At 34.0% G+C, this 134,217-nt stretch overlaps 22 protein-coding genes, 1 long non-coding RNA gene and 2 pseudogenes across 23 annotated transcripts; 13 read left to right on the top strand and 12 right to left on the bottom strand.

The window, feature by feature from the left end:
• Nucleotides 1-3,371: 3,371 nt before the first annotated feature.
• LOC106353688 (indole-3-acetic acid-amido synthetase GH3.2) lies at nt 3,372-5,700 on the top strand. The gene is made up of 3 exons (XM_013867511.3): nt 3,372-3,764; nt 3,981-4,082; nt 4,197-5,700. The coding sequence occupies exons 1-3, from the start codon at nt 3,454-3,456 to the stop codon at nt 5,545-5,547; spliced, it is 1,764 nt and encodes a 587-aa protein (XP_013722965.2). The 5' UTR covers nt 3,372-3,453; the 3' UTR covers nt 5,548-5,700.
• A 7,383-nt stretch (nt 5,701-13,083) lies between these two features.
• Nucleotides 13,084-15,557, top strand: LOC106426868 (cytochrome P450 81F3). Its single transcript, XM_013867598.3, has 2 exons — nt 13,084-14,091; nt 14,684-15,557. Exons 1-2 carry the CDS (start codon nt 13,216-13,218, stop codon nt 15,305-15,307), a joined length of 1,500 nt encoding a protein of 499 aa, XP_013723052.2. The 5' UTR covers nt 13,084-13,215; the 3' UTR covers nt 15,308-15,557.
• Nucleotides 15,558-27,312: 11,755 nt separating this feature from the next.
• LOC106356609 (cytochrome P450 81F4-like) lies at nt 27,313-29,256 on the top strand. The gene is made up of 2 exons (XM_013796342.3): nt 27,313-28,221; nt 28,431-29,256. Exons 1-2 carry the CDS (start codon nt 27,355-27,357, stop codon nt 29,064-29,066), a joined length of 1,503 nt encoding a protein of 500 aa, XP_013651796.2. The 5' UTR covers nt 27,313-27,354; the 3' UTR covers nt 29,067-29,256.
• A 2,448-nt stretch (nt 29,257-31,704) lies between these two features.
• Nucleotides 31,705-34,178, top strand: LOC106426847 (glycosyltransferase family 92 protein At1g27200-like). The gene has a single exon (XM_013867576.3). The coding sequence runs from the start codon at nt 32,021-32,023 to the stop codon at nt 33,746-33,748; it is 1,728 nt and encodes a 575-aa protein (XP_013723030.2). The 5' UTR covers nt 31,705-32,020; the 3' UTR covers nt 33,749-34,178.
• A 2,290-nt stretch (nt 34,179-36,468) lies between these two features.
• Nucleotides 36,469-38,447, top strand: LOC106440059 (cytochrome P450 81F1). Its single transcript, XM_013881681.3, has 2 exons — nt 36,469-37,415; nt 37,594-38,447. The coding sequence occupies exons 1-2, from the start codon at nt 36,534-36,536 to the stop codon at nt 38,206-38,208; spliced, it is 1,497 nt and encodes a 498-aa protein (XP_013737135.2). The 5' UTR covers nt 36,469-36,533; the 3' UTR covers nt 38,209-38,447.
• Nucleotides 38,448-40,269: 1,822 nt separating this feature from the next.
• LOC106403563 (cytochrome P450 81F1) lies at nt 40,270-42,432 on the top strand. Its single transcript, XM_048778004.1, has 2 exons — nt 40,270-41,219; nt 41,733-42,432. Exons 1-2 carry the CDS (start codon nt 40,338-40,340, stop codon nt 42,348-42,350), a joined length of 1,500 nt encoding a protein of 499 aa, XP_048633961.1. The 5' UTR covers nt 40,270-40,337; the 3' UTR covers nt 42,351-42,432.
• Nucleotides 42,433-42,529: 97 nt separating this feature from the next.
• Nucleotides 42,530-45,632, bottom strand: LOC106426843 (agamous-like MADS-box protein AGL66). The gene is made up of 8 exons (XM_013867572.3): nt 44,046-45,632; nt 43,839-43,886; nt 43,694-43,715; nt 43,523-43,584; nt 43,328-43,376; nt 43,141-43,202; nt 42,931-43,030; nt 42,530-42,783 (listed from the first exon to the last, which is right to left on the bottom strand). Exons 1-8 carry the CDS (start codon nt 44,228-44,230, stop codon nt 42,700-42,702), a joined length of 612 nt encoding a protein of 203 aa, XP_013723026.2. The 5' UTR covers nt 44,231-45,632; the 3' UTR covers nt 42,530-42,699.
• A 2,336-nt stretch (nt 45,633-47,968) lies between these two features.
• LOC106409330 lies at nt 47,969-49,880 on the top strand. Its single transcript, XM_013850250.3, has 5 exons — nt 47,969-48,088; nt 48,259-48,487; nt 48,578-48,885; nt 48,962-49,398; nt 49,480-49,880. The coding sequence occupies exons 2-5, from the start codon at nt 48,270-48,272 to the stop codon at nt 49,645-49,647; spliced, it is 1,131 nt and encodes a 376-aa protein (XP_013705704.2). The 5' UTR covers nt 47,969-48,088; nt 48,259-48,269; the 3' UTR covers nt 49,648-49,880.
• A 247-nt stretch (nt 49,881-50,127) lies between these two features.
• Nucleotides 50,128-51,183, bottom strand: LOC106420337 (annotated as a pseudogene).
• A 2,101-nt stretch (nt 51,184-53,284) lies between these two features.
• On the bottom strand, nt 53,285-54,743 carry LOC111199297. Its single transcript, XM_022689089.2, has 4 exons — nt 54,448-54,743; nt 54,141-54,377; nt 53,521-54,041; nt 53,285-53,434 (listed from the first exon to the last, which is right to left on the bottom strand). Exons 1-4 carry the CDS (start codon nt 54,671-54,673, stop codon nt 53,333-53,335), a joined length of 1,086 nt encoding a protein of 361 aa, XP_022544810.2. The 5' UTR covers nt 54,674-54,743; the 3' UTR covers nt 53,285-53,332.
• Nucleotides 54,744-56,175: 1,432 nt separating this feature from the next.
• On the bottom strand, nt 56,176-57,889 carry LOC106410334. Its single transcript, XM_013851181.2, has 5 exons — nt 57,562-57,889; nt 57,238-57,468; nt 56,728-57,131; nt 56,536-56,652; nt 56,176-56,449 (listed from the first exon to the last, which is right to left on the bottom strand). The coding sequence occupies exons 1-5, from the start codon at nt 57,782-57,784 to the stop codon at nt 56,348-56,350; spliced, it is 1,077 nt and encodes a 358-aa protein (XP_013706635.2). The 5' UTR covers nt 57,785-57,889; the 3' UTR covers nt 56,176-56,347.
• A 901-nt stretch (nt 57,890-58,790) lies between these two features.
• LOC106418514 lies at nt 58,791-59,884 on the bottom strand. Its single transcript, XM_048777990.1, has 4 exons — nt 59,725-59,884; nt 59,494-59,608; nt 59,341-59,401; nt 58,791-59,195 (listed from the first exon to the last, which is right to left on the bottom strand). Exons 1-4 carry the CDS (start codon nt 59,801-59,803, stop codon nt 58,917-58,919), a joined length of 534 nt encoding a protein of 177 aa, XP_048633947.1. The 5' UTR covers nt 59,804-59,884; the 3' UTR covers nt 58,791-58,916.
• A 2,016-nt stretch (nt 59,885-61,900) lies between these two features.
• On the bottom strand, nt 61,901-62,818 carry LOC106426821 (lysine-rich arabinogalactan protein 18-like). The gene is made up of 2 exons (XM_013867552.3): nt 62,252-62,818; nt 61,901-62,110 (listed from the first exon to the last, which is right to left on the bottom strand). Exons 1-2 carry the CDS (start codon nt 62,696-62,698, stop codon nt 62,021-62,023), a joined length of 537 nt encoding a protein of 178 aa, XP_013723006.2. The 5' UTR covers nt 62,699-62,818; the 3' UTR covers nt 61,901-62,020.
• A 1,338-nt stretch (nt 62,819-64,156) lies between these two features.
• On the bottom strand, nt 64,157-70,616 carry LOC106440740 (suppressor of RPS4-RLD 1-like). The gene is made up of 23 exons (XM_013882509.3): nt 70,367-70,616; nt 70,184-70,293; nt 69,483-70,114; nt 69,297-69,341; nt 69,039-69,140; nt 68,885-68,965; nt 68,565-68,631; nt 68,353-68,453; nt 68,151-68,258; nt 67,862-67,932; nt 67,717-67,773; nt 67,309-67,414; nt 67,144-67,224; nt 66,776-66,862; nt 66,470-66,676; nt 65,959-66,284; nt 65,736-65,822; nt 65,536-65,635; nt 65,357-65,448; nt 65,212-65,253; nt 65,034-65,124; nt 64,849-64,946; nt 64,157-64,774 (listed from the first exon to the last, which is right to left on the bottom strand). Exons 1-23 carry the CDS (start codon nt 70,489-70,491, stop codon nt 64,486-64,488), a joined length of 3,105 nt encoding a protein of 1,034 aa, XP_013737963.2. The 5' UTR covers nt 70,492-70,616; the 3' UTR covers nt 64,157-64,485.
• Nucleotides 70,617-73,958: 3,342 nt separating this feature from the next.
• On the bottom strand, nt 73,959-76,014 carry LOC106393240 (cyclin-B1-1). Its single transcript, XM_013834188.3, has 7 exons — nt 75,860-76,014; nt 75,575-75,744; nt 75,285-75,494; nt 75,085-75,204; nt 74,604-75,011; nt 74,343-74,524; nt 73,959-74,262 (listed from the first exon to the last, which is right to left on the bottom strand). Exons 1-7 carry the CDS (start codon nt 75,897-75,899, stop codon nt 74,091-74,093), a joined length of 1,302 nt encoding a protein of 433 aa, XP_013689642.2. The 5' UTR covers nt 75,900-76,014; the 3' UTR covers nt 73,959-74,090.
• Nucleotides 76,015-76,530: 516 nt separating this feature from the next.
• Nucleotides 76,531-79,256, bottom strand: LOC106392474 (ribonuclease III domain-containing protein RNC1, chloroplastic-like). Its single transcript, XM_013833517.3, has 4 exons — nt 78,366-79,256; nt 77,399-77,603; nt 77,118-77,318; nt 76,531-77,047 (listed from the first exon to the last, which is right to left on the bottom strand). Exons 1-4 carry the CDS (start codon nt 79,151-79,153, stop codon nt 76,643-76,645), a joined length of 1,599 nt encoding a protein of 532 aa, XP_013688971.2. The 5' UTR covers nt 79,154-79,256; the 3' UTR covers nt 76,531-76,642.
• A 4,711-nt stretch (nt 79,257-83,967) lies between these two features.
• Nucleotides 83,968-85,663, top strand: LOC106391590 (peroxidase 50). The gene is made up of 4 exons (XM_013832623.3): nt 83,968-84,347; nt 84,439-84,639; nt 84,726-84,891; nt 85,066-85,663. Exons 1-4 carry the CDS (start codon nt 84,141-84,143, stop codon nt 85,470-85,472), a joined length of 981 nt encoding a protein of 326 aa, XP_013688077.1. The 5' UTR covers nt 83,968-84,140; the 3' UTR covers nt 85,473-85,663.
• A 232-nt stretch (nt 85,664-85,895) lies between these two features.
• Nucleotides 85,896-89,054, top strand: LOC125608094 (annotated as a pseudogene).
• A 2,244-nt stretch (nt 89,055-91,298) lies between these two features.
• Nucleotides 91,299-92,661, bottom strand: LOC111214300 (LOB domain-containing protein 39-like). Its single transcript, XM_022716920.2, has 2 exons — nt 92,174-92,661; nt 91,299-92,013 (listed from the first exon to the last, which is right to left on the bottom strand). Exons 1-2 carry the CDS (start codon nt 92,355-92,357, stop codon nt 91,484-91,486), a joined length of 714 nt encoding a protein of 237 aa, XP_022572641.1. The 5' UTR covers nt 92,358-92,661; the 3' UTR covers nt 91,299-91,483.
• Nucleotides 92,662-97,562: 4,901 nt separating this feature from the next.
• On the top strand, nt 97,563-104,976 carry LOC106389037 (formamidase). The gene is made up of 7 exons (XM_013829551.3): nt 97,563-98,134; nt 98,208-98,445; nt 98,521-98,711; nt 103,876-104,111; nt 104,194-104,437; nt 104,518-104,625; nt 104,706-104,976. The coding sequence occupies exons 1-7, from the start codon at nt 97,916-97,918 to the stop codon at nt 104,826-104,828; spliced, it is 1,359 nt and encodes a 452-aa protein (XP_013685005.2). The 5' UTR covers nt 97,563-97,915; the 3' UTR covers nt 104,829-104,976.
• Nucleotides 98,471-103,928, bottom strand: LOC125608092. Its single transcript, XR_007339167.1, has 2 exons — nt 103,689-103,928; nt 98,471-98,830 (listed from the first exon to the last, which is right to left on the bottom strand). It is a non-coding gene; the product is annotated as an uncharacterized LOC125608092 (long non-coding RNA).
• Nucleotides 104,977-105,151: 175 nt separating the features above from the next.
• On the top strand, nt 105,152-107,690 carry LOC106389913 (formamidase). Its single transcript, XM_013830528.3, has 7 exons — nt 105,152-105,494; nt 105,571-105,808; nt 105,891-106,081; nt 106,239-106,474; nt 106,555-106,798; nt 106,876-106,983; nt 107,472-107,690. Exons 1-7 carry the CDS (start codon nt 105,276-105,278, stop codon nt 107,598-107,600), a joined length of 1,365 nt encoding a protein of 454 aa, XP_013685982.2. The 5' UTR covers nt 105,152-105,275; the 3' UTR covers nt 107,601-107,690.
• Nucleotides 107,691-119,115: 11,425 nt separating this feature from the next.
• On the top strand, nt 119,116-121,250 carry LOC106388147 (probable N-acetyltransferase HLS1). The gene is made up of 3 exons (XM_013828506.3): nt 119,116-119,582; nt 119,889-120,064; nt 120,155-121,250. The coding sequence occupies exons 1-3, from the start codon at nt 119,421-119,423 to the stop codon at nt 121,026-121,028; spliced, it is 1,212 nt and encodes a 403-aa protein (XP_013683960.2). The 5' UTR covers nt 119,116-119,420; the 3' UTR covers nt 121,029-121,250.
• Nucleotides 121,251-124,467: 3,217 nt separating this feature from the next.
• Nucleotides 124,468-126,474, bottom strand: LOC106387240 (BTB/POZ and TAZ domain-containing protein 5). The gene is made up of 5 exons (XM_013827415.3): nt 126,218-126,474; nt 125,821-126,087; nt 125,590-125,720; nt 125,182-125,488; nt 124,468-125,095 (listed from the first exon to the last, which is right to left on the bottom strand). The coding sequence occupies exons 2-5, from the start codon at nt 126,058-126,060 to the stop codon at nt 124,649-124,651; spliced, it is 1,125 nt and encodes a 374-aa protein (XP_013682869.2). The 5' UTR covers nt 126,061-126,087; nt 126,218-126,474; the 3' UTR covers nt 124,468-124,648.
• A 5,226-nt stretch (nt 126,475-131,700) lies between these two features.
• LOC106386234 (protein SHORT-ROOT) lies at nt 131,701-133,828 on the top strand. The gene has a single exon (XM_013826416.3). The coding sequence runs from the start codon at nt 131,889-131,891 to the stop codon at nt 133,488-133,490; it is 1,602 nt and encodes a 533-aa protein (XP_013681870.2). The 5' UTR covers nt 131,701-131,888; the 3' UTR covers nt 133,491-133,828.
• Nucleotides 133,829-134,217: the final 389 nt, after the last annotated feature.

The raw sequence follows: 134,217 nt of genomic DNA, 5'->3' as shown, positions 1-134,217 counted from the left end.
AAATTTGAATAACATATGTCATAATACTTAAGCTTAACATATCAATTGGCTTGATTTAAAATTTTGGATACGGAATCAATAATTATTTTAAGTATTTTTGGTGATTTGAGTATACTTTAACTATTTCAGATATTTACTTTTGACTATCTATATATATTTTCAAGTATTTAAACCAATTTAAAAGTATCATTTTGATGTTTTATATACGTTAAATCTTAAAATAATTAATATATATAAGTATATAAATCTATTTTTAGATAAATTCAGATACTCAAATACTTCGGTTCAGATCAGATTCGGTTCTCTAAATAGCAAAATTTTGAATAATTAGAATATTTAATCAATTTATGTTCGGGTTTGGTACTATATTTTTGGATCGGTATCGGTTATGTTTCTCGAATTCATTTTTCCAAATCCTAATAATTACATGAAAAACAAATATCAACATATTTTTCAAAATATACACCCGCGCGCCTGCGCGGGTCAAAATCTAGTTAAAACTTATATATTAAAAGCCTAGATATTTTAGAATAAAAAATTATTAGTATTTAATTTTATCGACTAGAATTCTTTTTTAAAGAACAATTATTACCCCAAAAACAATTATAATTGTTTCCTTAAATTTGTTTGGTTACAAAAAATGTCTCAACATTTTGTCCAATGATCCTGACATTGGCACTTTAATTAACTTCATTCAACTATGGCGTGCCGTCCAGTAGATGGATTAGCTCAAGTTGAATGTGCGAGCTAGTTTGACATCCAATTCAAGAATCTACATTTGCAGTTTAAAAAGGCATCGTGGAAAGCTATCAGTATTATTGTCTACCTTATTCAAGGATATATGTTAACCACAGTCAATATGGGTACTGTACAATGTTGACTTTAATTATGACTATTGACAACGAATTAACGTGTACGTATCTACTGAATACCGAACAAAGTATATTACTCTTACAGTATTACGCGCGTAAATATGATTTGTAGTTTATAAGTATGTATGTATCCGAATTCGACTGCTTACATAAATAATATATATACAGTTTCTTTTCTTTTTATTTACCTAAAATGTATTTGAAAAGTACTACATAAACCAACAATATAATTCTATATATAATTTATATTTTAAGTTTGATAAAATACTATTTTCCATACATACCATATATTAGTTTTTTTTGTCAATATATTAGTTTAATAATGTGAGAGTTAATTGAAGGTACAAATAAGTACATATTAAACAATCGGGTGGTAGCTTTAGGGGAGAAAACTATTAATTAGCGAGTAAATAAACCTTCGAATAGTCTAATATAATATAAATAGTATAGTAGTATTCATATAAATAAATCCTAATGAAACCTATTGATATTATATGGGCGAGATATTTGAAGTGACTATGCTAACGAGCAATTTGTTTTCCAAAAGAAAAAAAATGTTCCCGAAATGTCTAATCAAAGATAATGCATGATCCCGTGCGATTAGTCTCTTCCTAAAATAATGACTTATCTTCTTTTCATTTCGTTAGGTACTCACTCATAAGTTGTTTCATTGGCTTTCAAATTAGTCATAGTACTATTATCTCAAGGCCCACATGTCGAGTGACCCATCGCTATGACCGAATCTGTATTATATATATATATATATATATTTTTTTTTTTTTTTTGAATCTGTATTATATCATATATGCATTTTTAGGTTTGTTTCTGGCGTCAAACATAAATAAATATGTGTAGTTGATGCATTAAATTTTTAAAATTGTGTTCTATGGTGGTAAAGAAATAGACTATTAAAAAGAAAATAGTGTTGTATGTCTATATATTTCGGTATCAGTCTATTTTAGTTTTAACAACTCATAATCCAAGAAAACATGTTAAATTAATCATATCAACAACTTATTTACGTCAATCTGTAATGTGGCATACTATTTAAAGCCTGAATAATTAAACGTTGCTCCTTCGTATGTTCTTTTTAGTTCTTTATCAAAAAGAAGAGTATAGTGTGTTGATGAATGGCGAAAACAAAAGAGAGCTAACAACGTACAAAAGATAGTAATGATCAACTTGTTTAGAAGAACTTGGGCAGCTGGAAGTGGAAGATCAAGGTCTCGAAAAAAATGTACTATAACTTAATACCGTTGTTATCTAAAAAATAACAATAAGAATAGACAAGAAATAAACCCTAGGAATTAAATGGAGCCAGTTGGGGAGGGTACAGCTCGAGCGACGATCATGAACTCAAACGAAATGTCTATACAGACCATTCTTTGCTTTTACGGTGCTAATATATTGGTTTAAACTAAACTTACGTATATATATTACAATATGTTTGACTATTAACTGCGATGAACACTCCTTTGTTAAAATATTATAGTTTCTATAAAAGCTCATTCACACTATATATACAAATAGTTAATTAATCATAACATTACATAGTTGCCAGCTTCATGAAGAAACCTAGCTAGCAGACTAATGTGACTGTTAAATATATTTTTATCTCTCTTTTACTGACTATAAACCCTAGTTCATTATACTTTTGTTTAAATTTTTCTCTCAATGCATACACGTGAATTTGATACATCTTTTCATAGGATTGCAATTCCGGATTCTCATCCGTCCTAGGAGTTTGCTTATGCATTGATTAAAGATATACTAAACAAAGATATGATGAATGTGAATTCAAGGAATCTATGCATTATATTTGTACTATCAGTCAAACTCCAAATCCGATCTTAAACGCTAGCTAAACAGTAAACCAATGTTTTATATACACCACACCATTGACACCAATCATATATGATCATAATCACGCGTGAAATATATGTTTTAGACATTTTGAAATCTTTTATAAGTTTCTTCTTAATTTATAGAACAATGATATTGGTACTAATTAAATAACATACACAGATTAATACTTTACGTCATAGTGTATCAACTAACTGCCTCCAAAACAACACCGTGGTCCCCTAAGCTACATATTATTCTACTACTTAATCACGATTAATTTAGTAACTCCGTTATTAGCGTTATAAGCAAAGCGTATTAGTATTTGACCATCTTAATCGACGACCAACAAAAGAGTCACAAGAAAAACGAGCCACTTAAGTCCGTAATGACGCCTAACCACTAAAGACAAAACTCAAAACTTCGGTAAACGCTTACATGGCAGGGACATGTAGGTCCTCTATGTCTTCATAAACTGACATTAGATTACTTGTCTACTGTACCTTTTGTCCCCCGTCTCGGCTACAACCCTGTGACAAACAAAGATCAAGTCAAATAATCTAACCAAAGTACTCTCGGGCCCACACGTACTTCCACGTGGATAACACTTACGTGGCACTTCCCCTCCTATAAATACAACCCACTCTTCGCCGAGTTATCCTCATCAATCAAACGAGTAAAGCATTTGCTAATATTAAACACACGTTCCCTTTTCTTACAAGAAAACACTCGATCAATCATGGCTGTTGATTCACCTCTTCAATCTCGGACGACCTCTGAGAAAGACGTGAAGGCTCTCAGTTTCATTGAGGAGATGACACGGAACCCTGACTCGGTTCAGGAGAAGGTTCTTGGAGAAATACTCAGCCGTAACTCAGGTACCGAATATCTGAAACGTTTCGGTCTTAATGGCTCCACTGATCGAAAAACATTCAAGACCAAGGTTCCCGTGGTGACTTACGAGGATTTAAAGCCGGAGATTCAACGTATTTCCAACGGTGACCGTTCTCCGATCTTGTCTTCTCACCCCATCACCGAGTTTCTCACAAGGTCAGACAACTTTATCAATAGTTAATTTCATAACATAATTTTTTTATAAAATGATTATACTCACAAAGTAAGACAACTTTATCAATAGTTAATAACATATTTTTTATAAAATAATTATAGTCACAAAGTAAGACAACTTTATCAATAGTTAATATCATAGCACTTTTATAAAATCATTATAGTTGACCATAGCATAATTTTTGTACGTATATGCAGCTCTGGGACATCTGCTGGTGAAAGAAAATTAATGCCGACAATTGACGAAGACTTAGACCGGCGTCAGCTTTTGTACAGTCTTCTCATGCCCGTGATGAATCTGTTAGTACAAATACTCTTAAACATTTCCTTTAACTATTCATAGCAAAAAAAAAAAAATTTCTTTAATTATTCTTTGTTATAATAAATTAACCAAAAATGTTTGATTAATTACAGCTACGTGCCGGGATTAGACAAAGGCAAAGGCTTATACTTCCTGTTTGTGAAGTCGGAGTCCAAGACGCCGGGTGGGTTACCGGCTCGTCCGGTTCTCACCAGTTACTACAAAAGCGACCACTTCAAGAGACGCCCGTACGATCCCTACAACGTCTACACAAGCCCCAACGAAGCCATCCTCTGCTCCGACTCCTCCCAAAGCATGTACGCTCAAATGCTATGCGGCCTGCTCATGCGCCACGACGTCCTCCGTCTCGGAGCAGTCTTTGCCTCCGGTCTCCTCCGCGCCATAAGCTTCCTCCAGAACAACTGGAAGGAGCTGGCTCGTGACATCTCAACCGGAACACTAAGTTCAAGAATCTCCGACCATGCGATTAAAAACCGCATGTCGAAGATTTTGACCAAACCGGATCAGGAACTCGCTGAGTTCTTGGTAGAGGTTTGCTCGCAGGATAACTGGGAAGGGATCGTCACTAAGATATGGCCCAACACGAAGTACCTCGACGTGATCGTTACCGGAGCCATGGCTCAGTATATCCCAACCCTAGAGTACTATAGCGGCGGGTTACCTATGGCTTGCACGATGTACGCTTCCTCAGAAAGTTACTTCGGGATTAACCTAAAACCGATGTGTAAACCCTCGGAGGTTTCTTACACGATCATGCCCAACATGGCCTACTTCGAGTTTCTCCCCCATGACGGAGCAGCGGGAGATGAGACCGAGCTCGTGGAGCTGGCCGATGTTGAAGTAGGGAAAGAGTACGAGCTCGTGATCACGACCTACGCGGGGCTCTGCCGTTACAAAGTCGGCGACGTGCTCCGCGTCACGGGGTTCCACAACTCGGCTCCGCAGTTCAAGTTCATAAGGAGGAAGAACGTTTTGCTGAGCATCGAGTCCGATAAAACTGACGAGGCCGAGCTGCAGAAGGCCGTGGAGAATGCGTCTAAGTTGTTTGCGGCGCAAGGAACGCGTGTGATCGAGTACACTAGCTACGCGGACACGAAGACCATACCGGGCCACTACGTGATCTACTGGGAGCTAACCAACGCGGTTCCTGGCGATGACGTCATGGCTAAGTGCTGTTTGGAGATGGAGGAGTCTCTCAACTCGGTTTATAGGCAGAGCCGTGTCGCGGATAAGTCGATTGGTCCGTTGGAGATACGTGTGGTGCAGAGCGGTACGTTTGAGGAGCTCATGGACTATGCAATCTCGAGAGGGGCTTCGATTAATCAGTATAAAGTCCCGAGGTGCGTGAGCTTCACGCCGATCATGGAGCTGCTTGACTCTAGGGTTGTGTCTGCTCATTTCAGCCCTTCGTTGCCGCATTGGTCGCCAGAACGACGTCGTTAGATGAGGCTTACGAAACTCTTTGTGCACATTGCGGTGCGATCCTAGCAGAAAGATATGTTTGCGACTCTTAAGACTATTGTCCTAGTTTTCTTATTATGTTGTTAACTTTTGGGGTTTGTGAATCGAATCGTACAATAAAATTTGAATTACGTACTGTACTGATGCTGTTTTTTTTTTTCCTTTCACTTCTGTCGGAATCCAGCTAATAAATAGTTTACTTAAAATATCTCCAGTTTTCAGTATTTCAAAATAAGTACCTGAAAATATTTAATATTGTGGCTTTAATACAGTTATAGAATTTGTAAAACCAAACAGAAATAAACAACATTAAAATAATCAAACTGTAACAAAATTTTCACTCAAATTTTTGAAGTCATTAAAAAAGTAATATATGCACAAAATCATCTAGTTTAGTTTTCTTATGATTGTAGTGAGCGTATATGTAAATACTCCTAGTTTCAAACAATCGGCACTTCAGCAGACAAGCTCATCGATTTGACATGTTTCATCCAAAATCAAATCTTTGTGCTCTAATTATTTAGCACTTTATGTCACGCGAATTTGCTAAAACTCGACTAAACCCAAAAAATTATTATTGAACAACTTAAAGTCCAGTCCAGTCAATCAATCGGCCCATTCCAAAATGAAGCCTAATAGTATGTCAACAGCTTAATATATTAAAAACATAAATTAATATTGAATTAATATATAAACTTATATGGGGATAAAATTTTCTATTAGGCACAGTGAATAATACTATAATTTTTTAGCATTTATGATTTTCTTTGTATTTATGGATATATTTACGGATATTTAAGGATATCTTATCATTATATACAATACAAGTAAATGTACAAAATACTATACAAGTTTATTTTTCAAAAAATACTTTATAATATAAAATAAATTATTAGTGAAACTATATGTTGCGTAAATTTTGAAATTAAATATTTTTATAAATCAGAAAATTTAAGAAAAAAAATTGTTGTATTTATAAAGATTATATTCCTTTCTTAATTTTTTTTATAAATAATAAAGAAAACTATACAATACAAGTAAATATACAAAAAAATATACAAGTTTATTTTTCAAAAAGTAATTTATAATATAAAATAAATTATTAGTGAAACTATATGTTGCGTAATTTTGAAATTAACTATAAATCAGAAAATTTAAGAAAAAAAATTGTTGTATTTATAAAGATTATATTCCTTTCTTAATTTTTTTATAAATAATAAAGATATATGTTAAAATATTAGTTATATAAATTGTTTTTTTTGTCGACAACTTATATACTTTAAACTCTATATTTAATATAGACTAGATCTCGACCTGCGCAGCCGCGCGAGTTTTTGTTTTCATTTATTTTATATAAACATTTTGTTTTCAATTCTAAATTTGTATATATTATAATATATATGTGTCTATTAATTTTTTAAAACATAATAAGTATACAATATATTTTTTCATTGAATAGATTGTTTCAAACTTTCACACGTATTTGTATCTTCTTTTACATATATATATTTTAGGATTATTATTTCATTATTAAAATCGTAACTATATATACAAAGATTAGTAAAATATTGTTTTATTGTCACATTCAAAAATATTGCAACATTTCACAAATTTAGAAAGTTTTTAAAAAATTAAACTTTTCGCTTCATAGATTTATATTATCAAGTAAATAATTAAGCATTTAGTTTTTGTTTAATTTTTAAAATAAACTATATAGTTAATTTGTTTTCATTGGTTTAAGGTAATAAAGATTAATCATTGTTAGATAATATGATTTTTGTTATTTAAAAAAATCTTTATAATTTTAAAATTTACCATCGAAAAATATTTAAATAATTAACATATGGAGGTATAGTATTACAACATTAAATTATATCTTTTTAATTTATACTATCTATAAATCCAATGTATCATCTATTATTTTATTTTTTTGAGAAAATGTATCATCTATTGTTTAAATCCAATTACTGATAGCCCAATATAAATTTCTGGTAGGCCTAAAATTTAAATGATAAGATTAGACATTAAATATAATATGATTTTCTAGGAATATGTTCATTAGGTCCATTTTAAAAAAAAAATCACACATGAATCAAAGTTGTGACTTCTGTTTTAATATATAAGATTTACAACTATTTTTATAAAAGTCTGTGCGGATCTGAAATCCACCCTGAAAATTATAGTACTTGTGATGTACCTTTTTTTTAACGGATATTGATTTTATTATTAATTTGCTCAGAAAAATTACAAATATTTAAATTTTTAGATTAAATGAAATGAATAGCGAATCAAATTAAAATTTACAGATAAAATGTTCACCCAAGGATAAATCTACTATTACTTGGCAGTACACTAAGCGCATTTATCCAACCGTAACAATGTTTTTGTTTACACAAATATATCAAAGATCCAAATACAGTAGATATTCTATAGATTGCTACTCGAAAAATTAATAAACACAGTAAATTGAAAAAAATTCTGATCTTAAATTGATCTGGTTCAAAATATGACACAAATCGATTAAATAATAAAATAAGAATTTTAAGAAAAATTATATAAATTTATAATCCCATTATAATCATAAATTAATAATTTATATGGATATATAATTTAAACAAAGCATTGGATTATTTGTTTTAAATTTATAATAACATTACTTTTATATTATCTTAATATTTCAATATATTTTGATGATATTTACTAAAATTATATCTAAAACCAGATTTAAATTCTAGTCAACATATTTTATATACATCAAATCATATAATCAAGCCATATGAAAGTCACATTTGAAAATTTTAATTAATACATACGGTTAAATCAAATATTTTTATTATTTTAGAAAAATTATATTTTAAATAAAAAATCTAGAAATATTTTTTTTATAACTTAATAATTCTATAAATTAATAAAATATTATAGTTCCAACATTATTAATTTATAGAATTTTTATTGTATATGATGCAATCACAAAAAAAAATGTGAATTATGGATATCGATGAATGTGTGTTTCGGTAAACAAAAATTCCACAACCTTATCATTAGGCCATAACTAAAGTTTATATAGTCCGAAATTCCGAATAGATTCTTCTTACAGCTAAAGAAATTAACAATGGACAAATATGTCACATTTACGTATCTAAAACATATCTCAACTACAGACAATATCGAATATATCAATTTGATATTTGTATTTATAATTTTGGTGATGGAGATCAATATTATTTTATAACTACTATAGTCAACACTAATTTTATATTGTTATTAATGGATACAAATGTGATAACCCAAATCTTTTTCAAATCAAAATATCTTTCACCGGCGGGATAATGATAAGATCATGGGGATTTTCTGATTAATTCAATATTAAATTGTTTGGAGTTATGGGCACTTGTATAATAACATCATGGTCACTTGTATAATATCATCTCATTGAGTATATTCCAAACATCCTAATAACACGACCATGTTAATATTAATGAGTTAGTTTAGAAATCAGGAAAGAATAGAGAAGTAACTAGACAACCAGCAGATCTTAGTAATGATAGTGGAAACCAATAAAAAGGCCATCCGCAAGAAAAATGGGGGAATATGTAGCTTGTTAATTTTCAATATACAAAAAATAATCATTTGGTATTATACACGTCAAAACTGTATCTAAAAATTTTAATCTTCAAAGTTAACATATATGTATAGAGCCGTTAGACGTACACATTGTTTAAAATATTTGGTTTGTTTGATTTTACACAAACAAAACCCTTTTGTTATATACATAAACCAAACTACTATTGTCGGTTGTCAAATCGTCTATGTAATCTTCCTATATCATAATTGTAAGATCATAATAAATCAGTGTTAAAAAAAAACCAAACTACTATTTTCTGGACATGTACGTAGCTCTTGAAATATATATAAACAAGGTTAAAAGCCGTACTTTCGTGGAATGAACATTCAATATACAAATTTTTTTACTTACACTGTTATTTATTTTGCATTTTCACATATCATAAAATATATAAAATAATAAATATATATTAAATAATTGAGAGATAAGTAACTATTATATATAATTAAATAGGCACATACACATTAATCAAAATAAACCTTTTTTAATGATAAATAAACCAAAAAAAACATATTTACTTATTTTATATGCTATATAGTTAAATTTAAATGATATTAATATACATATATAGTATACTTTTAATATGGTTATATATTAAATAAGACTATGATTTTATGATCATTTGTATTTTTATAACAAAAAAGTGTATATTGCTGAAAACAAAATTTTAATGTGGACTTTTAAAATTTTATAATTGTATTTAAAAATTCAATGCAAATTGCAGAAGCAAAATATTAAGTTCCAATACTTGTTCAATGAAACTTTAAGAACTAAAATATTTATTTTTATATGGTATATAATTTAACTTAAACAATGTTAATATATATATATATACTTTTAATATGAATATTTATTAAATGGGAATTCTGTTCATATAGTTTTATTATCATTTGTATCTTGTTATAACAAAAATTTAAACTATTGATTACAAATTTTTAAATGTGAAATTTTTAACAATTTTAGTAATTTAAAGTCGCTTTTTAAATTCAAAATATAACATATTGAATAAAACTAATTTTTTTGATATGGTGAATATGGTTGTTTAATTTATTTTAATAATATAAAATTAATAAAAATGATGAAAGATATAAAAGTTGCTACCAAATTTTTATTACTCAAAACGATTAACTGCAATATATATTTTGATCATATTAGGTAATTTCGTAGCTTTTATTTAAGGAAAAAAATAAAAAAATATCATTTTATACATTAATAATTAAATTATGATTAGTATAATGAAAACTACAGTATATGTTTAGATATATCAATTTAATTTTCTAGTAATTCTAAGAATTATTCTTGTAATGACATGTGTTATAGGTAAAAAATGTTAATTTTTTTAATATATAAAATTGTAATTCCTTTTTTAATATATAAAATGGTAATTTTTTTTTTAATATATAAAATGGATAGACTATTCCCATATGAAACAATTCAGTGCACATTTTTTCTATGCGAATCAATGCATATGCTTGAAAGATTAATATTAAAATTATCTTTAACGAATTTGAATAAAATTAAACGAACACAAATGCTTCGTGGAGCATAAATGAATAATTAAGAACCCACAAAAAGAATCAATATTTTCTTTGATTATGACAAAGCAGCAAAACAACACTAACTGCATTATTTTTGTCTACAACTCCAACAAGGGAGGTGGGTTGGACCCTGTTCATAAAAGTGTTTTGGATATTTATTACAGTGTCACAAGTTAGTGTCACTGAATACGGACGAGTGACGACTGACGACTGACTAAATAGCTAAAGGTCCTGTTAAGGGCATGGCATGATTAACTTCGGTTTCTTAGCCGGAGTTCTTAATTCTTGATTTAACATTTTTTTGTTTTTTATTTTTTTACACTTTTCGGCTAAGAGACAGCTCTTATATATATTTTATTTAAAAGACGGTTTTTAGATTTTCTTAGTTAAAATATAAGAATAGTTAAGAACCGTCTCTTATCCGAAACTAAAAATTCTAATTAAAAGATTGAAGTTAATCATGGTCTAAAAGCATCATTATCTACCTTAAATATTATGCACATATTATATTACTATTATTAAGTAATTTAAATAAAGTTTAAACAAAAATGAACCATTGAAATGGTAACACATATGAAAAAGTTTCTCTAGCTACTGTTATAAGTTTTTTCTTGCCGGTACGTCTCTCCACTTTTTCTTGCTTCTCTCCTCGTTTTTTTATTTCTTTTTATTATTTTATAAGAATAGAGCTCCTATCATGAGATATCATAGTATTCACTCAACATTGCATTTCCAAAAATTGTGTTTATTTTTATTTTTATTTTTGAGAAAAAAATGTGTTTATTTATTGTACCCAACTTTTGGGGTTTCTTACCGAACCCAACGGTTTTCTTTTATTTTTCCTTGTTCTCACACATATACCTATCCTTCTTAGCTAACAATAAAGCAATACAAAAAAAAAGAGAAATCAGTAATTTTAACTTTTAGGTTTTATTTTTATGAGTCTTAGATATTTTATTCTATTTTTTAAAAGTATTCTTTAAGAGTATCCTCTTTCAATAAATAAAACAGCAAGTAAAGGAAAATTATATGAAGATTATGCTACTTATGTTATCATTAAGAACATTCACCAAGTTTTCATATACGTTATTATGTTGAAAATTTAGTCTGCTACGCGAATCAACTTTGAAGAAAACAAAAAAAAGATCAAAACGAATTGAGGCAAATACCTCTTTAAGATTTCTTATTATGTGAATTGAATAATCTTATAAACTCTTAGATCTGTATTTATAACAGCTTTAAAAACCCGATTTTCATTCTCTATAGGAATACATACTTATTTATAGAAAATAAATTTCGCTTTTACTTATACAATTTAAGACACATCCAGATGCAACAATATATTGTGCGCATGATAGAAATACGACTAAAAAAAATAAACTATCTATCTATTATTTTTTTTTGATGTTCGATTCTTTTCATTTTATATTTTTTTTTCATTATATACTGTTCAACTGACATAGACATACCAATCAAATATATCTAATGTACTTTATATTTCACAAAAAGTGATTTATGAACCTAAATATGTTTCAACTGAAGTGGTTTTTATATTTTTAGTGTAGGACTAAAATTCCTTATACCATTATAATTTTGAAGTGTTTTTGATTATTAGGTGAATTGTTTTAACTTATAAAATAAATAATATTTTGTGATTTAATCTGTATGCAGCTTTTTGACACATTATTTGCTGTGAAGTAGAAAGAGTATATAATTAGTTAATTCTTCTTCACCTCCAAATTCTCGTAGCTTACCAATTCTTCTTCGACTCCACGTGCACGTCTTTACTAGTGTTTTACTGATTAAAACTAAATAAATGGAATAAGAAGTATGGAATAAGAGAATGGAATGTAGTTAAAAAATGAAATAGATTCGTTCCATTTATTTCATATCAAAATTGTTTTGAAATATTTTGTTTTGTATTTTGTTTAGATTGTTTTTTGAATTAATTGAATGAACATTTCATGTTAACAATTCACGTTAACCGGTAAATTCTGTTATAGAATCAATAAAATTGATCATTCTAAATCATTCCCAAAAAATGAGTAATCCAGTTGCAACCTGAAATCTTTTTCAATATACATTTTTTTTTTGGACATACCAATTCAACTGTTTTTGTTCTTACATGCTACACCTGTACGTCCTTCTTAACTTACCAAAAGACAAAAAGAGAGCAGAAACAAAATGTTCACCTGACTACTAAACAATTGTCTATCTGTTCTAATACTTTACGCCTAGGACGTGTTTCGAGTAAAAAACAAACAAACAATCCTATGGGATATCCTCATTCCTCATCACAATAAATAAACACCGTAGAACATTAAAGAAAAAATACATGATCAAGTTCAAGATCCAGTCTGTCATAAATACTTTTCTATAGTTACAAAAGAAAAAAACTTTTCTATAAATACCATAACGTGGAAGTATCAATCTCATAATTTCCACGACGCAATCACTAACAATCTCCTTAGAGGAGAAAACAAGAAGATGATGTTTTACTATGTGATTGTTCTCCCGTTGGCTCTCTTTCTCTTAGCTTACAAATTCATATTCACCTCCAAAACGCAGCGTTTCAACCTCCCGCCTTCTCCGCCTTACTCTCTCCCCATCCTCGGCCACCACCACCTCCTCAAACCCCCGGTTCACCGCCTCTTCCAACGCCTCTCGAAAACCCACGGCCCAATATTCTCCCTGAGATTCGGCTCCCGCCGCACCGTCGTGATCTCCTCCTCCTCACTCGCAACAGAATGCTTCACGGGCCAAAACGACGTCCTTCTATCAAACCGCCCTTGTTTCCTAACTGCAAAGTACGTCGCATACAACTACACAACCGTCGGAACCTCTCCTTACGGCGACCACTGGCGCAACCTCCGCCGCATATGCTCCCTCGAAATCCTCTCCTCGAACCGTCTCACCAACTTCCTCCACATCCGTAAAGACGAGATCCGCCGCATGCTCACGCGCCTCTCACGTGAGGTGGCCAACAAAGAGATCGAGCTGGAGCCGCTCTTGTCCGACCTAACGTTCAACAACATCGTGAGGATGGTCACGGGGAAGAGATATTACGGAGACGAAGTGCATAACGAGGAAGAAGCGAATCTTTTCAAGAAACTCGTCGCCGACGTTAACGATTGTAGCGGTGCGAGGCATCCCGGAGATTACTTGCCTTTCCTCAAAATATTCGGAGGGAGCTTTGAGAAGAAAGTGAAAGCTGTTGGAGAAGCCATGGATGAGATCTTGCAGCGTTTGCTCGATGAGTGTAGAAGAGACAAAGACGGTAACACTATGGTCAACCATTTGCTCACGTTGCAACAACAAGAGCCAGAGTATTACACTGACGTCACTATCAAAGGCCTTATGCTGGTAAGTAGTAACAAATATTAATGCATCCACATCCCTAAGAAGTTTCTCAACTTGTGTATTTAAGCTAATAAATATTACTACTAGTATTTTAAAAATTCAAATATTTGAACTGATTTTAATGCTTTTAGAAAACCAAAACCACTTAAACACATAAAACAAAATTTTGTGGGGGTATCTAACAGTACTACAAATGATATTTTAACCCTCTTTCTTCTTTTTTTTCATATAATTTTAATGTTATGAATTCCGTTGGGAGATGCAATACACTCGGTACAAGAGCTAGAGTATTATTCTGTCTGGTTGTACTTGATTGTTTTAGTCGTTATGTCTCACATGTTCTTTCACGACCACTATCAAAGGCCTTAGCTAGAGTATTCTTCTTTGTCTCAATACATATGTGGCTGCATGCATGTTTAAGTCGATCGTTATGGCGCACGCGTTCTATCAAAAGACCCACAACCACATATATTAGATTTACATTTTCAAAACCTACTTTTTGATATAGTTTCAAATTTGATCTGGTTCTGGTTCAGTCTCCAGTTAACTCTATAAAATGAATATTTATGTAAAATTTCAATTATGTACGAAACAGGGCATGATGATCGCCGGAACAGATACCTCCGCTGTGACACTAGAGTGGGCGATGGCGTGTTTATTAAATCATCCAGAGTCAATGGGAAAAGCAAAACAGGAGATCGACGAGAAAATCGGACAAGACCGTTTGATCGACGAACCAGACCTAGCGAACTTGCCTTACCTTCAAAACATAGTGTCGGAAACATTTCGGCTATACCCTGCCGCGCCGCTCTTGGTGCCGAGATCACCGATGGAAGATATCAAAGTCGGAGGATACGACGTGCCACGTGGCACAATGGTAATGGTGAACGCATGGGCTATACACAGAGATCCAAGTCTCTGGAGCGAACCGGAGAAGTTTAAACCGGAAAGGTTTAACAGCGGAGGAGAAGACGTTCATAAGCTGATGCCGTTTGGTAATGGAAGGAGATCGTGTCCTGGAGCAGGACTAGGGCAAAGGATCGGGACGTTGGCGTTAGGATCGTTGATTCAGTGCTTTGACTGGGAAAAAGTCAACGGCGAAAAGATCGATATGACGGAGACTCCGGGGATGGCGATGCGTAAGAAAGAGCCTTTACGTGCCTTGTGTCGTTCTCGGCCCATTATGAATAAACTTCGGGTCCATTTAGAAGGTGCATGAAGGCTCGAACGAATGGAATAATCTACGTTTTGCCATGTTAGGTAGAATGCTCTCTTTAATGCATTGAAAATTTTGTTGGTTTAAGGTGCTGTGCACACAAATGCTTCTTTTATTATGAGTTTTGATACTAAAAACTCTTCTGCGTTCTCTTATATTTGTATTCTTATTCTGTTTTTTGTTCTTTGGTGTTGGGATGCTATGTTTCTGAGCTAGCTATTTATATATTTTAATAAAAAAACTTTTATGATGATACATTCAGAGTTGAGCCTTTCTTTTACATTTTTCCTTTAAAAAGAATCCAAAATATGAAAATAGTAAAGAAGTATGTACAAAAATCGTGGATCCCAGTGAAAATGCATTGTTGGTACCCCTCTCTGGCTCTCTATGCCAACTTGTTCATGCCATCTTTAGTTTAGGCAAAGTTAATCAAAATTCTACGCATGGCTGATGAGCCCATGCATGTAAAATGTTAGGATAATATATATTAAACATTTAACCTAATGTTGCTTGTGAACTTTTGTTTAGAATAATATTTTTTAAAAATCTTATGGAACGGAAGAAATATTTAAATTCTACGCAATGAATAATCTAGTGGGTATTTGGGAATGTTTTTAACGAAATGTAGAATGTTTACTTTAGTATCCAAGTTCGTTTGATCGTTTTCTCATTTATTCTCGAACATGTTCCCTTTCGGTGTCACATCTCATAATCAAAAAATAATTTTTAGGAGGCTTTAGTGTTAGTAACTCTAGCTTAAACCTAACAAACTGGTATCAAAAGAAGCAAGGGTCCATCAATTCACTCGTCACGCCTTCTTAAAGATTACAATGGAATTTTTTTTGACGGAAAAATTGATTTATTTCTAGAAAAAGAAAATGTTGGCACATTTCTGAAGTCTTGGGATTTGCGATGTGGTTTGAAAAAGAAGGATAATATGAAGTTGCAGAAACAACTACAAAGTTGGTGGGGAAACCATCTAGCAAACTCTTTTGGAACAAAGGAAAGGCTAGATCTACCATTATTTTTGACATCTGTTTTAAGATCCAGTTAGTAAAATAAGGGTGTTGGATTCTCTTCATGTCAAAGTCAGTCAAACTAGGATTCTCGGCATCAAATTCTCAACCAAGATTTGATTTCACCAAATCCAAGCCCTCTCTCTTCCGTTAAATATTGCGGTTTTCTGCTACATCCTCGAAGGTAGTAAACCGGTTCTTACGGTAAAAAGATTTCATCACTATTGATTAGCGTCGACTCCCGTATCTGGTCTCATTGGTACGGTTCCCCTTCATAGTCCATTCCCACAAATATCGAATGGAGTGTGATGTTTTGGGTTCTAGAGTTTGTTTTTTGGGCTGCTTGGGTTATAGGTTTGGTTTTGGGCTATTTGAAACGACTATTCTTTCTGATTTTCTCCTTTCAAATTTATTATGCTTTGTAGGCCCTTAATAGCCTGTGTTTAAAAAAAAAAGACCCTTAATAGTTCAATAGATATTGAAACTTTTCGACCAAATGTCGAATTTGATGATTCTTTTAATTATTTTCCTAACTGAGATGGTAAGCAATTCTACATTTGAGAAAATTTGTTTCCTAATTTGGATTTTCAGGATAATTTTTTGAAATGAAAATGAGTAAACACCCATTACTTAGGTTAGACTAGATACTTTTCAACTATTTTTATTACACTAATATACCTGTTGTATTATTATATCCTGAGATTAGAATTGCTAAAATAATTGATAAAAAAAAAATTGCTAAAATAAATGACGCAGTCTTGTTTGTCCAAAAAATATGAGGCTGTCTTTTGTTTTTTTTTTTACAACAATCAAAAACTAAACTATGATATATGCAATGACGCTGTCTTCTTTATCAGTTTAATAACTCCTTACCATCTGCTATAAAAAGGTAACAACAACACCTTACCATCTGCTATAAAAAAAGCACCTGTTACCAAAAAAAAAAGGTAACAACACCTCGACTGCAGCAAGTATCAGTATTCTATGTGTATTATCCGCACGTTTCCCATGCAAGATTCATATCTGTCAACTATCTCTGACCATACACAGTTACACAAAACAAAGACGATTTAAATTTTTACGTCGAACATGACTCCAAAGAAAATTGATCTACTATAGACAAAATCTCTCTATATTTGGAATGACTCTTAAATAATACTTCCTCCGTTTCGATTTAGTTATCATTTTAGGAAAAAAAATTCATTTCAAAGTAAATATCGTTTTAGAATTTTAATGCAAAATTTACTAATAAAATTCTTCATTTTATTTTCTATTGGTTGAAATATGGTTAGGTGTATTGGTAATTATATTTTTCTTTTGGAAATATACAAAATCATATGTTTTATTAATCTGTGTGCATGAACGTAAAACGACAATTAAAATGAAACGGAGGGAGTATACTCCTTTGTTCATAAAAGATCTATATTCTAAACAAAACATTTGTTTCAAAAAGATACATATTTTATATTTTCAATGTAATTTTTGTCAACTAATAAGAAATTGTGAAGTTTAAGAACATTATTGTATTTCTTAAAATCTTATTGGTTTAAAAATTTAAAAATATAAAATTATAAAAAACTATGCATTTATAGTTAAATTTTGATATGTTTTATTAAAAAATGTAAAAATTCTAAAACATTGATCTTTTAGGAACGGAGAAAATATAAAATAGATGGACTACCAATTGATTTTAGATTGAAAATATATCTATTTTAATTTATCTTAACATGATGAAAATTTCAATATTTACCAAGAACAAAAATGATTGATGTACTAGAAACAAATCTCTCACATGGGTAGTTAGAATGTATCTTTAATAATAGTATATGAGATAGATGTACCACTACACTTATCACCAACTTATTTTAGGTTAAAAATCAATATAGCTTAACATGATATACATTTTAATATAAACTACTAACTATGTCTATCTTTTCAAATTAATTTTTCAATTTATTTTAGACCTAAAAATCAGTCTCTAATAAGTAGTGCTAACTATAATTCATTTGCCATACATGCTTTGCCTTGGAAATATTATTGCATTCAGTAGTTAAGAAGATATAATATTATGAAAAATATATAATATTAATATATTATGAATATATCAAAAAATTTAGTGGGTCAGCTGACCATGCTACCTTCTGTGTGTGTCTGCGCCCCTGACTAAGCTTCGATATCGGGAACACGTGATTTACGTGTTGTGAGGTATGATAGCATAATCTAGTGTTACAAAAAAAAGAGGTATGATAGCATAATTTATAAATACCATTAAAATCTAGTCTACATCGCTAAATGCTTGGTTAGTTAGAGGAGAGTAATGGTCCTGTGAATATCAATAAACAAAAAATAAATGGTTCTGAGAGCACCATCAATGATGAAATCTAATCTATTAAAAGAGAAGTACCCATTGAGACTAATCCTTAAACTTGCACAATAGTTACAATTTAATGTCATTAAAATAATTAAATGAACCTACTTTTAAGTAATTTTTGTCTTTTCCAAAATTAATGAAGTAACAATTACTCCTAATTTTATGCTTTTCATGTCTTTTTAAAAATTAATAAACATTTTCTAAATTAAATTCACAATCAATTAAATATAAATCTTTTAACTTATCTATATCATATTAATATTATAAACATTCAGCAATATCAATAATATACACAATATATTTATGTAACAATATAAATTATATTTTTGTCTCATTTTCTCTCACAATTCACGTTACTCTTCTTCTTTTTGAACAAATTTTTCTTCTTACCAATATAAATATATTACATGCACCATTATAATTATTTACAAACTTACCATGTATATAAAATAATTTATTAGACATTCTCATAAAATTTTGATCCACAAAAAAACCAAAATAAAATATTTGAATAGATGCAAGGATCATATTCTAAAAATGGCGGTAATACAATTGACAGTTTACAAGATAAAATAAAATTTAAAAATATAAACTATAAAATTATTATGCTTATAAATTTTATTAAATAATTATTTAACACAGGTAAAATTTTAAAATACATATTATCACTTAGACAAAATAAATATTTATTTACAAAAATAAAAGCAAACATATGCAAGGTCGTGGTTTAAATGTACACAAATTTAAACTCATTTATAATTTCTTATCATTACATCAAATTTTTATTTTATTTTCAATCTTAATTTGTATATGTTCCAAATTTCATAGAAGTTTAACAATCATTTTATTTTCTTACAAATATTATAACTAATGTTTCATTTATAAATAGCATACTAATTCATAATTGTCTATTTTTATACTTTTTATTTAAAAAATTTGTTAGCTATATATCTTAGACATGGATATTATTATATAAATGTTAGATTTTTTATATAATACCTAATATTGGTGATACATTTTACGCTAAAATATAAAATTAAGTACAAATATAACATTTACATTTAAAAATGTGACTACATTAACAAATATATCATTAAATACAAACACAAATTAAATACTCGCGCGGTTGCGCGGATCAAGGTCTAGTACCCATTAAAATATCTCACAAGTATAATCTTAATAGTTTTAACTTCAAGAGCTAAATAATTAAATTTAAGATTGAAAAGAGGTAGACCATTTCAAAAGTGACAACTTTTGTTATAGTGTCGAAAAATAAGTAAGATTTCTGAAAGAAGAACCGATTTTAGTCTCTCTTCACTTTTACATCTAAATATATTATTGAAAACTTTTTGTCGCGGATGTTTTAAAGAATTACTAGAGCTTGATCCGCACATCCGTGTGGTTTTAGTTTTTACGTTTTATAAATTGTTTAGTGATATTCTTAAAACATATAGGTTATTTAGATATTTTTAGGTTCCTACAAATTTACCCGAATCCGGAAGAATCCAACTTGAACTTTGTTCGAAAATTTATAATACCCGAACATAGTTTAAATTTAAATCCAAAAACTTGATATCCATAAAAACTGATATGTATCTGAACGAATACATGAATGACCATGTCTGAATGATTTAGTAAACAAATAAAATTAATTTGGTTAACCGGTTTGACTTCTTGTGACTAATGGAGTAATTTCCTTTAGACACATGAAATTATTATGGTTAATACGTAAAATAAATGAAATCGAATTATAATGGTAAATAAAATTAATGAAGTAATTTGGAAAAGTAAAAACAAAATGTAAAAAACGTGATAAGATATTGTGCTTGTTCCGCAAGTGTATGTGTAAATGTTTATTTAAGATTTTATGCTTGTTCATTTATTATAAGAGTAAAATCAAAGATTTTGTGATTGTTTTAATATTATGGATTCTAAATTGATGTAGTTCCTTTATTATAGCCGTGAAAATCACATTTAGGAAAACAATGTAGTTCATTTGAGTTATTAATAGTTTGTTTCCTTTTTTTGTAGTTCTTTGGGTTATTAATAATCTGTTTTCTTCTTTGTAGTTCGTTTAATAATATGTGGAAAAGACAATTATTTTTAAACGAAATGAATTTAATTCTCAATAGCATTTGGCTGTAAATATTATGTAACTTTTAGGGTTATTTTATAAGTGTATTCATGTTTTAATAAAGTAGATGTGTGTGCTTGTATCAAATAAAACAAAGAAAAAATGGTCAAAAATAATTAAATAGTGGTAATTTAATTGTAAAAGATTTAGGATATAATATAAATCTTTTGAGTTTAATTTTTACTAGAAACAAAAAAGTTACTGTTTGATTAGTCTAAATTCTGGCTTCGCCTCATATACACTATAAACAATGTGGCTATCATTTAGCATAGTCAAAAAATATTTCAAACTTGGATTATACAATAATGCACTTGTTGATAAAAGAAAAGTACTTAGTTCAGTCTGTAATCGAACCCCATTAGACCAGCTAACAAAGCATATAAAAAAAGTTCCATGGTAAAAATACTTGCTTTAAATGGTTTTCTTTCGTCGGCTGATTACCACGTTTTCATATATTATTAAATATTGATTTCTTTACTAGTTTGTTACTTTGTTAAGTTTTGTGGAGGTTGAGACATATTTTCTCCCGTGAAAGGTTGAGACATCTTTGATTAATTTTGCTGGACTAGTTCCACAACGATTTTTTTTTGAATTTTTTGAAAAATCTACGCACTATTCATAGCTGACTCCTTCTGGCTTGTACGGTATATGAATTATTTTAGAATTCTCTATCCAATAATTCAGATAAACTCAGGCATACTCCATTGTCATCTGCTTATTCAGCCGCACCGAACTACTTTTTATAAAAAAACCATTACGATAGCTTGGGCCGAGGATTTCCGAGATCAAGCTTCGTTTGTCTAGTATTTACCACATTTTAGTCAGAACTTTTATCGTTCTTAATTCATACCAACGACGCATTAATATATTTTTCTTTATTATTTTAGTAAAAACGTGTACCATGCTTATTAATCGTGATATATTCAAATGATTTCAACAGTTATCATGTTGTTATGATGAATATAATATTTACGCCAGTGCGGATTTTACTGAAAGACAAAACAGAATATGAAAAGCAATTTCAAACGTAAAAAGGATAACAATGTTTAAAAACCAATTTACACCCAAAAAAATATTTAAAAAACAATACAACTTCAATCCAAAAAAAAAAAAAAACTTCAATCTAAAAAGGCATGGAAGTGGAAACATAGAAGTTCGCTTTCTATGATAGAAGAAACAATAAAATGTTGTTTTTGGTGCCGACCCGAGAAAAGCATTTTAATAAAACGGCAATTTAAGTAATGTAAAACTTAGATTGGTAATCAATTAAAAAAAAAATTGGTAAATCAATTTTAAAAATATTATAACTTAATAAAAATGAATGTAAAAGAATCGAATCATGAAAGTTATATAAAAAAAATCGATTGTCATTCCATTTTATTTCATCTCATTCATAAGCATTTTTAATCTTAAAAACTGTAACTATATAAATGGTATTTTGTGGAACGACATAATTTGATAGGCACTATTCCATATAATACCATAAAATATTTACTAATTTGAAGAAAAAATCATTCAAAAACTCCACGTATTCCATTATGGAATGAAACAAAAATTGAATTCTTTGTAAAAATTATTAGAAATACCACAAGTTAAGTACCATTTTTCAAAAATATCACCAATCAAAAAATATATTAACATTTAGGTTTAGTCTTTATTGATTATTGTTTATGCCTTTATGGTTTAATATTAAGGGTTTGGGGTTGGATTTATAAATATTCTATTAATATTAAAAAATTAACTTAGTGTTATTTTATCACAAATTTAGGATATTTATGAAAAATAGTTACTTATTAATGATAAATTTGAAAAACGGTATCAAACATGTGTTAGAATTGAATTTTTTTCTAGAACTATACTCCATCCATTTCTTAATATATGATGCTTTAGGTTAGTGCACAAAGATTAAGAAATTTATTTTAATTAAAAAAATGTTTCCAAAGATATAATTTTAAAATCATTCAATCAATTATAAAAAAAACTATAAAATTTAATTGGTTGAACAGTTTTCAATTAAGTTAAAGTTAACCTTTAAACTTGAAAACATCTTATATTTTGAAGTAACATAAACCTTCTAAAACATCATATAATTTGAAACTGAAGAAGTATTTTTCTTAAAAGTCTTATAACTTCCTAAATAAGTGAAATGTATAGAATTTACTATTTTATTAATTAATAAGTTCAGTTTTTATTCTATTTCATCCATCATTAAATTTTTATATTCCACAAATAATCATTTCTACTATTGACTATATTCTTTATAGGAAAAGGACAAACCAGTTACATGCAATGTTTTTTACTAGAATTATTGGAATGCGACTTGTTTTATCCTATTAAATATTATTTTTTGAAATTTATAGAAATAAGTTATTTCATACATTTTTGTTTAACAGTTGGTAATCTATTTGCGCCCTTATGTGTGCCTCGTCATCTTTTTTTCTTTCATAAAACCAGATAAAAGTTCTATTTACTGCACCTACAAGGTTTAAAACTTTAAATATATGATCAATCTTTATAAGTTCTGAAGAAGTGAAAATCGTTATGAATTAGAATTAATATTGACTGTAAAGTTGTAGACACCTGTAAAGTGAATAGCCACTAAACATATAGCGAAATTGGAGAGCCTCCAGAACCGTGTTTTAAACTGTATAAATGTGAAGAGCCAAGCCACTTCAACGATATAAAGATCTTTACATCTTTGCCGACAAAAGAAAGAAGATCGTACATCTTTTGAGGAGCTAATTTGCCATCGGATATCCCTTTCTTATTATTTGAGAAACGATTTTAATAACTAACCTTTACTTCATGTGTTATTAACAGAAATACCATTACTGATGTGGCAACTTCATAGCCCTTCTCAACCCTTTTATTAAAATAGTCATAGTTTACTAGAGTATTTACAATAGAATGCCATTGGACATATTTGTTACAAGACTTCCCTTATAATATATTACAAGACTTGTGGGATGATTATTAAACGAATAAATGTATTAACTTTAGTTAACCAAATTAATTTTATACATAAACAGACTGTAATGTCATTTGTTTGGCTGTATAACCTTTCGTTCAGAACTATTGGCACTATAATCTGACGTTGAAGTAGTTTTTGATATATATGTCAGATTGAAAGTTTTTCATATTTACTTCTTTTGATTTATATTCAATTTCATGTTCTTTCGTAAGACTCGATAAATGACATTTGTTTTTGTTCAGGACAATAGTATATGTAGTGTAGTGACATTATATATTTTATATATCTACGTGTTATACATATATCATTTAGTATACATATATATACACATTATATATATATTTTTCATGTTTTTCTCTTAGAGCATAATAAATATACTAATTGATATACTATTATTATTGGTCATGAATAAATATATTTTTAGAGATGGTCGCATCAGTTATATTTTTTTTTGTTAAACATATAGAAAATATTTACTATACTTGGTTAAACCTGTGAATTATGTTTGGGTAAAACATGTTTATTTTCATTTGAATTATATTATTTATTTGGTATAACATGTTTATTTTCATTTTGATTAAACTTAAATATTTTCGTGGCTTCAAATTTAGAATATTCAGAATTAAAAGTAATTGATTTTCTTTCCATCAATTATTTTGCGGCATCAACGGTTGGTTGGTAATTTAAGTTTATGATGAAATTTTGAATTATACAGCTAATGTCTTATAACAAGTAAAGGTTGGTTACTCATACACTTAAGGGAAGTGCATTGATTTTCCAACACAATGATATACTTTGCTTACAAATTTCGTTATCTAATCAAAATCAACAATTAATTTTGATTAATTATTTTATGTATTTTATGGATATGTGACATTTATGTTATGCCTCGACAATATAAACTCAATTATATTGTAAAATCAAAATGTTATATATAAAAAAAGTAAGTAAATAATCGTGAATTTTATTATTATTACTAATTGTGTCATATAAAGGAAGTTTGATTTAACTATTTACAAAATTAAGGTAAGTTGCGATTGCGATTGGAGCGCAAGTTACGTGAAATCAAATATGTAATATTTTCTTTAATTACGGTGATTATTTTATGTTTCATTAACCACATGGACAATGATTTCTTAATATAAATATACGCCTTCTACAATTCATTGACTCACTATACCCATTTTTATTTGTTTCCTTAAAATTTGTTTCTTTCGTATTTTATTTTTCTATTATATATGTTTCTTTGAATATTATATCATAATTTTTTATTAAGAAATCATTAATTCTATTTCCTATGTTTTGTTTTATCTTAAATTCATAATAAATTAATAAAAGTTATTGCATACTATTAAACCTATTTTTTAAATAACATCAATCTAATTTACACATAACCAATTACACAAAAAAAAACATTTAAGCTTACATTATATATACATTCACACTTTTTTCCAATACATAAAATTCCTAATATATATATAAATTAAAAAAAAATTCTTTTTGATTAATTATTTTATGTATTTTATGGATATGTGACATTTATGTTATGCATGGACAATATAAACTCAATTATGTTGTAAAATCAAAACGTTGTATATAAAAAAAGTTAAACTTAATCTTGAGTGATTGAAAAATAAAATAAAAAAGGAATGACATAATAAATTTATTTCAATCCCTTAACTTTTGCAACAAATTTTTTTATTACGAAATTAACATAAATGGTAATAAACTTTAAATTTGGAAATTTATTGAATTATTTCCGGTTAAGTTTGTAGTCAAATATCATTTAATATGGACTTCTTTTAAATATGGAGATTTGTTGATAGGGCCTTTGTCAATTTACAATCCATCGGTTTGAATTTCCCGAGACTTGAGTCACTCGATTCAGCTTCCAATCTTCTTTGGTATTGTGATTGAGTTTAGTTCACAAAAAATGGATATCTCAAGTGACGAAGAGTTAACCCAAACCATGTATTTTGATTCATAATAGATATTAAGGTTTAATAATTGGTTTCTTTTATAATTTCGAGTCCTAATCAGTCCACTAAATTAGAAAATTCATATTATTTAATTTTTTTAACCTCATATTATTTACTTCAATTTTTTTTTATTCTTCTACAATTTTTATGTACTTCAGAACCAATATAATTTTAATAAAATATAACAATATTTTTTTATGGACAACTAAAATATAACAATATAACTTCGATATTTTAGTCTATTCACCCGCGCAAGGCGCGGATCATCACCTAGTTCATTTTGTATTTTTGAAAAAGTTTCATTCAGTAAACAGAATATTCAGTGTCGGGATTGTTGATTAAGATGAGCAACTTTGATATATTGCAGTTATTGCAATAGTTTCTCTTTGCCAAAACTCCTCATATCGACTATAAAGATTCAAGAAGAAGAAAAAAAAAAAGATTCAAGAAGAAGAAAAAAATTGCTCAAGTACAGTTACTGTTGAAAAATCTATTGTATCTGAGACGGGTTGTCTTAGCATTACAGAACTATTGCAATAAACCAACCATAGAATCTCCTTGTTGGTACATGCATTCCCTCCTTTTCATAAATAATATTTTTAAATAATTGTTTCAGAAAATATTACTTTTCTATATTCAATACATTTATTCAACTAATAATGATTAATTGTAAATTAGAAAATAGTTACAGCAGTTAAATTTTTACTAGTTTAAAATTATAAAAATAGATAATCACAAAAATTTATGCATTTATAACTAATATTTAACATATTTTATTATTACGTGTGAAAATATTAAAATATGTATGATTTTGCAACTAAGAAAGTATTACTTTATGGTATAAAACCGAGTAAATACTATTAAACACATTTTAAACTGCTTTGCCTAAGAAGGATGAATATTTAATGATGTATATTGCAAAGATATACTAATCCGATATCCGAAAATTGAGATATATATAATCCTATCCAATAAATGATCAACATGATATGAAATTGATAATATATGAATATATCCACAGTGAATCAAAACCAAACCCACTGTACTAATAGTCAACAAAAATCACAAAATAAGAAACAGTACCTTACAATTTTTCAAATTGATTTTTAGTAATTTTGAAAAATTTATTACAACAGACAAACAAAACTTTAATGGTAATACAAAGTAATGTAAGGACTTCAGACAAAGTCATCATAACATTAAAAAAATTCTTAACATTTTCTAGAGAAGATTTTTCTTAACTTTTAGAACGAAATAGCTATATCAAAAATCAGATCTCAAATCCCAAATACGTTTGCGTTCTAAGACATTTACAATAAGTAATTGTAATTAAAATCATATTGTGAAAACTTGTACACTGTCTTTTAATCTCACTATGAATTCTTCAACCACTAAGCCATTTTGAATTAGTTGAATACTATTTTACACGTTAAAATAACACATGATCGCATTTCTTTGCTAAAAAAACATGACGCTATTATTTAATAAAAAAATGTTGCGACCCTAAAGCTCATTTTTTCCTATAAATAGGTTACTAAATCATTTGATCAGAGACATCCCGAAAAAGAAAGTGACAAAGATGTTTTACTATGTGATACTCCCTCTGGCTCTCCTTCTCATTGCTTACAAATTCACCTCCAAGACGAAGCGTCTCAACCTCCCTCCCTCTCCGCCTCACTCTCTCCCCATTATTGGCCACCATCGCCTCATCAAACCGCCTGTCCACCGTCTCTTCCACAGACTCGCCAAAGCACACGGCCCAATATTCTACCTCCGACTCGGTACCCGCCGTGCCGTCGTCATCTCTTCCTCCGCACTCGCAAAAGAATGCTTCACGGGTCACAACGACGTCGTAGTATCAAACCGCCCTCGTTTCCTAACCTCCAAATACATCGCTTACAACTACACCACCATAGCAACCACACCTTACGGTGACCACTGGCGCAACCTCCGCAAGATCTGCTCCCTCGAAATCGTCTCCTCGAAACGTCTCGCCAACTTTCTCCACATCCGCAAAGAGGAAATCCACCGCATGCTCACGAGACTCTCACGTGACGCGCTCATCAACAACGAGGTCGAGCTAGAGTCACTTTTTTACGATCTAACGTTCAACAACATAGTGAGGATGGTTACAGGGAAGATCTACTACGGAGAAGATGCTAGTGACAAAGCAGAAGCAGATACGTTCAAGAAACTAATTGCTTATATTACTAGTACTAGTGGCGCGAGGCACCCTGGAGAATACTTACCATTCCTGAAAATATTTGGAAGGAGTTTTGAAAAGAAAGTGAAAGCTGTTGGAGAAGCCATGGATGCAATCTTGCAGCGTCTGCTTGATGAGTGTAGGGGAAATAAAGATGGTAACACAATGGTTAATCACTTGCTCTCTTTGCAACAACAAGATCCAGAGTATTACAGTGAGGTCATCATCAAAGGCCTAATGCTGGTACGTGACAATCAAACACAGTCATATTAGTTCTTATTATTATTATCACAATTATTATTACTATTTCTAGGTATTTTACCCATTCGTGACCTCATTCTGTAGAAATAACAAATATATACCACATATTATTATAACTTATATTTTAATATAAAGTGTTTATTTTAATATATTGCATACAACTATATTATTAATAATTATGTGCGAAACAGGGCATCATGTTTGCGGCATCAGAGACATCAGCTGTGACAATAGAGTGGGCGATGGCGAGTTTGTTGAATCATCCAGAGTTGTTAGAAAAATTAAAATTAGAAATTGATGAGAAAATCGGACAAGGCCGTTTGATTGAGGAAACAGACATACCAAACCTACCTTACCTTCAAAACGTAGTGTCCGAAACGTTCCGGCTATACCCAGCTGCGCCGCTTCTTGTGCCAAGATTAACGGTAGAGGACATCAAAGTCGGAGGATACGACGTGCCACGTGAAACGATGGTGATGGTGAACGCATGGACTATCCACAGGGATCCAGAACTTTGGACCGAACCAGAGAGGTTTAACCCAGATAGGTTTAATGGTGAAAGAGGGGAAGGAGACAAAGACGATGTCCGTACGCTGATAACGTTTGGAAGTGGACGAAGAATGTGTCCCGGTGCAGGGTTAGCGAATAAGATTGTGACCTTGGCGTTAGGTTCATTGATTCAGTGCTTTGATTGGGGAAGAGTCAATGGCGAAGAGATTGATATGACTGAAGGTCCAGAGATGGCAATGCGTAAGGTGGTGCCGTTACGAGCCATGTGTCACCTTCGACCCGTTATGAATAAGCTTGTTACGGACTCAAAGGTTTAATTATGCTTTCGTGTTTTCTACTGAAAAAAACTGTTACACTTTGGTGTGTTTCTGTACCAAGATTCTCTTTGTAATGCTGAATAAATATGTTTTTTCCTCCTACTGTTTTATTTCGCATATATATGTTTCCATGTATTTTGATGGGTTTTATGAGCTTAATCATGAATAAGTTACAAGTGATCTACAAGTATGAGTTATCTTCCTCTAAATCTGTAAAACGAAAACTTCGCTCTCAGAAACATGAAAAAATCATTCTAAGAACAAAATTAAGTTGGTATTTTTATTTTCACGTTTAAGAACAATATTCGGGTTAAATGTTTGTCTTCTTTTGAATAGCAGAAGCAGAATTATTGTTCTTGGCTTAATTTTATTTGATAATATTCTTTAATAAGTTAGCTACTATCTAGATCTTTTTTCGTCTATATGTATTTGGTATACGCAGAGTGTTTGATATGCCTTTGCTTGTCTTTTTATTAAGCTAACATGAAATATTTTCTTTATTTCAAATGTATTTATGACTCCTGTGTCAGCATATATACACAGTTGTTGTTAATATATATATATATACAAGTGACATATAATCTAATAATGTATTCAAATTAAAAATAACTAAATATTGATTAGTTGATGAATATTTAATTTGATGATTACTCCTGGCGATTTTTGTTTTTAGTTAGCTTGCAATATCTTGTCATATAAAAATCATATAATGTATTCGAAATCTATAGGTTATATTTTAATCTAAATAGTGGTGTACAAATGTTTTGATTAGGTGCAGATACGGATTGAGTTAGGTTGAGATCTGTCGGACACGAAATATATGAATTCGTCAAAAGTATAAAATATAAAATATGTAGATATTCGTATATAGATCCATAAAATAGCTAAAAATAATTAAAAAGATAATATAATTTGAAGTATAAAATTGAATTAATTTAGAGTAAATTCAAAATAAAAAAGATTGTTTTTAAAAGTGATATAATTAAACGTTTTCAAAGAATTTACATTAACACATCTTAAATATCACACTTTTTCCCAAAAAATGTTATTTTTAAGTAGTCTTCCGGTTTCTTTTTGTGACTTCTCAGATGAATTGTAATAAAACTAATTTAATATTTATAAAATCTTCCTAAGAAAGCAAGTTCAGAATCTAAAGTTTATGAAATCTTCCGATAGTCGTGTGGCCAGTGGCCTAGTTGAACATGAAATCCCGTATTATTTCTGCTTTTGGGCACGTAAAACCTCTGCCAACATCTAATTTTAAATAGTTTTTTCGTCAAACATCTACTTGGTCGCTTTTTACCCATTTGTCTTCAAAGGTTTATAGTGTTCTTATTTCTTGAATATAGATTTGATTACGCAAATTTCTGAATGTGCATGTGAGTGCGATTGGTTCCGTGTATTATTTTGTTTGGTCCTGGCTGTAGATTTGATAAAATAAGATCGCAGCAAGCATGTGAAATGGTACGTTTCCCATAATTTTATAAAACAAAAATATTCTGAATGTCCATCGACCATATATCTTTCTCTTCTCTATACCACCCCTACCCCCTCACAAAATCCAGAAATCATATATAAAGTTTCAAATAATCGTTCCGCTTGATAAGGTACTAAAAAGTAAAAACCATTAACTTGAAATTTGCATTTTGATGCTAGCCCGTTATGATTTTTTTACTCGAAAAAAAATAACTACACTCGATTGAGTTTCTCGAAACTCCATCGAGCTTTGGGTCTCGGAACACATGATTTACGTGTGATAATGTGGGTAGGTTAGGTGATACTCAAAAAGTATAAATTAAAGATTTCCCTAAAATATTTTAATAGCAGAGGCTGGACAAGGCATGTGCATTTTATTCATATCCAAAGATTCGAACCGGAACCGATCCGAAATACTGGTTCGGATCCGGATCCGGATCCATGCTAAAGTACCTATTAGATCCTTTTTTTTGGTCCTACTCGAGCGGATACCCGAATATTATATATTAGGTATATTTGAGTGATTGGATATATTTTTGGTATTTCAGATATTTTTTTAAGTTTCAAGTTCGGGTTTTCGGATATAATTTCAAGTTTTGGGTAAAAATTTAGATTTTCAGAAAATACATTCGAGTCTGATTTTGGGTAAATTATTAGGTATTTTTGCGGTTTTTGGGTATTTTTAGAGTTTTTGGGTATTTTTCGAGTTTTTGGATCCAGTTCGGTATTTTGGGTCCTTTTCTGGTTTTAAATATCCGAACCAATCCAAATCTAGAATATATCCTATAATTATGGCTACGGGTACTTGAATTATAGACTCAAAACAAACAAGACTCGACCCAGAACCGACATAAAAGTTATACATGTCTATGTGTGTCTAAATTTTCAGGATCCGAAAGACCTGGATCCCACGAGATCCGACCCGAATCCGGATGCCTATGCCTAGGTTGGACGAAGCAAATCATTGGAGGGGGAGGGTGTTTTAGTTTTCTAGACAAGCCGACAATTTTTTTTAAGATTTTTTTTTAGAAATTAGATTTATATTTTGTTTTATTGACTCATTTTATTTTTTAATATCAGAGTTTATACCGTTATCCATTCATGGTATAAGCCCCTTTGAAAATCTCAAAAAGGTTTCCATCGAATTCTGATTAATGATTAATAGGGGGTTAGTGATCGTAGTGAATGTTATTAGTGCCGTCAAGGGCCCATTAAAGGGCTTCAGCCCATTATCCATAAAGGTCACAACTGACAACTGATTATCTTCACCTTCTATTATTCATTTGTTAATGTGAGTTTATTCCTGCTATTCTTATGGGTTTTAGAATTCGTCTTCATTCATCTATTCTGTTAGTCGTCAAGTTTTTTTGTGTGTTTAATTCGAAACAGCAAGAATATAAAAATAGGATACTTAATTGATTGCTTTTTTCGGACTTTTTGGTTAGAAAACAAGTAACTTGTTGTATACGTAATCGAAAATGACGCTAACCTTCAAGACTTCTTCTCCTAGCTCGAACCGATCAACACCGAAACCCTTCCCCGGAGATGATGATTCTCACTTCCTTCACTACAGAAGCTACAGAGCACACACGACCACACTCTTCTTCGTCCTCGTCTCTCTCTCCCTCTTCGTCATCTTCTCTCTCTACTCTTCCCCAAACGCAATCTACTTCGCCACGACACGCCAGGCTAAACCAGGGACAGTCACCTACGTGATCAACGTCCGAGACTCGAGCCATATCCGCAGGATCAAAGCAGAGGGCGTCCTCTGGCCAGGATGGGAGGTTATGATGATCGCTTCACCTGAGGAGAACGTCATGCTACCGCTTCACGGAGAGAACAACTACACGTGTTTTTACCCTAACGGCGAGAAATTAACGGCGAAGTTCTCCGTTACTCTCCCGTTCACGAACCGTACCACGTTCAAATGCAAACTCCCCGGAGTATACCGCCACCACCACCCGATCCCGACTCCGATCCTCGCCTCCTCGCGGTCCTTCGAGCTTTCCCCGGAGACGCGGTGGCCTGACCTCCCTCTGTGGAACTTCGTGGTGTTCGACACCATCTCCACGGAGCACGACGTCGTTTTATTCGTCAAGGGGCCGAACCGAGGGCTGGGGTCGAACAAACCGCCGGGGACGTTTCGGTGCGTGTTCGGCGAGGAGTCTGACTCCGCCGTTAGAACCGTCGTGACTAGCTCCGTGCAAGAGGTTTTCCGGTGTCCGTTTCCTAACGTGACGATGGATTATCCGGTGAAAATATACCTAGAGAGGGTGGCGACGGAGAAGGAGGCCATGAAAGTGGTTCCATCAGTGGCGTATTTTAGCCCCAAGCGTAGGTTAGTGGAGACACGTGAGAAGGCACTACTGTGCGCGACGACGATGGTGTACAATGTAGCCAAGTATCTGAGAGAGTGGGTGATGTATCATGCAACGATAGGAATACAAAGATTCATTATATATGATAATGGTAGCGACGATGAGCTAAACGACGTCGTTGAGGGGTTGAAGAGCGAAAGATACGACGTGACGAAAGTGTTATGGATATGGCCCAAGACGCAGGAGGCTGGGTTCTCCCACGCGGCGGTTTACGGTAACGATTCGTGCACTTGGATGATGTATGTCGATGTCGATGAGTTTCTATTCTCTCCGGTTTGGAGTAACCAGTCTAAACCGTCGGATCAGATGATTAGATCTCTTCTACCGTCGGACCAAAGCATGATTGGACAAGTGTCGTTTAAGTCACTCGAGTTTGGGCCTTCGAATCAGACAAGGCATCCAGCTGGCGGTGTGACGCAAGGGTACACGTGTCGACGAGAGGAAGAGCAGCGGCACAAGTCGATCGTGTTGCTGAGCGCGGTGGAGCATTCGCTGTACACGGCGATCCACCACTTTAGTTTGAAGGGAGAGTACGAGTGGCGAGTGGCGGACACGGAGGAAGGAGTGGTGAACCATTACAAGTACCAAGCGTGGCGGGAGTTTAAGGCTAAGTTTAAACGGCGTGTTTCGGCTTATGTTGTGGATTGGACTAGAGTTTCAAATCCTACGTCGAGAGATCGGACTCCTGGGTTGGGCTTTAAACCCATTGAGCCAGAAGGATGGGCCCAAAAGTTCTGTGAAGTCATGGACATGAGATTGAAGAGGTTAACCAGAAAATGGTTTGGACACCCAGAGAAAAACGGGTATAGAATGGCTTGGCAAAGATGAAAATGGTTGTTAATTGTATTAATAGAATAGTTGTTTGGCGACAATTTTTTGTTTATTTAAAAAAAAAAAACAGAACTGAAAACTTTGGGTTTAGAAATTCTGAAGCTGAACTACTTCACAATCTCATTCGACATTTTTTTCAAAAATATGATTGTGCAATATATACTTTTCAGTGTTTAGAATAATATAATGTACAGTAATGTTTACAGTACTAACCAAAAAGTCATAGAAATAAATCAACAATTAGAAACATTATCTAACTTGATTTTGATATGTCCATTTATAGTCAGATTTTACTTTGCAGCATTTAAACTATTTAACACTTGCCTAAAAAAGTGAGTAAGCCTGTTTAGGATATGAATCTCTAATTTTAGGCTTTTTAGAAGAGAATATAAATTCCTAGTTAAAGAAATAAAAGCTATGATTTGTGTTTATTATAGGAGATGATTAGAAGTAGTTGTAGCTTTATATTTTTTTTGTAGAAATAAAACTGTAGTTTTTTTTGCTAAATAATTTTCCTGTAGGATTTTAACTATAGGTTTGAAAAAATTTAATGACTTACATATAAATTTTCTAAAGTAAAAAATAAGTGTTCTAGATTAATTGCTTTCCACGGTAAAAAATAAACAAAAAAGAAAGAAAAATATGTAACTTTAAAAAATCTTTATAAAGCATGATTGGTAAAAATTTATACTTTGAAAATAATTTGGATTGTAAAAAGATCTTATGTCACTTCTAAATCACTTGCCAATCAATCCCATAGTGGAGGTAAGAGTTGAGTCAGATCACATATCATGTAAACCATTCATAGCACAAGTAAAGATAATGTTTGTGTGGTTTTAAAGGGGTAACTTGTATATTTCACTTTTCAATTATTGACACGATTGTTTGAGTTATTTGGTATCTCCACGACTTCTTTGATGCGTTTAGCTCATTAGGGATTTGTACCACTACCAGTGACGTATATGCGGGCTAGTGGTTGCAGGTCGATATCATAGTCCTTGTACACAGAACATGAGCTTTTTCAAAAATCGGTCTGGACTAAAAAAAATACATTAACAAAGGTTGTATCAAATGTATCAGAACACTAAGTGACTAGACTAATAAGAGAGGTTTTCAAAAACTGCAATGTATATTTGCAAGGGCGGTATACATATCAGTACATATCAGACTATGACTGGTGTCTATTATAGAGACTAGAGAGTTGTAAGAGTTGAGTCAAATCACATATGATCATGTAAACCATTCATTAGGGTTAGCACAAGTAAAGATAATGTCTGTGTGGTTTTAAAGGGGTAACTTGTATATTTCACTTTTCAATTATTGACACGATTGTTTGAGTTATTTGGTATTTCCACGACTTCTTTGATGCGTTTAGCCTATGTATATTTGCTAACGCACATGTATACTGATCCAAGTGTGATACATATACTTTTCACTACAAGCGTCGTTTATATATTTTTTACTCAATTTTGTTATGGTTGGTTAATAATACACTATCATGTCATTATATCAACACACATGTTCAGCATTCGAGGAAGACTAATCCTTCTATGTTTTCTCTTTCTAATTTGAATAAGTTTTTTCTTCTTCTTTTGTTTTTTTTTTCCTTTACAGTTTTGATAAAATTTGTCAACGCAGCTGTCATAGTGGTAGTGTTAAATTTCTCCAAGTACAATTATGTACTTATCCATATTTGACATTGCGTATAGTACATTTTCTTATTTGTAGGTATGTTCGAAACTTTGACAAAGGCATGTCAAAGTTCAAATTTGAAAGTCTTTTCAAGAATTTATTGTTGAATCGAAGTTTTAAGAAAGAACAAAGCAAAATAATTGGAGTTTAGGTTTCCACTATCTTTAAACCGGTCCCGTTTGGACCCAATGGTTTTGCTCTAACCCGCAAAAAGATTTTTTAGACCAAACCTTATCGGTGTGATCAATTAAAATCAAAAGACTGAGCGTAATCAAACTTTTATTAGATTGGTCCAAACTCCCAAATACACTAATAAGCTCAACACCTCAAAATCGTTTACGCAATTAGAAAGTTGTCTAAATCATAGTGGGTCGAAAATATGATTTCTAACTTGTCCCGCTATTCACATGACATGACACTCAGATGGCAATACAAGCATCGCTGGAAAAAAATTGCGAACACAAATAGGTAAGCAAGATTGTGAAGAAAGAAGAAAAAAATGAGATGAAAAAAGAAACGTACGAAAACTCTATAAGTTTCATAAGTGAAAACTCTATTAGCTTCAGAATTTAGTTTGTTTTAAAATTTAATACTAGTTAAATAATTAATACACTTGGATTATATTTTTAGTATCCAAGCGCGCGATGATTATTCTCTAAACATATCTTGAAAATGGTTATTACAATAGTCAGTTCCAATATGTTTGAGTTTGAATTTCTACGTAAAGGTTTAAAAATGGTTCCTAATCCTAGGTAAAGAAATTTAAGCTTTTAGATTAGCTGAATGTTGGAGTTTTGAGAACTTGAAATGCAGAAGATAACCTTTTTCATATTAGAAAGAAATCTATAACTTCAAAATACAATTGCACCGTTTATATATACTAACTCAATTATTCACCCCACTAGTCATCGCCGGCACGTAATTGCTATGAGTCTTGTGATATTGACAACATAGAAAGCTTGAAACTGAATTAAGACATTGGTTTGAGTAAAATTTCTCTATAAATGTGACATGTTACAAACTAAACAAACCATACGCTATAATCCTACACTAGTAGAGAAACAAATACTACAAAGGAAGAAGAACAAAAATGTTATACTTGATCCTCATCCCTCTGCTAGTCCTCGTGGCTTACAAATTCATCTACTCCGAAACGCACCGTTTTAATCTCCCACCGGGACCACCGTCACGTCCCATCGTTGGCCATCTCCACCTCATGAAACCGCCGATCCACCGTCTCCTTCAGAGCTTTGCTAACAAATATGGCCCTATATTCTCCCTCCGTTTCGGCTCCCGCCGCGTGGTGGTCATAACTTCCTCTTCACTCGTCCAAGAAGCCTTCACCGGCCAAAACGACATCAATCTTTCGAGCCGGCCTTTCCAACTGACGGCCAAATACGTTGCCTACAACTACACAACCGTCGGAACCGCTCCTTACGGCGACCACTGGCGTAACCTCCGCCGCATATGCGCCCTCGAGATCCTCTCCTCCAACCGTCTCACCAACTTCCTCCACATCCGTAAAGACGAAATCCGCATCATGCTCATGCGCCTCTCACGTGACACGACTCACTCCGACGGCGGGAGCCGTTTCACCCACGTCGAGCTAGAACCGCTTTTCTCAGACCTAACGTTCAACAACATCGTAAGAATGGTCACAGGGAAGAGATATTATGGCGATGACGTGAACAACAAGGAAGAAGCAGAATTGTTCAAGAAGCTCGTTTACGACATCGCCGTGTACAGCGGCGCGAATCACACGGCGGATTACTTGCCGGTGCTGAAACTGTTCGGAAACAAGTTCGAGGAGGAAGTCAAAGCTCTCGGAAAGTCCATGGACGAGATTCTGCAGCGTTTGCTCGATGAGTGTAGGAGAGACAAAGATGGTAACACAATGGTCACTCACTTGCTGTCTTTGCAAGAACAAGAGCCTGAGTATTACAGTGACGTCACTATCAAAGGGCTAATGATGGTAATCTCTATTTAGTGATGATGAAAGCAAAATTTTCAATTATAATTATAATTTTTTTCTGAAAACTTATGCAAATTATAAAATATATTACATACTAAACAATAACTTATGATATAAAAAAATTCCAACTAAATTTAATTATAATGATAATTATTCACATGGTTTTAAAACTACGTAGGCCATGATGCTCGCGGGAACCGAGACCTCCGCCATAACCCTAGAGTGGGCGATGACGAATTTGCTTAGACACCCTGACGTGTTGAAGAAGGCAAGATCGGAGATAGATGAGAAGATCGGAGAGGACCGTCTTATCGACGAGCCAGACATCGCCGTACTTCCTTACCTCCAAGACGTGGTCTCCGAGACATTCCGACTGTTTCCAGTGGCACCGCTACTAGTCCCTCGCACGCCGACGGAGGACATGAAGATCGGTGGTTACGACATACCGCGTGACACGATAGTGATTGTTAACGCTTGGGCTATACATAGAGATCCCGAGCTTTGGGATGATCCAGAGAGGTTTAACCCGGATAGGTTTAAAGGATGCGGCAGCGAGTTATGCGCTTATAAGCTGATGCCGTTTGGAAACGGCCGAAGAGTATGTCCCGGCGCTGGACTAGGGAGGAGGATAGTGACGTTGGCGCTAGGATCGTTGATTCAGTGTTTTGATTGGGAGAATGTGAAAGGTGAAGAGATTGATATGTCGGAGAGTACTGGGTTGGGTATGCACAAGCTTGATCCTCTACGGGCCATGTGTAGGCCTAGACCCATTATGGCTAAGCTTCTAGTTTAGTTGGAGAAGTGTCTTTAAGTGGAGGATAAAAGAAGACTTTTGTTATACGTACGTACTTTATTATTTTCAATCATTATAATGTTTGCACAAAATGATGAAACTATGTTGTTATATTATTATCAGTCGCGTCTTTGTAACATCACCATCAAGGATGGGTACAAAGGTTCCTTGAAGTCATGGCTTAAAGGTCCAATGTAAATAATGTTCTAAAACACACGTTGTCTTTTTGAGTTCCACAACTTCTTTTGTCTCTATTCAAGGATGAGCCCAAAGATTAGTTGAAGTCACACGATTCAAGGTTGAAATGGATAACCAAGAAATGGTTGATGTTATAACAACCATACATTTGATGTTTTATGTTCCACCACATGTTTCGTATCAGTGCATTCCGAAGATGGCCCGCAAGTGTTTTGTACTTATGTGATGTGAACTCACCGATTTAAGGTTGAAAAGAATAACACCAAATGCTTCGGATATCCACTGAAGGATGTGGAATCAAATACGAATGATAAGACACTAGTAGATGTGGTGTAAACTATAACTTAATTTTATTAGCTTGGACCAGACTCCATACTACAAGATATGGTGAAAATTCATCTTATCATATAATCTTTATATTAACTATTGATGTATGAGTTGTATATATTTTTGTTTCCCCGAACTTTTGAAATTTGTATTTGTATATAAACTAAAATTGTAATTTGTTTACGTCTCTCTCAACACCTCGCAGCAAGCATGTGATTCATCGATTTTCTGGTAAATAATATACCGATCTACGAGTTGTATAGTATCGTTTTCGCGACTTCCGATTTGATAAAATCAAAATCGTATTTTGTTTAGCATTATTAACAACCTCGCAGCTTGCAAATTGCAGCTTGCATGCTGGGATTTAATATCAATTTTTGATACAATATTCGTAAACTCCCTCGTCTGATGCGCTGACTTATGACTCCTTTGTCTTTTAGTTAGTTTGGCAAGTTATAACTTGTGACAAAACAAACAAAGAACTACACTTCAGCTGGTCACTTGCGATGCGTCTTAATATTAAATAGAACTTTCATAAACTAGTTTTCCATTTAGTTTATCGACTATTAAGTTTATAATGAATTACATTTGATCAAAAGTTAACGTATCTTCACGAAAGCTTGATTTCATTCTCCTGCGAAGAGTTTAAGAAGGTTTAGTGGATCATCTGGAAATATAAAAAAACAGGTTCAGTGAATAAAACAATCGTAAATTAATGTCCATGTTGCCGACTGAAATTCGCACAACAACGGTATTATAACAAATAACTACCACATTAATAGCAATATTGACCAAAGTTAAACAGCGTTTCCAGCTTGCATGGGTTCGGTATTTCCCATGTGAAAGGTTAATAAGTGTTAATTAAGCTCAGCTTAACAGTTCTAAATAGAACATACAAATTTTTTGATCAAAAAAATAGATCATAATTTCTTTCCAGTTTCTCAGAATATACATGTGCTGATGTGCAGTAGCCCAATGTGCACGACATGCATTCGACGAACTTAAAATATTTTTTTCACTTCACTGATTGACGTTGGCACGTTATATAACTATGACCTTGACAGCACAGAAACATGCCAGATTCAGCTATTATATTCCATGTATATAATAAAGAAGAAGAAACATAAATAAGAGTATTAATCATCAAATACTCGTGTCATATTTACCTTTTTAACATAATTTATACTGCTGTCATATAATGACGTATATCCATAGTCATCGTCGACTACTAGAACCTGCTCAACACTTTTTATTTTTGGACGAATATTTTGTAACATACTTTTTAAGACTTGACTCCATACTTATTTATTTTGGGGTGATGATTATTTATACCATACTTTAAGACTTGACTCCATAGAGCGCATTTGATGAAACTCAAAATATTCACTGCATTTGTTAACGCTGCACGTTGTAATTATGACAGTGTCACTGACAGCAAACAAACACATTGAAAAGAAAATAATACACTAAACATTTAAACAAAATATGCCTTAATTTTATTTTATTTCTCTCTATATAAACCAAACAAACCAAAGCTATGATCCACCACAAATAGAGAAACACACAAAAACACTCTGAAAACTAGCCAAAGAAAGAGAACAAAAATGTTCTACTTCATCCTTCTTCCTCTCCTTGTCCTCTTGGCTTATAAGTTCCTCTTCTCCAAAACGGAGCGTTTTAACCTCCCTCCTGGTCCACCGTCACGTCCCTTCGTCGGCCATCTCCACCTCATGAAACCACCGATCCACCGTCTCCTCCAACGCTACTCCGACAAATACGGCCCAATCTTCTCCCTCCGTTTCGGCTCCCGCCGCGTCGTGGTGATCACTTCCCCTTCACTCGCCCAAGAAGCCTTCACCGGCCAAAACGACGTCATCATCTCCAGCCGCCCGCTCCAGCTCACGGCCAAATACGTCGCCTACAACCACACAACCGTCGGAACCGCTCCTTACGGCGACCACTGGCGTAACCTCCGCCGCATCTGCGCCAACGAAATACTCTCCAACAACCGCATCACCAACTTCCTCCACATCCGCAAAGACGAAATCCGCCGCATGCTCACGCGCCTCTCGCGTGCCACGACACACTCCGACGGCGCGAGCCGCTTCACTCACGTCGAGCTGGAGCCGCTTCTCTCGGATCTAACGTTCAACAACATCGTTAGGATGGTTACGGGGAAGACGTATTACGGAGATGACGTGTACAACAAGGAAGAAGCGGAGCTTTTCAAGAAGTTAGTTTACGACATCGCCGTGTACAGCGGCGCGAATCACACGGCGGATTACTTGCCGGTGCTGAAACTGTTCGGAAACAAGTTCGAGAAGGAAGTCAAAGCTCTCGGAAAATCCATGGACGATATCTTGCAGCGTTTGCTCGATGAGTGTCGGAGAGACAAAGATGGTAACACTATGGTCAACCACTTGCTCTCATTACAACAACAAGAGCCTGAGTACTACACTGACGTCATCATCAAAGGACTAATGATGGTAACAGAAATTCAAATTTCGATTTAATTAAAAACATTATTAAGTTCAAAGATAATTAATCTAATTTGTGGTTTTCGAAAACATACGTTACTAATAATATAATATAATATAAAATACTAATTTGCAAATAATGATGACAATAGAAATTCAACATCTCGATCTAATAAAAAAAAACATTTTTTAAGTTTAGAGATAATTAATCTAATTTATAATTTTCAAGAAACAAGCTAGGTACGTAACATTAACAATATACTAATTAAAAAACAATACACTAATCACATAGTAATATATTAAGTATCATAAATTTGAAAAAAGTATCATAAATTTGCAAATAATACTATTTAGATTACATTCCTTTCATGAAATTGTATAGTATAATATACTATTTTTTAAAAAATATACTATTTTTTAATAATTTATAACTGTGTGTTATTTATATTAAATAATTTAAACAGTTTATAAGGTAACTATAATTTTTTGAATACTGCTAAATTGTGAATATATAACACACAGGCGATGATGCTCGCCGGAACCGAGACCTCCGCCGTAACCTTAGAATGGGCCATGACAAACTTGGTTAAACATCCCGAAGTGTTGGAGAAGGCGAGAGCGGAGATCGACGAGAAGATCGGAAAAGACCGTCTCATCGACGAACCAGACGTCGCCGTCCTTCCATACCTCCAAAACGTCGTCTCCGAGACATTCCGGCTATTCCCGGTGGCGCCATTCCTTATCCCTAGAAGACCAACGGAGGACATGAAGATAGGCGGTTACGACGTGCCGCGCGACACGACGGTGCTGGTTAACGCTTGGGCTATACAGAGAGATCCAGAGTTCTGGGACGAACCGGAGCGGTTTAACCCCGATCGGTTTGACAACGGATGCGGCAGCGAGTACTATGCTTATAAGCTGATGCCGTTTGGAAACGGCCGGAGGATTTGTCCCGGCGCTGGACTAGGGAGGAGGATAGTGACGTTGGCGCTAGGATCGTTGATTCAATGCTTTGAGTGGGAGAGTGTGAAAGGCGAAGAGATTGATATGTCGGAGAGTGCTGGGTTGGGTATGCGCAAAATGGATCCTTTACGTGCCATGTGCAGGCCTAGGCCTATTATGTCTAAGCTTCTAATCTAGTTAGAAGTCTATGTTAAAAGAAAAATAATAATGAAATGACTATTGGAAGGGATTACTATTATTATTTTTGATTGATTTTTAATGTCTACTTTGTCAAAACTCAAAACAAAAAAAAACGATGAAGACATTCTAAGGTACTGATCATAATTCGAAATTAGGAAATCTGCATAAAAGACGCATTTGAATTATACTAAAATGATATTTTCAATAATATAGTTAGGTAGAATGTACTTTTGCAACTGAACAAATGTACAATACATAAGTTATAGATTTATTGATATATTACAGACGATCTCAACATTATTCGGCTAGATAATATAAAATATTATGGTATGAATAAAAATAAAATTTATCCACTTGGCGAAATCTCCACATCAGTTTGAAGCAGGCAATTAGAAGCATCAAAGGCTTCATTTTGAGCTTCCAAGCATTTCTGAAATAAAGAGACGGATAAAACTGTCAAGATATAAGATGGTGTATTCACATTTAAAAAAAACACAATTCCAAAACCTTTTTTTTTGCTTAAGGATGTTACTAAAACTTAAGTTTAAGACCCATTTTTGTATTATAATCAATTTACCTTCCGAGATCGAACTTTATCTAACGTCTCCTCGAGTATTTTCTCTTGATACTCAATGTCATCTCTTGTTCCCCATTGATTTGGATGTTTTAAAAAGTACCTTAATTTTGAAAATAAAATAGAATAAATAGCATTAAGGATATACAAATGAACGATACTGGTATGTTTTTTAAATATGTACTAATCATATGTATACAATAAGATGAATACCCTAACTGTTGTTCCACTTTCGCCAATTCGGCTTTGCATTTGAAGATTTCGTCTTCGATCTCCTGTTTAGAGAGAATTGAATGGTTAAACTATAAACGAAATGAATGATTGAATAAAAACCATGCATAAAGTGGATTCCTATATATAAAGTAATTCCAAATAATTAGAAAAACGTCTATCCACATACCTTTGATCGAGTTTGAAGAAGAATTCCATCGCCAAAATTTTCTCTGGGCCTATTAAAATAGAATTAAACATACTTACTTATCATAAAATACTACAATATAAGTGAAGTATAAATCAAAGAATTATATAATTTGTTTTATCGAAAAAAGAATTATATAATTTAAATGTAATCGATTTAAAGTGAATTCATTATAACCTCACGATCGATTCAGGATATTGTGATTCTAAACGCATGACATCTATCCACCGTCGTATAAACTATATCCCCATATCAATAAGAAAAAGATCCAAATTAGATATAATGATAAGGATATTTTAATGTCCAAAATAATTATGTAATTGGCTTGGTTATTATGAGGATATTTACCGTTTCCTCTTGGACTTGGAATCTGTTAGTTGAACCGACCAGTTACAATTCCAATAAGCCATGCACATATAGATGTTTATTAAGTTAGCATAATAAAACTGGCTATTGTTGTAAGTTCCTTCATGCATTAACACAACAAATTTACCTTGGACGTATAGGCACATCCACATACTTCTTTATAGTCTCTTCCATCCTATTATATATTTAACAACATATTAAAATTGATACGGAAGAAAAATTAAAAGAATACCGATGATTTGATATCAAAAACCCACTTTTGATGAAATAGTAAATATAAGAATTACAAGATTATAAATGAGATTTAAACAAAGTTTTGACAAGGAAACAATACCTTGTTTTCGGATCAAACAGGAAAAGTTTACCAGAAGGTGAGAAGAAAATGAGAACCATTTGAACATCACAGAGAACAAAGAGTTCATAAGCTTTTTTCAGAAGCCCGCTTTTTCTTTTGGCAAATGCAATATTTCTTTGTTGTCTATCCACTATTTTTCTCATCTGTATTTTCACTCTCCCCATTTTTTTTCTTTAGGTTTCACCTTATTACTATAATGTTTTTCTTCACTTATTCATTTCCAGTTGCGCTTATAGGAGTATTTATATAGTTCTGAGAAGGCTTAATATGTCCAAAAGCTTGTAGATTTTAGCAGTAATTTGTATTTAATAATATTATTAAATTTTAATAAATTAAATTTAGATAAGGTTACTAAAATTGTTATTTTCTTAATCCATCTCTTATCCACCAGGTCATAAGCAGTAGCGGATCTAGAAAATATAATGAATGGAGGCAAAAATAGTGAAAAAGATATAGTGTTGTTCTAACATTGGTTTAGTGGATGCAAATAAAAGAATTTAACCAACTAGATTGCAAGATATATAAAAATTCTGATGTATTTAATTTTAGTTGTAATTTTTACTGGGGGCGGTTGCACCCTTCTTGTTCCACCTAGATCCACCAGGGGTCATAAGTAATATAGGGGTGACTGGTTCAAAGGCAATACAGATTTTATCATTGTACTGTTGTAAAATTAAATTGTATATGGTAATTGTGGATATATTAAAATCAATATATAAATAGTCACTATTAATTATCTGCTGTATATTTATTATATATAAATTATAACATATATTATATACTAAACAAGTAACTTATGATATAAGCAAGAAGATTCCATATAAATATCCAGATTAACTTTTATGAATTTTTTAAATATCCGAACTTTTTAAATACCCAATTTAATATAAAGAATAATTATTTTATTCTTTTTAAATACACAAAATTTCAAAACCATGCTCATACCCAACTGTATTCACTCTAATCAAGAATCTTAATAAATTTCAAAAGAAATTCAAAATCTTCAAAATTGAAAAACAAATCTTAAAATTTTCTAATTTTATTTTAATTTTCATGATGAAATTAACTAAATTATAGATTAAAATTTAAAAAAAAATCTTAATTTTAATTGAAAAAAGAAATAAGTTATATTTAATTTTCATAAAACAAACTAAATTTGATATTAAACCTAAAAATAGTATTAAAATTTTTAATTTCTTTTCAAAATTTAGTTACTTTATTCTTGAAACTTAGAATAAAATAGATTTTTTAAAAAGATCTATCACATACTGAAAATAATGTAATTATCATCTCTAAACTTTTGTTCATACAGAAAGATGTCAAAGAAAAAGTGGTTCATCCACTTGTCAACAGATTTTCATCATTTATCATTGATATTTAACTATATATCTTTTTTGAAATTGTTCTTATATAAAACGCAACATATATTAAATCTGATGAAAAAGAGAAAAAAGTAAAATTGTAACATCCCGAGTTGTGATATATTAAAAATGCTTAAGATAATTGATTTGGCTATGTATGTTACCAAAGTTGACTTATTTTTTCCGTCACACATCCGTTTAGAACTCTAGAGTTAATCGTGCTTGGGCTGGCGTAGTGAAAGGATGGGTGATATATCGGGATGGTGATTGCATGGTCAGTAAATAAGACTTTTGGGCCTTGGATAAGTTAACGCATCCCCCGTCGGACGGGATGGGGCCCACATGCCGAGTGAGCGGACGTGGGTGGTTCATTAACCGTAGACGGTCGGGGTGTTACAAGTGGTAAGAGCTGGTTAGCCATCTCGGTTCTGACCCGAAAGACGTCTTGAGACCTGTCGTGGGACGCAACGAGAGCGTTGCGTTTTTTGAGAGAAGGTGAATTGTAACATCTCCAGTTATGATATATGGAAAAGGCTTAAGAAAATTGATTTGACTATCTCTTGTTATCAAAGTTGACTTATCTTTTTCGTCACACATCCGTTTCGAATTCCAGAGTCAAGCGTGCTAGATTGGAGTAGTGAAATGAGGTCAAAACATAGGGAAATGTCATGTGGTGATTGCATGGTCAGTAAATAAGACTTATGGGCCTTAAAAAAATTAACGAACTTCCCATCGAACGGAATGTAACACACGGACCGAGTGAACAGGTGTGGGTGGCCCATTAGCAGTGGACAGTCGGGGCGTAACAAAAATAATATTGGAAGATAGCTACATTGCACACACGGTCGAGCATAATGAGCTATATAAGTACTATTCATAGGTAATAATAGGGGTGTTCAATCCGGATATCGGTTCGGTTTCGGTTCGGTTTTTTTTCGGTTTTCGGTATTTCGGTTAGTAAAATATAACTACCATTCTAAATCCATATTTACTTCGGTTCGGTTCGGTTTATATACCGCCGGTTTTCGGTTTATTCGGTTTTATACCAAAAACATAATTATTTTGTTTGAGATCATATTATATAAATTTTAGAGTCATATTGTCAACACAATAATTTATTAAAAATATATTACATGTTCAAATAAATGAACAAAAAAGTAAAAATGCTTCTACCATAAATAAAATAATCAAATTTATAACTAAAATCAAAGCTTAAAATTTTGAAAATAAAAATATGAAACAAAATATAAACATGAAATAAAAGTTTTTCCACTCGTTCATATTTAGTGTTCATTAAAGTCATGCTTTTTCAATTGAAAATTTTCCATTAATTATTGTCCATCAAATTTATAATCTTCATATTAATTTAGTGAAGACTAAAATAAATCAAAAAGATCAAAAAAAGATTTAGAAAATAAGATGTCTGAATTGCGATGTATTGTTATTTAATTATAGTTTAAGTGTTTTACAAATATGGTTTTTATTATTATAAAATTATGGTAATAGTTATTAACACAAATTTAACTTATGTAACAAATATATTTTCATGTATTGTTATAAAATAAATATATATTTACATGTTTCTACTTTTAATCGGTTTTGTTCGGTTTATTCGGTTTAATCGGTTATATACCAAACCATATCCAAATCCTACGGTTTTTATAAAATTATATCTATTCGGTTTATATGGTATATACCAAAACCAAACCATATTGTCTATTTCGGTTCGGTTCGGTTCGGTTCGGTACGGTTCGGTTTTACCGTATTGAACAGCCCTAGGTAATAAGCACATGCCATATCCCCGTAGGTTCTGAATAGTTATCAAATAGAGAACGTGAATTAGATAGAAAATGTCCAGTGTCATTGCTCTCACCAGTGAATAACCAAAATGAAGAGAAAACACTGCTTCCTTGTTAGTTGTTACTTACATGAAAAAACTTAAAGCATATATACAAATAATCTCTTGATTCTCCTCACATATCACCAGTCCCCTTAGTTGCGATTCAAAAGTGTCAATAGTTGTATTTTGCATATTTTTTTTGCTGCTCACATAGTTGAATAAAAAGAAAAATATATGTCATCGATAATGTTAATGTTTAGATATATTATACTGCTAATGGTCCGAACCGTTAGTATAGTGAATAAGATGGGCAAAGTTACAAGGAAATTTTGATCAAAAAAAAAAAGTTAACAAGGAATTTAGTTACCATCTCCAAACGAGATATTAATCGACAATGCCGGTCCGGACACTGAATCGCCTTGACATGGATGGCTAGCTGATATAATCTCCTATACATCTTCGCTCTATGGTTCCAAAATATGTACAACTATAGGTTTTAGTCTAATATCTAAAAAAAAATGTGTAGGAAAAACGATTGAAAAAGAGGTAAAATTAATTTGATTATGATCAATACAACAACAAAGATTTTCACGTGCCCTAGTTAGAGAAAGGGAATAAAATATTCTGACAGAATCCAACATAATTAGGACAATATCTTTGTATAAACGTTGTGTACGATAATACACATTAATTTTCATTAAAAAAAAAAAAGGTCAAAGACGTGGAGTGAAGTAGACCCCACTTGTGATTTGGGCTCGCCCATAAGAAAAAAAAAAAAAACCTTCGACCACCGCATCTCCGTTTCGATCCGCCGCTGATTGGTAATTTTCCCCCCTTAGAATCTGTTGTTTTGAATCTGAAATTGGTTTGTTGTTTTTGATCGACGATAAAGCTTCGAACTTTCGTTTAGGGTTTCGCGGTTTTCCGAATTGGGCATTTTCGTATCTGATGATCGTTAACGAAAAAGATGATTTTTTTTGGCATTTTCTAGGGATTTGGGTTATGGGGTTGAAGGAATCGAAGAATGATGATGAAGAGGTTGTTGTTGATATATTGGAATGCAATGATGATGAGGACACTGATGATGATGATGATGTGGGCTCTTCTTCTTGTAGCTCCTCCTTTAGTGGAACTGTTTCTGAACGTGATGAGATTGAGGAAACAGCTTGTAATGATCAAGAAGCTGACTCCATCATGTGTACTGATCCTTTGTGGGTGAGGTAAGTAAGCTTCTCACTTGGGAATGATTATTATTATTATTATTCCTTTTTGCTCTGTTCTGTGATTGGTTATGTTTTTCTTAATGGTAGAAAGAAGAAGCTGACTGATCACTGGAGGAGGTTTATACACCCTATAACGTGGCGATGCAAGTGGCTTGAACTCAAAGTCAGAGAGCTTCAGAACCAAGCAGGGAAGTACGACAGAGAACTGCAAGAGTCTTGCCAAGCCAAGGAGATAGAGTTGGAGAATCTCAGATCAGAAGAAGTTGGATCTCTTCTTCAGTGTCGTACTGAGAGAACCAGAGTCAAGAAGAGGAGAAAGAGAAAGCGAGTTGAAGAAGAAGAAGCTTCAGATGTTTCTTCCTATGTGTTAAACCATAATCTATTCTCTTATCACGGTATCTTCTCGTGGTCGTGTTCATTGTTTATCTACCATTAATTATTACTACTTTAATACTTTTTTTTTAATTACAGAAAACCGAAGATCTTTTGGCGATGTTGCTCTCAGTGATAAAAAGAATAAGAACTCTAAGGAGGAAGAGGCAGTTTTCTGTGAGGAGACATTGCTTCTTGAGTTTGGGGAAGGTGATGCGTTCTTGGAACAGATACTTTTGAAGATTGAAGCAGTAAAGGTGGAAGCTCTTAACTTGAAGAACAGAGTAGACAAGGTGGTGAATGAGAATCCATGTAGGTTCTCTTTGGAGCAACAAAAGCAGCCCCTGTTGGTTACTAAAAACGAAGATGATTCTGAAGAAAAGACAGTTAAGTCTGCTTCAGTTTCTGAAGATGATGACGAGACAACAGATATCTTATTGTCTGAAATGATGCAAAGGGAAGGGAAAGCTATTGTTCTTAATAAGAAGACACAGAAGACAGAACAAGCTTCAGTTGAGGAAGGTCCATCAAGACCTGTAAGTTTCTGCAACTTGCACAAACAAACATCGTGTTATAGCTTTTGTTTTCATATGCCTCTTTTTGCAACTCAAATGTAGGTAAGGAACAGGAAGCCACGCAATCTTGAGGTAAAGGAAGAGACTAAGACAAAGAGACGTAGAGTTTCAAAAGAGAAGCCAAAGTCAAATGTTACCAAGCGTCCCAACAAGAAGAGAAAGCGAGGGAAAAGAAGGTCAGGCTCTTCTGGATCAAGAAGAAGATCCTAAAATGCTTTGAGAAACTTCAATAAAACAAGTCTGATCTTGGGTTTAATAATTAAAGTTTTTTTTTTTAACTCTATAGACATCCTTAAGCTTTTAAAGTACAGAGATAGATCTATAGAATTGCAGCTGTTTGATTCTTGGTGTTATGAACTCAATCATCATAGCTATTCAAACTACATGATGGTCTTCATGTATTTCTTCTGACTAAAAAAAAAAACTTTGGAGCTTTGCTTCTACCTTGGAAGGTTAAATAGGAGAATAAAGAATGTTGAGAAATTAGCACATAAAGGGAAAATATTTTTTATTTTATATTTGGGTTTTGGTTTAGTGATTAGAGTTTAGCATCCAGTATTTAGGGAGTGGGTTAGGATAAATGTTTAGGATTTGGAGTAATTTAGTCATTTTATCTTTCAATTAGTGTCAATCTAGTCATTTTCTTCGTAATGCTAATTTTGTCATAATTTTTTTGTGTTATCTAAATCATTTGCCCAAGAATGCTCAAATTAAAAGCATTATTTCAAATACATTCTTCTTGAGAATTTGGCAGAGACAATGGCCAAAATGGTGACCGTAAGGACGAATATAACATCAGGTATAAGTTTGATGAACTTTAGCTGAGGAACATTCTCTCCTGCTCTCTTAGCCGCCATAGCCGCCGGAGGTGATGCTATTCCGGTGATCATAGTGACGTCATCGAGTTTACTTGGCTTCACTTTCTTTGCAATGAACTCTGTGAATACTTTCTTCTTCTCTTCTTTGTCTTTTGCTTCCTTCCACCGCGTGAAACAAGCCTAACTTAATTATCACTGTGTTAGAGAAAATAGTTATGATATTTTTACTTGGAGAATTAAAAAGGTCTTCTTGCATTTATTTTGTCAGGGGTCGGGAAAACAAAGTGTCGGCCTTGGTAATGCCGAGTTGGAGTTGCTACACATCAAACATATAGTTATGTTGTTGATCATATATAGCTTATCTAAAGAAAATCTGATCAAATGGAATGTAATTCTTACTTGAAGATGTCTAAGACAGCAACGTGGAAATCGTCGAAGTTGTTGATAGCTTTCTTGGTGAATTCTTTGCGTCGGTGTCGGTGGTACCCATTACCATATTCATCATCTGCGTCGGTGGTACCCCCATACACCAAAACATACCGAAAACACTTTTATTTCTAATAAATAAAAGGAAGGTCATTAAAATGGTGACTCTTATACGAGTATAATATTAATCGTTGATTGTTAGGTTAAAGAAACACACAACCTTTTCCGAGAAAGCCCATTGAACCTCCCATATCGTCTAGAAGATAGTCTAAAGAAGAAAAATGATAGTGAACTGTCCTGCATATTTGTATTTGATGTGTAGGAATCAGTGGCTTGGCTTGGTGGGTAGGTCTTTTGCAAAGCTAAGAATCTCGAAATCTCATGCACAAGACCTTGGTTTAATTATAACTTGTGCTTTCTAAAGGTTAAAGATGATAAAAATAACTTTTTTTAGCTTTTGATTTGAGCTTACTAACCAAATTATTTGTCTAGTTTGTATTATAATTACAAGAATTATTATAACACTTTACTTAATCTGAAAGATTAAGCTTTTTCAGATTCTACTAAAACTTTTCCCAAGGAAAACTTAACAACAACAAAGGCATTTTCATTAAAAGATGTTCTCTTTGGTCTTTTCTAACGTCTTCTTTTTTTTGTGGACAGTTTTTTGTAACGTATGTAAATGATTTTTAAGCTTTTAAGAGCATGATCAATGGGGGTTCTTAAAGATGGAGTTCTTAGTGTAATCTAAGAACCGGTTCTTAAATACTTATTTAAGAATCTGATCTTAACCTTTTTATTTGTTAAAGTTAAGAATCGGTTCTTAAATTACGATAAAAACTCCATCTTTAAGAACTCCATTAATCATGGTCTTAGAACTAACTTTGCTTGAAAATTGAGTTTACCTACCATTCTCTATGAATATCCTTTGTATACTAAAAGAAAGTTATTACAACATTTGAGGTATATATATGTCATCTCCACAATAATTATTAAAATTTTTAGAGAAATATGTTGGTCCATCAAAACATATAATACATTTTTACTAAACTAACCATAAATAAATTATTAATTATTAATTTTTTAGTTAAATAAAAATTACAGAATTGTCTAATATGACTAAAGTATATATGATAATTAATGATTTTGAATAATAAAGATTTGATAAAAATTAATGTATACTTTATTATTTTTAAAATTTTCAACTTATTAAAATAAATTATACAATAGCATTAACCATATAAAAATTTAGATTTTTTCATATATGTTATATCTTGATTGTTTTTAAAAGACTATAAATTACTAAAACTGTTAAAAATATCATATTAAAATTTAGGTGATCTATGGTTTAAATTTTTGTTATGACAAGATACAAGAAAATCTCATTTAATAAATATTAAGATATGTATATATTAATATCATTTAAATTAAACTATCATACCATATAAGAATACATAAATAACTTTTTATGTATACATCTCCATCACAAGTATAGTAACAGCTGCGAGTAGGTACTATTCCACCTTACGACCCATAGCCTATTATCATACTGAAATGTACATGCACGAACACAACAACAAAATTCCATTCCTATGAACAGAATTTGAGGATATATAATACCACACACCTATTATCTGTAACGACTTTGAAATACTAGATTTTGACCCGCGCTATCAAAGCGCGGAATTATTTTCGAAACATTCCAAATTTATTTGATATAAATTTGTATTTAATTGTATCTACACTTAGATATTACAAATGAAACATTATATTCAATGTTTTGAAACCCGATCCGACCCGCAGTTAAATTGTCAAATTCGGTGGTTCATATGTAATCCATTTTAGTTTTTTTTAAAAAAACTGTTATTTAAAAATTCTATAAAATCCGTAACAACCGCTAAAACCCGAGATCTGGTTATCGATTGAAATGATATATGACCCAATATGTAATCAGGTTTGATTTAATATTATATTTAGAGTATTGTAATATATATTCATGAACGTTCAGATGAATAGAGAATATATTATGAAATTGATATTATAATTTTAATACAATTTTAGTCCAACTAAAATTTCATCTTGTTAATGAATTAATATTTGAGTGGATGCATACTAAAAATAAAATAGATTTGAGCATCAATAATGTGTATACGTCAATTACAAATTAATGATTTACGTTTGCAAAAAAATACAATTGTTTATTTAGTTAGTTTACTTTTGTTATTCACATATTATTAGATACTTTTTGATGTTTTGTCTATGGCTTATTTTAAATTTAAAAGTTAATTTCATTATTCGCATTAGAAATGTAAATATTTATTATTTTAATTTTGAGAAATATATGTCCTTGTAGATAGATACACAAGCGGCACCATAAATTATAAAACAAACACCTAATATACTGATATGTCAAACTATAAAACTTAACTAACCGAAAATCTTGTCATGTGTTAATTAAAAAGAAAAAAGAAAAACAAACCAGACTTGGAAATATTTTCAGTGGTAGAAGAACAAAGTATTCAGCATAATAATAATAAATAAGTAATCCGTTATTTAGTAAAATTCTTTAACACAAAGACCCCATGGGGATGCATGCACTCTAGCTTCTTCTTCTTCGTCTTCCTTAGGCTGCCTCTTCTTGTTTGCCTCGTTCAAAGAGATTGCTTCTTGTTTCTCTCGTAGAATAGATCCAATTCTGGATTTGTCTTCCTGCTCTGGCAATCCTCCTCTTCTTGAGCCTGTTTCTCAACCAGCTTGAAAACAAACCAAAATGGGGATTAAATTTTAGTGATACAGAGAGTTGTTAAAATGTATAATAATGATCACAAGCTGTGCTTACCTTGCGAATATGTTCTTCACTTTCGTTATGGACGAAGAGCAGATATTCGCCATAGACTGGATAATTGCAAACTTGGCAAAAATATCTAGGCTTACCGTGGCGGTCGATGCATGCTGCTTGCTTAAGTGCCTGGTTTCTGTGCTCTTCACTCTTGAGATGAGTGATGAATTCGTCACATACTTGGTAAACATCATTGCATATGTTGCAAATGCACAGAGGTTTTTCATCACTCAATAATAAAGTTTCACCCAAATTATCACTCAATAAAGTTTCCCAGACAAACTCTTTGGCAAACACTTTGTCAAACTCTTCAGCTAACAGTGATAGCTCGTCAAGAGGGGCAGCTACGGGAACATCTTCGGGATATGCAACAAAATTAGTGAATCCATAACACCGAAAACGCTGAGGATAAAGCATATCATAATCACCCGATATCATCATTATGTAATTCGGAGGATATGTTTTTTTTTTAAGCTCATCATCAGACCAGTCGTCCAGAAATTCATATAAGTCGTGCACACCTAAGAGTAGAGAAGAGTAGAGAAGAAGATCATGAGACTAACTCTCTAATTAATTAGACAAAACAAAACAAATCGAGGATTGGTTTGATTTTAGCGTACCGAAGGGGGCGTGAGTAAGAATGATTCCAGAAGAAGAGATGTTTTGCAAGAGGTCACTAGAGATGTATTCTAGGTTTCCCATGGCATAGATACTGACTGCAGAACGATGACCAATCTGCTTCTCCAAGGCAGATTCTATACACGCACGTACACAACGAGGGTCTACACCAGCCGGAACTGGACACGTGTTCAGGTCCCACCACACTGCCGTTTCTAACACATGATGATGATCACCTCCTACCACAACACAACCATTTAAAATCTAGCTAAGGGACAAATAAATTTAAATCATCCATAGACTACCGACCTCCTCCTCCGCAACGAATTTGATGATCCCTTCTTCTTCTGCAACTTTGATGATCCAAGAGAGTGAGAGAGTGGGAGAGATATCGTTCGACTTTTCGCTGCCCCCATCTGTTGGAGAATCGAATCTCGCTTGGTTTCGAATTTGGGAACGCCAAAATTGGGAAAGGGGTGGGGGTGTTGAGTTTCAACGACATTGATGAGCTCAAGGTTCGGTTCAGAGCACTCATCCTTTACAGGCGAGGCGGTGGTTTGGACTTTGGATTGAAAGAAAGAAAGAAATAAACTATGGGGTCAGTCAAATTTGCGAAAGAGATTTTTCACGTGCCCTAGTTTGAGAAAGGGAATATAATATTCTGACAGAATCCAAACATATTATTTTAGGACAAATATCTTGTATAAGTGTTGTGTACGATAATATACACAACAACAATTAATTGTCAAAAAGATAAAACAGAAAAACTCAAAGACCTGGACTAAAGTGGACCCCACTTGTGATTTGGGAAGATAATAAAAAACCTTGAACCACCGTTTGGTTATATGGTAGAGATGAATGATGATGATGGGGACGACGATGACGATCAAGAAGGATCATTGTGGTGGTGTAGATGATGATGAAGAGGTTGTTGTTGATATATAGGAATGCTCTAGTGTTGATGACAAGATTGAGATTGAAGTCTCGGAAGAATGCAATGATGATGATGACACCAATGATGTCTTCTGCTCTTCTAGCTCCCCCTTTAGTGGAACTGTTTCTCTTGTACATGATGAAACTGAACAAACAGCTTCTAATGGTCAAGAAGCTGACTCCATCATGTGTACTAGTACTGATCCTGCTTCTCTACTTTTCTTCGTGAGGTAAGCTCCTCCTTGATCGTGCTTGGGAATGAATCCTTTTTTATACTCCCTCCGTTTCATATTAAGTCTCATTGTAAATAATTTTTTTCACAAAATAAATGTCGATTTCGACTTTCAATGCAAAATTTATTAATTTTATTCAATAATTTATTTTTCTATTGGTTGAAAGGAACTGAGGCAAACCGGTTCATACCGTTTGTTTCCAAAGTAAGTTGAAATGGATTCATCCCTCACAGATTTGATTAGTTTTGTGTGTATTTTAAAACGTCTCTTGGAGAGATTATTCTTTAAATCTCTGATACTCGATTCAGATTTTCGGATGTAGTTCTTGGTTACTTTGTTTGGTTTCTGGTTTTTATCATCTTAACCCGGTTAGCCAGCAAATTGGATCAATTATCAGATTATTTGATATTAAGTATTGGAGCTGATCCGTTAGTGACATACATTGAGCTACTATGCTCATTCATACCAAATCGACTACTTCTTTTTGGATTTGGTAAATGAAAATTTGAAACGCCTAAAGCCAAGAGGAAAAGTTACAAACTGAACAGTGATGATGCAAAGACTATTGTAAGCTAATTTTGGAAATGTAAAGAATTTCTATATTTAGAAAGTTGGAACAAACACAAACGCGTTTTTATGGGGAGATGTTCGAATTATCAAAAACTTCCCTGATGATTTTTGTACATGAAAACCTTCAGCGAAACAGAACACAGCAGCAATACATTCCAACACCAATCAGAACTTTCAGTTCCAATCTTCCAGTCAGAAGTATAACTGCTTGCACCTTGTGGAGTCTTATATCGGTCGGGCAATAAGGACACTTGAAAGAAGTCTATATCTTGTCATGTAATAATTAAAAATGAAGAAAAAAAACAAACCAGACTTGAAAATATTTTGAGTGGTAGAAGAACAAAGTATTCAGCATAATAATAATAATAATTAAGTAGTCCATTATTTAGTAAAACTCTTTAACACAAAGACCCCATGGGGATGCACGCACTCTAGCTGCTGCTTCTTCTTCTTCTTCCTTAGGCTGCCTTGGTTCAAAGAGATTGCTCCTTGTTTCTCTCGTAGAAGAGATCCAATTCTGGATTTGTCTTCCTGCTCTGGCAATCCTCCTCTTCTTGAGCCTGTTTCTCAACCAGCTTGAAAACAAACCAAAATGGGGATCAAATTTTAGTGATACAGAGAGTTGTTAAACTGTATAATAATGATCACAAGCTGCGCTTACCTTGCGATTATGTGCTTCACTTTGGTTATGGAGAAAGAGGTTATAGTGGCTATAGGCGGGATAATTGCAAACTTGGCAAAAATATTTAAGCTTGCGGTCGTGCACAATTTCAAACCACTGCACACACACACAGATACATGAAAAAAAATGATAAAAAAAAAAGCTGAGGATGCATGCTGCTTGCTTAATTACCTGGTTTATGTGCTCTTCACACTTGAGATGAGTGATGAATTCGTCACATACTTCGTAATCATAAGAGCATATGTTGCAAATGCAGAGAGGTTTCTCATCACATGTGTTGTTGTCACTCAATAATAAAGTTTCATCCAAATTATCACTCAATAAGGTTTCCCAGACAAACTCTTTGGCAAACACTTCGTCAAACTCTTGGCCAAGACATTTTAGCTGGGTAAGATGGGCAAGTAGGCGAACACCTTTTGGATATGCAACAAAAGTAGTGAATCGAAAAAGCCGAAAACGCTCAGGGTAAAGCAGTTTATAATCACTCGAGATGATCATTACGTAACCAGGAGGATGTGGGTTTTTAAGCTCATCCTCAGACCAGTCGACAAGAAAATCATGTAAGTCGTGCATACCTAAGAGTAGAGAAGGAGGCCAGATCAGATCATGAGACTACTAACTCTCTCTAATTAATTAGACTAAACAAAACAAATCGATTAGGATTGATTTGATTGACTTTACCGCAGGGGGCATGAGTAAGAATGATTCCGGAGGAAGAGATGTTTTGCAAGAGGTCACTAGAGATGAATTCTAGGTTTCCTATGGCATAGATATAGATGCTGACTGCAGAACGACGACCAAACAGCTTCTCCAAGGCAGATTCTATACACGGACGGACACAACGAGGGTCTACACCAGCCGGAAGAGGACACGTGTTCAGGTCCCACCACACTCCCACATGATGATGATCACCTAACCAAACACAACCACCATTTTAAATCTAATCTAGGGACAACAACGACGGAAAAATTCACAAATAAATTTGAATCCATAACCACTACCGACCTCCTCCTCCGCAATGAATTTGATCCCTTCTTCTTGTGCAGCTTTGATGATCCAAGAGAGCGAGAGAGTGAGAGAGAGATCGTTCGACTTTTCGCTGCTCGTTGCCCCATCTGTTGGAGAATCGAATCTCGCTTGGTTTCGAATTTGGTAACGCGAAAATTGGGAAAGGGGTGTTGAGTTTCAACGAGATTGATGAGCTCAAGGTTCGGTTCAGAGCACTCATCCTTTACAGGCGAGGCGGTGGTTTGGACTTTGGATTGAAAGAAAGAAAGAAATAAACTATGGGGTCAGTCAAATTTGCGAAAGAGATTTTTCACGTGCCCTAGTTTGAGAAAGGGAATATAATATTCTGACAGGATCCAAACATATAATTTTAGGACAAATATATTGTATAAGTGTTGTGTACGATAATACACAACACCAATTAATTGTCAAAAAGATGAAACAGAAAAAGTCAAAGACCTGGAGTGAAGTGGACCCCACTTGTGATATAGGAAACCTTGAACCACCGTTTGGTTATATGGTTTCTCCGTCATGATTCTCACCGCCGGTTTTTGAATCCATCTCCGTTTCGGTCCGCCGCTTAATTGGTGAAGATTCCAATTAGTAATTAATTTTCCATTAGAATCTCTGTTGTTTTGCATCTAAATTGGTTTGTTTGATCATACGATAAATAAGCTTCAAACTTTGGTTAGGGTTTCGTGTCTTTCCAAATTTGGGCATAAGCGTATCTGCTGACTTTGGCATTTTCTAGGGATTTTGGGTATGGAGTCCAAGGTAGAGATGAATGATGATAAAAGGAATAAGAACTTTAAGACGATGACGGGACGACAGATATATTATTGTCTGAAATGATGGCTTCAAGGCAAAGAGAAGGGAAAGGCATTGTTCTCGGTAAGAAGACAGAACAAGCTTCAGCTGGGGAAGGTCCATCAAGACCTGTAAGTTTCTGCAAAACTTTACAAAAAACTCCATTACACCTTTTGTTTCTCATATCCTTTTTTCAATAAACTCAATAAGCAGGTAAGTAACAGAAAGCCACGCAATCTTGGGCTTCGATGCCTTCTAGGCCTAATAAGCGTCCTAACAGGCAGAGAAAGCGAGGGAAACGAAGGTCATGAGGCTCTGCTGGATCAAGAAAAAGAACCTAAAATGGTTTGGGAAGTTTCAATAAAACAAGACTGACCTTGGGTTTAATAATTTTATGTGTTGACTTCTAGGCATCCTTAAGCTTTAAAGTACAGAGATGTTATATAGAATTGCAGCGTTTTAATGGTGTTATAAATCAACTTTGGAGCTTGCTTCTAACTTAGAAAGTTAAAATAGGAAAATAAAGAATGTTTAAGTTAAAAGCATTATTTTAAATACATTCTTCTTGAGAGTTTAGCAGAGACAATGGCCAAAATGGTGACCGTAGGGACGAATATAACATCAGGTATAAGTTTGATGAACTTTAGTTGAGGAATATTCTCTCCTGCTCTCTTAGCCGCCATAGCCGCCGGAGGAGATGCTATTCCGGTGATCATAGTGACGTCATCGAGTTTACTTGGCTTCACTTTCTTTGCAATGAACTCTGTGAACACTTTCTTCTTCTCTTCCTCGTCTTTAGCTTCCTTCCACCCCAAGAAACATGCCTAACTTAATCAACATTGTATTAGAGAAAATAGTTATAATGATTTAAAGTTTCTTATGGACTAATTTAAAACAAATTGGCGATAACTTGGGCTTCATTCATTCGTTAACAATTTTACGTGGAGAATTAAAAAGGTCAATTCTTGCCTTTATTTCGTCAGGTGTCGGGAGATCAAAGTGTCGGCCTGGTAAAGCCGAGTTGAAGTTGCTACACATCAAACATATAGTTATATTGTTGATCATATATCTTATCTAAAGAAGAACTGATCAAATGGAATGTAACCATCGAGTGATTCTTACTTGAAGATGTCTAAAACAGCAACGTGGAAGTCGTCAAAGTTGTTGATAGCTTTCTTGGTGAATTGTTTGTAGAGTGAACCCATAACCATATTCATCATCTGCGTCGGTGGTACCCCTATATGCCAAAAAATACCGAAAAACTTATTTTTCTTTCTAATAAATAAAAGGAATACCATTAAAACGGTCTTATATAATGTTAATCATTGATTGTTAGGTTAAGAAACACAAAACCTTTTCCGAGAAAGCCCAGTGAACCTCCCATATCGTCTAGAAGATAGTCTAAAGAAGAAATATGATAGTGAACTGTCATGCATATTTGTATTTGATGTGGAGGAATCAGTGGCTTGGCTTGGTGGGTTTAGGTCTTTTGCAAAGCTAAGAATCTCGAAATCTCATGCACAAGACCTTGGTTTAAGTATAACTTGTGCTTTCTAAAAGTTAAAGATGATAAAAATAACTTTTTTTAGCCTTTGATTTAAGCTCACTAACAAAATTATTTATCTAGTTTGTATTAATTAATTACAAGAATTATTATAACACTTTACTTAATCTGAAAGATTAAGCTTTTGTTCATATTCTACTAAACTTTTTCCCATGGAAAACTTAACAACAACAAAGGCATTTTCATTAAAAGATGTTCTCTTTGGTCTGTAACGTTTTTATTTGTGTGGACAGTCTTTTGTAACGTCTTTAAATACTTTTTAAGCTTTTAGAATAACTTTGCTTGAAAATTGAGTTTACCTACTATTCTCTATGAATATCTCTTGTATACAAAAATAAAAGTATTTACAACATTTGAGGTATCCATATGTCAATCTCCACAATAAAATAAAATTCTACTAAACTAACCATAAATAAATTATTAATTTTTTATTCTTTCCTTAAATAAAAAATTACAAAATTGCTAATATAGCTAAAATATATATGATAATTAATGATTTTGAATAATAAAGATTTGATAAAAATTAGTGTATTCTTTATTATTTTTAAATTTTTTTAATTTATTAAAATATATTAAACAATAACATTAACCATAAAAAAATTTAGATTTTCCATATATGTTATATTTTGATTTTTTTTTAAAAAGACTATAAATTACTAAAACTGTTAAAAATATCATATTAAAATTTATGTGATCTATGGTTTAAAATTTTTATTATGACAAGATACAAGAAGATCTCATTTAATAAATATTAAGATTAATATATACATATATTTATGTAAATATTAAAATTAATGTATACATATATTTATGAATATATTAATATCATTTAAATTAAACTATCATACCATATAAGAATACATAAATAATTTAATTTTGAAATTGCTTAATGTAGCTAAAATATATGTATATATTAATCTTAGCACTCTTACAAATGATCAAAAATCAATATGAGTAGAAACTATTATTTAATAGATATTAATATTTAAAAAATATTATATATTTTTGTTAATATTATTTAAATTTAATTATATATCATAGCAAATAGAAAAAGTGTTTGTTTGGATCAAAAAAATTTATTTATGTTCTTGCACCAATTTAATTATATACGTAATAGTTACTGAATTTTTAATTATTTAATATATATATTTATTATTTCACATAATACATAAAAATATTTGATATATAATGTTCATTCCTGGGTCTTACCCTAGTATTTCATTATTCAAAATGCAGTAATGTAATTTTAATCAAAGTACGGTAATAAAGTGTACTTCTCACCCTTCCTCTCTCTTTGTACTTTCAATCAAATGGTATAATAATTTGGTCATTTGAAGAAACTAACCAAAAGTTTAGCAAGGAAAATATCATGTATTAATTTTGATTCGCATTGACAGATTAACAATATATATTACTGGGAGCATAAAAATTTAAGATATGTTATCGTATACAGAATATGTTACATCAATGAGTTATAGATATTTATAGAAAACGAGACATATAGTAGCGTTCAATGTAGCTATTTTAGGATAGCTAGGAAACAAATATTTGAATTTTGAAAGAAAAGGAAAAACAAGGATTTGATAGAAAGAATCGTAATTGAGTAGAGACAATTTGGCATTCAGAGAATCGGACCCTTCAATCATCCGAAATTTACAAAAAAAAAAAAATTTAAATCTATTGGAGGCAAATGAACCTACGCCTTCCATAATACGTCTTGCATCCACATGTGGTATCAGTAAATTAGTTAATGCACTCAGCAATATAAACATCTAAAAACAGTTACGCTGATTTGCTTATTGTTCATATACGTTGAAATAAACATTAGAACAATTTCACAGTTTGATATATTAGTTCTGCATCAAATTTTAATGTGTCATTTTCGATGAAGAAATCGGACCCATCACTAAAGAAGACTATTTGGCTGCCAAAATAAGAAAAATCAATTTGTCTGCCAAATGAAAATAAAGAAAACAAACTGTAATAATCAATTAAATAATACTCATCACTCAAACGCGAAAAGACAATCGTTGGTTCAAAAAAAAGAAGCTACAAATGAAGGAGCGAAATGATAACTAAAATAATTTAAAAGGCCATAACGAGAACGGCCCAGGCGGTTGCAGCCGCTCCCACCGCTGCTAAATTCCGCAATACACTTGTGCTCTCGGCTCCACTCTGCATTAATCATAATTCCATATTAATATACAACATAATTACAACGAATGTTGAAATGAATGTTTTCTTTTTAAACTAATAAAAGGAGAATGAATGTTTTCATGTTTCAATACTTGTTGATTTAATATTATGCTAGTTTACCTTTTCGTTGGCGGATGTGGCCGGACCAGGAGACACGGCGTCGGAGCTAGGACCAGGAGCTTCCATCGGTGGTGAAGGTGGGCTGTCAAGTTCGGGAGCCGGAGCCGTCGCGTTTTGATGCTTCTTACCCTTGCTTGGAGCCGGTGCATCGGCTACCGGAGCTGGAGGTGTAGCAGCTTCGGGTACTGAAGCCGGTGGAGATCTCACCGGAGCTGAAGCCTTTGGTGGAGGTGACGGAGGAGCGCTCTCGGGAACAGAAGCTGGCGGCGGAGACGAGGTAACAGGAGATGGAGATTTCGGTGCTTCCACGGGTGGGGAGGAGGGAGAAGTAGTTGGAGTAGAAGGAGCGTCGGGAGATTTAGTCGGAGAGGAAGCCGGAGATTGGCCACCGACACCGGCGACGACAATGCAGATCAATGTAACCGTTAGGAGGACATTACGTTCCATGTTTCTTTTAGTATTTCAATAAAAAAAAGAAGAAAAGAACTTAAAAAATAAATGAGTGAAGGATGTAAAAGTAAATGATTTTGATCAATAGTGTTGTGTGTTGGTGAAAGAGAATGGTTTGTGTTTAATATATAGTCGATGAAAAGAGATTCGGACCGTTGATCAGAAAAATATCACCGACAGATGTAGCCGTTGAGTGTAGACCTATATCCTGTAAATGCCGTTCGATAGCTTTATCTTTTTTGTATTTTATTTATGTAGGGTTCACTAGCTTTATTTTTACAGTTATTTTATTCTATTATAATTGTCTGATATTTTTTTATCAAAAAAAAAAATTAAGTGTCTAATTTTCATGACAAGTGTGGAAATATTATCAGTGATAAAACTATTATAATGTCCATGATAAAAATTATGTAAATTCTTATGCAAAATAAAATAATTTAATCTAGTAAAACAACGAAAAAAGCAAAAATAAAAATGTTTAAACAAACAATGTATTTGGTTGAAATGTATAGAGGGAAAGACAAATCATTGATTGATACCACACATACATCTCCTCTAGCAGTAATATCAAGATTTCTTTCAATTACTAATATAATATTTTTGGCATTGTCTATCTTTCTCAAATTTTCTTTTCCTTTTTGTGTTGGTAGAAAATATTTTTTTCCTAAATTTATTTCTTTGCATTATTTTAAAAAATTACAGCTCATTATGACTTCTATAACAACTAACACTTTCATTCATTATATTTTTCAAAAACTTATTTTCCTTAAATCCTCATCCCATGAGCATTGAGTAATCGATAGATTGGAAATAAATATGCATACAGCAATGGAAACCGAATCAACTGTCTACGAAGACATGTATTGCTTAGGAATTAAGATTTTGCTTCTTACCATTTTTCCAATGACTAATTTAGTACTCTATTTATTTCAAAAAATACATATTTTTAATTTTCTCACACATATTAATAAAATATATTAAATCTTATTTATATATATATGAATTTTTATGATTATGGTTTTTTATTATTTTAAACCAATAAATATTTAATAAGTGTAATTAAATTTTGTGAAATCTGAAATCTGGAATTAATCATAATTAATTAATAAAATATGCACTAAATATATATATATTTTTTTTTTGGAATAGTTTTGTTTTTCTAAAACATGTATTTTTATGAAACAGAAGCATTAAGATTGATATTATTTTATTACAAAAGTGTTCCAGAGTAAAGACAATGGACCCAAGCCGAAACTTCGAGAGCGGCCCTGTCGGTGGTGGAGAACACCCAAACCGAATGGCTCGTCCGTTGACTTTCTTACAGGTTTTGACTCAAATCTTAAACAAACTAGTATTTGGGATGAAAAACAATTAAAAATTTGTAAGCCCTTTTTCAAAAACAAAAACAAAAAAAAACAATCAGGAATATAATTTCAGAATAAACAAGCTTCATACTAATCACGGTATTAATGGTGAATGCCATTATTTTAGACTAGTAATAGTACAAGGCCTCGCTAATCATAAGCAACACACTCATGTGGACTTGTGATTTGCAAAGAGAGTTCATATAATATAGAGATACATTATTCAAACTGTAAAATAAAGTTATATGAGTTATGTAAAATAAAGAAAAAACACCTATCAATTTTGTTTGTTTGTTTTCTACGACACAAACATATCATAAACCCGAAGATTTATGACTGAAACACAAGTTTTCTCGCTGCTCATTCTGGTTGGTTAGCTTTCTTCACCTCTTACGACATGAAGAGACAAGATTGTGAAACTCAATCATTGTAAGTGCTAAGCGCCGCGACAACCGATCCGGTTGTTGAAAAAGCCGAGGAAACTTCCTGGTGATCTTTCCACGAGGTGTTGATTTTCAAAGACGGGTATAACCAAGACTTAACCGAACCAACAAAGGAACCAGGTTCAACACTAAGTATAGCTTCCCAATCGATCTGTAACCCTTTAGGGATACTCTCAGTGAACTCCATATTAGCAGCTAGCAGAAGTCCTAGTAACACTACGAATCCCGTTACCGCTGTCCCTCGAGCTAACGGCATAAAATTGTACCTGCCAAAGACAAACACCCAACACGTTCTGAGTAATCAATCAGTAACCATATGTTTTAAGTTTGATTAGTTTACCAGTAGTATGTCATGCGCAAGATAGCGTCTCTCACGGTTTCTAGAGCCTGGAGGTTGGTAGAACCGTAATTCTCTCCACAGTAGGCATTGCATAAAGCCTGTGGGATTCATATGGAGATTTTTGAAGTTTGTTTTCTCGGAATGAAGAAAATAAAAGTAAACTATAATGCTTAGGTGTGTTATACCTCCCAAGCTGAGGTCATTTCTTCATCAAAATCACTCCACCTCGCAGGTGTGCATGGAGTTCTAATTGCAAAATCATACCCAAGACTTCCCCTGGATTAAGAGAACAAAGAGATATTAATTGAAGAAAGTGGTAATCAGGGTTTATGTGAAAATGATTGGCGTAGAAGGATAGATTACGGTTTCTTAATGCAGGTGATTCTAGTTCCTTCAAGGCGTTTCCTGAAGATAGTAACCAAAAGAGGAAGCATAGTCAAGGTTAAAAAAAACTGCAACGGTGAAGAGAAGACTTGTGGTTTTATAGTAATAAACAAACAAATTTTACCCTTCGAATGCGGTACTGTGGCACCAAGTAGCCACCCAGAAATCCTCACCAACAATTTTGTGTAGCTCTTCACACGTTTCTGCACGCATTATCTGCATCCCATTGGCCAATTTCAGTAAGATAACAATATGATAAACGAGACTCATTCACATTCACGCACGAAGAATAGAAAGACTGACTTCTTCTATCTTCTCATCTTTAGATAGATCAATCACTTTATCTGCCTTGCTGCGTACACAGAGCTTCTCCTTGATGATGGTCTTTGCAAGATTCAGGGTTCTACAATAGTATATTATGGAAATTGATCATTCCATGGGAGAGAGAAAAATCCACGAATGAATACATGAAAAAATGCTCACGTTCTATGTAAACATTGTACCTTTCATAATTTGGAAAATAGCGTATTACTTTAGCTTGTCCGAGTACCATTGGCGTATGAGAACCAAAACCAGAATTAAACTCTTCGCTGCAAATTGCATAAATAATCAAATGAAAGTTAAGTTCAGAAACTGAAGCTCAGAGACTTAAAGATGGCAAGAGGCTTCTGTTCTAAGAATCATTAGATACACCTACTTATATAGCAATCGAAATGGAACATGTACCTTAGTTTGTTAACCCACACAACTGGGTCACAAGGCTCTGAAATTTGTCTCCATCTGACAGCAGACGAATAAACGTCTTGCCAAGACAAGATAGAGCGGCCAGATGATCGATCTTCTAGTGAGGCATATCCAGTTGAAGTTTCACTGGAAGTGCTCGTACTACATCCGGCACCACCTCTATTCTGGCTAAGCATGTTGATTCTCTCTCTCCTACGGTTTTTCTTCCCATTTTTTGCCGTGCCTTTGTTTGAATTCCTCCACTCTATGCGCCAAGCTTTTGAAACCTTTTGAGCAATTTCTAACACAGCTAATCCCGCCATACGGTGCTGGAAAATCATGGAAACACAAATGATTAATGGGACGTAACCATGATAGTTTAGCCAGGAGAGGCTAGGCGTACAATTATATGCATAATAGAGTATAGAGGGGATATATATATAGATAGATAGATGCAGCAGGGACCTTCTGGGACAAGAAAAAAGAGAATGTTGAGGTAGCTACTCCAAGTTACCTGGCGTCTGTTCGGTAAGAATCCAGGACAAAAGTATTGGATTTTCTTTCCAATCATATCAGTAAAACGAAGAAGATTCGCCTTAGGTTTGGTTATTGCAAGATCTTGCTTTTTCAGTTTACCCTTCTTAAGGGATTCTCGTAGGGGAGGTTGTCTGTAAACCTTTTCACATACATCTTTTGGGTGTAATCTTTTGCACCAGTACTCCTGTAAACCCACAGGAAAAGAAAATCACATACATCACTTGAGAGCACTCATAGTCATCTCATAACGGAGATATCAGAAATATCGACAGAGATATATCACCTTGAACATTGGATCTATGTCACCATCAATATCAAAGCAGAAAAACTCACTACTAACTTTGGAAGCCGTATACAAGGCGAGCTCTTTCTGCGGGATAAAAAAAGGATAACATATCTATTAATTGTGAAGGAAATGTTTAGCGTTGCAACATATGAAGCATCCAATATTAACGTACAAAGAAACAACGAAGCAGTATTATCAGATAAATAAGGCCATGCTATTAGAAAGTAGCAACGCAATATCCTATCATTACAGGTTTGCTACAAAGAGAATGTACCAAGACAGTAATTTTGCACATAACATTTCAATTTAAGCTTTCAATCAAGGCAACCTCTGGATTATTAACAAAGAAAAACATATTTTGGAACCTGATAAAATGCCAAGCATTGAAGAACAAATTTCTCCACAGCATCAAGTTCCACATCCACTGTAGCATCGTAGTCCTTCACCTGTGAGGATATGCGAGTAATAATAAGAGAGTCTCCTTATAAACTGCAGCAATAATGTTGACATATAAATATTTAATCATTTACCGCTTCTCTATACTCCCCTACAGCATGATGGCAGGAACCTCGTAGGTACAAGCATTCTATTGAACTCTCAATGGTCAAACCAATAGATAATTCTTGGATAGCCTTCCTGAAAAAATAAAATTACCACAAACAACTACATGTTAATAATATTACTGCTTTAAAGACTATCCTTGTCGATAAATCCAATGTGATTATGACCACCAAATTATCAGTTTCCGTTAGAACATCCTGTTGCTCAAACGCAGATATTTTAACACCACGAGCAAGGGGAAGAAAATCTTATTAGACATCATATCTCGAAGTAGGGAGAGTTGGGTAACATGCACATTAACAAAGGTATATTTTCCCCTTTAACCAAATTTTCACTTTCCAGTAATCTTAGTCTAACTAGCGAATAGCGATACATACCTGTGTTCACCTAATCCATGGAACACTAATCCACGCAAATGATAAGCCTTCCAGACCCTGGTCAAGACAGGAAAATCTCCATGACTACGATGGCGAACCCAAAATAGTGTGCAACATGTGATAGTTCATCCCAATTAAGAGCTACCTGTTGTCGACTTGTAGAACTTGATCAATGCATTCCAAAGCCTTGTTGTGGTCAGCCAACTCTTGATAGAACTGCCAAGAAAAGCCAAGAAACAACATCAAGTACAGTGAAGTCTCGTTAGCTTTACAGAAATCTAACTTCGTTTATTTATCATCATATGCATGAAAACCCAGATTGAAAAAAGAAAGAAAGAATAAGCAATTAACAAAATACTATTTCATGACAGTCAAGCTAAATAGTTAAAGATTCTACAGAAAACGCATAATTATAAACTAGTTATGCATGTTACCTGGGCGAGATGTAGCCATGCTTCAAGATAATTACTATCTAGCTGGATAGACTTCAAATGCGCCTCTTCAGCTTTTGTATATTCACCAAGAGATGCAAAAGCTAGTCCCTGGAAAGATCAGCAAAGTTTTGTTAAGAAAACATTTGTAGACTTGGTCATGGTCACTTCGGAGACCAAGAATAACAACAGACGATAGCCTTACCAAATAAGTATATGCGGACTTGTTATCTTTCTCTTGCTTCAGACATATAGATAAGTCCTTTACAGCAGCAGTAAAGTCCTTAGATCTAAAATTAATAATACCTGAATTAATTGAGAAAGTCAGTGGTAATAAAACCTGAATGCAGTTATTAAGATGTCAAAACTGAAATAGGTAGCAAGATTTAAAAGTAAATACATCATAAAGACACTTACCCCTTTCATGCAAAATATCAGGTGACTTTGGCTCCAATTCCAGTGCTCGAGTCAAATCTTCAACCGCCTATCACCAAAGAGTAGCTTAAGAGTGTGTACAGGAAACGTATCTGATTTTTTACCCATAAAATGCAAGCACTAAATAGGCTTTAAAACAGACATCAGTTAGAGATAATCCAAATGATTGAATATCAATCAGAAAATATTTTTTATCAATCAATGAATGTGAAGGCGCGAATATAGGCCCATCAAATACATTTAATGTCTATGCTTTTAGCTCTGAATAAAAACAGAAACAGAGAAAACGTGGAACCACTAACCTCAGCAAATTCCCCAAGAGCAGCACGCGCCTGTCCTCTCCGCTTCCAAGCCTCACCTGCCGCCGGGTTCGATTGAATAGCCTGACCAATAGGAGAAGAATCTGTGAACTTAACCCACTGTGGTAAAAACTCTTGTCAAATAAACGAATAATACCTTAGTAAAATCATCAATAGCATTTTCAAGGTCTCGTTGGAATGCATAAGCTGTCCCTCTTCCTATAAGTGCCTCAGGGTAAGTAGGTTCTTCTTTCAGAACCTACGCAGTGCACAAAGATAAACTAAAATGGTAAAAAAACTGATACATTCTTTTCTACCAAACAACCTCTAAGAACAAGGTAAACTAGTGAAGCGAAAAGCAAAAGACACTCGCAAGAGAGAAAAATCACCAAAAGAGGAGTACATGAAAAATCACCTTATCAAAAATAGATATAGCTTTCATGTAGTTTCCTTCGTTCACCTAAGAGCCCAGTGATTAAGAGTTTGTAAGCTAAATACCTCAACACCAGTAAGATACACCGTAAAATACACTTTCTTATATATATATATATATATATATATATATTTTTTTTTTTTTTTTTCTGTAATGCTATCTCTATACCTGTGCAATGCCTCTGGAAAGTCGAAAATCCACACTTATAGAATGGGTTTCAGATATTCTCGCAATGGTGCACTTGTTATTATTTATCTTGGTTTCATTGCTACCTCCAGAACGTGCCTCAGCTGTAAGGCTCTGTTTGCTAACAGATCCGGACTTGCTACTAAACTTATTTCCAATAACCGACAAATCCCCTAACCGATCAGAAGTTTCAGATAAATCAGAACCATTACTAGATGGTTTACCATTGATTTGGCTACCAGACTTTACACTCTCTTTTTCCTTATACGCTAATCCATTACGTAACTCGGAGGCACCACCAGATAGCTTGGATGCATCCATTGATTTCTCACCCAACTCATGGGTGTTTCCGTTGCTGCATGCTCCTGATTCAGAAACTGCCATACTAGTGGATACTTGGCAGTTATCAATTTTCTGAGTAGCACACGAGGAGACAGGGGTCTCAGCTGCAAGATGGTTCAGAGTGACATCAATCTCTGGCCTTGCAGCATTAAGTAGCTCATCTAATTCAAGTAGCTGCTTCACATCTGAAGTCTGCTGCAAAGCAATATTGTAACCTTGCTCCAAAACAAGAAGAGCTTCCTGTTTTCTCCCCAAAGCCAAAAGAGCTCGTCCTACATACATGAAGAACCAATGATTCTCAAAGCTTACTCAATCCCAGAGTAATCAAAAGCTGAGCTAACCTTTGAGTAGATAAGCTTGAATGGCACAAGAGTCGAGCTGAAGTGCCTTGTCACAGTCCTTAATCACATGCTTGTGAAGCTCCAATTGATTATAACAAAAAGCTCGATTGCTGAAATTGAAATAGAGAATCAAAATTGATACCGATCTGAATTGAATTGAATTGAAGATCAGCGAACACCAACCATATATCGAGAATCGAGCACTGCTTAGCAAGGAGCGAATCGAGAACTCTAATCGCTTTAGACCAGTTCCGCGAGCTGCAGTGCTTCGCCAATTCGACTCGCTCCGATGCCGCCGCCGTCTCCATTAGCTACGAGCGCGCCCGCCTCCGATGCCCGGGGTAAAACGGGAACTACAAAGAGTGGTGAAAACTGCGAAGACTTTTGGGAAGAGAGGGTGGGGTGGGGTGCTTCTTCCTGTGGTGGAAATCAAATCCTTGAGGGAAAAAAAGAGTGAAAATGCCCACACGTGTCAAGTCTCCTCTCACGTGTGCGAGCCCACTAATCATCATCGCTGTTTTTTAAAATGGGCCCCGGCCCAGTATACTACGCCTCTCCCAATTAAAGAGTCATGTCCTAATGCCTTCTACTGGTTCCAACATTTTAAGCAAAGAGGATGAACGTTTGAATATTTACAAGATTACAACGGATTTACGAGGATGTTACAAACGAGAGCTGATGGAAAATACTTCTTGATTAGATCCTGACACATGGAGTTCCATTAATGGTTCAGATTCATTCTAACAAACCTTAAACAAATTTGACTCCATCAAGACTCTCAAGAAGATGAAGTCGATCTTTATGCTAACAAAGAATCATCGTCATTATGAGAGTTACAAAAAGTTCTAGTAGATTCTAAATAATTTTTACTTTTGTAAGTTTTTTATATTTGACATTGATTTACATTTTATTTTGAAATAAATGATTTTTGGTAATATAAACATTTTTAGAAATAACAAATTAACATGATAATTTGTCATAATATGATTGGCGATTTGGCTTATAGTTTCAATTTTAATATAGTATAGATTAAGAATTTTTGTTAATTAATTGCTTATAAATCATATTATGATAATATAAAAAATCTTTGGTTGGTCCATAAGTTTATATAGCCCATAATATAATTGTTTTGCATAATGTTCTAAAATCGCTAGGCGGTAACTAGGCGCTTTATAGAAGACTAGCGACTAGGCGGATTATTCGGGGCCTAGACGAGGCCTAGGCGTTATCAAATTATTGATTTATTTTATATATTTTATACATTTGTATGACATATTTTAGTTTTTAAGTTTAATTATAAAATTATTGTGATGAAATTATCAAAATTAGATATACAAAACAGAAGAAAGTAGACAAATTTGTACATTTGTAAAAATATTATTGCTTAATTTAACATATATAGACAATTTTAGATCGATTTTAACCAATTTTAACTGATTTAGAACAGTTTAAAGCAATTTGAATCATATAAATCGGTATAAATTAGATTTTAAGAAAATCATTTCGGATAAGACCAAGTTGCCGCCTATGCGGGGGCCTAGGCGCCGCCTAGACCAATTTTTAGAATTGCAAGAACAAAGAAACCATTACTCAATTTTCTATGACTACCTCATCGCTCAACAAGTCTCAGCTACATAATATAAAATTAGTAATAATAGTTCAGGTCGTCTTCACATTTCGTCGTCGCTGGTTTCCAAAATGATATTCTTCTTATCCTTCTTGGCATTTTTCTCTCTTTTTTTTTTTGTGATGCCGTTTTTAGGACACAATGCCATATCGGAGCTCCCAGGAAAACTGTAGTTATGTTGACAGATGCAGCGTGGCTGTTAAGTAAACCACAGTATCCCGATTTAATGAAGTTGACAAAAGCTCCAATTTGCTGCGAAATTTCCTATCACCAGACATCAGGATAAGATTTCTACCTTTGTAACATCCATTCTCCAATCTTTCAGTCAAGTCTTGGTATATTGTTGACTGATATCGGTATGTTTCTAAAAATGTACTAGTAATGTACAATATAAGATGAATATTGTTGTTCCACTTTCGCCAATTCGCCATTCCATTTGAAGATTTTATCGTCGATCTCCTATTTAGAGAAAATTGAATGGTTAAACAAAAATCATGCATAAAGTAGTTGTCTTTATATAAAGTAGTTCCAAATAATTAAAAAAAACGTCTATCGACATACATTTGATCAAGCAAACAATTATATACTTTAAATATAATTTTCTATGCACCTACAAAAATCGAATTGAATATACTTACTTGTCATAAAATACTACAGTTAATATATAAAGCAAACAATTATACACTTTAAATATAATCAATTGAAAGTGAATTTATTAACCTTCCGATCGATTCAGGATACTGTGATTCTAAACGCATGATATCTATCTACTGTCGTATAAACTACATCCCCATACAAATAAAAATATCCAAATTAGATATAAAGATAAATATATTTTAATGTCCAAGATAGTTATGTTAAGTTGGCTTGGTTAACTTGACCCAAGTAGAAAAAGGGTTGGGAGTAGAAGGAACATGTCTCACAATTCACATTCAAGTCAAGCAAACCTCAAAGAATGGCATTTCTTCCCTTCATTGGCATAAAGAAAAGTAATGAACTTTAGAGCAATTTTTATCTCTAATAGTAATCATGAAAAAACAAAAGATAAGTATCAGAGAAATTTATCTCTAATAATAGTCAATTCTTTTTATAGAACGACATAATCACAATTATATCATCATAGGCATTTTAAGATGTTTTAGATTGACTAGGAATTGTGAGACTCAACTGAAATTTCAAAACATATTGATAATGCAATGTGGGAAAATATTTTATAACATAATTACTATTTATTTTGACATACAAATGGTAAGTGTATAATTAGGAAAGAAGGAATCATGTGACATTCAACCACAAATATAGATAGTAATTAATTTAAACAAATCTGATTTGACCATTGTCATTGTCTTTTGTTTATAACATATTTCTAAAAGTCAGGAACACACACCAATTTCTTGTATAAATACACATAGGACCAACTTGATTTGGTAAAAGGAAACTCAAAAGTGTGTGTGAGAGAGAGTAGAGAAAATGGGCAAAGGAAGAGCGCCATGTTGTGACAAAACCAAAGTGAAGAGAGGACCATGGAGCTACGACGAAGACCTGAAACTCATCTCTTTCATTCAGAAAGTATGGTCATAAGAACTGGAGATCTCTCCCTAACCAAGCTGGTAATGTTTCTGATCTTAAAGCCTTGGTCTTCCTTAGGCTTTTTGAAATCTTCTGGTTCTGTAATCTTATGTCTATCCATGTATGCATGTAATGAATGAAGGATTGTTGAGGTGTGGCATGAGTTGTCGTCTTCTCAGACCTGATGTGAAACGTGGAAATTTCAGCGTAGAGGAAGAAGAAACCATCGTTAAACTTCACCAGAGCATTGGAAGCAAGTATGTGTTATCTTGTTGGTGGCTTGTCTTGCCTCAACGTTTGGATTCTGTCCTGACAATAGCTTTCCTTCATTTTGGTTTCAGGTGGTCCAAGATTGCTTCTAAATTGCCAGAACGAACTGACAACGAGATAAAAAAATGTGTGGCATACACATGTCAAGAAAAGATTGAGCTCGAACACCAACCTTGATGCCAATGCTGAAGCGGCAACAAAAGGTTCTTTGAATAGAGAATTGAACCAAATCTCGACCGGTCGGTTTATTTATAAGTTATATAACTCCTCGTTTGTTCTTGAGACGCAACTAAAAGATACGAATCATGATGATAAGAAGCATTTGGATTCATTCAATAGAGAATATATGTTTTCAAAGTAACTCATTAGACTTATACAAAACTTTAAATCTAATGAAAAGCCATATCTAGTAGTAGATTATTTCATCTTCTTTATAAACTCCTAAGCAGAGTCGGTTCCGGTCAACAAAGATTTGGCCGGGGGGATCATAGCCACACCGAACCTTTCTTCCTTGGAGTACTTCTTTCGTAAAGCTCCCTTCTTACTCTCACTCCCTTCTTCTTGTTGCTGCTGCTGCTTCCACTGCTGAAACGCCAATAGCTTCGCACAATCCCTGTATCATCATTGTAAAACAATCATCAGCTTGATGAAGATGGAGAAAAATGGAAAGGATCTTTTGTTTTACACACTCACATGAGCTGAGTCTCAGAATAGCCGGTGTGATGCTTGAGAGTGCTAGTCCAAACGGGAACTTGGTGAAGAGCTGATCTCGCTGCGTAGATTGCAGCTGCAGCAACCAGTGATGGGCTGAACATTATGGTCGTGTCGTAATGCATTACTCCTAACTCAGCCAGATAGTGCACCATATTCTCCATCTGAAAGACATAAAAACAAGAACCAGTTGAGAAACTAACAAAACCATGGAAGAAGAGTCTGTAATAAAAGATCTCTTACTCGTTGGTCTGCAATGGAAGCTTTGATGAAACGTGCGAGGAAGACGTAATGTGTCGGAACCGTCAAGTACCACTCGAGTGTAGACAGTATTGTCTTCTCCATCACCAGAATCTGTTTGTGACTGTATGCGTGGTCTGCAATGTCAGCTAGATCCTCCACCTGTGGTGGCCAGATCTCTTCGTATTTGGATGACATGAGAAGAGCACTGAGACCAACCAGCTGCAGCTCTTTTCTAGGTATAGGCTTAGCCGACAAGAACCGATCCATGATGTTAACTGTGAGGTAAAACGTCTCAGGGTTTAGCTCGAATCTGACGCACACATCTATCAACCATTCAACGAGAATCAGTCTCATCTTCTCGTTAATCTCAGGCTGTGACCTCATGTAATCAGTTGGACGCCATTCACTCTGCCAATGTTGAATCATTAATACAAGTGTCACAAGGAAAGATTCATGTATAGTAAGTAAGTTAAGTACGAACCTCAACAGACTTGTAGAAGCTGTAGATATCTTCCACATATTCAACAGCTGCAAGGTCGTTCTTAGCATCAACAGAATCGATATCAACAATCTCTTCTTTCTTCTTTAAACCACAAGCAGCCTGTGAATAATAGCAAACAGAAATTTTCAGAACAGACCAAACATTTAACGTATGAAAAGAATCATTACTCTAATGTTAACCTTGCTTCTAGCGGTGAGAACAGATGTGTAAGAGACTGTTGTTTTCTTCTTAGCGGCTGCGGCGGCTTTCTTCTCCTGGACAGCAACTAAACCAAGTTCTTCATCACTGTCTGAGCTTATCTCTATAACCTCTACATCCTTTGGCTTCTCAGCTCTTTTCCTTGGCTTTGGTACCGCCACAGCGACTCTCCTCGCCACAGGTTTAACAAGCTGCAAATGCCAAAACGATATTAACATGAGCTATTATTATCAGATCTACACAAAAAGGAACAAACTTTGAGATGTGTTACCTCAACGAGTGGGGCGTGTTGAGACCGCGTACGAGGATGATTGATCTTAGCCGGGTCGTTGTTCTTTGGGTGATTTCGTCGAACAACATTGCCTATATCACGAAGAACCTGACGGTTTCTTCCTTTCGCAGCGTTCTTGTCATCATCTTCCACTATAACAACAACATCACCTTCACACAAAACAAAGTTCACATCTTTTAGATTCAATTATCAAAATCAACCACAGGTAATTAAAAATTGATTCACTAGATTTAACAAGAAATTCAAGAACAGAACTCGTCTTACCCGTGGTTTGCTGAGGAACGATCGATCGAGACGCCATCATTTTTCTTTTCTTTTCGTTAGTATTATCTCTCTTCTTCTTCTTCTTCTTCTTCTTCTTCTATCAGAAACCCTCGTCTGAGGATTAGTACTAAAAGTGGGGCCTCTATAAAGGAGGCTTCTTGAGGAAGATTGAGCGGTTTCTCTCCCAACGGTCTGATTTTTCTAATTTTGATTTGAACGGTGCCGATGGAGTCTTCATCCAACGGTGGAAAACTGATGTGTGACCGTTTAGGGTTGAATATCTTGGGCTATAGATATAGAGAAAAGCTTTCTTGCATAAGGCCCACAGGCCCATTAAGTGATCTGGTCCGTTGAAACCTAGAGAGCTTAATTCTAGCTGGCAGTTTGGTTCAGTTGCTTCCCTCACCTCCACAAGTAACAAAAGGCTTAATGCAATACATCTCATTTTTGCTGATCTTATATATTCATCACCTAATTTTAGATCATTTGTCTTTAAACTAATTTACATAAAACACGCTAGTTCAAAATAAAATGTAATTTATTGAGATACATAGTCAAATCAAATGTTTTAAGTATGTCCACCACCATATACTAAATATGGAGAGATGTTACACTTAAAAGTAGACCACAAATGTTCTTGACAAGTTTTGCTTTGTAAATTTGGTGTCATCTGATGTTTAAAGCCTTAGTTAAGTTTCAAGGAAGTCTTTTAACTACAGAGATCAAATCCAGGAGCAAACTAAAAAAAAATACAGCAAGACAAAAAGAGTGAGAGACACTTTTTCAGACAGCTTTAGGTTGGATCTGTTCGAAGTCGAAAACCTCAAACATGAGCCTCCTAACATCAGGCTTTCCATAGACGGTATACGCCAGTCCGTGAATAGCTTGCTGAACAGCTGTCGTCGCAGGATTTCTAAGTCTCCGGTTATGCTCATACCGATCGTGAACCTCCTCCGAGTAGATTATAAAGTTGTGAAGACGTTTCTCCCTCAGATACCTTCCGCAGAACTTGTTCATCAACAAACGCCTATGCTTCTCTTGCAGCCATTTGCCAGGTGCGTCCAGGTGCTTCATCAACAAACGCTCCGCCATCGCTATGTCCTGTATCTTCTGCCCCACGTATTCTAATCTCTCGAAACAGAACCGAGGGTGTTCGAACTTGTGCTTTGAAGGATGTAAGAAGCAGAGCTGAAGGAAGTGAAAATGTTAAAAGAGGGAAAGTAACATAGTGCGTGATAAAGTTTATTGATCTCTTTACCTGTAAACCGAGTCCAAGCTCGATGTTTCTCGCTTCGGTTATCTCTTGGATTCTATCGTTCATCTGTAAAGGGTAACCTAAGGCCTGCATGACTTTAGGTTTGCTGTCGAAATCCCAAATGTTTCCTCTGAAACGGTGCATTCCAGGTGGAACACAGGCTCTGAATAGCCTCGGGTGTGCGAACAAAGCATCTTCAGGAGGCTGGAGAAACCAAACAAAAGTGTGATCATCATCAGTCTAAGTACTTAAACAGTGTGTTTTGTAGCTTTTGATTCATTTACCTTGTAAGTAGCAATGTCTTGCCAGCCTAGCTTCTTGCCTTCGAATTCAACAGAGACATAATCTACATCCTCAAGCTGTCTCCTAGCTCGAGGCTGGCAGTCATCAGCGTCCGGATCCATCCCAAACACCTCGAAAAGCACACGGTACACTTCCGGCATCCCGTAGCATAGATAGATTGCACCAAACAAAGCCCAGAACACAGATCTAGCGTGAAAACAAGACAAAGTAAACATGGATAAGTAGTAAGTATATGTCACAGGGATACAAAATAGTATAATGGGAAGCAGATATACTGAACATATCAAAAGAGATAAATATTCATATCAGCTCAAAGCTCTTGGCAAACGATGATCTTAGCAACTAAGTTGCATACAAGAGGCATGTCTAAACATAAAAAAAGGTAATTCACTAAACAAGTTGTTGAATAGAATCAGACACCAATCATTTCATGCTACAACAAAAGCAGATACAAACTCAATTTCTCGACTAAGATCCAAATCTCGGCTCAAAAGCAACCTAAACTATGGATAAGTAGTAAATATATGTCACATATATACTGAAACTTATCATAAAAGATAAATATTCAAATCAGCTAAAAGCTCTTGGCAACAAAAAGGTGATCTTAGCAACTCAGTTACATACAGAGTATGATAAATACTTAGGCATGTCTAAACATAAAAGATAACTCCCTAAACAAGTTCTTGAAGAGAATCAGACAACAGTCACTTCATGTTACAACAAAAGCAGATAAAAGCTCAAGCATCTGTCACAGGAAACACACACTATATATAATGCAACAGAAGATGATCTAAGCAACTAGGTTACATCTAACATACAAAGGGTATTTCACTAAACAAGTTGTCGAAAAGATTCAGACAACAATCAGTTAATGCTACAACCAAAGCAGATATTAAACTAAGATTCAACTCTCAGGTCAAAGCAACTTCAACAAGAGAGGAAACTTACTTAACCACTGGCTCACGATCTTTCCTAAGCAACTTATCAATATCATCATAAGGAAAGACAAGATTCTGCAAGTTAGCCGCTTTGATCCACCTCGGAAGAAACCTCTTCCCAATCAAGGCAAACACCCTCTCCCTCATAGGCCCCGGAGGCTCCCTCGGATACCTCTGCAAGAAAAACTCCGTAACCGCAAGCTCAATCACATACTGCCCCAAAAACCAAAGCCTCGAGTGCCCGTTCTTCACGTGCCTCGCACGTGCCCTGTCACAAGACGGATGCTGAAACGCTAAATAGAGCAACGTGTCGAAATGCTTAGCAGGATTCTCGTCGCTTAAGGTATCGGAAGGGTCCAGAGAGTATCCCAAAGCTTGTTTGGCTTCGAGGAGGTACTCGTCGATCCATGTTCTGTCGGAGGAGTTGAGGTTCGAAGGAGGGAGACACGAGCTGAGTAAAGGGAAGGACTTTAGAGAGAGCTGCGGGCTGTTGAGGAACCTCTCTGCTAGCTTTTTGTCGTCTAGTGGCGGCCTTAGGATGAAGCGTTTGGGAGGGAGTTTCTTCTTGGAGGGAGTGGTGGTGGATTGTTTGCGCTGGGCGAGCTCCTTGAGGAGACGCTGAGGGCTGTCTCGTGGGAGGCCCTGAGTCTCGGAAGCGAGGGAGGCGTGGATTCGGAGTCTGGGTTTGGAGAAAGTCGAGGGCTTTAGCTGGAACTGAGAGATTGAGATTGAGGAAGAGAAGGAGAGTTTTTCGGGTGAGACGCGGAGGAGAGAAGAAGATGAAGAACAAAGCTCCATTGAGTTGTAGAAACTTGGGTCGCGCAAGGCGCGATTTTGATTGCAGCGGTGGGAGAAAGGAAATGGTGAAGAGGAGAGGAGTGAGTCTGTGTTCCCATTGGATAAGGTGGTGTAGATTTTCGCGATACCGTGGCGGGGAGATTCTTTGCTGGATCAAAAGGTTTTTTAGTGTAATGTTTTGGGTCTTTAAAGCCCATTTAAAAGCCCATTATATTACAGTGAGATATATTAAAAGCCCTGCATACATCTTTATCGAAAATTTTTGTTTGTTATGGTTTTTTTTTTTACTTGGATTCAGTTTGCTTTTGTAGTTTTACAACCAAAATATATCCACGTATCATAAGTAGTTTTGTAAAAAGAAATTCCGACAAAATTAGAATTTTATCTATTCTATTAAAACAGTAGTGTGACCCATTGATAACAAGTTATGTCCAATTGATTTTTTTTATAACTGTATCTACTTTAATTAAATCAATAACACGTTATCTTTGTATAATAAGCAGTTACGTTTTCTTCCAACACAAAAAAGGAGTTTTTGTCGGTTTATGATTTTAAAATTGGGCCATGGGCCTCGATTTTGTTTTTAAAATCAACTGATTTGTTCCATTTGGTCTGATTGCAATGAGCCATATAAATTTATATTGCTTTCTTAACCACATCTAGGTTTATGGCTAATTTAATTTTAATAGAAGAAGACTAATAATATTGATTATTAAACAAAATTGCAATTATACTCGATTATTATCTATTATATTAAAACAGAAATATAATCAATTGATAAAAAGTTATGTCCAACTAAAAAAACTAATTTTTATATAACTTCACAAGTTATATAACTTCATCTAAATGAATATATTTTAAAGTCCTATTTTAAAGGGATAACCACTTTAAGTCATCTTTTAAAGAACTATGTATATGGCAACAAAAATTTATAAAAATATATATTTGTATTTTTTTGTTATTGGGTATTTAAATAAAAATATAAACCCTTATATATGGCAACAAATGTGTGATACGAAAAAAGCCTTATACAATTGGTCATGTACCATAAAGATATACTTATAAAGGTTAAAACTAATTCTCGACATTAAAAAGACATTTTTGTTACCATATATTTTTGTATTTTTTTTTGTTATTGGGTGTTTAAATAAAAATTATTTTTAGATTTTAACCTTTTATTTGATTAATATAACACATTATTTTATATAATTATGTATACCGTTACGTTATTGACATATCTTCTATAATGATATGATAATTATTCCTCATAATTATAATAAAATTTGATATATTTTTTTTTCAAAAAATATTATCACACTACAACAGCATAGCTTACATCTCAGCCAAAAAATTAAATTTATTCGACTAGATATTTTTTTCAAATTTTAAATATTTTACATAGACATTAAGTTTATCAATTAACAAAGCATTTGATGTTAAAAATAGGGTTTAATAGGGTTTAAGTGAAATTTTAATGTAAGTAAATATTCATATAAATGAAACTCATTTAGTATAACGGGTTTTAAATAGGTTATTCGATTAAAAAATATTTATTAAATGTGATTTTATTTAAAGTTAGTGAAGATGATATTAAAATTAAAATTTTCAAAAATAATTAAAACAAAAAATATACCCGCCCTTTCAAGGGCGGGTCAAAATCTAGTTGATCTTAAAGATAAAAAACTCATAATACAAATTTGGAATAACCAAAGAAAACCAACATCAGTAGACAAATTTTCCGAAAGCCATATTATTACATAAGCATCAAGAGAAGTGAATTTGACGATGCTCTCCAAAGTGAAGATTTATCTGCAAACAAAGTTTTAACTTTGTTATTTTCCTTCTCCATAAACAAAGTTTTGTATTTTATAATTTTGCAGCAAATATGGTTTGAATTGTTTTTTTTTTAATCCAGTATAAGTTAGATTTTTCTTGGAATCTTTGTTACATTGGATACTCATACTTTCTCTATAGCACGAGTAACTTCCGAGGAAAAGTGAAACTAAACCATGAAGAGTTGAGAAACATGTAATCATGGCAATAGACCAGAGATACAATAACGTGATCAATATTATTGAAAAATACACTTTACAGGAAAAAAGATTCCCTTTCGTGTTACTCTTTGTTCTCTCGACCACATGGCACATGATAATTCGATTTGTATAGAAATAAATACTATAAGTATCAAACACTATAAGACGCACGAGTCCTCCCATTTTGGTCGTTTTAATATATTTACATCCATTTGTGTTATTTTAATTCAAAACATTTAATGCAAAATCATAAGCTTCATTTTAAATATATTTTCCTTAAATAAATATTTTATAAATATTATTTTTAACAAGACATTATATGATATATATCTAGTTATTTTTTGGCTGTAGTATATCTAATATATAATGTAATAGGATAAAATTAACATGCCTATCTTCTTCTTCTTTTTTTGGCAGAACTGTAGAACAATGCTATTTTTTTTTACGGTAACCTGAAACTGAGTAATCCTCGTGGAGATTGTTAAAATACAGGACAAACATAAAAATAAACAACAAAATATAATTTTTCTTTCTTTTGTAGGTTATTCTGATTTCACGGATCCAGTTCTGTAGGTTAAAGTTTCTTTGTTTTAGATCAAGTTACGGACCAGACTATTGTCACCTTCAAAAGTGATTTTGCAAATATTAAATGTTTTTTTTATTTTGCTTTAAAGCAATATTAAATGTTGCATATTGCAAAACTTGCGATTCCACTTATAGAGCTGTAGAGCAGATGACTCCACTACTGTTTACTAATCCACAAAAGTGATGTGATGAATGGTGATTTCATGTAATTACGTCCGTTCTGCTTTTAATACTGTTCTGCACACATCCCTTAATCATAGCCAAAGCTTTGGTGGATACAAATAATACCAATTATGGACTGACTTGCTTAATCTCTATATCCAAATTGAATGTTATATTAACAAATGACCTTCCACAAGTATAAATAAGAATTGTATTTTTGTTTTGTTGCGTTCTGATCTGCTCCTTCCTCTTGTCTGCAGTGATTACTTGTTTTTTTTTTTGTAAAAGCATATATTCGAGGAAGACGATTCAACCATTTGCTTGTTATGCGTAAAATATATAAATAAATCGCACTCTTTCCGTTACCGAAAGATATACTCCTTCCATTTCTATTTAATTATCGTTATAGAGAAAAAAATTTATTTCAAAATAAATGTTGTTTTAGAATTTCAATATAAAACTTATTAATTAAATTTTCTACTTATTTTTATATTGGTTGAAATATAGTTAGGTGTGGAAATATATAAAATCATATGTTTTATTAATCTTTGTGCATAAACTTAAAAACAACAACTAAAATAAAACGGAGGAAATGTGTTTTAGAAAAAAAATTGTTTCAAAAAAATACATTTTCACCACATAAATTAATTACAAATTGTAAATTTCAAAAAACATAATTGTGTTTATTAAAATTCTATTGGTTAAAAGTTATGGAGAATAGCTAATTACAGAAAATAATGTATTGGTAACTAAAATCTAATATATTTTTTTAATAAGTGAAAAATATTTTTAAACATAGGGGGTAAATCTTTATTAACCAAATGACCCGATCAAAATTATCAAATTATAGTTAATGGGAAATTGTTATCTTGATACAGGCACGATTAATATATATGTATATATATAGTATATCTGTATATGATAAAAAAAAAAGATGCTATCATGGAATGTGTCACTGGAAATGATTGGCAATCTCTACAATTTTCAACCTCGAGCTAGGAGACAGCTTGAAAATTGTGAAGAACAAGTTACTGAGCTTAACATGTTATATACATCTTTGTTTTCTTATTTTCCTTTCTTTGAAACAATCAAATTAAAATAATGTAAATGAATTATTCCATTGCATATTCTTAAAGTTCGTATTTACTTTATTTTTAACAGAAACCGTTTAAGGCATATATAGTGAAATTATTTATCATGTTTTGTGGAATAGAAAAAGGACATGGTTTTCTTAGGAAAAGTATACTAAATGATACTAAATAATAGAAGCGTGATTGCCTTTACTTGCATTGCATGGAGTAGCCCCTTTTGAATGACTGAATTGAAGAATTGTTCTCGTCAACTATTTTTGTTTCTTCTTTAAAACGTCAACTAAAGTCTAAATCAACAATCGCTTTACCATAGATTAAAAAAAACTATATATATAAAACAGTAGCTGTTGATATAGCGTAAAAAGACAGCCATAATTAAACCCATTATCATGTCAACTGATTTGGACAATGTGTAGCTTTCTTCCCTAGATATGTAGCTAATTAATCCGTGTTTAACTTGGTGACTACAAGATCCAAAATTCTATTGTATGGTTAGTAAAAAAATTATGAAACCGTGAGATTCCTGCAATGCTAAGTGAAGCATTGGTTGAGATCCGAAAATAAAGATAATCGTAGTTAATTAAGACTAATTAAATAATATATGTATCTAGAAAAGTATAACAGTCAGGAGTAGTGGTTGAGATATGAGAAAGATTCAAGGTGGCTATATGGCACAGTTATTCGCAATGCTAAGTGAAGCATCGTTATCAATCTCGATCGCCATCACTCTCTATTCCCTCATATAGATAATCCTTGTGATCATACACACACAATATTTAGACAAACTAATAATATAATATCGAGAAGCTAACAATGATAAAAATACAAAAAATAATGGCGTGTACGTGAAACGATTTTTAATTACATAAATCATAGATTTGAAATTAACCATAAAAATTATAATACTTAAACATACGTTCAAAGAACCTTAAAATGATGCCAAAAGTTATAATATATTTAGTCTTTTTTCTTATAAAATAATGAAAATGCAAGCTGGCCGGTGCTACTTGTGCCCACTATAGAAAATCATATATATAAGTTCCTTTACTCCATTCATGTAATCATAGATATATAAGCACAAAATTGAAATCACAGAAAATAGTTTTAAACAACAAAATGGCTGCGAAGAATCTCTTATTGCTCTTTATCTCTCTTTTTCTCACCGTTAACCTCGTCTCCGCTCAACTCCGCAGCAACTTCTACGCCGGAAGTTGCCCCAACGTCGAAAAAATCGTCAGAGACGCCGTTCAAAAAAAAGTCCAACAAACTTTCACCACCATCCCCGCTACTCTCCGCCTCTATTTCCACGATTGTTTCGTCAATGTAAAACATTTTATTTATTTATTATTTTATTGCTTTAACTTCATTTTCATTTCTTTTGGGTCTAACTTATGAAATTAATTTACTGTCTTAGGGTTGTGATGCCTCGGTGATGATAGCATCGACCGGTAATAATAAGGCGGAGAAAGATCATCCGGATAACTTGTCGCTGGCCGGAGATGGATTCGACACCGTTATTAAAGCTAAACAAGCTCTTGACGCCGTTGCAAATTGTCGTAATAAAGTTTCTTGCGCTGATATACTCACCATAGCTACTCGTGACGTCGTTAATCTCGTTCGTAACTCATCACTATCATTTTCGTTAGCTCAATCACGAATTATAATCATTATCGTTAATGCTAAATGATATAATATTTATAGGCGGGTGGACCAAGATATGAAGTGGAATTAGGAAGGCTTGATGGGCTGTCGTCTACGGCGGCTAGCGTCGAAGGGAAGCTGCCACAACCGACGGACGACGTCAACAAACTCACTTCACTTTTTGCCAAAAACGGCCTTAGCCTTAACGAGATGATAGCTCTCTCCGGTAAGATATTGTTCATTCGGACCAAACTTATATCAAGTTGATTAAGATTTGATTTGGTTTTGGAATAAAAAATTAGTATTTTAAGTAATTTCATAATAAATAAAATATTTAATTAATAACATATTTGGTTCATGGTTTGATCCTAATTTAAGTATGGTTCGATACTGAAAACAGGAGCGCACACATTAGGATTCGCTCATTGCACCAAAGTGTTCAACAGGATTTACAGTTTCAACAAAACAACGCAAGTGGACCCCACAGTTAACAAAGCTTACGTGACAGAGTTACGGGCGTCATGTCCTAGAAACATAGACCCAAGGGTGGCTATAAACATGGACCCAACAACACCTAGACAGTTCGACAACGTTTACTACAAAAACTTGCAACAAGGGAAAGGTTTGTTCACGTCAGATCAAGATTTGTTCACAGATCGTCGGTCAAAGCCAACCGTTGACTTATGGGCCAATAATGCAAACCTGTTTAATCAAGCCTTTGTTAACTCCATGATCAAGCTTGGTCGTGTTGGTGTTAAAACCGGTCGTAATGGTAATATCCGTCGCGATTGTGGAGCCTTCAATTGAATTTAAATACTCATCGATTTCTTCTATTTTTATTCAATTTCAGTTGTTGTTTAGGATGGTTTCATGATGCTGGTTCGGCTCGAGTATAATAATTCTCAATTTTGGGTTTCAGTTTGCTAAAGTAAAAATGCAAACCTAAAATTGTATACCTTTGTTAGAATCTTAGTCTTAATAAATCTGATTCATATGTATTGCCTTATCTCATAATTCATATAGGCTATATCTCATCAATATGTTTCAAACCACAAATGTTTTATGGTATGTATGAGAAACTCTCTGCCTCCCAAACTTATTTTGATTATTTTACCAATAAGTCTAAAGGCCTGACTTGACGGACCAATTTTTCGAGAAACGGTTTTGATTGGTGCCCAATTCACTTCGTGGTTGCAGATAGTTTGCTTTTGCTACAAGACATGTCTTCTGCGTTAGTAATAGTGTTTCAACTTTCAAATTTCAACGTTTTTGTGTAGCTTATTTCTTGGGATATAAGAGCATGTTTAATTGGGGTTCTTAAGATGGAGCTCTTAGTGAAATATAAGAATTCGTCTCTTAACTTTTAACTTAAAAAATTAAAAATCGATTTTTAAATAAGATATTTAAAAACCGGTTCTTAGTTTTTTTAATTAAAAGTTAAAAGACGGATTCTTAGATTCCGCTAAGAATTTCACCCTAAGAACTTTCCATTAAACATGTTCTAAAGCCAGGTTTGTAGCAACCGTTTATTCATCTTGTAATTTTACTTTAATATTGTGTGTAGCTTTGGATTAACACGTTCAAATAGAAAGTGATTTTCTATATATAATAGCTGGGATATATTTATCTGTTGACCAAAAATATATATTTGGGTTTACTTCCATTTATATTGAATGTTTTGGTCAACCTTTAACTATAACGTGTTTGTATATGATGACCATGTACAGTTGTTTATTTGGATATACATGTATTTGTGCTCTCATCACAGAAAGACAAATTTAAGACCCTTCAGGCCTTCAGTCCATTCATGCATCTATATATTTGTAATTTCACACCTGAAAGCTTATATAAAGAGAGCAATGACTAAAGAAAATTGAATAAAAATGTCCACGAACAAAATGAATCTCTTATCACTTTTTCTTTCTCTCTTTCTGACCCTAAACCCAACCTCCGCTCAACTCCGCCGGAAGTTGCCCAAAATCGAACAAATAGTCAGAAACGCCTTTGGACAAAAAATCCAACAATCTCAAGTCACGTTTCCGCCGTTCTCCGTCTCATTTCCATGATTGTTTTGTCAATGTAAAATATTTTAGGGAAATTGCACCCAATAATTAACAAAATTTATTTTAATTAAATAAGACCAAAACTTCATTTTCTCTCTTCCTTTCCCTTCTTATCTCTTTCTATCTTCTTTCTAAAATTTAATTTTGTTTTTTTTTTTTGGTTATTTCACTAATTTTTCCTATTTTATATTTCATTTTTTTTTTTACAAATTATCAAATTATTTCATATATTTGCTTAAGTTTTTTTTATTAATTAATAAGTTTGATTTCACAGGTTTGTGATGCATCGGTGATGATAGAGTCTACCAAAAATAATAAAGCGGAGAAGGATCACTAAGATAATCTATCTTTATCCACAGATGGATTTGACGCCATATTTAAAGCCAAACAAGCTCTTGACGCCGTTCCAAATTGTCGTAACAAAGTTTCTTGCGCCGATATTATCACATTTACAACATCAAAAAAAATCTTAAGTACTAATTTAATTTAATATAGGTGGGTGGACCATGGTACGACGTGGAATTGGGGAGGTTGGATGGACTATCCTCCACGGCGGCTAGTGTCGAGGGAATGCTGCCACAACCAACCGAAAATGTTAGCAAACTCGCTTCACATTTTGCTAAAAACGGGCTTAGTCTTGACGATATGATCGCTCTATCCGGTATGATTTTGTCTTTTGATTGAAACTACATCATCATGGACCTGCTCATTGCACCAAGGTCTTGGATAGGATTCACGGTGTCAAAGAAGACCCGAGTATAAACGCTACTTACTTACCACAACTCAAAGAGTTGTGCCCTAAAGACCTCGATCCGCACAAAGAGATATTTATGGATCCAACAACACCGGGGAAATTTGACAACGTATACTATCAAATTTGCAGCAAGGCAGAGGATTATTCAAGTCTGACCAAGCTTTGTTCACCGATCCTAGGTCCAAGCCTACCGTTAACTTATGGGATGGTAATGGACAGTTGTATAATCAAGCTTTCGTTAACTCCATGATCAAGCTCGGTCCCCTTGATGTTAAAACCGGCCGTGATGGTAACATCCGTAGCAATTGTGAAACTTTTAATTAGAAGATAATCTTTTTGAATTTGATCCTCTTTATATTATTAACATCATTCGCTTTCCCACTAGCAGATTTGTCTCTTAATATCCAATAAAAGCAACAAACACAAGAAGAAATTAAAACAAGCAAAAGAATTAAAGGAAACAAAAACATAAAAGCAAGTAAGACAAGTCTAGGCAGAAAACAAGAAGGCTAATCTGATGTTGATTTTAGAAAGAAAAAAAAACTAGAGAGAAAACTGCATCAGAAAACATGAAAATAAGAGAGGAAAAATTGCTTTATTACAAGATTGATTAGTAGAACTAAATTATCAAAAGTGTCAAGACAAAAGAAATATACAATCTCTAACAATCAATTAATGACAGGATGTAATTTCTATTTTTTTTCCACAAATGACGCATTAAGTTTTTGTTATCAATCAAATAATATAGAATTTTCCCCGTAAAAATTTGAAAGTTTTTTTTTTAAAAATAAATTGAAGTGAAAACAATGCTTTGACAAAAAAAAAATGTTTTTAATACATTCCAAATCAGTTTATGGTTAGTAAAACGTTTTGTTTCTATTTTAAAAAGTTCACGAAGAGAGGGAAGCATACCCGTGTAAACTCTGTTTCCATAGGAATCGTCTCCTTCAAGCAGCTCTCTAATCGCTAAGGAGTTATTCTTCACTGCTGTGTACATCAAGTTATCGTTTTCTTAATAAAAGATTAGCCTCTTCTTTTATTCATTTAGTTTTTTTCACCATTTTTAATAGGAAAAATCAAAAACATATATATAACACCAAGCAATAAGATTAACGATCTTCTATCTGGGAGAAGTACGTAGAGATTTGCAGCCATCATTTTTGCTAGGATATGGGAGAGAGAAGATGAGGTGGTTATTTCAGCAGGATGGGTCATTTTATGGTACCCCCTTTTTTTGGAACATAATGTATAATGGTACCTTTAATCATGGTTCTGATGGTTTGTCACTGAACAATTATGCCTTGATATGATGTTTAGCATCAAATATATAAATTAAAGCGTTACTATAATTTTGATGTTTGTTAAAGCGTTAATGTAACTACTAATCTATTGTAACATAGGTGGTTGGACCAAGGTATGATATGGAACTAGGAAGGTTTTATGGGCTATCATCAATGAAGGCTAGTGTTGAAGGGAAGCAACCGCATCAATGAACGATGTCAACCAATTCTGCATATATTTTTCAAATTTTCAAAGTTTATCACATGTTTACATTCAATCTTTTGATAATTCAACATACTAGGCCTGGGCATTCGGGTCGTCGGGTCGGATTCGGGTCGGGTCCTTTCGGGTCCGGGTCTTTCGGGTATAAGAGTTTAGAACCCGATAGGGTAATTTTAAATTTTCGGTTCCGGGTCGTGCCGGGTCCGGGTCGGGTCGGGTCTTAAATAGTTAGACCCATTCGGGTAATTAGAATTTATCGGTTCGGATTCGGTTCGGTTTCGGGTTGAGTTTGGTTCGGATTCGATCTAAAAAAGACCTAAAAATACAAAAATATATCTGAAAATATTTATATATCCGAAAATATTCAAAATTTGTGTTTTTATTATATTAAAATGTGTATATATTCTAAACTATGCGAGATAATACAACAATTCGTTGTCTCCTAGTGGTTGACCCCATGTTCTCTAGACAAATAACCCATCTTCGATTCCCCCTTAATGCATTTTATTTAATTTACATTATTAATTCGGGTACCCATCGGGTTTCGGGTTTGGGTCGGGTCGGGTCCAAGACCCGCGGGTCCTCTGCAACAAGACCCGATAGGGTAATTTGATCAGATCGGTTCCTACCCAAACCGGGTTTTTTCGGGTCGGTTTCGGGTCGGGTCTTCGGGTCCGGGTAAAATGCCCAGGCCTACAACATACGATGTCAACCAATTACACGGACATAGTAATTAATATAGTTTTATCCATTTTATTTTAAGATATAACTATCGTACTGTAGCAGAAATAGCTAAATAAAAATACAAGTTACTGTTCAGAAAATTATAAAAAGAAAATGTTATACAACAAAAGCGCTATATTTATTACGATTTTTGGCAGGATATATCAAAAAAATTCGAAAGAAACAAATATTTTTTGCCACAAAATAATCTTTTTTTTTATCTCCTAGCATTTATCTGTCGGTCTGGACATTCAGATATCAGTTCGGTTCAGTTTGAGTATTTTGAATATTTTGAGGTATCCGGCAGTTTAGATAGAGAGTTAGAGGATTTATTTACTACATCATCTATTTTTGGTTTTGGTTCAGTTCAGATAATTTCAGATTCGGTTTGATTCAGATAGTAAAGCTAGTAACCTGGAAGTATCCAGAAAAAATGGTTTTCATTTGATTTTAGTTATGGTTCGGTTATTTCATGTAGTTTGGGTAATTCGGGTAAAATAACGGATATTTTGGATAAAATATCGAACAGTTATGATGACTCGGATAAAAATCTCGGATTACTTTGAATATTTCATATAAAACTATCCAAATACTTTCTGATAGTTCGAATATTTTATAATAATTTTGTTTTCGTTAAGTATTTTTCTGATATTCTATACAAATTTTTAAATTACAAATATATATATTTAGTTATGTTATATGTATATATAATTAATGTTTTTATATATTTAGGTATCCGTTTGGTTTTTGGTTTGGTTATTTTGGATACGGAAATATATAAACCATTCGGATATTTGAAAGTTTCGGCCGGTTCCAATTTCGGATATTTTAATTGGTTAAGTTTTTTGCCCAAACCTATTTATGCGTGTATAACCTTTTGGCTAAAAAGCCCTAGTAAACTAAATTGATGAGAAGAAATGACTCTTTGCACATCCAAAAGCCGTCTGGCCCCAGAAGACCTAATTTCATCGTACCATTTAATTAAATTTAATTATCTATTATTGCGAACTATTGTACTAATCTCACCTGAAAATTTGGAATCCATGGGTACCGAATTTATCGTTTTGCTTCTTCAGCAAATCGATTGTCAATTCTATATAGGATTATTCGTATAGGATATTTATATTTCATATGAGCTGGCTCATATAGTGAAAATTTAATATAATTAAAAACAACCAAGTTGGAGTTAAGTAAAGAATGTTTAAGTAACTTTTCACAGTGTTCATTGGTCGATGGCAGATTGTAGTCAAGTTATAGTATGTCACATTTTTTTGTAGCCAATAAAGGATCAGAAAGTTAAAACAAATTTCTAAAGTTTAGTTACCCGTTATATAAAAGGATTAAACACAACATCCATATACAAGTTGGAGGTAATTTGCATGTATGTTCGAATGAAAACCGTTCTACATAATGATTTATTTTGGATTAATCATTATTGATAGTAGAGAAAATGCGTTATTAAAACGGGATTCCTAATGTTCTCTACGTAGTTTTTCTCTCTCTATGTAGTTATGTTGTGCTAATAATTTAAACAATATTCAAGGTTGGAAGTTGGAACCATTATATTGTACGTGTGGCTAAGTAGCAAACTTAAGCATTCTCAACAGATTATTTATAATACTCATCCGCAAAGCATTATATCACCAAAAATTATCATATTTCTCGATAGAGAAAATAATTATGTTAGCCAATAATTATGCGGCTTCACCACACAAAAAAAACCCTAAAAAGGACCGTCGAGAAAAACTGAGTGCGAAGAGTTTGCGTCGTCGGTTTTAAACAAAAAGGTTTAATAACTTTCTCTCTCTTTTGTTTCTGTATCCATCGCCGCTGATTCCATTTTCATAACACGACGTCGTTACAGACTCCTCCGATGGACTTCCCGGATGATCCCTATTAAGCGCCTTACTAAACTGCGGCGGTGGAAGAAAAGGAACCGGGACAACCGGACCGGTTAGAGCTAACCCATGGTTCAACTGTAGCTCCATATCCGGTTCAGACCACTCGGTTTTCGATCGTTTACGGTTGACCGGAGATTCTTCCACCCCCGTCGTAATGAGCTTGGATCTTGAGGTCGAGAAACCGTCGCGACGCTGCAACCGCCAGATCTCGGTAGACTCATCTGAGGAGTTCAACGAAGGAGATTCGAGTAGATCTGAGATAGGTCGTAGAGTTCCGCCGCGAAGAACAGTTTCAACAGCCGCTTGGCACACGTGCCAGTTCCCGGTCCATAACATACCAACCGCTCCGTTAACCGGATTCACCGTCCTCCCACACGCTTCAAACAACAAAGACTGAAACAAAGCTGAACAAACAAACAAACCGAACATATAAATCTCAAGTTATTACAAAAGGAATCGAATCTTGTAACATAATAGTCTTGTATTAATGATGTTTCATGTTATATTCTTTTTTCTTTTAATTTTTTTATGTTATATTCTGAAATATAGAAATACTGATCGTACCAGGGCGGTTTTGTTCGGGAACGGCGGAGATGAAAGACATTAGACCGGCACGGCCAAAGAATTTAGCAACGAAGACAGTGGCGTGTCCTTGTGACTCGGCGGATTCGATCCATTGAAGGCAAGGACGAAGGATGCATGTTTCGCTGCAACCTTTTCGAAGAACTCTACATCCATTGCAACTCATATTATATGCCAACAAAGAAAAAAAAAACAAGAGATCTCAAAAAACAGTTTCAAAACTTATGAGAATATATATCCAATGTTTTAGGAGCAAGAAACACAAGTTTTTGATCTGATTAGATAGAAGAGTAAGAAGAAACAAGTTATAAGAAGATGAGAGAGGCCTAGATGGGGATTTATAGAGGCAAGTGAATAATAAAAGAGAGTGTGTGTCAACTTGTTTTCTTTTTTATTCCTTTGTCCTTTCTTTTCCATTATTTTTATTTAAAACCTTTCTGTATATAATATGCATACATATATAAAAATATTTCAAATTTATGGGAAAGAGAAGAAACTCAAAAAAGTTTGGTCTTTAGCCGCTTATGGTATTCTTGATATAACTTTGAAACCTTCAAATATTTACGTGGATCAAGAATACGTGGTAAGATAGAAACAACAACTAGAAATTGTATAATATAGTAGGTAATTCACTCAAACTATTAAACAATTTATGTTGTACTTACAAGTAACTAAACAAAAAAAAATAAGTAGGACAACACTACAAGAAAGGAGAGCGTTTAGGAAGTGATTCCAAAGGTATTGGCATTGGGGGAAAAGAGAGCGTTTCCGTTTCTCCGCAAACACTTGTCGCTGACTCAGACTCGTGTTTTTAAATATTACTTTCTTGCGTTTTAAAAATATTCGTTAGGTTGTACTACTCTATTCTTTTCACTCAATAAGTACTATAAAGAAAAGGAACAAAGCTGAATTTGGGATTTGATAGAGATAAAAAAGGAATATACAAATCTCAAATCTTACGTCAGGAGACGATGGGGTGCACGTGGATTTGATGAAATTATTGGTACAATTTGTGGTCTGTATTCTCATGAGATGTTTTTAGTTTAGAAAAATGAAAAAAGTAGGAGTTATTTTGTGTTCATTGGTATTTATCGTGTGTTTCTTGATGATTCGATTGTGCTGGGTGGTGAATGAATCATATGCATTTTAGTGTTTAATCATTTGGAGGGCATTATTGATACAAAAAAAAGATTATGAAACTAATAAGCAAATCACAAGAGGACAAACGTGTAAAAAGAAAGAAAAAAGAAACAAGAGAAACGACAAAGTGTTGTGGTTATGTTGATAAATATTCTTATATAGTATTCTCCAGTAGCTAGACCTACAGTCCGATCACCCGGATAACCAATCAATACTACTAGTTTTTTTCAATAACAAAACTTGAATTAAATGGGGTTTGCATCCCAATCAATAATAGTTTCATGTCTTGGGTGTTTGATTACGTTCTGTACATCAGGATGTTAGATCATATATTTTCATTCTAGTGAAAGTGTTAAACTAGTATAAGTTTAATGCTTAGACCATCATTTCTTGATATGTGTCTAAAACCCTAAAATAATGTAGAAGTGTTGTAAATTAGTTGTTTGTATTTTTATTTAATCAAAAAAAATATATCAAGGGTTGAAAATATAGCGCTGTAAGAGTTTCATTAGAAGAATAGACAAAAATAATTTACGTACACACAACCGAAATCTTGTCCATAACAGTGTTAATCTTATAAATCCACCATATTGCTAACTCTTTAACTTGCATCAGTCTACTTTCATGTACTTCCGATCACTTTGGAGCTTTCAAAGAAAGATATTAATAACGAGATAGGAACGTGGTGACCATAAGTCATGACCGCGTCGTCTTCCACAAACTCATGTGTGTCCAGATTATATAAATCAGATATTTATAAGTACAAGTACTATAAAAGGCTGTTTAGTTTATTGTATGTTGACTGGTAATTACATTTGACTCTACGTACCTACGACAACTTAAAATTTTGCAATATCTTGGAACTACGAGTCTACAAAAGCCGTTATTGACCCTTCGCCATGTCCAAAGGCTATTATCTCTGCGTGTGTGAGTCTCTCTCGTATTTTCTTTTGTATTCTATTAAAAATCAAAATATTTTCCTTTATTAAAGAATATAAAAATTGGAAAAGTGCTTTGATTGAGCAAATTCATCAGTGGCGAATTACTAAAAAACAAAATCAGACCTAATTAGAGAAATTTTAGCTCACATCATATTCCACTCTTTGTCGGCATAAGTCTTAAACTACTACTTAAAGTATAATTAGGTTTATTCTTTTATAGATACGACATGTCTACCTGCAAAATTAATCATAGCTTATTGACACTAGTCCAAAGTATTTGGTTGATATTTTAGTTGTAATAAGCAACACAAATAGGGCTAATGTAAAACATACAATTAAATATAACAAGGGCATGAAAGCATTGAAGCACTGGACAGAGACATAGGCTTCGACTGGTGACATGTAGTATTAGAGTTGAGTTACAATAAAATGTATTATTTGATGTAGTTTGCAGTAAAAACTATGTGGTATAAACTGTAGATTTATGTAGTGAGTTCGCAGTAAAAATATGAGTTACTATTTTATCAATATTATTGATTGGTAACATTTTTGATGTATAAGTTGCAGTATATATTATTTTTTAAAATATAAATAATATTTTAATAATAATAGTGAAAAAATAAAATTCATAAATCAAAATTAACTAAGGATGTCAAAAATTTATGTACATAAATTTTTAATTACCAAACAATATTAAAAAAATAAAATTAATTGAACATTTTAATTGACTATTTAAGTGGAACTTATACAAATATTTTATTTACATAAATTTATAATCACCTGAAAATTAACAACTAAAATTATAGATTTTTTTAACTAATTAAAATGAAAATATGATTTTAGAAAAGCTTTTTTGTATAATTTAGAGAAAAACTTTGGCTAACAAGTATATAATCATATTAAAATTTTAAATATATTATATTAAATAATATAACTAAACGTAGGGCTAAGTGCTTATATGTATTGTAAATTGTTAATATTGTTAATATTCAAAAGGTAGTGGGTAGTTAATTGACAAACCCAAAATTTTCAATAACTCAAATCTTAATACATGAGATTTTGGTTGATGTAGATTTAAGATTTGAGTTATCATTTTTACAAAGGCTATAAGTCAAAATTGTAACTCAATAATAATCAATTATAACTCAAACACAACTTCAAAATCTTAAAACTAATTCATGATTGGTAACATTTTTGATTTATATGCTCAAATCAACTTAAATCAAGTGTACTACATGTTACCAATCAAAGCCATAATGAGAAAATTGTTCACCCAAAAACAAAACTTAACTTACATCATTTTCTAAATAGTAGACAAACTGAGATAATCGTGATGTCCTTTAATAGTAGTCATTGCAGCACTCCAGATTTTAGAGAAAAATATTTATCAGAACGATATGTATGATAAGAATCAACTACTACATGAATTTTAGTTTCTTTTTGTAATGGTCATGAAGAAAATCTTCCAGTGTATCTTTTTTTTTTTTCCGTCAAGATTTTTTATTAAGAAAACAAAGGACTAAACCCAGCAACTACACTGGCCAAAGCCCAAACGATAAAACACTTAAGGCCCAACAACACATGGCCAACTACTCACAACTACACGGGTCTACGCCCCAAACAACTAGAAAGAGGCCCGGACGACTTAAGCAGGCCCGCATCAAGGAGGCCCAACAAGTGATGAGAACTTCTTCCTCGGGAACGACACGCGTCCCATCCGCCTCGACCTGACCGCGTGCTCGCCTATGCGCCGCCGGCACCCTCCATCCAACCCTAGTTACGCCGGAGCTCGATTCACCAGCAAGCCTCCACCGAACCATCTCTTTTTAACCACGCTTTATCTTCACCATGGATAGCCTTCTCGATCTATTAAGAGCTCCTCCAAGAGATCAAAGCCACGAACCTCATAACCTAAGAACCAAACCCGACCCAAAATCGGGCCACAAACCGTAGTCTACGACGGACATAGAACACCGAGAGCCGACGACGCCGAGCTATAGAAGCCTTGGCGCCCCGGAAACAAAGCCGGAGAACGAGGATCTGAGGAAGCCTCCTCCTCCCGGAAGCAAGAGCCGGCGGCGACAGAGCTTATTGAGCCTCTGTCTCCCGGAAACGAAACTGAAACTACCGGACGACATCACCACACCATCCTCTCCACACGACCGCGCCTTAACACCAGTAACAGAGCCACCGTTGAGATCGTAATCTCCCGGAGATGAACGATGATAGATGACCTGGACCAGGGCTCAGACAAGACGATCTGAGAGAGGAGACGACAGAGGAGCAGAAAGAACAAACTTAAACGGAAGGACGAGGTCTCCGGCGACGGCACGCGCGCTCACGCGCCGACCGTCCGCCGGAGCCAAAAGCGGATCTACTCTCTCTCTCTCTACTCTCTCTCACACCAGTGCTTTTTTTTCCAATCTTCCAGTGTATCTTAACTTTCTGCTTTACATTGTGAATTAGATATGAAATTTAAACATTTTCTATAACTGTTCCTGTCACTTCTGATGTGGCATACTTATCCAAAATAGCTTTTAGCTCTGTCTTCCGTACAGTTGAACTGGCTGGAATGTAACATGCAAGTAGCAATCACACTATTATACTACTATTTTATTAGCCATGCGAATGATCCGATCATATCTGATCTTCGTTTTCATGTTGAAAAAAAATTGTAAACATGAGTTTTTTATATGTAAAAAAAAAAGTAAACCGAACAATAGTTGATTTGGCAAAATGATATTTTATTTTTTAAGATTTGATGTAATTAATATACTGGAACATATGCACACATATATATATATATATATATATATATTTGCTTATGGTATTTTAGTTTCTAATAGGACTAACCAAAAGAAAAATATAGTGAAGAAAAGTCGGACTTAAGATTGATATTTGAGATACTATCCACTTGGATAACCACATAAAACGCAGAACAACAAAAACCAGAACAAAGATTCGTTAGATTCTTTTATATTTTGGACAAAATCTGTCGAATGAGATTGGTAGCATATCCTCTGCTCCGCAAAAATATGTAGCCATGATATTCTAGCTATGAGATTGGTTGTATCATATGATTAAACAAATAAAAAATAATGAAAACTAGCAGATGAGATGAATTTTCATTTGAAGATTTTCAAATTCTATATGGATTATTATTTTAATGACATATTCTACATTATTATTTTAAAATTACAACAAAATAAATTAAAATAAAATATTTATATTAATATGGATAAAATACTTAAAAGTATAAAGATGCTCTTGGAATAAGAGAAGAATCTTCTGTAACCAAAATAAACATAAGTGATCAGAATGTCAATTGCAACTTTCTCTCCTCCACAGAGATATCAACACGTCACACACGTGTATCTTACGATACTATCCACTTGGTTCAGAGAAAAACAAAGGTGTCACCTCTTTAGATTCAAAGTAAAGTCTTCACGAGATGGTGAAACATGCAATATTACTGGCGTTTTAGTTGTGGTAAGATAAGATAACGTATCCCCTACAACCACTGGTTCCATATTTTCACTGTAACAAAGGAAAAAAAAAAGATATAGATTATTGAAGTTGAGATATAGAGAGGAAGTGTGAACAAACAGAGAAGAAAGAAGATCACATAACTTACTAGACTTTGATGGCTCCGTCGACTCCAAGAGTGGTGGTGAAGGTTGATCTGAAGAAGAAGCCATGGGAGCAAGAACAGCCACTGCATAACAGATGGCATCCTGAGATACCATCAGTAGCACAAGTTAAAGCTGGTGAGTTTTTCAGGGTGGAGATGATCGATTGCATGGCAGGTACTGTTAAGGACAATAGCTCTTCAGCCGATATCAAGCACGCAGACCTTTCTATGGTAAGATGGTTCAGTTAGAATCATGTGTGTCAATAGATAAGTCATGTTTTCTTTTGGTGCTTTGTGTCTGCAGTCTCATTGCCTAAGTGGGCCTATTAGGGTTGTGGATGAGGAAGGTGTTGCAGCAAAGCCAGGTGATCTTCTTGCTGTTGAGATATGCAACTTAGGTCCTTTACCAGGACATGAGTGGGGCTTCACAGCTTCGTTTGATAGAGAGAACGGCGGCGGTTTCTTGACTGATCATTTCCCTTGTGCCACCAAAGCTATTTGGTACTTTGAAGGGATCTACGCCTACTCTCCTCAAATTCCTGGTGAGATCACATCAGATTCCATCTCTTTTGATTGGATCTTTTGTTGTTGATGTAGCTCACCATCATCATGTGTAGGAGTACGGTTTCCGGGTTTGACGCACCCTGGAATCATTGGCACCGCGCCGTCCATGGAACTACTGAGAATATGGAATGAAAGGGAGAGACAGATAGAAGAAAATGGTGTCAAGCCGTTTTCACTATGTGAGGTTGTTCATCAGAGGCCACTAGCAAACCTACCAAAGGCTAAAGGATGCCTCCTAGGGCACGTAAGTGGTCGTTAGCCTTGTATTTGCAATGACAAAGGCCATGTTCATTTACAAGTCGCAAGACGCGACTTAGGACATGCGTTGTCGCAGAACCTGCGACCAAAATGTTGTTGCATGTTCTTGTTGAATAATGCCTATTTGTTCTCAAACCACACAAATAAAACGTGGGAAAAGAGAGTAATAAGTTAATAATAAGATAAATGGAGAAAGATCTAGAGAATTCTTGTTCTCTGTATAAATATGTAATGGTCCTCTTGTGTAATTTAAGCAACTAAGAAATCAGTTCTCTACTTCATCTTTCTCTATCTACCTTTCACTCATACGTTCTACACACAAACATTCCTCTGTTTTCTTTTCTTTGAACAAGATCAAAAACAGAACAAGATCAAAAACAGAACAAGAGAAACATGAAGAAAACCTGCAATTTTCTGAAGTTTGCAACATGGTATCAGAGCTACTGCTGATCTCTGGAGCCTTGTTGAATAAGACTGAAGAAGCTTGAACAAGTCTGAACAAGAAAAGAACAAGACAGAACCAGAAAATTAAAAGAACAAGAAGGAAAGAAAAAGAACAAGGAGAAACACACATGGCGTCAAACCTTCAATCTTCACAACTTGTGGCTGTCTTTGAAGGAAATAACTATGAATTCTGGGCAGCTAGGATGAAGACAACTCTGATGAACAGAGAGCTTTGGGAAATAGTTGAAGAAGGACTCCCTGAACCACCATCTAGATCACCGGAGATGTCTGGAGCTGACTATGCAAAAGAGCTTGGAGACTGGCGATCCCGTAAGACGAAAGACACAGCAGCTCTACAACTCATTCAACTTGCTGTAGCTGATGTTGTCTTTGACAAAATTCTTTCTGCAACCTCAGCCAAGCAAGCATGGGAGCTACTTGAACATTCCTATCAAGGTAATGAAAAAGTAAAGATGGTTAGACTACAAGCCTTGAGAAGAGATTTTGAGAATCTGAAAATGAAGGAAGGAGAAAAGGTCAAGCCTTACTCTGAAAGAATCCAGGCTGTAGCTAATCAAATGAGAGCTCTAGGTGAAGGAAGATCAAACTTTGATTTGGTGGTTAAAATTCTAGCTTCTATGCCCAAGAGCTATGCTCCATTGTCATCACTGATGGAAGAAACTAAGGATCTCAAGACAGTAACCTTTGCTGAGTTGGTGGGATCTTTGGAAGCTCATGAAAAGAAGTTCTTCCCTGAAGATGAAGAAAATGGTGAAGGTGCATTTCATGCACGTTTTAGAAGCTTGAAAGTCAGAGACCATGGCAAGACAAGCTCATGGAAGACAAGCTATAAAGGAAAAGGGAAGAAGTGGTGTAGCTTCTGCAAGAAAGACAATCACAATGAAGATGTCTGCTATCTAAAGAATGGAAGAAATAAGCAAGACTTCAACAAAAACAAAGGTAGAAGTGAATGCTACAACTGTGGAAAGCCTGGTCACTTTTCAAGAGAATGCAGAAGCAAGAAACCAGAACAAGCACAAGTGTCTCATCAACAAGAAGAAGCAGAAGATAATCACTTGTTCACCGCAAGACAGGATGATCAAGAGTCATTTGAAGAGAACTTATGGCTCATTGATAGTGGGTGCACTAATCACATGACTCCAAACGAAAAGGTGTTTTCCAGAATCAACACAAACATCAAAGTTCCAATAAGAGTTGGTAATGGAGCTGTGTTGATGACCAAAGGAAAAGGAGACGTTGAAGTCATGACAAAGAAAGGCAAGAGAATCATTCGAGATGTTTTTCTTGTGCCAACACTTGCAAAGAATCTGTTAAGTGTCCCTCAGATGATTGAAAATGGATATCAAGTCACCTTTAAGAAAAGATGTTGCATCATACATGATGGTGCTGGAAGAAAGATAGCTGAAGTGGAGATGGTGAACAAGAGCTTTCCCATCAAGTGGTCCTCAAGCCCTGAAACAGCAATGGTGGCAAAAAATGAAGCTGCAGAATTATGGCATCAAAGGCTTGGGCACACTGGTTACTCAAATCTGAAGATCTTGCAGTCAATGGATATGGTTCTGAATCTTCCCAAGTTCGTGGTGGAGAAGGAAGGTTGCGAGAGCTGTATTCTAAGCAAACATAGTCGTGATTCATTTCCAAAAGAATCAGAGACAAGAGCAACAAAGAAACTGGAGTTGATTCACAGTGATGTGTGTGGACCAATGCAGAGTTTATCAATCATAGGGAGCCGATATTTCCTCACATTCATTGATGATGCAACAAGGATGGTCTGGGTTTATTTCTTGAAGTCAAAATCAGAAGTCTTTCAAACCTTCAAGAAGTTCAAAAACCTTGTCGAAAATCAAGCTAGCTGCAAGATAAAGAAGATTAGATCAGATAGAGGATCTGAATATCTCTCTGGAGAATTTACAAAGTTTTTGGAAGATCATGGCATTGAAAGGCAGTTAACAGCAGCATATTCTCCACAACAAAATGGTGTCTCAGAAAGAAGAAACAGAAGCCTAGTGGAGATGGCAAGGGCCATGATCAAAGCTAAAGACTTACCAATGAAGTTCTGGGCAGAAGCTGTCCATACAGCAGCTTACATTCAGAACAGAATTCCAACCAAAGCACTTGAGAACAAGACGCCGCTTGAAGCTTGGAATGGAACAAAACCATCAATGAATCATTTAAAGGTGTTTGGGTGTGTATGTTATGTACACATACCAGATGAAAAGAGAAAGAAGTGGGATGACAAGTCTAAGAAAGCAATCTTTGTTGGCTACAGCTCTCAAACTAAAGGCTACCGAGTCTATTTGCTGGAGCAAGACAAGATAGACGTTTCAAGAGATGTGATATTTGATGAAGGAAGCAAATGGGACTGGAAGCAAAAAGAAGTGAACAAACAATCTGTTGTATCTCTAGAACCAGATTGTAGACAAGAAGATCTAAGGGTTGGTGATTCAAGTTCTAGCGATGGTGAATCCAGAGGAAGAAGAATCATTCAGCCGGTGCCCTTTAATCTGGATCCTGACAGTCCAGAAAGCAGTTCAAGCCAGCCAAATAGAAGAACCAGATCAATGAATGATATCTTACGTACTGCTCCACACGTTGATGTTGAATCTGCTGAAGTATGTGAAGGATGTTACTTGAGTTTTGAAGAACCAGCAACATTCGAAGAAGCTGTAAAGCATACTGAGTGGAGACATGCAATGGAAGAAGAAATACACATGATCGAGAAGAACCAGACATGGCAATTGGTTAAAAGACCTGCAGACAAAAATGTGGTGGAAGTCAAGTGGATATTCAGGCTCAAAACAAATGCAAAAGGAGATGTTGTGAAGCACAAAGCAAGGTTAGTGGCTAAGGGGTTTACTCAGCAGTATGGAGTTGATTATTTAGAGACTTTTGCCCCAGTTTCAAGACATGAAACTATCAGATTACTTCTTGCTGTTGCTGCTCAAAGAAAATGGGAATTATTTCAACTTGATGTCAAGTCTGCTTTTCTAAATGGAAAGCTAGAAGAAGAGATATATGCTGAGCAACCACCTGGGTTTGAAGAAGAAGGAAAGGGCGACTATGTTCTTCGTCTACACAAAGCTCTTTATGGTTTAAAGCAGGCACCTAGAACATGGTACAGCAGAATTGATGAGTTTTTCTTGCGAGAAAACTTTAAGAGAAGCGACAATGATCATGCCTTATACACAAAAGAAGCTCATGGAAAGATTTTGGTGGTGTGCATCTATGTGGACGATCTTATTGTCACTGGAGACGATAAGAAAATGGTGGATGATTTCAAGATGGCAATGAAGAATGAATTTGAGATGTCTGATCTAGGACTGTTGAACTATTTCTTGGGAATGGAGATTGTGCAGAGTGAAGAAGGAATTTTTCTATCCCAAGAATGCTATGCAAAGAAGCTGCTGGAGAAGTTCAACATGAAAGAATGCAAGATCATGAGAACACCATTGGCACCTCAAGGCAAGATTCAAGATGAAGAAGAAGAACTTGCTGATTCTAAAACTTATAGGAGCCTTGTGGGAGGTCTGCTGTATCTAACAGCTACTCGACCTGATCTGATGTTCTCTGCATCTTATTTGTCTAGGTATCTGAAGGAACCTAAAGCCAAGCATTTCAAGGAGGCAAAGAGAGTTCTCAGATACATCAAAGGGACAGCTGATATAGGATTGATGTTTTCTGCAGTCAAGGAGCCAAAGCTTGTTGGATATTCAGATAGTGATTGGGGAGGATGCAAAGAAGATCTAAAGTCAACAACTGGATATTGCTTTAGTATTGGGTCTGCAATATTCTCATGGAAAACCAGCAAGCAAGACACTATCGCTCAATCCACCGCTGAGGCAGAATACATGGCTTTGTGTGCAGCAACAAATCAAGCAATATGGCTAAGGCGTTTGCTTGAAGATTTGAAGTTCAACACTCAAGAGGGAGTTCCTATCTACTGTGACAGTCAATCAGCCATTGCAATTGGGAAAAATCCAGTCCAGCATAGAAGAACCAAGCACATTCAAATCAAGTATCACTTTGTTAGAGAATCTGTGAAAAATGGAGACATCAAGCTGGAATATTGCAAGAGTGAAGAGCAGCTGGCTGATACACTCACTAAGGCATTGGGAGGACAGCCTTTTGAAAGGTTTCGTGTTCAACTTGGTTTGAGGAACAAAAAGGCAAGAGGGAGTGTTGAATAATGCCTATTTGTTCTCAAACCACACAAATAAAACGTGGGAAAAGAGAGTAATAAGTTAATAATAAGATAAATGGAGAAAGATCTAGAGAATTCTTGTTCTCTGTATAAATATGTAATGGTCCTCTTGTGTAATTTAAGCAACTAAGAAATCAGTTCTCTACTTCATCTTTCTCTATCTACCTTTCACTCATACGTTCTACACACAAACATTCCTCTGTTTTCTTTTCTTTGAACAAGATCAAAAACAGAACAAGATCAAAAACAGAACAAGAGAAACATGAAGAAAACCTGCAATTTTCTGAAGTTTGCAACAGTTCTGCGACTACAACATGCGACCAAAATGTTGTTAGTTTTATTGTCGCAGAACATGCTACCAATGTTGTTTGTTTCGTTGTTGCAAGTTTATGCGACAATAACAAAACGAACAACCAACGAACATGGCCAAAGTAGTTAACTCAGACCTCTAAGGAACTCTTATTACAGCAACCCTCTTGTGTAGATTGACAAGGAAGCACCTGAATGGGAAAGGATTGCAAATGAAGCTGCAAGGACATTACCTGGAAGAGAAAACGGAGGAAACTGTGATATTAAAAACCTAAGCACAGGCTCTAAGATATATCTACCTGTGTTTGTGGAAGGTGCTAATCTAAGCACTGGCGATATGCATTTCTCTCAAGGTGATGGTGAGATCTCCTTCTGTGGAGCCATTGAGATGAATGGATTCCTAGAACTCAAGTATGTACTTAAGTCTCTACTTGACAGTTCTTTGATGCTATTGTTTTTGTTTAACGTTTTTTTTTTCAAACTCATGAAATAGGTGTGAAATCATAAGGAATGGGATGAAAGAGTACCTTACGCCAATGGGACCTACTCCTCTCCATGTCAACCCAATCTTTGAGATAGGACCAGTGGAACCGAGATTCTCGGAGTGGCTTGTCTTTGAGGGTATCAGTGTCGATGAGAGCGGGAGACAACACTATCTTGATGCAACAGTGGCTTACAAACGGGCGGTTCTTAACGCAATAGATTATCTCAACAAATTTGGTTACTCAAAAGAACAGGTAATGGTTAATCATAATTAAATAATACATTAATGAAGTAAAAGCTAGAAACTGATCAAAAGAGAATATGGTGTGAACAGGCGTACCTGTTGCTCTCATGTTGTCCATGTGAAGGAAGAATCTCTGGGATTGTTGATTCTCCCAATGCTGTTGCTACACTAGCAATACCTATTGCCATCTTTGATCAGGTTTGAAACTGTGCGTCCCTCAGTTAATTAACAAGAGAAAGATAGAAAAATATTTTAAATGCTTTGGTATGTTCACGCAGGACATTAGGCCAAAGACTCGGAAGGTTCCATCAGGACCGCGGATAGTGAGGAAACCGGACGTACTGAAGAGCACATATGATGGAAAGCTTCCGATTACAAAGAATCCAAGCTGTTCAACATAGCTAATGAAATGTGTCTGTCATGTTTAATTAACCGTATGTTTTGAAATAAAGAGACCAAATGTGGTTTTCCTTAGTTGGAAGTTGGAAACTAAACTCAAGTAATAAAATGTATATGTAATCTTTATATATGCACTATTTTCAGAGTGAATGCATCAGATTCTGAAACAAAATAGACTAATAGATTCCTCAGTCACGATGGATATGATCATATAACATAAGACCCTCTTTATTACATAAGTCAACAAAATGTCATTTTCAACTTATTGTGATCGATGCATTGCCACACATACACAAAGATGAAAGAAAGTTAAAGGCCATAAAGAAAAGTCTATTGTCCTTTAGTTTGTGGATAAGGAATCTGCCAAACCAATGATTCCTCTCTTCCCATTACAAGAGAAAAAAGAAAAGAGAGAATAGAAGTTGCTGTACTTACTGTAATCGGTTTTAATGGCTCCTGCAACTCCGAGAGTGGTGGTGAAAGTGGATTTGAAGAAGAGGCCATGGGAGCAGGAACAGCCTCTGCATAACAGATGGCATCCTGAGATACAACCAGTTGGTGAGGTCAAGGCTGGTGAGTTCTTTAGAGTGGAAATGGTTGACTGGACTGGAGGTGCAGTCAAAGATGATGACTCTGCTGAGGATATTAAGAGCTTAGACCTCTCCACTGTAAGGAAGTTTTAAGGGAGAAACATAAGTAGACCTTGCATATAGATAAAAAGTTTATTGGTGATTGTGTGTGCAGGTTCATTACCTAAGTGGACCGATCAAAGTTGTGGATGAGGAAGGTGTTGCAGCAAAGCCAGGTGATCTTCTTGCTGTTGAGATATGCAACTTAGGTCCATTACCAGGAGATGAGTGGGGCTTCACAGCTTCGTTTGATAGAGAGAACGGTGGCGGTTTCTTGACTGATCATTTCCCTTGTGCCACCAAAGCTATTTGGTACTTTGAAGGGATCTATGCCTACTCTCCTCAGATTCCTGGTAAAGACACAATTGCATCCATGTACATTACTAGCTGTTCCTTGTTATGAGTCCAATGATTATACACATAACGTTTTGGCAGGAGTAAGGTTTCCAGGTTTGACACACCCAGGCATCATTGGCACTGCACCATCAAAAGAACTTTTGAGAATATGGAATGAAAGGGAGAGACAATTAGAAGAAAGTGGTCTCAGTTCCCTAACACTATGTGAGGTTGTGCATCAACGCCCACTTGCAAACCTACCAATAGCTAAAGGATGTCTCCTAGGGAACGTAAGTTTTTTTTTTTTTTTTGGAATATTAGGAGGTTCGGGCTGAAACCATAGCATAGCATGTAATATTAGTTTCGTCCAAGCCGTAAGTAAGTTATATTGGTGATGCCATGAGAAATTTTTTTCCAAGTGTGTACTTACCTTTGAACTCAATGTAGATGGAAGAGGGGACACCGGAATGGGAAAGGATTGCAAAGGAGGCTGCGAGAACAATCCCAGGAAGAGAAAACGGAGGAAACTGTGACATAAAGAACCTAAGCAGAGGCTCTAAAATATATCTTCCAGTGTTTGTGGAAGGAGCTAACTTAAGCACTGGTGACATGCATTTCTCTCAAGGTGATGGTGAGATCTCTTTCTGCGGAGCCATTGAGATGAGTGGATTCCTAGAACTCAAGTATGTAAACATAAAGACTTTCTTATATGTTCTTGTTGTTTTTTCTTGTGCTATGTTACTGAGAAACTCTGAACCAATAGGTGTGAAATCATAAGAAACGGGATGAAGGAGTACCTTACACCAATGGGACCTACGCCTCTCCACGTGAACCCGATATTCGAGATAGGTCCAGTGGAACCAAGATTCTCAGAGTGGCTGGTCTTTGAGGGTATCAGTGTAGATGAGACAGGGAGACAGCATTACCTTGACGCAACAGTTGCTTACAAAAGAGCGGTTCTCAATGCTATAGACTATCTATTCAAGTTTGGTTACTCAAAAGAACAGGTACTAATCTTTCTATCACACTGCATTAAAACTCTCTTGAGAGAGAAAAACTAATAAAGAAACAATGGTGTGTACAGGTATACCTGTTACTCTCATGTTGCCCATGTGAAGGGAGAATATCTGGGATAGTCGATTCTCCAAACGCACTTGCTACACTTGCAATACCCACATCCATCTTTGATCAGGTTTGAAACCACAACCCTCTCTTTATTACTTAACTTATAAACCATTTAGATAGGCTTGAGGGTTTGGTTAGTTTGGTTCAACATTAATCTTACCGAATTAATCTGAAATAAAGTTTGATTCAATATTCGGTTAGTTCGGTTTTTGTAAACCCTACCGAATTTAGATTAGATTTTTGAATTAATTTTGTTAAAATTTTGATTAATTACGGTTATTTCGGTTAATTTGGTTCGAAGTTTGGTTAGTTCATTCAAGTTTTTGGTATGGTTTGGATAGAAATTTTTGTTCTTAAAGACGAAAACCGAAGTAACTGATTGCCGAACCAATCAGAAAACCTTCCGAAACTTTGGTAGTTCGGTTGTGGATTATGTTTGGTTCAAAATCCCAGGCCTAGTTTTAGAGGAACCAGCGTTTGTTCTGTTCTTGACAGTTAGTTAGCAAAGAAAGAAACATATGCCAAAACATTAAACAGTTTTTTGTGTCCACGCAGGATATACGGCCAAAGACTCAAAAGGTTCCAGCAGGACCTCGGATAGTGAGAAAGCCAGACGTTATGAAGAGTACATATGATGGCAAACTTGAAACTACAAGGAATCCAAGTTCTTCGTCTTATAGCTAACACGTAGACCGTATAAGGCTATAAGCAATCATATGTTTGGATAACATAATAAAGGCAAAACAAATAAAACTATACATTCCTTCTTCTACATATAGACATCTACATAATCTATCGTTAAACAGATGATAGCTCGCTCTGTTTCAAAACACGGAGCTGCTGAAACATGGTGATCCAAGACGAGACTTTTAGCTACTGCCCAGAAACGCTAGGAATGGAAGATGAAGAACAAAGCTCCATTGCTTCATCAAATTCGAACTATTCGATTGATAAACGTCTCTGCTTTGATGTTTTGGCAACGAAGAAGATGGCATTGTTCAATTGATAAATGTCTCTCTAGCAAAGCCCGTAAACGCCCATTGGGGATCCTCAAATCTATTACGCATAATTCATAAATAAATAAATAAATAAAAAAAGTTAAGTAATTTAAAAATAATGAAAATAAGAATTTTGACTAATCCAGTATGCTTTTATTTATAATGGATAGTTTTGATAATTATAATGATTTATTGATGATTGCGCTTACAAAAATAATTAGTTTCTTACGTACTGGGTGGTTCATTAGGTTAATGTGGTAAATGTTTTTGTTAAAATATAAATATAGTTATTGAACTTCTCGAGAACTTTGTTTTTTCTGAAAAAGGGCTTTCAATTGTCTCGAGAACTTTGTTGTTCATAAGGTAGTTGCTACTTTAAGGGCAAACTTATAAGAAAAATGGTAAAAGATTGACGGTGCTACCGTGCTAGCCTAGGATCAAGATTTTTAACGTTAATTAAGGTTTAATCAAGATTTTCCGTATATCTCTCCAACTGTTTAACGAAATTTTGAGCTAACATGGTTACGGCATGTGTAATAGAAAGAGCACAAACATCACCACGAGAGAATCGGTTACGTTTGTCGTCTGCTCATTCTCACATGCATGCGCGAATGTGTATGGACGATGAAATTTATCACGAAAATGAAAAAGATGATAGAATGGGCTTTGATTTGACAAGACGAACCAGACACACAAAGATGAGGATGAAATTGGTATATACAGTTTTATCGCCGGTACTCAGTACACATCGCTCCATGACTCTCTTTTATCATCCGTATCCAAAGACAAGTCGAAAATATTTATTTACATTGCAAATATTTTGGCATCTAGACGAGTGTACGACTGCCAGTGCAAAATTTATTCTGATAAATATTAGATAATTGATATATAATCTTTACTTATTACATACATTTACCTTTGACAAATAATTATTCGATAATTAATAAATTATAATTATCGAAAAGGTAAAAAGTAGATAAATCGACCGGCTTAAAGCAGAATTTGTTTCGTCTATGAAGTAGTATGTTCTCTGAATTGCTGCAATACACGTCAACTGCATTAATGTCTAATAGTATCTCACGATAACAGTTACTTCATATGGATCCAACTAATTAACTAGTATTTGTACGATACATATAGTTTTAAGATTAAATATATAGATGATTACCTTGTTCAGCTATTGAGGGGTTTTAGTTTTGGGTTCTAAAAACAACCTTATTTTTTGGTATCTCAAAGCACGTATCTCAACAATCCTTTCATTGGAGATATTATTTTAGTATAATTTGTTTATATAATTAAATTTTAAAACTTTCATGAAAATGAAATCAATGTAGGTGGGCAATAAGTAGATACGTGGTATTAAAAAGTTCTAATAGATTTTTCGTAAGTTTCCATTTGAAAACCCCATCTCACCTTCTCTACTATTTTTTTTTTGTATTTATTTTAATAGTGAAATGTTCACATACTCTCTTATTGGAGTTGCTTTAATAGACTCCGAAAATTCGAATTCTGAATTTATAATGGTTGTTTATCCTATTATATGAGTGTACAAAATATAGTGCTAAGATCAACTATTTGCAGTACAATAATAGGATTCTGGAATAATAGAAAGAGGGAAGCTCCGAGTTACAGCCAAGAGGCACCTAAACAAGAAACCTGCAACTGCTAGCAGAAGTCCCATCTTGTTCCTTTGACTATTTTTTCTTCACCCAAATAAGAAATAAACCTTAACAGAGTATTTCGACCAAAAAAAAATCCTTAACAGAGTCCAATTATTCACACTTTAATTATGCATTTTCTAATGCCAGAGTTCTTTACTGTTTCAAATTCAAGGAACAAATACATGATTGTTTATTTGAATTTTACTATTTTAGATAAGCCTTTTTGCCAACGCCTATGATTATAGTTTTATCACTGTTTTATTCTTTATATTGTTATATATAATATCCATCCGAAAAAAAAATATAAACATAAAAAGAATTAGAATCGGTTCGTTTGAGCCATATATATAATATATAGTTCTACTATACATAACCAGTATATTCAAATATACTGGCGCCCTATTGATAATAGTTTTGTGGTTTCGTGATAAAACATATATTTTGCTTAGCTAAGAACTTACAGATAACAAATCTTCTTGTGAACCAGATTTCTGGATAAAGGAGACTAGGCTAATTTGATAGATAAACTTTGTTTTTTCCAAATAAAAGAAAATGAATGGATAATCACTAGTAGATATTTTAGTGTATATTGGAAAAGGTTATACAAATCTCAGATTTTCTTATAGAGTAGATCTCTGATTGTTCCTGCCACAAACATCGTGATTCTGTATGAAACGTCATTTCAAGCACTCTTAATTATCGCCCACTATTCTCCCTACTATAATGCACTCTTTCACACACTCCTACATTTACACTCTTATAATCGCAAACTAAAATTAATGTCTTTGACGATAGCTGGTAGTAATTCTTGGAACATCCGGTCTTAATCTGATATAAGTTAATGACCAAATAGCTCCAACTAACACTAACATAGTTTTATAGACTTAGTTTGAATTGTTAGCACATGTACCGAACATCAAGATATATATATATATATATATATATATATATATTTAATATTTTACACATCAAGATATTTTAGTTTCTATGCGTGTGTTTAAGTTTGCTTGCAATAATAGTTGCTAAAAGCCTTGATAAATATATACAACCAATATGTATCTGTATCCGTTACCTTAACAGAGATAAAATTTGATTTTAACTCGTAGAAGTATGTATCTATCGTATGGTATTACATCACCGCATATTGACATATTCGAATATAAGTGCGTAAACCTAGACGTTATGCGTATAGAGATAATTCGTAAGTTTGTTTCAGGATCTGGATTAGCCAACACCAACATAATCTTATCTTGGTGGTCTTCCAAAGCATAAGGCACGTACCTAATAAAAATAGTTTACTACTATAAAAGTTAGGAATTAAATGTTTGAATTGACACTTCCTCTGCCCGGCCGCTTTGTGCTTTCGCCATTCGCAGCTGGGATTTTACATTTTCTCAACAAATAAATATACACAAAAGGACGTTATTGTCATTTTACACTATCCGACATAAGTCGGTAAAACAAAAATTATTGTCTGACTTCTGCATGGTTTGACTAGTCTTAAGATTCAAGTCTCAATATATCGTTTACCAACTGCCCGTATCCTATGGTTGGCAGAGGGAGATTGTAACTCGGCTTTCTTCCACCGGGCTATCAAATCTCGTACTGCTCAAAACTTCATCCACATGCTGCTGGATTTAAATGATATGGTCATTGATGATCTGCAAGGTATTAAGGATCACATCTTGGACTTCTACCAAACTCTCTTAGGAGGACAAGTCCAGCACACTACCTCGTCTCCTGACTTAATTGCTGATCTGGTCCCGTTCAGATGCTCTCCTGAAGCTTCAGAAACCCTTCTGGCTCCGTTTTCAGCGACTGATATCAGAGAAGCCTTCTTCTCGCTGCCTAGAAATAAATCTCCAGGCCCGGATGGCTACCCTGTGGAGTTTTTTACGGCAAACTGGCAAGCTGTTGGGGCTGACTTGATCGCTGCTGTGCAAGAGTTTTTTGTTTCTGGAAAAATCTTAAAACAATGGAACTCCACGGCCTTAACCTTGATCCGTAAAAAGCCGAATGCTTCAAGGATATCTGAATTCAGGCCTATCTCTTGCTGCAACACATTATACAAGGTAATATCTAAACTGCTTGCGAACCGCCTTAAGCAGATATTGCCTTCTATCATATCAAACTCTCAATCGGCCTTCATACCTGGGAGATCTCTTGCTGAAAATGTCTTGCTGGCCACTGAATTAGTTGCTGGCTATAACTGGAAAAATATTTCGAAAAGGGCAATGCTGAAGGTTGATCTCCAAAAGGCCTTCGACACGGTAAATTGGGATTTTGTTCTCAACACTCTTAAGGCTCTCAACTTTCCGAGGAGTTTCATTAACCTCATTGAGCAGTGCTTAACTACAACCTCCTTCTCGATCTCTATAAATGGTGAGCTTTGCGGTTACTTCAAAGGAACCAGAGGCTTGAGGCAAGGAGACCCACTTTCTCCTTACCTCTTTGTGCTAGTGATGGAGGTTTTCTGCCGTATGTTGAACGAGAATTACTCAGCAGGCCTGATAGGATTCCACCCCAAGGCAGAGCACCCACAGGTTACTCACCTAGCTTTCGCGGATGATATCATGGTCTTCTTCGACGGTACAAAGGATTCCCTAGATAATATTGCCAAAACTCTTCATGAATTCACCAAGTGGTCTGGCCTCTCTATGAATCGCTCCAAAACTGATCTATTTACGGGGGGTTTGAACGCTGATGAAACTAATGACTTGGCTAGTCTCGGTTTCAATCTTGGTTCTCTCCCGATCCGTTACTTGGGCCTTCCCCTAATGCATAGAAAGCTCAGAATAGTGGATTACAGACCTCTCCTAGACAGGCTCCGCTCATATTTTACCTCGTGGACTTCGAGAGCTCTGTCTTACGCAGGTCGGTTACAGATGCTGAAATCAGTGATCTATGGTCTGCTGAACTTTTGGTTTACTGCGTTCATCTTGCCTAAAGGGTGCATCGCTCAAATCCAGACCCTATGCTCTCGTTTCCTCTGGTCAGGGGATATAACAAAGAGAAGCTCAGCTAAAGTTGCTTGGAATGTATGTTGCCTTCCTAAAGAAGAAGGAGGCCTTGGGTTAAGGAACTTCTCTATCTGGAACCGTACTCTTTGTCTCCGACTTATATGGGTATTATTCTGCAACACAGATTCTCTTTGGGCTTCCTGGACTAAAGAAAATAAATTCCAAAATAATGAATTTTGGGAAATTGAGTCTGCTGACCACTTCTCTGCGACATGGAAATCAATTCTATCTCTCAGGCATACTGCTTCAGCGCTTTTAAAGTGCAAACTTGGCAATGGCAATCGAGCTAGCTTTTGGTATGACTCATGGACCCCCTTTGGACCTTTGATAAATTACATTGGACAGCAGGGTCCAAGAGAGCTGGGAATTCCCTCTGACGTAAAGATTGCTTCGGTAATCACACATGAGGGCTGGAATATGAGGCATGCTCGATCAGATAGAGCTTTGGAGCTCCAAATCCACCTCTCCTCGGTAAGGGTACCTCTTTCTTCTGATCCTGACGATGAATATTTCTGGTGTGTGAATGAAATGGAACTGGAAAAATTCTCCGCAAAGCACACTTGGGATTCTTTACGGCCTCGAGGACCTGTATAGGAATGGACTGCGAATGTATGGTTTAAGGGTGCAGTCCCTCGTCATGCTTTTCACTTCTGGGTTACTCATCTCGACAGGTTGCCAACCAGGTCTCGTCTAGCCTCCTGGGGGCTTTCTGTTGATCAATCATGCTGCCTGTGTGGAAATGCGCAGGAGAGCAGGGACCACCTGTTCTTAAGATGTGAAGTTAGTAGGCATCTATGGTCTCTGATCACAAGGCGACTAGGATACAGAACCTTCACCTTCCACACTTGGACAGCTTTCACTTCCTGGCTGGGTTCTCAACACCCCACCCACTCATCTACCTTGCGTCGTCTTGCGGCCCAAGCAACAATCTACATCCTCTGGTATGAGCGCAATAGCCGTCTCCACAACAACATGTCATCATCACCAGCGGCTCTGTTCAAGCAACTTGACAGGCTGATCAAAGATTCCATTCTTGCTCGACGAAAGATGAAGGCTTTCGGTGGGCTCCTTAGGCGCTGGCTTGCCTTCGCCTAGACCTCTATTTTATCATCTGTTGCATTTTGCTAATCTAGTTCGGGTTTACACCATGTTTTTTCTCTTTTTGCCATGGTGCTCTCCTGTAAGCTTTAACCTTTGTATTACACAACCTGCCCATTCTAGTAATGAAATTCATATTCTTAGCAAAAAAAACTTCCTTGAGTTAAGTTTGATGTATTGGTTTTTTCATGTTAGATAATTATGTAACAGTTAGATTGCTAAGTCATTAGCCCGTGTAACCATCACATGGTTATTGGATCAGATCCCGATGCGCTCTACGTACGTGGCTTTATTGTCGAGGTTTCAAATAGTACAATGTATTACAAATGCATAATTCGCGGCAGAGCAGACAGAACACAAATGTTACACAATAAACGTTGAATGATAGTTTTCAAGAACATAGTTACTACAAATTCATTACCACTGTAGTGATCGAAATGATATTTCAGTTTTTACTTAGTTTGTAAAGAACAGTTAGTATTGGAGCTAAACGAAAATGTTAGCACATTGCAAAATTTCTTCGTTATCTATATTGGGAATCAAAGTAAACACATTATGTACCCATTGGTTATCGTTAGATCACTCAACAAACATACCATCATGCATACATGTGAATAATCAGATAATTATAACCAAATAGTTGCTTACGAACGTTCAGTAATATCACTTCCGATTATGAAGCTTGGTGCTGTCGAAGTTGGACCTTCTCAGCATATATTTACAAAATAGTCTGAACTTTTTTCCTGGACCAGATTGCAATCTAAAGTGGTTCCCTCCACACTCTTAGAAAGATGGCATGAGTGCATGTTACGATATAATATATTTGGAGACAGCGGAACTACGTTTTGTACAATCAACAAACAAATTATTCATGGATTCACAGTCTTTAAGTGTATTGGTAGTGAGATACCGAACATCATCTCGGAAAGTTGATGGAGATGACGACATGATGTTTTGGAAACTGTATGTTGCTTTGGATCAGGTGAAATCTTGTGAAACATCTTCGTGTATTTCCTTATTTTTACCTCTAAAATATAATAATTTTAAAATAGAGATATATTTTTTAATATATTTTTTATTTTGTGTTTAAAGAAAAATATTTCAAAAGATATTATTTTATTTTACAGCAAATACATTTTGTTCATGAAAGTTGATAATTAATCCTATTTACTTTAAATTTTTACAAGATTTTTATAAAATTATGACCTTATTTAAACTATTTTTTAAAAGACTATTATGTGAATAAAAAGTGTAATTTTATTTTTATAAAAACTGTATTTTCTAAAAACGCAACTTGATGATTATAGATATAAAGGTTTTAAAGTTAAAAGATTATTTTAAAAAATATATACATGAATATAATACGAAAATGCGATCTTGACTCTATATTTAGAGGAGAGAAATATCAATCTTTATTTAAAAGAAAAAAATAGAAATGGGTTGAACAACTTTTTTCCTGTTATAGAATTTAGAAATGAAAATAACAATGAGTTAAAGATTCTTTTACTCCACCGATACATTGCTCTAGGTTTACATTTTTGTACCACTATACATCTTATTTTGTAGTGATATTAAAGTTTATAACAACAGAAAATCAATTATATATATATATATATATATATGTGTATCTTTTGGGCTATTGCTTCCGGAGATATTACCATTTTCTGCCGGTTTTTGTAATCCACGATGTGTTCCGTTACGAAAGATTATAAAATTTTGAGTTAAAAAAAAATATATGTGTATCTTTTTCAAAGTTGGCATAGGTAACTTAGTATTAATTCTACTAGATTTTTTAGCCGCGCTACGCGCGGATAAGATATTATATGTATTTCTCAATTCTAAAAAATAATGTATAATATTGTATTATATTATTTTAAAAATATAAAATATGACTACATAACATAAATATATTTTTTAAATTTTCTTTGTGGAAATCATTATGTTGTTTGATTGTTGTACTTGATTCACATATTTGCATAGATATTTGTGATAGATGAATAACTATATTTTTATTATCAGTAAATAATATATATTTATTATATAATATAAGAAAAATAAAATTATTTACTTTTTAAACAAACTTGTCTCATGTTGGGGACTCGGTTATAGACATATCATATACGAATGAGACATTTTTACAGTTATCAATCTTCTTAACATTGAAAAAACAAATCTACATATCAAAACAATATCTCATACGATCTATTTGTGGAATAATTACTCTGAAAAAATTGAATTTAGGCATCAAAAAGGACTGAAAATGTATGTGCATATATGTTATCTAAGTCTGCTTCACAAAGTACTATTCATAGTTCATATATCATTAATGTCCATCCTATTTTTTTGTCCACCATTTCTTAAACATCTTGAAATAACTGATGCTAATTAATAATAAACTTTTTGCTGGAAAAAAAATCAAATTTGTCTAATTATCGCTTAAATATTTTATTAATATGGTCTAAGAAGCTTTTAAGTGATATCATAGTTTAATTTATTAGTTTTTTTTGTTAATTTTTAGAGGTTTTTGTATTTAAGATTTTTTTCCATATTAAGCTTCTGTTTCTTTCACAGAATTGATATATATATATATATATCATAAAAATTACCATCAAATCAGTTTTACTTATTTATTATTTTGTTTTAACAAAAATACACTTTTTAAATAATTTAATTTAAAATAAAATAATATATTAATTTGCTGTATTTTAACAATTTCATTGATTTAATTAATTTGCTTTGGTGGATAACTTAAAAAGTTTTCATATGAATCGGGGAAAGTAAATTTATGTTGTTATAATATATTTATTTTGTGTATATATAATCTATATATAATTCTAGTGTAATAAAAAAAGAACATTATTTTTTTGTAACTTCAAAAAGATACATTATTACAATTTAAAATGAATCAAAATTGAAGAAAATGGTAATTAAATATTTGTAAATCTAATTGTTTAGTTGGATTCTCATGAAAAAAAATCGATTGGTTAAACAAATGTTTCAAAATTTGTTGTGGTATTGTTTTGTCTATAAATTATAAAATTTATTGAATTAATATATTTAATTATTGCATCCTTAAATAATATTTTATTAAGACATTAGAAAAATATGTTTTGAGTTGTTTTGTCAAATTGTACAAAAATCTATGCTTTTTCATATTTGTAACTTCAAAAAGATACATTATGATAATTTGAAATTAATCAAAATTGAATAAAATGGTAATTAAATATTTGTAAATCTAATTATTTTTTTATCTTGTTTAGTTGGATTCTCATGAAAAAAAATCGATAGGTTAAACAAATGTTTCAAAATTTGTTGTGTTATTGTTTTGTCTATAAATTACAAAATTTATTGAATTAATATATTTAATTATTGCACCCTTAAATAATATTTTATTAAGACATTAGAGAAGTATGTTATGAGTTGTTTTGTCAAAATTTTACAAAAATCTATGGTTTTTCATATTTGTCACGAAAATTTATATGTTAAACTTACTTTTACAAAATTCTTAACTTTGTCACGAAAACAAAAATCTATGCTTTTTCATACTTGTCAACGTTCTCACACTTTCTAAGAATATATTAGCTTAGTCACTTACTTATTTTTTTTTTACAAAATAAAGTATCGGAGTCTTGAAAGTTGAATTCATATTATTGTAAATGTACATAAGAGTTTGTGATTATATACTTAGTGGTTCTTGTATATGTGTCCAAGAAAGTTTCAATGGCTTAGTGGTAAACTGTCCTATATATATATCATACTAACCCGGGTTCGATCCTCACCTTAGCATTGTTTTTTTATTTTTTACGAAAAAAAATGAGATGACATGGCAATTTCGGGTTCTCTGATTGGTTGATTTTTCTATCCTATGTGGACACCCTCTCCATGGCTTATATCCCCTTTTAGTATAGTATAGATAGTCAGATATCGAAAGTCTCTGTGTTGTCATCATAGTAACATCGAAAACAAATGCCACACATGCTACTATTACAAATCAGACGAAAATTGTTTTCTGTGATTTAGGCATATATATATGTAAAATTATTGTGGTGGAAAATTTAAAATAAAATTATCATATTTTTTTGTTATTGATGTAAAAAATAGTTGCATAATCCAGATATGATACAATATACAACAACTCACGTAAAAAAACACATAAAAGTGAACGATAATAGATGATCCAAAATAAAACAACTACTATAAAACAACATTGTCCCATTCAAACAATGTCAACTATCGTAAGCAATGTAGGGTGCAATTTGATTACAAGATTTTGAAATGAAATTGTTTAGAATGGCTTATTCTTACCATTTGAATGGAACAAAAAAACAAATCTCATTTCAATGATTTCTTTTGGAATGTCTGGAAAAAATGGAATGTAGTTATAAAATATTTATGATTAAAAAAGTTCATGAATAAATGAAATGAGTGGAATGAAATTCAATTTTTTTTATTTTATAAATTTATTTATTTTATTCATCTACGTTCTATTTTTCAAAATTATATTTATTCATAATATTCTTTAAATTGGTAATATTTAAATTAAAAAAACAAATGTTAACGTAAATGATTACTCTGGAGATGGTGCAATGCATTCAGAGCGATGATGTGAAAGGTGATATGTGTGAATTTATGGGCAAAGGAAAACGAAAATTAGAGAGAGAAACCATAATGAGTTAACGGAGACATAGCCGCCATTTCCACTTCTCACTCCCACTTACAACACTTCCGTTTGGGCAAGTTTTCAAAAAAAAAAGTATTCGACATCATTGCTCGTCTTAATCACCATTAACCTGCTCATCATTAATATATTAATGCCCACTATTTTCCAAAATACTGATTTTACTTCGCGAGGAAAACTACATTTCGTGTTTCTAATAATTAGAGATTTAATGCCCATTAAAGACGTTTACTGTATTTCACAACGCACCTCTACATATTCATTCCAGTAACCTATTGTAGTAAAATGAGTACTAAATAATTTTTGGAAAATAGTAAAAGGAATATATTCGGTCATGGTGTTTTTTCTTATTTGAATATAGTAAAATAGTAAAAGGAATTATATATACAAAAACAAGCCAATCATCCATGCATGGCTATACGATTTGTATAATATTGAAAACTCGATCAAAACATGTGCCCCATCCAACATAAAAAATTTGATCGTTTTTGTTTTGTTGATGATGACATTACGGCGATATTAACTCAGAATTTGTAATTATAGATTACATGTTTTGGTGATGATGACATTTTTTTGTTCGGCGAGCTAGTGTTTTAGATAAAATTTGGTGGATATATTTTAAAATAATTCCTAATCCGCTAAATAAACAAAAGGAAGACCCCTTCAGTTACCGGTTAGAAGCATTAATTATGAAAAAGGAGTAAAACAAAATGGGTACTGTAGAAGCTATACATAACTCTACTCGCCTTCTCCAACTTTTAAACCTCATCATAAGTAAAAAAGTAGCCGATTTATTTTTGTAAGTCTTTTTCGGTTTCCTTTTAAATCCAAATCCTATATACTCTTGTAGCTTCTCTGTTCATTACTTATACCTCACGTTATATATCTAGCTTTCTATAAATGCTTCTCTTTCCCTCACTTCTCTCAGTTACACACTCACCTCCCTATCTAATATAAAACCCTATCTACTCCACTCTTCCTCTAACTATTCTCTCTTTCTCTTTGCTCTGTTTTTCTCTCTCCCTCTCTCTCTCTAAACAAAGCAAGATATGACGGTGGTTAGAGAATACGACCCGAGCAGAGACTTAGCCGGTGTGGAGGATGTGGAGCGACGGTGCGAGGTCGGTCCAAGCGGCAAGCTTTCTCTCTTCACCGACCTTTTGGGTGACCCGATTAGTAGGATCCGACATTCACCTTCTTTTCTTATGTTGGTAATTCACTATTGCCTTCCAATATGTTTTTTTTCTTCTTCTGTTATTCCGTTTTCCTACTCTCTTTTAAACAAAACAAAATCGATTTTTTATCTTATAAATACATTTCCATGAATTGATTTTCTTTTTCAAGTTAATTATTTCTCTATTCAAATATGTTTCCTCCGACTCTTGATATGATAAAAAAGCTCATCATTTATATTTTATGAACAATTTGTATGTTAGAGACATTTCAATTTACTTATTTAATAAAGGTTAAGAAAAATGACAAATTTAATAACGGAAAAATTATTATGGCTGTAACAGGTGGCTGAGACTGGTACGGAGGAGAAGGAGATAGTGGGCATGATTAGAGGTTGTATCAAAACCGTTACATGTGGCAAAAAACTCGATTTAAATCATAAGTCCCAAAACGACACCGTTAAGCCTCTTTACACTAAACTCGCCTACGTTTTGGGGCTCCGCGTCTCTCCTTCTCATAGGTAACGTTCCGTTATTCCCACTAATCACGCATGTAAAATGAATCAATTGATTAGGTAATTAAAACTAATCATTACTCGTTAATTATGCAGGAGGCAAGGGATAGGGTTTAAGCTCGTGAAGATGATGGAAGCATGGTTCATGCAGAACGGTGCAGAGTATTCGTATATAGCGACTGAAAACGAGAACCAAGCTTCGGTTAACCTCTTCACCGGAAAATGCGGTTACTCCGAGTTTCGTAAACCGTCGATTTTGGTCAATCCGGTTTACGCTCACAAAGTAAACGTCTCGCGTCGTGTCACAGTCATTAAATTGGACCCGGTCGATGCAGAGTCGTTGTACCGACTCCGGTTCAGCACAACAGAGTTTTTCCCGCGTGATATTGATTCGGTGCTGAATAACAAACTCTCTCTGGGGACTTTCGTTGCGGTCCCACGTGGCAGCTGTTACGGATCCGGGTCTGGATCATGGCCCGGTTCGTCTAAGTTCCTCGAGTACCCGCCCGAGTCATGGGCTGTTTTAAGCGTTTGGAACTGCAAAGACTCGTTCCGGTTAGAGGTTCGTGGTGCGTCGCTGTGGAGGCGTGTGGTGGCTAAAACGACTCGCGTGGTTGATAAAACGCTGCCGTTTTTGAAACTCCCTTCGATACCTTCGGTTTTTAAACCGTTTGGGCTTCATTTCATGTACGGGATTGGAGGGGAAGGTCCACGTGCGGCAAAGATGGTGAAGTCTCTGTGCGGACACGCGCACAATCTGGCCAAGAGAGGAGGTTGCGGCGTTTTGGCGACGGAAGTCGCCGGAGAAGAGCCGCTGCAGCGAGGGATACCACACTGGAAAGTGTTATCGTGCCAAGAGGATCTTTGGTGCATTAAACGACTTGGAGATGACTACATTGACGGCGCTCTTGGTGATTGGACCAAATCGCCACCCGGCGCTTCTATTTTTGTGGACCCTAGGGAATTTTAAAGTCTTTTTAAACTTTTGATAATAGTTTTTATTAACCTTGATGTCATATTAGGAGTTGATCTCTTAAAACTCTTTTAAGATCTCTTGTAAGGTCTTTTTAGTTTTGTTTTCGTTAGTGTTGGTGTTAAAGTAGTGGGAAGAGGCAATATCTCCTACTTTTGGGTTTGTGTCTTCTTGTCTTGTAAATGGATCTACCTTTTTAAGATACTTTTTCTCTGGCTATGTTAAAATACCGATCTACTTGTATTTTAATTATATAGAGTACTATCACGAGCGCTTTAATATGTCGAATGAAGTAGTTACGTTCTGTACGAATCTTATCATATTGCAGACAAAATAACAATTATGATAGTAGGAGAATATGAATCTACAGAATGTTTTACCAATAATGATAACGTTCACTATTGTGTCATAACCTGTAAAAGTACGTTTTAAAATCCACGTTTTAAAGATAATCTTACCAATACCAAACCATTATTTATATACACTTTTTGAACACCCACTAGAAAATCCCATTCAAACTAGATAGAGAAAAGACACATTCTTAAGAGTAAATAAAGTATAATATGATGTATATTAGTTTAGTTGTTCTTTTTAGGTGGGATTTAGTTCTTAGTACTTTGCTAATTCGAGATTGATCCTTGATGGATACTGGAGGATGAAACACATTTTGATATCGCAAGTCTTACGTGTAAATGATATGAATATCAATGTCATGGACCACGCTTTTTCTCCATCTAATGGTCCCAATGATGTTAAACTGATAGATTTATATGTTTCTTTTGGTTGTTTGCAGTAGCATGATTGAAACCTTTGAATCGGGTTTTTAGAACGTGTCTTTGTCCAAAAGAGGTATTGTCGAGTCGTGAGCACTGAACGAGTCAGGGATAGTTTATACCTTTAAGGTCTTGTTCATCGCATCACAAGACATGTGGAGATAACTTACTACTTTGTGTTTGAATATTATATTTTAGATATAAAGATTGAACAAAATAAAAGTTATAAAGATTGTCACATACGTGCGTATGTTGACCGGAGGTTTGGTTTTTAGCTGTTGTGAGTTTATTTCATTTATCATTTCTTAGCAATTTATGTAAGGATGACCGACGTTTATCACTTTAGCAGCAGAATGAAGACTTGCTCGTTTTTACACATTTCTCGTTTATGTAATGTTGAGGCTGATTTAGCGGCAAAATCAGCTCTCGTATCTGTAAACTCTTCCCCCTCGAATGGAGGCTGAACTCTTTTATTGCAATGCAATTGTAGTTTGATAAAAAAAAAAGCAATATATGTAAGGATGTTTTGATGGTTAATCAGATCCGATTTGATCCGGTTCTAACTTCTATTTGATGCATGCAGCCATGCATGCAGATTATTTTTTTTATTTTTTTTTTGCTAAAGATACCGATTAGTTTGTTTCTTTTTTCTTTTGGAGTTGTAGTCTTAATTATTCAAAGATTTGTGATTTTGTGTATCAGTGTATAGTTTCACCGACAAGTACAAACTGAAAGCCCAAATGATAAGTTTAATGGATTTGAAACAGGCTGGTTACGAAGGATTTTATCCTATTTATTTACCGTATATACTCATGTAAATTATATTTATTTACCGTATATACTCTAGTAAATTAAAGTTATCTTGGATAAAGTTTTTGAAAACTAGGGACCAAATATATTTTTCCTGTAAAGATTATGTAGGTAGTAAAAAAGAGGCAAGTCTTCACGATGTTCTCAAGTAGAAGATCTTGTGAATCATAATGTAACATAATGAAAGTTCCCAGTGCAACAATTTGATAGTCATATTTCTTTTTCGGATAATTAACGATCCATATATTGTAGATGTGACGTGAGGCCACAAAAGCACTAGTATATGAACATCTAGACGAGAAAAAAAAATTACGAGCACTTTGTTCACACCCAAACAAACATCTCATTCTCATATATCCCCCACAAAAACAAGGCCGCGATATTTATTCGAAGAGAATATTCATTATGCGAGTGCGTCCGCAAGGAAAATGATGTAACATTAGTGAAGCTAAATATTTTTTTTATATAATATAAGAAAGAAAACCACAAAGGATATTTTAAATATAATGACGGTGGCGAAGTAAATTAGAGTATCATTTTTGTCGGTCTAACATCAAGAGCATATGTATTAACCAAAAAAGAACAATGATGGTAGAAGTATATAGGATGTGTGATTCAAAGAAAATATTTTATAAGAATTTTTTTATTTAGATGTTTTAGAATTGTTACAAAAAAAAGAAAAAGATGTTTTAGAATCATTCCATTTTTTTAACATAGAACAATTCTATAATAAAGTTGAGTTTACAATAACCCTATTTTATTATGAAGTAAAAAATAGAGTGATGAAAAAAAAATTATTTACGAAATAAATCAATGTTTATTCTATACATAGTTGAAAATAGAATGAAATTAGATCACTGTTTATTTTAAATTTCATTTTAGAATAGATTATGGAATGAAGTAGAAAATGTTATTTAATATGTAATAAATCTTTAAACTAGCACAATAGCATCCTTTGCTATTTTCCCATCATCAAATTTAATGTTCAAAAACTCTATTAAAAATTCAATCATGCAATCATGAATTCAGTACTTGCAAAACAACAATGTACTCTTATTATATATAAAAATATTTTTTTAAAAAACAAAGAAACAATGAAACTATTATGACACTAGACATGCATCGATTATATTATGTGATGTTATCAAAAGTCCAAGAGAGAATAACGACTTGGGCAGTAGTAGTCTTATTTGAATAACGACTTGTGCCGTAGTAGTCTTCTTTTAAAACATGATGAGTAAAGGTCTTGCGGAGCAATTTTGGACAATATTCATTGCAAAACTATTATGTTAATGGAGAATCATAGAAGGTTATTTGAATTTTTTTTAAAGTAAAATGACTATCTTCATATTATTGTTATTAGCTTCCTTATTCTTATTGCTTCTGTTTCCTCCAATGCTTCTTGTTAGTGGAAGAAGAAGACTTAGTCATATAGGCATTCGGAGAAGCAGAATTGAGATATTTAGGGAAGTTCATAAGCATATCACTGTTAAGTTTGGTGAGCTTCCAACCCAAAACTAATTGGTAATAGATGGATTAGTTCATCTATTTTATATATTACTAAAAATCTCTTCCAATTACTAATGTGAGAAACTTTATCTTTGATACGTCCCCTGAGATGATGGCTCTTTGAGCATTAATTTTGGAATGTTCGGACAAAGATCGAGGGTCAACTTTGGGCTGAATAGATGTGGATCGGGTTGGACTGCATAGATCGGGCTCTGATAACATGTTAAGCTCGATGGACTTCCAAGTTAAAACCTATTGGTGATAGATGGATTGATTCATCTATCTTATATATTACTAAATATCTTTTACAATTACCATGAGACTTTGTCTCTAATAGTCACAAGAACTCCAAAACACTTATGGTATTATGATCAAATACACTCTTTTTAAACGAGGTTTGTGATGTAACTAGAGAGTGGAGATTGTTTGAATCTCAAAATTTCTCTCTCTTTACAAAGAATCTGCTACCTATGGTATATTACATATATGCAATCTCTAACTCTATTATGAAATGAAATAATAATGTCACATAGTAACATCAATTGCTTGCAAAAAGAAAGGAGATCCTCCAATTCTCTTGGTGCTCAAAACATTCTTCACCAAAAGTTTCCATCTCTTCTCATCTTTCCTGCTTTGTTTCTTCATCCTCTCCTTGAAGCTACTGCAAAGAGGGACTTTGCATTGCTCCGAGTCTACGCAGATACGCGAGTGAAGCTCAAGAAGCTGCCACATTCTTTTACAACGGCTGCAACCACCAGGGATTGATCTCAGTTTACATACCGCCAAATGTTTCAACAACATCTCCAAACCGTTGCACGCTTGAAACCCGCAAGACACGTGCGGGTTTTCGATCTTTGTTGGACCAATCTCTCTGCATCCATCTCTACATATGTGAACAAAAGCTTCCATTGCATCGTACAGATGAGTGTATGTCTGTATCTCTTTCTGTTTCCTGTTTCTTTGCTTCAAGTTCTGAACACACAAAAATACATAACTAAATCAGGAAACTGTGAAAGAACAAGAACAAGTCTTAAACTCCAAGAATTGGTTTTACTTACGTTAAGCTCGTAAGAGACAGAGCGTACAAGCTCTTTGTGAAGACTAGGGTGGCTTTGTTTCATCGCTATCCATCCTTGAGAAGTAGAGACTTCTTCAAAGCTCTTGAGTATCATTCTGTGACAGAGAAGACCGAGACGAGGAGCGTCACAGAGAAGAGCTAGCTGAAACACATCAATCACGTTCCCTTCGTTGAGCAAAGTGTTTTCGAAGTGCGACTCGCATACTCGTTTAAGATGCGGAACCACGTAGACGTGTGATAGTACGAGAAGATGCATTGCGAAATCTTCCATGTCTTGTTTCTCGTAGCTGCGCATGAAACCAAAAGGGGTTTAAGTATTGTTATATAATCAAAGATTTTTTTAAAAATATTATAACCAAAGATGTTATGGTGATTAAGATATATTTACCAAGAAGAGTATAAGAAGCGAATGAAAACGCGAACAGCGTCGTGAGGAACTCCGAGGATTGAGATTGATTTGCGTCGGGAGTTTCTCTTATCTTGCTTCATCAGTCCTCTGATAACATCTGAAGCCATTCCCTGATTAATAGATTATAACATATGCTTTATTAGATGAATATTCAATATTAAAATGTTTCATATTTCAATTATTCGATTAAAACATGTCTAAAGAACTTACGATGACGTTAGAATGCGCGTAGATCAAGCCATTATCATCCGTATGAATCAAAACATCAGCTCCATGAGCTTCGTCAAACATACGATCCCATGCATCTCTTGTAGCTTTAGAAGCAAAGATATTGCATTTTTGTAGCGTTGACTTCTTCCACATCGTACCGGAGTTTGACCTTACGGGAGGAGGAGGTGGTGATGGTGGCCCTGAGGCGTTTTCCGGTGAGATAACGTCCATGTTCTCCATATCTTTTTCTATTAATTTGTTTTTCTTCTGTAACAAGTTATAGAAGAAATCTGATTCAGATACGTTACTCAATTAAAAACTAATAACAAACAAAATTAGGATCTATAGAAACAGATTGATAAATCTATATAAGAAGAAAAATAACACGAGGACTTACAAGATTTTGCAATTGAATTCTGATATTGGTAAGTTAATTTGTGTAGCTTCACTTGCAGATCAGATTCGAAGAAAATAAAAAAGAATGATTTTCTTCTATATTCACAACTAATCTATGATTCTTTTATGTTTTTGAATTTCTAAATCTATCGCAGATAGAAAAAAAGAAGGAAAGAATGAGAAATCGGAGAGGAAAGGAAGTAATGGCAAAGACCAATTTATAATCCTATCTTGGTCGGATAAAATTAATGAAAATAGTATATTTAATGGTGCAAACTCGGGAATGTGAACTGTGTAACACGTCGAAATTAGGTCCCACCCAGCTGATCTAGTTACAAATAGAGAAGGGATAACTATTTGCTGATTCACATCCACGTAGGATGACCTTTTCTGTATCACTCACTTTTGAAAATTATATCAATTTTTACTTTTATTTTTGAATATTTAATTTATTTCCTCTCTGTCTAAACATTATATCCAAGTATTTTTAAAATAATTAAAAGGAAAACAAAAATCCAAAATTGCATCATAATGGTTGGCGACTACTTACTTGGAAAGGTACACCTGTGTTTTCTTAAATTTAATCATCTTCAAGGTTGAACTTTTCATTTTTCATTTTGTCAATGACACGTTCTTTTTCAGGATAAAAAGTAAACCTTTAATTGTTTGTTGACTAAATCATTCATATATGACCGAAAAAATCATTTCATACATTGTGTTGTTTCTTGGAAAAATGGGCATTTAATTTCCAAAATATTTTAAATACACAGTTTTAATATTCAAGTATTACTCGCGTATATTTATTTGACAACAAATAGTTGACTGCACAAAATTAAGAACGAAACAATCAACCACTAATTTATAAACATAAAATAATTGTTTCCGTCAACTTTTTAACAGCTTAATATTCTAATATAATTTTGCACAGTCAATGATTAATTAGAAAATAAATATGCGCATATAATACTTGAGTATTTAATTTATCAATTGAAAATACTTAGGAATTAAAGACAATATTCTTTTTTAGAAAATCATGATTTAATTTAAAATATTCTTAAATTAGATTTAACCAACATACAAGATTTTTATCTTTTGATTTTTGAGATTTTAGTAATGACATATAAAATAATACAAATAATTATAGTTGCATTGTATTGTTCGTATTGTTAATTTACTTCATGTTTATAAAACCATTTATGGATTATTCCATATTGTTTATACAAAATTATATGTTGTACATTGGATCTCTACTTTATACAATCATATGTAATTATATTTACTTTAGACAATCATATGTACTTATCTCTACTAGACAATCATATATTGTACAACATCAATACAATGCAAATGTAATTATATTATCTTATATGCTCTAAAAAACAAAAACAAAAAATCATTTTCCAGGATTAGTATCTTGTATATTAGTTCAAATTATAAATCTTAAACTGGAATTAGTTTAAAAATCATCTAAAAGGTGATATAATCGTGAAGTACATCAACAATACAATGAAAAATAAATATGCGCAAGCAAAACTTGGATATTAAAACTGCCGATTTCAAATATTTCGGGAATTAAATACCTATTTTCCCTTGTTTCTTGCCAATTTTATATACTTGTATTTATTTACAAAGATGTGAGCTTCATGACATCGATATAAACATGATCAAAACTTAGCACTGAGAGAGGATAGGAAGTTGGATAACATGTTTCATTCTGGATAATACGCTGAAGATCTTGATTGGTAAGGATATATAATTAAGTCTCGCCCATTCAATTAGAATAATACTGGTAAATGTGAACCGTTCAAATATATTTAAATATACAATGTTCGATGTCAGCAGCTCCATAACATAAACCTGGTTGTTTTATTAAACTAAACCATACTATAATTTAAGATTCAATCAATATTATAATAATTAAAGTGTCATATCCTAGTCATGTTTATGACTCTCTCGAAGATTTCATTTAAAAAGAAATCGTGAGCGGATTTTAGGTCCTTCGTCGGCCTTTAAAGGGTATTTACTTCCATTGTGAAGGCTTTAAGTGGGCTTTCTTACTGTATATATATAAGTTTTCCTTCATCGTCTATATGTGTCTGTGATCTTTGCTCATACGGCCTAATTCTATATTGGTCTTTAAGGCCTTACAGATTACGGGCTCTGGTACATATTTGCTTCTCTAATTCGCGTAAACCAACTCAAAAAAAAAAAAAGAGAAACCAACTCAACTAAAACATTCTGTCATTGACTGATGATTATTATTTGGTATATGTTTAGAACTTAGAACTGAAGAAAAACATTACCTGGTGTCACTTATATACATTTTCAGTGGGAATGTCAAAATTAACTTTTCGAGTTAGGTTGATTGAGTTAATCTTTCTACATCATTTGTTATATATTGTTTCAATATATAGATCTATTTGGTACGAAATTGATTACCCAAAAGTCCCTTTTTACCTTTATGTGATTGATGGGAGACCTACATGTTATTTTTTTGTCTATGCCTTACTGAACGATGACAAAATAGTTAAACAAAGCATGAATTTAAACCATATTAAAAGAAGAAAAAAACATCTTAAAATTCATAAAATTAAGCACTGACAATGCAAAATGATGTATAGTACTCCGCTATATCTTAGCGTGTATATATGTATAACAAAAAAATTATTAGTGCATAAACATGTTTTATATGCTGATAGACATAGGGTGTGCATAAGTTATTTTTGCCATGTCGGTTGGTGTCATTTACCAACTCAAAAACAAATGCATAAGATACACTGGCACATAACCGAAAGCTGGATCTTCAGGATGAGGATGAGACTTTTCCTAGAAGGCAAGAACAGATTTCGAGAAATGATATAGGAAACTAAACTGCAAAATACGATAGGCTTCGAATAAAGGGACAACGATGCAGAATGTGGGGTTCCTTCTAATAATTGTAGAAGAAACTCAAGAGAGCTTGATCTACGAGAGGTGAGGTGATGACTCGTGACAGGTATATCTACGACATTGTGTGTAGCCTACACACTAATCTATTCTTGTACATTTATAGTATACTTGATAGCTTTGTTCATTTATTGGTCCAGAATTTTAACTAGGCGACATGGCATATACATCTGACTTAGTCAGAAGTTTTGTCACATAGCTTTATTTGATAATATACGGAAGAGTATCAGGATTCGCGAGCATGTGATTTTTTACTAACTAATCAATTAGCTATGTGATATCGTTACTCATTAACCAAAAAAGGGTTAATATCACGACTTTTCTTAATAGCAAATATTTTTTTCTATTCAATTCCGTTAAGAATTTTTCAAACTGATGATTTCTTCCGTTTGTAGTGGTACGTATCAGTCAAATGATCCAGTTCTAGAGTTGAGACTTGGGATTTTAAACGAAATTCAACAAAGGGCATGAGCTTGGGGAAGACAATAATTCTTTGTTGCTTTGTATCGAGACAAACGAGAAAATCATGATGAGCTATGCATTAAGTGCCGTTGGCTAATTAGGGGTTCGCTGTTTTGCATATGCATAAAATAAACCAATGAACATATATGTATAAAATGAACAAAACACACAAAAATATGAAAAGGATATAGCTAATAATAATAAAACCATCAGGTCGGAAATTCAAAGAGAGGAAATTGAAAGGTACATACAGAATCTATACAAATATGGTATGACTCAGTGGAGATTGTTTTTAATTAGAACAATAAGATTGAAGGAGAAGAAAACAAAGAAGCATGCCCTAGATTCCTGAGATAATAATTACACCATTTTGTTTATAAAAGGGAATGGAATATGACACATGGGTTGGTTTCTTACGGGTTAATGTGAACAACAAAATAAAGTACGAATGAAATGAGAAAATCTAAAATATCAGTAAAGAAGGTATAGACGAAGAAGAAGAGAGAAAAGGAAAAAAAAGTGGTGGCAGTGAATGGAGAGAGGTTAGGAGGCAAAGAAAATGTGGAGCTTTGATGATGTTGATGCACGCCGTCAGCTTTTCTTCACGCCTGCTCCCACTCACTCACACCTATAAACATTATATATTCACATGTCTCATATGTAAATTCTCTAACCATGTATGTAAACCAGGAAATCTTATAGTATACTGTATTATGCAAAATGTTTCATGAAGCCTCCCAGTCGCCCCCCCCCCCCCCTCCCCCCCCAATATAAAGGCCAAAAGTATTTCAAATGGTGGTTATTATAGTATTTGAAAAGTATTATATTGTCTTTCTTTTTTTTTTGATCAAAGTATTATATTGTCTTGTTGATCTTTATGTTAACTGTTATATATACTTTATAAGAAGAGTTATGTGGGTCGATATAACGATTCCAAACGTTCTAAGAAAATATGTCTACGTCTACGACTAAAAAAATATTTATGTATGAAACTACTACGTAAATATATCAAAATTAAAATAGTGGTTTTGTACATGACATATTGTTGATATTTATGTGTAACTTATCGTAGATTGTCTAATTTTTCTAAAAGAGTTTGTATTTGGATTGGTTCGGTAATTTGAAATTAATTAGTGTTCCAAAAAAAAAAAAAACTTCTCTTGTTCTGCTGATTTAGGATGTATAGAAGTCTTTTTTTTTCTATTTTACACCACTTACGATAGTACTTGAACAACTTTGGTTTCATGTATTTGGCCTATATATAAGCAAACAGCCTTCTTATATACGCCTTTGGGATATTTTCGCTGTGTTATATAACTGTTCAACAAGTACGTCGTTTTCAATTTTTCTAGGTATCCAGAATCACATATTCAGATACATCATACATGTATATGCGTGATGAATGATCCACGTAAATACAATGTTGCATGAGAGAGATGTATTGTAGTAGAAGAAATAAGAGGAGAGGTTACTCGGGTGGATCGATGTGAAAAAGAAGGAAAGCGAAACCCACTGAAGCCATTACATGATATCGACCTTCTTATCTTTTTCTTCTTTATTTTGAAACTATTCTTTAATTTTTCTTATTTTCTTTTTGTCAGAACTTTTTTATACTTAATGAAACCTCCAAACTATCTAACTAATCCATTCCCATGTAACTAAATAATATATAAGTTATATATTATGACAAGATTGAAGAAGTGGTAAATCGTAGAACCACTATAAAGTTATAAATAACAAAATATTTTCTGTAGAATGTAAACTGTGAAACTAGTAGGATTGTTATGTCCATGCTTAATTTGATTGATCATCAGTTAGGGCTATAGTAAAAACAAAAAAAGAACATTCTTGATTAGCCAAAAAGAGTTAAAGAATATTGTTTTAATAAGACTCATCTCTCCTCTCTCTAATTATGTCTTCACTAACCCCAATTAGATTCAAACAATCTATTCAGTCCAAAAGATAAACATGGGACAACAATTCGATGCAGAAATATCCTCTTTTCATGCTCCATTCTTTCTTTTAACTTACTAGTACCAATTATAAAACTCACAAAGACCACCAAACCCATTCCCTACAACTCATCTTCATCAAAGATTCACCCACTCCCACCGAAACAAAAGGAAAGAAAATGAAATATATAAACAACACACATGATGCTGATGCAATATACATAACAAAGTATTAAATCTTAGATATTGTGGGTCTCCCATCTCTCTTGTCTGTCCTCTATTCATTTTCTTATTCATATTAAAAGAGAGAAAATGGATACTCTCTTTAGGTTAGTCAGTCTCCAACAACAGCAACAATCCGATAGCATCATTACAAATCAATCTTCGTTAAGCAGAACCTCTACCACCACTAGTGGCTCTCCACAAACTGCTTATCACTACAACCACAACAACTTCCCACCAAACGACCTTGTTGAAGAATGCTACAACTTATTCATGGATGAAGAAGACCTTTCCTCTTCTTCCTCTCATCACAACCATCATCACAACAACAACCCTAATAGCTACTACTCTCCTTTCACTACTCCCGCCCAATACCATCCCGCCACCTCATCAACCCCTCCCTCCACCGCCGCAGCAGCTGCCTTGGCCTCACCGTACTCCTCCTCCGGCCACCACAATGACCCTTCCGCTTTCTCCATCCCTCAAACTCCTCCTTCCTTCGACTTCTCATCCAATGCCAAATGGGCAGACTCGATCCTCCTCGAAGCCGCACGTGCCTTCTCCGACAAAGACACCGCACGTGCGCAACAAATACTCTGGACGCTCAACGAGCTCTCTTCACCATACGGAAATACCGAGCAGAAACTCGCTTCTTACTTCCTCCAAGCTCTCTTCAACCGCATGACCGGTTCAGGCGAACGATGCTACCGAACCATGGTCACCGCTGCATCCACAGAGAAGACTTGCTCCTTCGAGTCAACGCGCAAGACCGTGCTCAAGTTCCAAGAGGTTAGCCCGTGGGCCACGTTTGGACACGTGGCGGCAAATGGAGCGATCTTGGAAGCAGTAGACGGAGAGGCAAAGATCCACATAGTTGACATAAGCTCGACGTTTTGCACTCAATGGCCAACGCTTCTAGAAGCTTTAGCCACGAGGTCAGACGATACGCCACACCTAAGGCTAACCACAGTAGTGGTCGCTAATAAATATGTCAACGATCAAACGGCGTCGCATCGGATGATGAAAGAGCTAGGAAACCGCATGGAGAAGTTCGCTAGGCTCATGGGAGTTCCTTTTAAATTAAACATTATTCACCACGTTGGAGATTTGTCCGAATTTGATCTCAACGAGCTCGATGTTAAATCAGACGAGGTCTTGGCCATCAACTGCGTAGGCGCCATGCATGGGATCATGCCTCGTGGAAACCCTAGAGACGCTGTGATATCCAATTTCCGACGGTTAAGGCCGAGGATTGTGACCGTGGTCGAAGAAGAAGCTGACCTTGTCGGAGAAGAACTAGGCTTTGACGATGAGTTCTTGAGATCTTTTGGAGAATGTCTGCGTTGGTTTAGGGTTTGCTTCGAGTCGTTGGAAGAGAGTTTTCCGAGGACGAGCAACGAGAGGTTGATGCTTGAACGTGTGGCGGGACGTGCGATAGTTGATTTGATTGCCTGTGAGCCGTCGGGTTCGACGGAGAGGAGAGAGACGGCGAGGAAGTGGTCGAGGAGGATGAGGAACGGAGGGTTTGGGGCAGTGGGGTATAGTGATGAAGTGGCGGATGACGTCAGAGCTTTGTTGAGGAGGTATAAAGAAGGAGTCTGGTCGATGGTACCGTGCTCTGATGCCACCGGAATATTCCTTTGTTGGAGAGATCAGCCGGTGGTTTGGGCTAGTGCGTGGCGGCCAACGTAATAGGGTTGGTTTTTATTTGATATATTTGCACACGCGCGCTTGTTGGTTGAGATAGTTTCACACGTATGGTGATGGTTGATGATGGGTTTAAAGATTGAGAGTTTACTATTGATGATAATGCGTTCATAATTTGAAAATTGCTTTTGGAATATAACTAATTAAGTTATGATCATTGAGGTGGAGGGTTTCAAGGATTTACAAATTCGTGATTTTTGTTTTATTTTTAATATATGTTGTTTTGCTTTCTACTTTGGATTAAATTTTGTGATTAGTTTGGTTTATGTGAAAGAATATAATTTTGTATTTTCCTTTATGATGAAGTTATTTTTCATACACTATATCCTGAATTTTTCCTTTTTAATACGTGAATCTTTGATATTGGTTACTGTGTTACATTGAATGATTCAGTTAACTGGAATTCATAATGGATAGAACGTATAAGACAAACAGCAGTACTTCAAATTAGCTTTGTTGATTAAAGAGAGGCGATTTTACTTCACTTCATTCTGGTTCTTGTGAAGAGATTCCACAGCTAGTTTGGTTGAGGAATCTCTTCGGTGGAATCTCGTGAATGTACCTATAATGGCATGCCCGCTTCTGAAATTGTATTAGCTGACTATTCATAACTATAAACAAACTTAGGTCATCTCCATCCCTATTCTATTTTTTCCTCTAAAATAGAGTAAAAGTGAATATGGAATAAAGAATGCTCCAACTCAACTCCATA

Source organism: Brassica napus, chromosome A1, assembly GCF_020379485.1.
Source record: "Brassica napus cultivar Da-Ae chromosome A1, Da-Ae, whole genome shotgun sequence".
In the NCBI taxonomy this organism is placed as follows: domain Eukaryota; kingdom Viridiplantae; phylum Streptophyta; class Magnoliopsida; order Brassicales; family Brassicaceae; genus Brassica; species Brassica napus.
The sequence above is the reverse complement of the archived record's forward strand: the minus strand, read 5'-3'. Positions and strand labels throughout refer to the sequence as shown.

What these genes read in the sequence shown, in the direction of transcription:
- LOC106418514 (XM_048777990.1), bottom strand. Translation starts at nt 59,803, where the DNA reads ATGACAGTTCACTATCATATTTCTTCTTTAGACTATCTTCTAGACGAT. An exon ending in GCTGTTTTAGACATCTTCAA is followed by an intron (nt 59,402 to 59,493) that starts GTAAGAATCACT and finishes TTTGATGTGTAG; the next exon opens with CAACTTCAACTCGGCTTTAC. An exon ending in CGACACCTGACGAAATAAAG is followed by an intron (nt 59,196 to 59,340) that starts GCAAGAATTGAC and finishes TGATTAAGTTAG; the next exon opens with GCATGTTTCTTGGGGTGGAA.
- LOC106392474 (XM_013833517.3), bottom strand. Translation starts at nt 79,153, where the DNA reads ATGGAGCTTTGTTCTTCATCTTCTTCTCTCCTCCGCGTCTCACCCGAA. An exon ending in AAGACATTGCTACTTACAAG is followed by an intron (nt 77,319 to 77,398) that starts GTAAATGAATCA and finishes TGGTTTCTCCAG; the next exon opens with CCTCCTGAAGATGCTTTGTT. An exon ending in AGCTTGGACTCGGTTTACAG is followed by an intron (nt 77,048 to 77,117) that starts GTAAAGAGATCA and finishes CACTTCCTTCAG; the next exon opens with CTCTGCTTCTTACATCCTTC.
- LOC106440059 (XM_013881681.3), top strand. Translation starts at nt 36,534, where the DNA reads ATGTTATACTTGATCCTCATCCCTCTGCTAGTCCTCGTGGCTTACAAA. An exon ending in CTATCAAAGGGCTAATGATG is followed by an intron (nt 37,416 to 37,593) that starts GTAATCTCTATT and finishes AAAACTACGTAG; the next exon opens with GCCATGATGCTCGCGGGAAC.
- LOC106389037 (XM_013829551.3), top strand. Translation starts at nt 97,916, where the DNA reads ATGGCTCCGTCGACTCCAAGAGTGGTGGTGAAGGTTGATCTGAAGAAG. An exon ending in AATGGATTCCTAGAACTCAA is followed by an intron (nt 104,112 to 104,193) that starts GTATGTACTTAA and finishes CTCATGAAATAG; the next exon opens with GTGTGAAATCATAAGGAATG. An exon ending in TTGGTTACTCAAAAGAACAG is followed by an intron (nt 104,438 to 104,517) that starts GTAATGGTTAAT and finishes TGGTGTGAACAG; the next exon opens with GCGTACCTGTTGCTCTCATG.
- LOC106440740 (XM_013882509.3), bottom strand. Translation starts at nt 70,491, where the DNA reads ATGGAGACGGCGGCGGCATCGGAGCGAGTCGAATTGGCGAAGCACTGC. An exon ending in TTTCCAGAGGCATTGCACAG is followed by an intron (nt 69,342 to 69,482) that starts GTATAGAGATAG and finishes CTGGGCTCTTAG; the next exon opens with GTGAACGAAGGAAACTACAT. An exon ending in AATGCTTGGCATTTTATCAG is followed by an intron (nt 66,863 to 67,143) that starts GTTCCAAAATAT and finishes TTTATCCCGCAG; the next exon opens with AAAGAGCTCGCCTTGTATAC.
- LOC106391590 (XM_013832623.3), top strand. Translation starts at nt 84,141, where the DNA reads ATGGCTGCGAAGAATCTCTTATTGCTCTTTATCTCTCTTTTTCTCACC. An exon ending in CTCGTGACGTCGTTAATCTC is followed by an intron (nt 84,640 to 84,725) that starts GTTCGTAACTCA and finishes TAATATTTATAG; the next exon opens with GCGGGTGGACCAAGATATGA. An exon ending in CGAGATGATAGCTCTCTCCG is followed by an intron (nt 84,892 to 85,065) that starts GTAAGATATTGT and finishes TACTGAAAACAG; the next exon opens with GAGCGCACACATTAGGATTC.
- LOC106353688 (XM_013867511.3), top strand. Translation starts at nt 3,454, where the DNA reads ATGGCTGTTGATTCACCTCTTCAATCTCGGACGACCTCTGAGAAAGAC. An exon ending in ATCACCGAGTTTCTCACAAG is followed by an intron (nt 3,765 to 3,980) that starts GTCAGACAACTT and finishes ACGTATATGCAG; the next exon opens with CTCTGGGACATCTGCTGGTG. An exon ending in CTCATGCCCGTGATGAATCT is followed by an intron (nt 4,083 to 4,196) that starts GTTAGTACAAAT and finishes GATTAATTACAG; the next exon opens with CTACGTGCCGGGATTAGACA.
- LOC106388147 (XM_013828506.3), top strand. Translation starts at nt 119,421, where the DNA reads ATGACGGTGGTTAGAGAATACGACCCGAGCAGAGACTTAGCCGGTGTG. An exon ending in CACCTTCTTTTCTTATGTTG is followed by an intron (nt 119,583 to 119,888) that starts GTAATTCACTAT and finishes TGGCTGTAACAG; the next exon opens with GTGGCTGAGACTGGTACGGA. An exon ending in CGCGTCTCTCCTTCTCATAG is followed by an intron (nt 120,065 to 120,154) that starts GTAACGTTCCGT and finishes TTAATTATGCAG; the next exon opens with GAGGCAAGGGATAGGGTTTA.
- LOC106426847 (XM_013867576.3), top strand. Translation starts at nt 32,021, where the DNA reads ATGACGCTAACCTTCAAGACTTCTTCTCCTAGCTCGAACCGATCAACA.
- LOC106403563 (XM_048778004.1), top strand. Translation starts at nt 40,338, where the DNA reads ATGTTCTACTTCATCCTTCTTCCTCTCCTTGTCCTCTTGGCTTATAAG. An exon ending in TCATCAAAGGACTAATGATG is followed by an intron (nt 41,220 to 41,732) that starts GTAACAGAAATT and finishes TATAACACACAG; the next exon opens with GCGATGATGCTCGCCGGAAC.
- LOC106386234 (XM_013826416.3), top strand. Translation starts at nt 131,889, where the DNA reads ATGGATACTCTCTTTAGGTTAGTCAGTCTCCAACAACAGCAACAATCC.
- LOC106426868 (XM_013867598.3), top strand. Translation starts at nt 13,216, where the DNA reads ATGATGTTTTACTATGTGATTGTTCTCCCGTTGGCTCTCTTTCTCTTA. An exon ending in CTATCAAAGGCCTTATGCTG is followed by an intron (nt 14,092 to 14,683) that starts GTAAGTAGTAAC and finishes TGTACGAAACAG; the next exon opens with GGCATGATGATCGCCGGAAC.
- LOC106426843 (XM_013867572.3), bottom strand. Translation starts at nt 44,230, where the DNA reads ATGGGGAGAGTGAAAATACAGATGAGAAAAATAGTGGATAGACAACAA. An exon ending in CTGTTTGATCCGAAAACAAG is followed by an intron (nt 43,887 to 44,045) that starts GTATTGTTTCCT and finishes AATATATAATAG; the next exon opens with GATGGAAGAGACTATAAAGA. An exon ending in TATCCTGAATCGATCGTGAG is followed by an intron (nt 43,377 to 43,522) that starts GTTATAATGAAT and finishes CTATTTTAATAG; the next exon opens with GCCCAGAGAAAATTTTGGCG.
- LOC111214300 (XM_022716920.2), bottom strand. Translation starts at nt 92,357, where the DNA reads ATGAGTTGCAATGGATGTAGAGTTCTTCGAAAAGGTTGCAGCGAAACA. An exon ending in TCCCGAACAAAACCGCCCTG is followed by an intron (nt 92,014 to 92,173) that starts GTACGATCAGTA and finishes TTGTTTGTTCAG; the next exon opens with CTTTGTTTCAGTCTTTGTTG.
- LOC106393240 (XM_013834188.3), bottom strand. Translation starts at nt 75,899, where the DNA reads ATGATGGCGTCTCGATCGATCGTTCCTCAGCAAACCACGG. An exon ending in AACACGCCCCACTCGTTGAG is followed by an intron (nt 75,495 to 75,574) that starts GTAACACATCTC and finishes TGGCATTTGCAG; the next exon opens with CTTGTTAAACCTGTGGCGAG. An exon ending in CTTCCATTGCAGACCAACGA is followed by an intron (nt 74,525 to 74,603) that starts GTAAGAGATCTT and finishes TATGTCTTTCAG; the next exon opens with ATGGAGAATATGGTGCACTA.
- LOC106389913 (XM_013830528.3), top strand. Translation starts at nt 105,276, where the DNA reads ATGGCTCCTGCAACTCCGAGAGTGGTGGTGAAAGTGGATTTGAAGAAG. An exon ending in AGAGCTTAGACCTCTCCACT is followed by an intron (nt 105,495 to 105,570) that starts GTAAGGAAGTTT and finishes TTGTGTGTGCAG; the next exon opens with GTTCATTACCTAAGTGGACC. An exon ending in AAGGATGTCTCCTAGGGAAC is followed by an intron (nt 106,082 to 106,238) that starts GTAAGTTTTTTT and finishes AACTCAATGTAG; the next exon opens with ATGGAAGAGGGGACACCGGA.
- LOC106409330 (XM_013850250.3), top strand. Translation starts at nt 48,270, where the DNA reads ATGGGGTTGAAGGAATCGAAGAATGATGATGAAGAGGTTGTTGTTGAT. An exon ending in ACTGATCCTTTGTGGGTGAG is followed by an intron (nt 48,488 to 48,577) that starts GTAAGTAAGCTT and finishes TCTTAATGGTAG; the next exon opens with AAAGAAGAAGCTGACTGATC. An exon ending in TAATCTATTCTCTTATCACG is followed by an intron (nt 48,886 to 48,961) that starts GTATCTTCTCGT and finishes TTTTAATTACAG; the next exon opens with AAAACCGAAGATCTTTTGGC.
- LOC106426821 (XM_013867552.3), bottom strand. Translation starts at nt 62,698, where the DNA reads ATGGAACGTAATGTCCTCCTAACGGTTACATTGATCTGCATTGTCGTC. An exon ending in CCACATCCGCCAACGAAAAG is followed by an intron (nt 62,111 to 62,251) that starts GTAAACTAGCAT and finishes TGATTAATGCAG; the next exon opens with AGTGGAGCCGAGAGCACAAG.
- LOC106410334 (XM_013851181.2), bottom strand. Translation starts at nt 57,784, where the DNA reads ATGAGTGCTCTGAACCGAACCTTGAGCTCATCAATCTCGTTGAAACTC. An exon ending in TCTTACTCATGCCCCCTGCG is followed by an intron (nt 57,132 to 57,237) that starts GTAAAGTCAATC and finishes CTCTACTCTTAG; the next exon opens with GTATGCACGACTTACATGAT. An exon ending in GTGAAGCACATAATCGCAAG is followed by an intron (nt 56,450 to 56,535) that starts GTAAGCGCAGCT and finishes TTTGTTTTCAAG; the next exon opens with CTGGTTGAGAAACAGGCTCA.
- LOC106356609 (XM_013796342.3), top strand. Translation starts at nt 27,355, where the DNA reads ATGTTTTACTATGTGATACTCCCTCTGGCTCTCCTTCTCATTGCTTAC. An exon ending in TCATCAAAGGCCTAATGCTG is followed by an intron (nt 28,222 to 28,430) that starts GTACGTGACAAT and finishes TGTGCGAAACAG; the next exon opens with GGCATCATGTTTGCGGCATC.
- LOC106387240 (XM_013827415.3), bottom strand. Translation starts at nt 126,060, where the DNA reads ATGGAGAACATGGACGTTATCTCACCGGAAAACGCCTCAGGGCCACCA. An exon ending in CGCTTCTTATACTCTTCTTG is followed by an intron (nt 125,489 to 125,589) that starts GTAAATATATCT and finishes TTTCATGCGCAG; the next exon opens with CTACGAGAAACAAGACATGG. An exon ending in CTGTCTCTTACGAGCTTAAC is followed by an intron (nt 125,096 to 125,181) that starts GTAAGTAAAACC and finishes TTGTGTGTTCAG; the next exon opens with AACTTGAAGCAAAGAAACAG.
- LOC111199297 (XM_022689089.2), bottom strand. Translation starts at nt 54,673, where the DNA reads ATGAGTGCTCTGAACCGAACCTTGAGCTCATCAATGTCGTTGAAACTC. An exon ending in AATTCGTTGCGGAGGAGGAG is followed by an intron (nt 54,378 to 54,447) that starts GTCGGTAGTCTA and finishes GTGTTGTGGTAG; the next exon opens with GAGGTGATCATCATCATGTG. An exon ending in GTGAAGAACATATTCGCAAG is followed by an intron (nt 53,435 to 53,520) that starts GTAAGCACAGCT and finishes TTTGTTTTCAAG; the next exon opens with CTGGTTGAGAAACAGGCTCA.